Source organism: Lucilia sericata, unplaced genomic scaffold (genome assembly GCF_015586225.1).
Source record: "Lucilia sericata isolate MDLA Ls3-8-SP2 unplaced genomic scaffold, ASM1558622v1 Contig000337F_arrow, whole genome shotgun sequence".
NCBI classification, from domain to species: Eukaryota; Metazoa; Arthropoda; class Insecta; order Diptera; family Calliphoridae; genus Lucilia; species Lucilia sericata.
Genome location: NW_023994357.1, coordinates 186,955 through 331,133, shown reverse-complemented (window position 1 = coordinate 331,133; position 144,179 = coordinate 186,955). Strand labels below are relative to the sequence as shown.

At 30.0% G+C, this 144,179-nt stretch overlaps 1 protein-coding gene across 14 annotated transcripts; it reads right to left on the bottom strand.

Moving 5' to 3' along the window:
• Positions 1-37,860: 37,860 nt before the first annotated feature.
• Positions 37,861-134,283, bottom strand: LOC119603800 (sodium/hydrogen exchanger 3). Of its 14 annotated transcripts, none has more exons than XM_037955978.1 (21): positions 134,187-134,283; positions 129,059-130,642; positions 110,428-110,638; positions 101,273-101,536; positions 92,181-92,383; positions 88,183-88,303; positions 87,829-87,967; positions 86,420-86,637; positions 86,042-86,334; positions 85,847-85,972; positions 82,788-82,975; positions 79,411-79,549; positions 78,423-78,437; positions 75,127-75,183; positions 74,887-74,970; positions 74,716-74,794; positions 70,609-70,734; positions 66,011-66,247; positions 61,223-61,429; positions 56,451-56,769; positions 37,861-38,799 (listed from the first exon to the last, which is right to left on the bottom strand). In XM_037955978.1, exons 2-21 carry the CDS (start codon positions 129,719-129,721, stop codon positions 38,322-38,324), a joined length of 4,167 nt encoding a protein of 1,388 aa, XP_037811906.1. In that variant the 5' UTR covers positions 129,722-130,642; positions 134,187-134,283; the 3' UTR covers positions 37,861-38,321. The 14 variants fall into 14 exon arrangements, with proteins under 14 accessions (XP_037811906.1, XP_037811908.1, XP_037811905.1 ...); XM_037955980.1 differs by having other exon boundaries at positions 70,609-70,716; XM_037955977.1 differs by having other exon boundaries at positions 74,626-74,794; positions 82,818-82,975.
• Positions 134,284-144,179: the final 9,896 nt, after the last annotated feature.

Sequence of the window (144,179 nt, the reverse complement as noted above, 5' to 3'; positions counted from 1 at the left end):
GAACTGAACTAGAACTGAACTAGAACTGAACTAGAACTGAACTAGAACTGAACTAGAACTGAACTAGAACTGAACTAGAACTGAACTAGAACTGAACTAGAACTGAACTAGAACTGAACTAGAACTGAACTAGAACTGAACTAGAACTGAACTAGAACTGAACTAGAACTGAACTAGAACTGAACTAGAACTGAACTAGAACTGAACTAGAACTGAACTAGAACTGAACTAGAACTGAACTAGAACTGAACTAGAACTGAACTAGAACTGAACTAGAACTGAACTAGAACTGAACTAGAACTGAACTAGAACTGAACTAGAACTGAACTAGAACTGAACTAGAACTGAACTAGAACTGAACTAGAACTGAACTAGAACTGAACTAGAACTGAACTAGAACTGAACTAGAACTGAACTAGAACTGAACTAGAACTGAACTAGAACTGAACTAGAACTGAACTAGAACTGAACTAGAACTGAACTAGAACTGAACTAGAACTGAACTAGAACTGAACTAGAACTGAACTAGAACTGAACTAGAACTGAACTAGAACTGAACTAGAACTGAACTAGAACTGAACTAGAACTGAACTAGAACTGAACTAGAACTGAACTAGAACTGAACTAGAACTGAACTAGAACTGAACTAGAACTGAACTAGAACTGAACTAGAACTGAACTAGAACTGAACTAGAACTGAACTAGAACTGAACTAGAACTGAACTAGAACTGAACTAGAACTGAACTAGAACTGAACTAGAACTGAACTAGAACTGAACTAGAACTGAACTAGAACTGAACTAGAACTGAACTAGAACTGAACTAGAATTGAACTAGAACTGAACTAGAACTGAACTAGAACTGAACTAATAGTTAAGAATAACATTGTAATATTAAAATATTTGGAGTTTTGTGGTTCTGAAATATTACATTAAAATGTGAAATATACGTATAATTAATAAATAATAGATTGGTAATTAAATATCTATCATACGCCTCATATGTTTCAGGAGACTAACATACATAGGTACTAATGGGGTATTTTAGATTATTAATATCAGCTAAATACAAACAGTTTTTTGTTAAATATAAAAAAAAATAATGTACATATGTATGTATATGTATGTATGTAAACCTCATGTAGAAAGTATAGATGGATAATTGGAACATATCGGTGTAGTAGCATACATGTTTTCTCTCGAAATAAAGTGTTTACCCCTTAAATTACCTCATTAATTGAATAAGTATGTACTTTAAGTGCAATATTTTTTGCTGGTATTTTTTTTTTGCAACTAATTTATGTTTATTACAATAAAAATAATAACAAATGTTCAACAACAGCAACAACAGCAAATAGTAATAATTAAAGAAGCAATACAAATAAAATATTCATAACATGAAGGTGTCAAATGAAAACATTAATGCATTAACGCCTTTTTTCATTTGTAATTTTTATGGTTTTTATACAATAATAATTATTATAAAATATTTAACTCAGCGTTTAAGTTTATATGCATGTATATATGAAAATTAATTTTAATTCATAGCTGCACATGAAAAGTATAATAATTATTTAAAATATTAATTATTAAATATTTTAATTTTATTTAATAATTTGTTTCTTTGATAAAAATACTAAAAATTTATTTATTTCTTGGTAAAAATTTAGAGTAAGAAAAAAATTATTTTAATTTTCTTTATTTAAAAAAATAAAATTCCTATTTTACTAATTAAATAAAATTGCAAAAGAATTTTATTTAATTAGTAAATATTTCATAAGTATTTTTCATTTTAAATAGCTTATGAAATTATCACATCCTTTTGACATTTTGTCAATTAAATTTTGCTTTTCAATTTGTGGAAAAAAAAAACATTTTAATGTTTATTTTTTGTCACATGTGTTTTGGTTCATGTATAAATGTCATTGATAATAATATACGAACATACATGGTAAGAGTATTTAGTTAAAATGACAATTATAAAGTCTCTTGTTATTTTGTCTCATTGATGTTTAAATAGGCTTGTACAGGCTTATATACAAAAATAAGTATATTATGTATATATTAGGCTAGTTACTTGCGATAAGACACACAATTAGCAAACGTATTTTGTTATATTGTTCTATCAACATTGTTGTCTGAAGAATTATAAGGTTTAAAATATATTTATTACTTTTGATGTAAGCATTTATATATCTTGTTTTAATGGGGCCACCTTAATACACATTCATGATTTTGTATAAGTGTATTGGTATGTATTTTATACTAATTTAATATTCCTATTGCAAGTCCCTTTAGAAAATAAATGAATGTATTCAATGTCCTCCGTATGTTTTGTTTATTCGCTTGTTTTTAACTCCCACACTGAATATGAATACAAGTACTCATGTCCTTAAACATACATACTACACACATACATATATACATAGATTTTAAAATAATACCATGCAAATACATTAGAATGGTTCTAATTGAAAAAAGCGAAACTAAAGTTTTGGCATCAACCGACAATAGAATAAAAATATTGAAAAAACATCACCCTTTTCCTTCTATTTTTCTGTCTTCTATAGAAAGTTTTTCTTTCTTTCTTCTTTCTTAGTTATTTATAAAATAAATCTTTTCTTGTCCATCATTCTGTCTGTCTGTCTATCTGTCTGTCTCTCCGTATGTTGAAAACACGATTAGACCTAGAGTACTGAAATTTTTCATTTATAACCGAAATTTTCTGAAGAATTCGGTATCTATCTGTCTGTATCTCTGTCTATCTGTTCGTATGTCTGTCCGTCCGTCCTTCCGTCCGTCTGTCTGCCTGTCTGTCTGTCCGTCTGTCTATCTTTCTTTTCATCTCTTGAAAACACGATAAGTCCTATATTTATTTGGTTTTGATAATACTAAGCCCCCATAAAAGGCCTCTTTCAGAAATTGACTCGCAATTGATCACTTTTGTAGCCAATAAATCATCACAAAATTATGGTAATAAGAGATATTTAACAAAAATTATTTCTTTTTAGAAATTCATCACCGTCATGAAATTTGAAAAATTTTAAAAAATAATAGAAGCAAGTTCCCATAAAAGTTGCTCTTCTGAAAATCACCCTGATGTTCATATAAATACCGATGACAAAATTTTGATGATGAATATATAAAATTCGGCAAAGTTGAAAATCATCTCTTTGTTTCTTTGCCACCATCCTAATGCATATAAATAAGCCTTCATGTACCTACATACATATATATGTAGATCTGTTTATGAGACTACAGCGACACTGTATGGGAATTTAATCATCATGATAATATTGGTGATGCTGCTGATGGCAAAATGTTTGTGTAATTAACTTAACTAAATGTAAGTCATGTAACAACTATGTTTAATTTTACCAAATATAACAACATTTTAATGATATCAATGTATAATTGTCTTCGTGTGAGTATTAGAATGGTGTCAATTGATTTTTGGATTTTTAGAAAATTTATTATTAATAACTTTTGTAGTGAAAAATTATAACGAATATTTTGTATAGAAACAGTATTATAAAATTTTACTTAAAACAAACTGGACCAAATTAGTTTTGAGAAAAAAATCGTCGAAAGTAATGAATATCTTATAATGAAACACTTCCTTATTAACAAAACTCACGAGATTTTTAAGAAAAAACCTGGGCCCAAATTATGGCATACGATTTCGATCGAAATCTCCATTTAGATTCTATTGAAATTTCGATCGATATCGTATGCCGTAATTTGGGCCCTGTATCGAATAACGGACAGACAGACGAACGGACGTATGTGTATGACCAGATCGTCTTAGAAACTAATTCACGCGGGTCTGGCTCTACGACCACTATTTTGATGTGTTACAAAAGAAATTAAAAATCAAACGAATCGAAATCGATTATAGTTAAAAAAGTGTTTTTTTAAGTAAAAATAGTTTTCAAAATATAAAAAGCTCAAAGGTGTTCATAGCTTGAAAACAATTCAAAGCTTAAATATATTGAAAACTTAAAGCTATTTAAAGCTTAGTTAGTTCGTTAGTTAGTAGTAGTTAGTTAGTTAGTTATTAGTTAGTTAGTTAGTTAGTAGGTAGTTAGTTAGTTAGTTAGTTAGTTGTTAGTAGTTAGTTAGTTAGTTAGTTAGTTAGTTAGTTAGTTAGTTAGTTAGTTAGTTAGTTAGTTAGTTAGTTAGTTAGTAGTAGTTAGTTAGTTAGTAGTTAGTTAGTTAGTTAGTTAGTTAGTAGTTTAGTTAGTAGTTAGTTAGTTAGTTAGTAGTTAGTTAGTTAGTTAGTTAGTTAGTTCGTTAGTAGTTAGTAGTTAGTTAGTTAGTTAGTAGTAGTTAGTAGTTAGTTAGTTAGTTAGTAGTTAGTTAGTTAGTTAGTTAGTAGTAGTTAGTTAAGTGTAGTTAGTAGTAGTTAGTTAGTTAGTTAGTTAGTTAGTTAGTTAGTTAGTTAGTTAGTAGTTAGTTAGTTAGTTAGTTAGTAGTTAGTTAGTTAGTTAGTTAGTAGTTAGTTAGTTAGTTAGTTAGTTAGTTAGTAGTTAGTAGTTAGTTAGTTGTAGTTAGTTAGTTAGTTAGTTTAGTTAGTAAGTTAGTTAGTTAGTTAGTTAGTAGTTAGTTAGTTAGTTAGTTAGTTTAGTTAGTTAGTTAGTTAGTTAGTTAGTTAGTTAGTTAGTTAGTTAGTTAGTTCGTTAGTTAGTAGTTAGTTAGTTAGTTAGTTAGTTAGTTAGTAGTTAGTTAGTAGTTAGTTAGTTAGTTAGTTAGTTAGTAGTTAGTTAGTAGTTAGTTAGTTAGTTAGTTAGTTAGTTAGTTAGTTAGTTAGGTAGTTAGTTAGTAGTAGTTAGTAGTTAGTTAGTTAGTTAGTAGTTAGTTAGTTAGTCGTTCGTTAGTTAGTTAGTTAGTTAGTTAGTTAGTTAGTTAGTAGTTAGTTAGTTAGTTAGTGTTAGTTCCAATGTATTACACATCAATGAACCATTCTAATATGAGTCATGATCTATATATAATTTTTTAACTAATTATCATTGATAAATTTTGTAACATTGTCAGTTGACTAATATAATTATAAAGTACTCAAATGCATACATTCGCTTTTAATTATGGACAATAAGGAGAAAATTAAAATCTAATTTGTAACAATAAGAACCTCATTCATAATAATTTATAAATGGTTTAGGAAACAAATTTCCATTCCAAAATTTTCTTTATAGGTTTGACAAAGTACTATGAATAGGATTGCAAAACTCTAATTATTATTTTAATCCTTAATATAGCAGTAGGTTTTTAGCAAATTTTGTTTAAGCTGGTATTATTTAGTTATCTAAAAAGTTTCTCATTTTATAATATATTCAACAAAATTGTAATTTTTTTTTAATTTGTCAATTAATTTATAATATTTAATTGTCCGTCAATCCGCATATTGTTTAAAATGCGGTTGTGAAACACATCAATCACATGTCATGCGGTTGCAGATTTTTGGTATCAATATATCAAACAAATTCAAAACATGGCTGACTGGTTCTATAATTAGGGAGGTTCTGAGTTCGATTCTCAGCAGAAATAGAAAAATCTAGACAGTATAGATTTATGATAACATATTTGCAATAAATGAAAATTACAGCGTTTAAATTCTTTATAATTTTTTTTTTTTTCACTAATTAACTTTAAAATATTATTTTATTATTTTTTTAAATTTTTAATTTCAAATTTATAAATATGTTTTTTTTTTGCTTTTGGAATTTGGTCAACCTTTTTTTTGCCCATTTGTGGTCTAACGTATGTATGAAAAATACTTAATTAAATTATTCAATTTGAAAAAATTTTATATATTATTTTAAACTTTTTAATTTATGTGTCATAAACAGAAAGCGAAAATAAAACAGTGATTACTAAAAGTTTTCATACACCTTCCAGGAGGAGAAAAGGAGCTGGTATAAAATCTTTTTAAGTGGCTGGCGAAAGGAAAATATTTTAGTTCGACAAATGGAAATCATTATTTATTAACTACATGGCATAACTTTACTTTTGCAACAAACTGTACTCAACTATATGATAAATGTTACCTACAGCGATAATTTGTTATTTTTTCACCCTGTTATCTCGCTTAACCACTTTTTATAATAATTTAAAGCCACTAGGACAACAAACAACAATTAAAAAAAAACTTTAGGCCGGGAGATTTATGAACATTTGATGGGAAAAAAACATTAAATAATTTCATACGAAAAAATGTTAACGTTTAAAATGCAAAATGTTAATTAAATTTTTTTATAAAAAATACTAAAATTTAAAAGCAGTTTAAAATGACTTTAGGCTCTTTAGTTTCAAATAAACAATGTTAATACTTTATTAAACACAAAACTTTACTGGATTCCAAAGGGAGTGTGAGGAATTTGTGCTCAATATGATTTCTACTTGTGGAACTTTTGTTATAAACAGCCGATGATCTCAAAATCAATGTCAGTGATAGTTGTGCCTTAGTATCTTAAAAAGTAATAAAAACATTTTACTTTTAAAATTTAATATCCTAGCAAAAACAACCTAAAGATACTCCCTCCCATATAACATTTGTTCATTTTAAGTTCGTAAAAAAAAAACTCTAACAAATTCACAATCATTCGCAATTTTATTGATGGTAAATTTCTATTCAACAATTTAAAACGCATTTCAATCATAAAAAAATGTTCGCAAACTATAAAAACACACTTGTCATTGTCCTTAAAAGTAAGAAAAAACGACGTAAAAATAAAGAATGAAAAATGCAAAAAAAACTACAGGAAAAATCACATAAACTCTGGAACAAAACAGAACATTTATTATACTCGACTGTCAAACAATGTAACATGACTGCATGTGTGTATGTGAGAATATGAGCAAAGTTAGCAGAAAAATTATGCTGGCAGTAGGCCTTACAAAAAGGCCTTATTTTGCAAACTGAAATCTTTGCTGTGGCAATGTTAAATCATTATGTTTAATTAAGCCAAAATAGGAGTTTTCTTTCTGATTTTTACAGGTCTTTAAAGAGAGGCCTTTTGTAAGGCCCTCTTTATTGTACCATTTTGCTAGGAGTATTTATTTGTATGACTTCATGTTTGCATATTTGTTTGTACAGTTGTTTTATAAACTTTACTCAACTCGAGAGCATCAATTGCATGATTTTCCTATTTTATATGAAAATATCTGTATGCATGCACATACATACATACATAATAACATGTATGTATGTGGCTTTGTATAGAAATACAAATGGTACACCTCTTTTTTAAAAAATGGCTAACTTCCGGCACTACTATTGCTGCACACGTCAAATGTCGCTCGTTTTAATGCAACTTTAACATACAAAATAGGTATTAGGGTAGCACACATAAGATGAAAAAAAATTCGAAAAAAAGTTAAGAAGTATGTATGAAGATGTTGTCACTGAAGGAACTAGCTGTAATGCATTAAGGTTACAGTCCACACCACGAATTATGAAAAGATTTACTTGTGTCCAATATTTGGTTTTTAGGTTGGGGCTCTTCTAATGTATCCGACTACTAAAAGATTTAACATAGTATGATAAGGTGCATCAACAATAGCTGTAGTTATACAAATACATGAGTAATGAAATCTTTATTTAAAGGAATAAATTTAATTCGGAAACATCGTAACTAACTAACTAACTAACTACTAACTAACTAACTAACTAACTAACTAACTAACTAACTAACTAACTACTAACTAACTAACTAACTAACTAACTAACTAACTAACTAACTAACTAACTAACTAACTAACTAACTAACTAACTAACTAACTAACTAACTAACTACTAACTAACTAACTAACTAACTAACTAACTACTAACTAACTAACTACTAACTAACTAACTAACTAACTAACTAACTAACTAACTAACTAACTAACTAACTACTAACTAACTAACTAACTAACTACTAACTAACTAACTAACTAACTAACTAACTAACTAACTAACTAACTAACTAACTAACTAACTAACTAACTAACTACTAACTAACTAACTAACTAACTAACTAACTACTAACTAACTAACTAACTAACTAACTAACTAACTAACTACTAACTAACTAACTAACTAACTAACTAACTAACTAACTAACTAACTAACTAACTAACTAACTAACTACTAACTAACTAACTAACTAACTAACTAACTAACTAACTAACTAACTAACTAACTAACTAACTAACTAACTAACTAACTAACTAACTAACTAACTAACTAACTAACTAACTAACTACTAACTAACTAACTAACTAACTAACTAACTAACTAACTAACTACTAACTAACTAACTAACTAACTAACTAACTACTAACTAACTAACTAACTAACTAACTAACTAACTACTAACTAACTAACTAACTAACTAACTAACTAACTAACTAACTAACTACTAACTAACTAACTAACTAACTAACTAACTAACTAACTAACTAACTAACTAACTAACTAACTAACTAACTAACTAACTAACTAACTAACTAACTAACTAACTAACTAACTAACTAACTAACTAACTAACTAACTAACTAACTAACTAACTAACTAACTAACTAACTAACTAACTAACTAACTAACTACTAACTAACTAACTAACTAACTAACTAACTAACTAACTAACTAACTAACTAACTAACTAACTAACTAACTAACTAACTAACTAACTACTAACTAACTAACTAACTAACTAACTAACTAACTAACTAACTACTAACTAACTAACTAACTAACTACTAACTAACTAACTAACTAACTAACTAACTAACTAACTAACTAACTAACTAACTAACTAACTAACTAACTAACTAACTAACTAACTAACTAACTAACTAACTACTAACTAACTAACTAACTAACTAACTACTAACTAACTAACTAACTAACTAACTAACTAACTACTAACTAACTAACTAACTAACTAACTAACTACTAACTAACTAACTAACTAACTAACTACTAACTAACTAACTAACTAACTAACTAACTAACTAACTAACTACAACTAACTAACTAACTAACTACTAACTAACTAACTAGACTAACTAACTAACTAACTAACTAACTAAACTAACTAACTAACTAACTAACTACTAACTAACTAACTAACTAACTACTAACTAACTAACTAACTAACTAACTAACTAACTAACTAAACTAACTAACTACTAACTAACAACTAACTAACTAACTAACTAACTAACTAACTACTACTAACTAACTAACTAACTAACTAACTAACTAACTATAACTAACTAACTAACTAACTAACTACTAACTAACTAACTACTACTAACTAACTAACTACTAACTAACTAACTAACTAACTAACTAACTACTAACTAACTAACTAACTAACTACTACTAACTAACTAACTAACTACTAACTAACTAACTAACTACTAACTAACTAACTAACTAACTACTAACCTAACTACTACTAACTAACTAACTAACTAACTAACTAACTAACTAACTAACTACTAACTAACTAACTAACTAACTAACTAACTAACTAACTAACTAACTACTAACTAACTAACTAACTAACTAACTAACAACTACTAACTAACTAACTAACTAACTAACTAACTACTAACTAACTAACTAACTAACTAACTAACTAACTACTAACTAACTAACTAACTAACTAACTAACTACTAACTAACTAACTAACTAACTAACTACTAACTAACTAACTAACTAACTAACTAACTAACTAACTACTAACTAACTAACTACCTAACTAACTAACTAACTAACTAACTAACTAACTAACTAAACTAACTAACTAACTAACTAACTAACTAACTAACTAACTACTAACTAACTACTAACTAACTAACTAACTAACTAACTACTACTAACTAACTAACTAACTAACTACTAACTAACTAACTACTACTACTAACTAACTAACTAACTAACTAACTAACTAACTAACTACTTACTAACTAACTAACTAACTAACTAAGTAACTAACTCACATTTTTCGGACCAAAAAATAATATTTTTCCTGCAATAATTACGGAATTTTTGAGACTCATTTGGAAAGACTGGAGAACAATGTTTTTAAACATATTGTACTGAGACCCTTTTCGAGATAGTTTTTTATTTTTCTTCCAATTCCGTCGATTTGAAGATAATCATGTTCACAATTCTAAAATACACTCGGTCGAAGTCAACTACTACGTATACTTAATATGTGTGAAACTTAAATCAATCATACGTACCAAGGGTCAACATAAGGAATGCATCTTTGTTCCGAAGTGTTCTTTGGACAATATAAAATGCATCATTCATCGATATCTGCTATATAGATTTTAAATGCTAAATTTTGCGAACGTTTGCGTCCCTGAAAACAATCATCGGAAAGTGTCATTTACACTTTCATAATTGAAAATGTACTACATAATAATTCGACATTCATTGACCTAAACCATTATTATATTTATTTAAAATGATTTAAAAAAAAAAAATTAAAACACTTCATCAATTTACAGCTCTACATAAAAAGAAGAACTATGTCAACTAATAACTACTAAAAACGAAACGAAGAATAGAATGTAAAATATACGCTGCTAAAGTTTCTATACCAAACGAAACAACAAAATGTTCATGGAACAAGCGAAAAAAAAATGAAACAACTTTATTATTTTGTTGTTTCACTGCACACACCAAACAAATTTCATTTTAGTTCATGGGTTTCATCAACATCATGCTGCTGCTGCCGCTCCTCCTACTCCACCCACACATCGTTCTCGTTTCATACAAAACAATTCTAATAAACAACTGATTCATTCATAAGTTTATGATTTTACTGCAGACAAAGTCTATTGTTATTGTTTGTATGTACATACATATGTGTGTGAGTATGTATAAAAACAACAAGTAAATTTATGTTTGCTACATTTAAATATCCTTTTTTACATTAATTTATTGTGACTTTTGTTTAAAACACACACGTACTATTTAGTATAAAAACTATGTATTTATGTAATATGTATTAAATGTTTGTTTTTAGTTAAAAGTCATTTACTTTTTGTTTTAAATGGTTTTTATAATTTGACAAGTGACATTTTAATTTCACACAAAATTAGTGACGAGTTGTGAACAATTATTGTTTAAGAAAATTAGGACTTTTTAATAAAGTGAAATGAAGAGATCGTTGAGTCTATTTTATCTGAAAAGTGTCCAGAGAAACAGCCTCCAAAATCTCTTGTATGAATACCTCATTCTCAGTTCCCTACAACAACACACAGCATCATACGGTAATTTTTGCTATTGTACTTAATTGCTTATAAAAACAACAAAGCAGAGCAAGAACAACACGTTACAAATGCATCAGTGTGTTGTCATTTGCTAGAAACATGAAATTAAGTATGTAGAGCCTAGAGTAAATGAGAACCTATAAAAGAGAACTTTTTGGTACTTTTTCGTTCTTCAAAAGGTACTTTTGGAATTTTCTATAATATTGGACCGAATAATATGATATTAAGCAAGCAGAGGTCGGATTAAGTGAAAACCTATAAAAGGGGAATTTTTGGTACTTTTTCGTTTTTCGAAAGGTACTTTTTGAATTTTTTAAAATATTGAATCTAGAAACATGAAATTAAGCATGTAGACCGCGGAATAAGTGAGAATCTATAAACGGGGACTTTTGGATATTTTCCATAAATTTGAATCTAGAAATTAAGCATGTAGAGCTCAGATAAGGTGAAAACCTATAAGAGGGGACCTTTTGGTACTTTTAAGTCCTTGAAAAGGTACTTTTTGCAGTTTCTATAATTGAACCTAAACATGAAATTGATAATGTAGAGTCCGGATTAAGTGAGAACACATAAAAGGGGAGTTTTTGGAACTTTTTCGTTCTTCAAGAGGTACTTTTTGAATTTTTATGACATTAAACCTAGAAACATGAAATTAAGCATGTAGATCCCGGATTATGTGAGAATCTATAAAAGGGGACTTTTGAAAACTTTTTCGTTTTTTGAAAGGTATTGCAGGAACGAATTTTTGGTACTATTTGGTTTTAGGACAGGTACTTTTTGGCTTTTATGCACACACATAGTACGCATCGTTTGGAAGGTATCCCTAAGAAGAAATAGTCCACGGTGCAGTCTACATCATTTCTGTTTATGAAGCCTCTAAGAGTACTGTAATTTGGAAATGCTGATGTAAAGTAAAGGAAATGCTTATCTATCTATCTATCTATCTATCTATCTATCTATCTATCTATCTATCTATCTATCTATCTATCTATCTTCTATCTATTATCTATCTATCTATCTATCTATCTATCTATCTATCTATCTATCTATCTATCTATCTATCTATCTATCTATCTATCTATCTATCTAATCTTCTATCTAGCTATCTATCTATCTATCTATCTATCTATCTATCTATCTATCTATCTATCTATCTATCTATCTATCTATCTATCTATCTATCTATCTATCTATCTATCTATCTATCTATCTACTATCTATCTATCTATCTATCTATCTATCTATCTATCTATCTATCTATCTATCTATCTATCTAGCTATCTATCTATCTATCTATCTATCTATCTATCTATCTCTATCTATCTATCTATCTATCTATCTAGCTATCTATCTATCTATCTATCTATCTATCTATCTATCTATCTATCTATCTATCTATCTATCTATCTATCTATCTATCTATCTATCTATCTATCTATCTATCTATCTATCTATCTATCTATCTATCTATCTATCTATCTATCTATCTATCTATCTATCTATCTATCTATCTATCTATCTATCTATCTATCTATCTATCTATCTATCTATCTATCTATCTATCTATCTATCTATCTATCTATCTATCTATCTATCTATCTATCTATCTATCTATCTATCTATCTATCTATCTATCTATCTATCTATCTATCTATCTATCTATCTATCTATCTATCTATCTATCTATCTATCTATCATCTATCTATCTATCTATCTATCTATCTATCTATCTATCTATCTATCTATCTATCTATCTATCTATCTATCTATCTATCTATCTATCTATCTATCTATCTATCTATCTATCTATCTATTCTATCTATCTATCTATCTATCTATCTATCTATCTATCTATCTATCTATCTATCTATCTATCTATCTATCTATCTATCTATCTATCTATCTATCTATCTATCTATCTATCTATCTATCTATCTATCTATCTATCTATCTATCTATCTATCTATCTATCTATCTATCTATCTATCTATCTATCTATCTATCTATCTATCTATCTATCTATCTATCTATCTATCTATCTATCTATCTATCTATCTATCTATCTATCTATCTATCTATCTATCTATCTATCTATCTATCTATCTCTATCTATCTATCTATCTAGCTATCTATCTATCTATCTATCTATCTATCTATCTATCTATCTATCTATCTATCTATCTATCTATCTATCTATCTATCTATCTATCTATCTAGCTATCTATCTATCTATCTATCTATCTATCTATCTATCTATCTATCTATCTATCTATCTATCTATCTATCTATCTATCTATCTATCTATCTATCTATCTATCTATCTATCTATCTATCTATCTATCTATCTATCTATCTATCTATCTATCTATCTATCTATCTATCTATCTATCTATCTTATCTATCTATCTATCTATCTACTATCTAATACTATCTATCTATCTATCTATCTATCATCTATTCTATCTATCTATCTATCTATCTATCTATCTATCTATCTATTCTATCTATCTATCTATCTATCTATCTATCTATCTATCTATCTATCTATCTATCTACTATCTATCTATCTATCTATCTATCTATCTATCTATCTATCTATCTATCTATCTATCTACTATCTATCTATCTATCTATCTATCTATCTAGCTATCTATCTATCTATCTATCTATCTATCTATCTATCTATACTATCTATCTATATATCTATCTATCTATCTATCTATCTTATCTATCTATCTATCTATCTATCTATCTGTCTGTCTGTCTATCTATCTATCTATATATATCTATCTATCTATTATTCAACTAAGCCCCCAACTGGTTTAGGGTATCATATGGCCGGCCATTACCAAGTATACTTTCTTTATTCCTTATATTTTACTTTAATAATACATTTAATTGTCACGTAATGAAAATAAAAATTTTCGCATCAAAACCTTTGCTTTTGTAAGTAGTTTTTTAATGAGTTATCGCTGCTCAACTTCAAAAGGTTTTAATTGTTGCCTTTACTGCAACACAAAATTAATTGGAATTTTATGTTTTGTCTGTGCAACAAAATTTTTGTACATATTTCCTAGTAATGGTAATAAAGTAAATTTTTACCCAACAATATTAACACATTGATGTAACATACTTACATAGCTATTGTAGGAATTCTAAGGGCGTAATTCAATTTTTATTTGTTTTTATAAAATACAAACAAATTTTAAAAGTTTTCTCTTTTATATGTTTTTACCATGTATGTGTGTTAGAACTTCCTAAGTAGGTTTTAACTAAACTAACTTTATTAATTGTTTGACTTGGTGTAAACTTAATTAAAAACTTAGATTTTCATTTCCTTTTCCTTTGGCCGCAGTAAGGAAAACAAATAAATACCGAGAATACCGAGGTAATAGGAAATATTACTATTTAAGTAGAAAAAAGTTACAAGAAAATAATGAACATTAGCAAGAACATGTATTTTTTATAATGAACAACTATTTTGGCTCTTTTTAACAGTGTTTATTGTAATTACAATAAGATTTTGTTTATTTAATTTTTGCATCATTACACACTTATTTACTTAGACATACGTAAGCTCATTAACTAACAAACACATTCCACAAACAATAATATTTAAGCCACAAACTAACCATTATAATCTATATCAACATTGTACCGGCAAACAAACATCAAAACCAGTCTAAATGCAAAATCCTTAAAACCAACAAATACTCGGTCTACTAAGGCAAATTGAAAATTTGCTATTTTCCTAGGATTTTGCAACTAACGAAATTTTTGGCATGAAGAAAGCCAGTAAAACCTGTCGAACAAATGATACTCTTTATCAACAGACAGACAGATGGATTGCATTGTTGAATCGACTCAGGAATAGGTAGGACCATTTTCTAAGGTGTCACTAATATTAGCACAAACTTATTATGCCTTCACCCTTTAGAAGTGTAAAATGACCACAAAAACAACATTACATGATTTTTACTTTTTTGGATTTAAACACATCTACACTCATAGAAATACACAGGCATATACATACATATACATAGTTATGTATATATTACATAGTTAAGTAAGCACGTAAAAATGTACAACCAAATAAAGGGCTTGATATGCCCTTTCTTTCATATCTAGAAAGAAAATTCAAAATTTTCCCAAAGTTAAGAACGCTAATATAACTAAATTCCAATTGATCTCTAAATCGAGTCACTAACATAACTCACAGACACCCTAAACCCTAAATTTCTCCCTGCTAAACTTGAGTTTATTTGTTCTATTTTATATGTACAATGTTTTAACGGATTTGTGTTCTTACAACAAAAAAAAAAAAAAAAAAAAAACTCACACCCTTTCTTAATCACTATCCACCATTCTTTTCTCAAAAAGGACTACATCTACTTATTGCTGTTGTTTTTTTTTAATTCGAGCATAAAAGTAAATCTGGCAAAAAAAAACAATAGCTGTAAAACAAAAGTAAGCCAAAATGTTTTTTTCCATGTTAATGAGTTTTTCATTAATGTTTTTATTTCAAAACTAGTTTTCCAGTTGTATGTTTGAATGCATGTGTTAATGTTGGAATATAAATAAGAATTACTGCAACCATATTCAAATATTTTCATGTTTTTTTCCTGCGAAGCACGCACACTGTTGCTATTTGCTCAAATACATATAAAATTTTGCGCGAAAACGTGCTTAAGTAGACAATTTTTTTTTGCTGTTGAAATGTTTTCGTTGATTTTTTTAAGTACTTACAACAACAGCAGCATACAGCATTATAAAGGGGGAAATTAAAAAACCAACAGCAAAAAAAAAAATAGAAAAAATGCATTGCGGTCAAGATGTTTTTAAAAGTAATAATTTTGTTACACATTATTTAAAGAGATCACTACATTATCTGGTTGTGCATATTCAGTAAAGACGAAGTTTTGTTCAGTTCAAGTTCATATCTAGTTCAGTTCTAGTTCAGTTCTAGTTCAGTTCTAGTTCAGTTCTAGTTCAGTTCTAGTTCAGTTCTAGTTCAGTTCTAGTTCAGTTCTAGTTCAGTTCTAGTTCAGTTCTAGTTCCGTTCTAGTTCAGTTCTAGTTCAGTTCTAGTTCAGTTCTAGTTCAGTTCTAGTTCAGTTCTAGTTCAGTTCTAGTTCAGTTCTAGTTCAGTTCTAGTTCAGTTCTAGTTCAGTTCTAGTTCAGTTCTAGTTCAGTTCTAGTTCAGTTCTAGTTCAGTTCTAGTTCAGTTCTAGTTCAGTTCTAGTTCAGTTCTAGTTCAGTTCTAGTTCAGTTCTAGTTCAGTTCTAGTTCAGTTCTAGTTCAGTTCTAGTTCAGTTCTAGTTCAGTTCTAGTTCAGTTCTAGTTCAGTTCTAGTTCAGTTCTAGTTCAGTTCTAGTTCAGTTCTAGTTCAGTTCTAGTTCAGTTCTAGTTCAGTTCTAGTTCAGTTCTAGTTCAGTTCTAGTTCAGTTCTAGTTCAGTTCTAGTTCAGTTCTAGTTCAGTTCTAGTTCAGTTCTAGTTCAGTTCTAGTTCAGTTCTAGTTCAGTTCTAGTTCAGTTCTAGTTCAGTTCTAGTTCAGTTCTAGTTCAGTTCTAGTTCAGTTCTAGTTCAGTTCTAGTTCAGTTCTAGTTCAGTTCTAGTTCAGTTCTAGTTCAGTTCTAGTTCAGTTCTAGTTCAGTTCTAGTTCAGTTCTAGTTCAGTTCTAGTTCAGTTCTAGTTCAGTTCTAGTTCAGTTCTAGTTCAGTTCTAGTTCAGTTCTAGTTCAGTTCTAGTTCAGTTCTAGTTCAGTTCTAGTTCAGTTCTAGTTCAGTTCTAGTTCAGTTCTAGTTCAGTTCTAGTTCAGTTCTAGTTCAGTTCTAGTTCAGTTCTAGTTCAGTTCTAGTTCAGTTCTAGTTCAGTTCTAGTTCAGTTCTAGTTCAGTTCTAGTTCAGTTCTAGTTCAGTTTCTAGTTCAGTTCTAGTTCAGTTCAAGTTCAGTTCTAGTTCAGTTCTAGTTCAGTTCTAGTTCAGTTCTAGTTCAGTTCTATTTCAGTTCTAGTTCAGTTCTAGTTCAGTTCTAGTTCAGTTCTAGTTCAGTTCTAGTTCAGTTCTAGTTCAGTTCTAGTTCAGTTCTAGTTCAGTTCTAGTTCAGTTCTAGTTCAGTCGTCTAGTTCAGTTTCTAGTTCAGTTCTATTTCAGTTCTAGTTCAGTTCTAGTTCAGTTCTAGTTCAGTTCTAGTTCCGTTCCTAGTTCAGTTTCTAGTTCAGTTCTAGTTCAGTTCATAGTTCAGTTTCTAGTATCAGTTCTAGTTACAGTTCTAGTCAGTCTAGTTCCAGTTCTAGTTCAGTTCTAGTTCAGTTCTAGTTCAGTTCTAGTTCATTTCTAGTTCCAGTTCTAGTTCAGTTCTTAGTTCATTCTGTTCAGTTTTAGTTCCGTTTCTAGTTCAGTTCTAGTTCAGTTCTAGTTCAGTTCTAGTTCAGTTCTAGTTCAGTCTAGTTCGTTTTAGTTCAGTTCTATTTTTTTCTGCTTCTAGTTCAGTTCTAGTTCAGTTCTAAGTTCCGTTCTAGTTCAGTTCTAGTTCAGTTCTAGTCAGTTCAGTAGTTCAGTTCTAGTTCAGTTCTAGTTCAGTTATAGTTCAGTTCTAGTTCAGTTCTAGTTCAGTTCTAGTTCAGTTCTAGTTCAGTTCAGTTCATTCTAGTTCAGTTCTAGTTCAGTTCTAGTTCAGTTCTAGTTCAGTTCTGTTCAGTTCTAGTTCAGTTCTAGTTCAGTCTAGTCAGTTCTAGTTCAGTTCTAGTTCAGTTCTAGCTCAGTCCTAGTTCAGTTCTAGTTCAGTTCTAGTTCAGTTCTAGTTCAGTTATAGTTCAGTTCTGATTAAGTTCTAGTTGCCAAAGTAAACGTCATGCAGGTTACTATAGTGTAGTTCTATAACTGATACTATTCTCCCACTTTTTGTATTCTTATTGTATATTTGTGTTGATTTTGTTCTACCCTCCAACCAAATTACACCCACAGTTACATCATGCATATAATTACAATTTTATTTTGTAGCAATTGATGTTAATTGCAATTATTTTATAATAAGAGATAGATAAAAAAAATATATTGTAATGATATTCTCCACCACTCGTAATCAAAAGAAACAATAATAATAGAAATAATCTTTTGCAAGCAATTAATTTAATATTTTTTACAAGTTGTTAAGTGTGTGTATTTTGTTATAAGTAAAATATTATTATAGGAATAATTTTTCTGGTGAGTGTGTGTTGAGTTTTCTGTGGATGGTAAAGTAGTAGATGGAGGAGTAGAATATTCTTAATGTTATCATATTGCTGCATTAATTCTATGCATTCTGCAAAGGCATGCTTAGAGCACAGCGCAATATGATGAAATTTTCTAATGATATCAACCTTTAACTTGTCTTCTGGTTTCATTTATTTTTTATACTTTTTTTTTTTTTTGAAACATGAAACGTTTTATTAGTTTTGGAATTTTATATGGTGTCTTTTGTAGGTTTTTTCTCTAAACAAATGCGGTCGTTAACATTTTATTTCTCATATTGCAAATTTTCTATTACTCTTGCTGCCTGTAATACCGCCACTAATATCATCCACAACAATAACAATGGGGGCAACAGCAAGTGAATGAGTTTTTAAACTGAAGAAAATTATTTAGTTTTCCGTTGAAATTTATACGGTTTTATAAAAATTTAGAACAACCAATAAGATGATTAATGTTACTTAAGTAAATACATAATATTCTTTATATATATTTGTTTTAGTTTTTTAGGTTTTGCCTAATTTCCTTCCCTCGGTTGCCTTATATTGGTTTTCGAGTGTATGCAATATCCAACCTTATTGCTTGTTAGCCATGTCTGGCTGACTGCCTGCTGTTGTGTTGCCTGTCAGATATCAACAGTGATATTGCATTCCAGCTAATGTTCTTTTTAGATTGCACCATCAAGTTCCTGCTACTGCTTGCACTAGCACTTCATCTAAGACGACTAAATATTTTTACATTTTATGCTCCACACCAGGGTTAGGCATTTAATGAAAACAGGAATCACAGTTATTAACATGGTTACAACTCAAATAATAAAAGAATTTATAAAATTCAGTTAAACCTTACATTTTTTTACTGGATGTTCTCTTTGCACCAACCACTGCTCTACATTCATATTGTCTTAAGTATGCGAACATTAACATTGCACCTACTTTCAACTCGCCAAAGTCAGACTTCTCAAGCATTCTGCTATACATATTAAATGGGCGTTTGTTTTTTTTTTTCATGTGTTTGCTTGTAGGTGACTAAGAATGATGCAACATCTGCCACGATGTTGCAAGATGGCAATATTAAGTGCCATCATTAGTTAAAATGGAATTAAGGAAAAACTTATGAGTTTTAATTTTGTTATACGAGAATATTTAGTTACAATAATAAAATTTAAGGGAACAGCATCAACATGAAAAGTAATTGCAATTATTTAGTTTTCTCAGTTAGTGGAAAATTAATGAGTTTTTAATTGATCTGTCAACGGCTTCATAAACATAGTTTTTTCAATGAAAGATATTTTTTTTATAAAATGTCTAATACTATATGTGTGTTTTTGCAGTATTATATTATAAGATATATTTAGAAACATTTTAAACCATACTAACATCTCTTCATTAATTAAAACTGAAACTAAAAATCTCTTTCCACATACATATGTACGTATGATCAATATTTAATTGTGGTTACATTACACATTTCACATACGCAATACACACACTACCATTTAGTGTCAGGCAGACAGACAACACATACATTAAATAAAAGGTAAAATAAATCAATTAATTAATTTATTAACACACAACTTATACAATCACATGAATTTTTAATTACTGGTAAACAGAAAATAAATATAAAAACTACATGAAATAAAATCAATTAAATTACATAAAATTTAAATCAGTAATAAATATATAAATAATTACAAAAAACCTACAATTCATGTAGTATTGTACCATTTACACGACATAAAAAAGTTATGAAAGCAAATTAATAGGAATATACATATATATGAATACTCTCATCAAATTTCATATCCAACAAAATTGGTCATCTCTACCAAAATCCGGCTATCACATGTTCGGTTTCCCTCTAGCCACTTGTAAATGATAGAAAAAAAATTAATGAAAACAAAAGATGACTAAAGAAAACACGTTCATTAGCTCATGTATTCATAAAAGATCGAGTTGATTTTTTTACATAATAGGATTTTTTTTGAGCTGCAAACAAGCTTTATGCGACAGGGAGTAGTTACAGAGAAAAAGAAACCTACATGTGACTGGAAATTCAAGCAAAGTAAATAAAATTAAACGTGATTTTAATTAACAGGGCACATGGGGATTTTTATGGAGAGTAATAAGCTTTTCATTTGTACAAACAAAAATGTTTTTACTTAAAAATTGTAAAGTTTGTGAATTAGTTTAACACAGGCAGTATCTTTGAGCGCAAAATAAATTTGAAAAGAGAGAACTAGAACAGAACTAGAACAGAACTAGAACAGAACTAGAACAGAACTAGAACAGAACCAGAACAGAACTAGAACAGAACTAGAACAGAACTAGAACAGAACTAGAACTGAACTAGAACAGAAGTAGAACAGAACTAGAACAGAACTAGAACAGAACTAGAACAGAAATAGAACAGAACTAGAACAGAACTAGAACAGAACTAGAACAGAACTAGAACAGAACTAGAACAGAACTAGAACAGAACTAGAACAGAACTAGAACAGAACTAGAACAGAACTAGAACAGAACTAGAACAGAACTAGAACAGAACTAGAACAGAACTAGAACAGAACTAGAACAGAACTAGAACAGAACTAGAACAGAACTAGAACAGAACTAGAACAGAACTAGAACAGAACTAGAACAGAACTAGAACATAACTAGAACAGAACTAAAAACATTCTTATGTATATACTTCTATATGTATGTTTGTATATGTGTGATTTTGTCTTCCGATTCATGTTAAATGCAATAGTTATGTACGTGAATGCGTTTAAAAAGTTAAAATTGTTAGTAATTTATTTTTATTTAATTTAATGCTTTTATGCATTTTGTTGGTATAACATATTTATTATGTTTACCACATGCTGGACAGATGACCGACCGTGTTTTACTAAGCAGGCTGAAATAGACTGACAGATTATACTGTAGACAAAATATTATTAAATCTTTATAACATAAAACAGGACTAAAAAAAATGTGTTTCCGCTTTAGAATATAGCTCTCCTATTACAATGTTATTTGCTACAAAGATGTTTAAAATTCTTAAGCCTTATAATACTTGTATCAATTCTTTATATTCACCCTACCCCACTAGTTAATAAAATATTGCATTTTTTTTCTTTATTTTAAAATTCTACTGAAGCGTAGTATGTGGAAAAATAACAGAAACAAAGAAAAAACTACAATATTGACCTTTGTTTGATAACAAATGCATAAATGCATTGATAAAAACCATAAACCGATGCAGGGGATTTTAAGGTTTTAAAAACCACATGCGGTATAGAGAAAACCAATATACAGATACAACGACATGTATACACACAGTAGACACTCATACATAAACAAATAGTCTGACTGTTAAGAGTGTGCGTATATGCCTGGTAGGTTTCCTGTCCTGTTAAAATTTTTTTGTTCTTCTCTTGCCACATGTCAAATACACTTTATCTGTGAAAATTGTATTTGATATGAGAGAACAGAGACACACATATTCACATGTAAAACAAGTAGGAAAATAAAGTTAGCGAAATATGAATTGACGATGCCCTATTCCAATATCTATTATCGTTGGAAATCAAAGTAAAAGTTGTGTTATGAATTGTGTCACTGTTTTAAATAATAAAGCTGATTTAAGGTTTTTCATAAAAATTCCATAAAATTCGAATTTTGGCTAACTAGCAGTAAAATAGAACAAAACTGAGCTAAAACTGAACTAGAACTAAAACCAAAACTAAACTAGAACTGAACTAGAACTAAACTAGAACTGAACTAGATCTGAACTAGATCTGAACTAGAACTGAAACTGAACTAGAACTGAACTAGAACTGAACTAGAACTGAACTAGAACTGAACTAGAACTGAACTAGAACTGAACTAGAACTGAACTAGAACTGAACTAGAACTGAACTAGAACTGAACTAGAACTGAACTAGAACTGAACTAGAACTGAACTGGAACTGAACTAGAACTGAACTAGAACTGAACTAGAACTGAACTAGAACTGAACGAAACTGAACTAGAACTGAACTAGAACTGAACTAGAAGAACTAGAACTGAACTAGAACTGAACTAGAACTGAACTAGAACTGAACTAGAACTGAACTAGAACTGAACTAGAACTGAACTAGAACTGAACTAGAACTGAACTAGAACTGAACTAGAACTGAACTAGAACTGATCTAGAACTGAACTAGAACTGAACTAGAACTGAACTAGAACTGAACTAGAACTGAACTAGAACTGAACTAGAACTAAACTAGAACTGAACTAGATCTGAACTAGATCTGAACTAGAACTGAACTAGAACTGAACTAGAACTGAACTAGAACTGAACTAGAACTGAACTAGAACTGAACTAGAAGAACTAAATGAACTAGAACTGAACTAGAACTGAACTAGAACTGAACTAGAACTGAACTAGAACTGAACTAGAACTGAACTAGAACTGAACTAGAACTGAACTAGAACTGAACTAGAACTGAACTAGAACTGAACTAGAACTGAACTAGAACTGAACTAGAACTGAACTAGAACTGAACTAGAAACTGAACTAGAACTGAACTAGAACTGAACTAGAACTGAACTAGAACTGAACTAGAACTGAACTAGAACTGAACTAGAACTGAACTAGAACTGAACTAGAACTGAACTAGAACTGAACTAGAACTGAACTAGAACTGAACTAGAACTGAACTAGAACTGAACTAGAACTGAACTAGAACTGAACTAGAACTGAACTAGAACTGAACTAGAACTGAACTAGAACTGAACTAGAACTGAACTAGAACTGAACTAGAACTGAACTAGAACTGAACTAGAACTGAACTAGAACTGAACTAGAACTGAACTAGAACTGAACTAGAACTGAACTAGAACTGAACTAGAACTGAACTAGAACTGAACTAGAACTGAACTAGAACTGAACTAGAACTGAACTAGAACTGAACTAGAACTGAACTAGAACTGAACTAGAACTGAAACTAGAACTGAACTAGAACTGACTAGAACTGAACTAGAACTGAACTAGAACTGAACTAGAACTGAACTAGAACTGAACTAGAACTGAACTAGAACTGAACTAGAACTGAACTAGAACTGAACTAGAACTGAACTAGAACTGAACTAGAACTGAACTAGAACTGAACTAGAACTGAACTAGAACTGAACTAGAACTGAACTAGAACTGAACTAGAACTGAACTAGAACTGAACTAGAACTGAACTAGAACTGAACTAGAACTGAACTAGAACTGAACTAGAACTGAACTAGAACTGAACTAGAACGAACTAGAACTGAACTAGAACTGAACTAGAACTGAACTAGAACTGAACTAGAACTGAACTAGAACTGAACTGAACTAGAACTGAACTGAACTAGAACTGAACTGAACTAGAAACTGAACTGAACAGAACTGAAACTAGAACTGAACTAGAACTGAACTAGAACTGAACTAGAACTGAACTAGAACTGAACTAGAACTGAACTAGAACTGAACTAGAACTGAACTAGAACTGAACTAGACTGAACTAGAACTGAACTAGAACTGAACTAGAACTGAACTAGAACTGAACTAGAACTGAACTAGAACTGAACTAGAACTGAACTAGACTGAACTAGAACTGAACTAGAACTGAACTAGAACTGAACTAGAACTGAACTAGAACTGAACTAGAACTGAACTAGAACTGAACTAGAACTGAACTAGAACTGAACTAGAACTGAACTAGAACTGAACTAGAACTGAACTAGAACTGAACTAGAACTGAACTAGAAACTGAACTAGAACTGAACTAGAACTGAACTAGAACTGAACTAGAACTGAACTAGAACTGAACTAGAACTAGAACTGAACTGGAACTGAACTGGAACTGAACTAGAACTGGAGAACGGAACTAGAACTGAACTAGAACAGTACTTAAGGGATGTAAATCTGAAAAAGAGTCGTTATTTCTGAGCCATCCTCCTATATTTTGGTGTAGGGTCTTATATAACATACTTTAACACGTGAGTATGAAAAGTTGTGTTGGTATTGGTTTATTATTATGACGTCCTATCATATGCCACTGTTAAGAATTAATCGGTAACATCAAAAAATAAATTGCAACACATTGCGGTCAGACATTGTAAACGCCCAATTATCATACTCATCATCACCACCAGAGACAGCAGCAGTCGCAGCGATAAAGGCATCAGTGACACAAGCTTCAAACAGATTCTCATTATCATCATTATTACTATTGTCGTTGTTGTATGATTCTTTGGTTAGCAGTTTTTTTTTCATATAAAATTCTGTTTTTTTTTTCACATGATGCATATGTGTATGATTTTAAAGTGAATTTTAATACAGCTACCAACTTAATACATACTGATGTGTATATTTTTTGAAAAGTTACAATCATTCGTTAATCCATGTATTGACTTAAAAGTAAATGCTATTCAATTAAATATGCCATAATAACTACCAATTTTATTTGTTTACCCGTTGTAACCAATCCCCTCCTCTCTTCTGTTACAATATTTCAAATCAATTAAATTCATTTTAATTTTATATTACTATTTATATTTGGTTAATATTTTTTCATCTTCATCCACATTCATATTTTGTTCAAAAATATTGTTGTAATTAAATGTCATTCATACATTTATTCATTCGCATTCATTGAATGTCAGCATTTGTTTGCAAACAATTAAATAACAATCATACGCCGTGTGTTACATCCGCAACATGCAATTAAATCATCATTCATGCACAATCGTGGATAGAAAATAAACAAATAATTTTATATAAGTATGTGTTATTAAATATATGTATGTATAGTTATGTAAATAATAAAAATACAACAAATAAATAAGTTAAATAAATATATTAATATTAAAATAGATTAAAATATAATCATGATATTAATTCCGATTTTTTTTTTTGTTTGTCAATATACCGATCAATTGTTGTTTATCTGTAATGAGGTGCGGATATACTCATATAAATTAATAGTCTAATAATACTCGCCACTGATATTGTTTAAATATTTTTTAGTAAAATGCACTAAATGAGATAAATGCATAAAACAGATGTGCTTATTGCAAAGGAGGTTTGAAAATTATTTTGGAAAAGACCATTCGGCATTAACTGTTCGCTTTTAATATCAGTTCTTTTTAGCTTTAAAGATTTGAAAAAAAATCCAGTTTAAATGTTTTATTTTTACACCCAACCTACCAGCGGTCGTCTAAACATTCAACGAAAACTTTAAACAAATAGAAATGCAAGTACTCGTGTATGTTGCAGCAACATCAAGTTGCAAGTATGTGGATAAAAGTTTGTGATTTATATTTAAACTAACAGATGTGACAAAACAAAATTTGTTACACTCTAGCAAAGTTTTAGTCGACAACTTTAACATTAAACTTAAAAAGGAAACATAAAACGACAGAAAGAAAGAAGAACTAAACTATAAACATTGCGATGTCTGGAGGAAGATGCAACCATTTGTTGCAGTAATGACAGCGACATAAACTAAAAGACAAACAAACGAAACAAAATTTAAATAACATGCCTACGAAAATCTTTCGGAATATTTCAACTAGAATGTGCTGTTTAAGAGGCGAAAAAAAAATTGCAACATATTTAGATATGATCCGTGACAAGAAATAATATTTGGTTTAATTTCAACAGCCAAAGACTAGACTATAGATCAGACTATAGAACAGATTTTAGACTTGACAATGTAATAGAAATTAGACAAGACTATTGACTAAACTGTAGACTATAGACTAAACTCTAGACAAGTATATATGTATACCAGACTATAGCCTATAGTCTGTAGACTATAGACTAGACATTAAAATATAGACTAGACTTGAAACTAAAGACTTTTTAGACTGTAAACTAGACTAGACTATAGACTAGACTATAGACTAGACTATAGACTAGACTATAGACTAGACTATAGACTAGACTATAGACTAGACTATAGACTAGACTATAGACTAGACTATAGACTAGACGATAGACTAGACTATAGACTAGACTATAGACTAGACTATAGACTAGACTATAGACTAGACTATAGACTAGACTATAGACTAGACTATAGACTAGACTATAGACTAGACTATAGACTAGACTATAGACTAGACTATAGACTAGACTATAGACTAGACTATAGACTAGACTATAGACTAGACTATAGACTAGACTATAGACTAGACTATAGACTAGACTATAGACTAGACTATAGACTAGACTATAGACTAGACTATAGACTAGACTATAGACTAGACTATAGACTAGACTATAGACTAGACTATAGACTAGACTATAGACTAGACTATAGACTAGACTATAGACTAGACTATAGACTAGACTCTAGACTAGACTTAGACTAGACTATGACTAGACTATAGACTAGACTATAGACTAGACTATAGACTAGACTATAGAATAGACTATAGACTAGACTATAGACTAGACTATAGACTAGACTATAGGACTAGACTATAGACTAGACTATAGACTAGACTATAGACTAGACTATAGACTAGACTATAGACTAGACTATAGACTAGACTATAGACTAGACTATTAGACTAGACTATAGATAGACTATAGACTAGACTATAGACTAGACTAATAGACTAGATATAGACTAGACTATAGACTAGACTATAGACTAGACTATAGACTAGACTATAGACTTAGACTATAGAACTAGACTATAGACTAGACTATAGACTAGACTATAGACTAGACTATAGACTAGACTATGACTAGACTATAGACTAGGACTATAGACTAGACTATAGACTAGACTATAGACTAGACTATAGGACTAGGACTATAGACTAGACTATAGACTAGACTAGACTAGACTAGACTAGACTATAGACTAGACTATAGACTAGACTATAGACTAGACTATAGACTAGACTATAGACTAGACTATAGACTAGACTATAGACTAGACTATAGACTAGACTATAGACTAGACTATAGACTAGACTATAGACTAGACTATAGACTAGACTATAGACTAGACTATAGACTAGACTATAGACTAGACTATAGACTAGACTATAGACTAGACTATAGACTAGACTATAGACTAGACTATAGACTAGACTATAGACTAGACTATAGACTAGACTATAGACTAGACTATAGACTAGACTATAGACTAGACTATAGACTAGACTATAGACTAGACTATAGACTAGACTATAGACTAGACTATAGACTAGACTATAGACTAGACTATAGACTAGACTATAGACTAGACTATAGACTAGACTATAGACTAGACTATAGACTAGACTATAGACTAGACTATAGACTAGACTATAGACTAGACTATAGACTAGACTATAGACTAGACTAGACTATAGACTAGACTATATGACTGGAATATGTAGACTTATGTTAATTCTAATTGAGTTTAGTTGAATTATTAACATTAAATCGACATTTTTTAATAAGTCTTTGGCTTAATTTCTTATTAGTACAACAAAACTAATTTGTACATTTTTAATAAAAACTTTAATTTTCAACACTAATTTGCATAATTATTATTTTATTATTAAATAATGCTTTATTTAACAAGTATTTAACCTCAATTGTGTGTGTATGTATGTTATTTTTTGCTAATTAAATTAAAATTCGTTAAAACTTTATTTAATTAGAAAACCAAAAACGAACTATATGTAGTTTCAAAATTTTAAATTGTATGAAAGTAGGTGTGTTACATGACACAGTGATTACAATCGATGTTAATTTTATAATCAATTATTTAAGTCATTAATTATTTAATTATTATAGCTTTGGAAGTAAAAAGAACTGTTATTAATCTTTAAATCATGGTTTGTTTTTTTCAACTTCCATATAGAGGGCGCACCAGTATTTTATAATTATGTAACTATAAAAAATCCTATATGTTAATGCCAATTTTACTTACCACATAATTTCCATCTCAGTACCACTGTCCATTACAATTATAAAGTGTTAAATTATAAAGCATACATTTAGCTGCGATGCCAATAGATATTTATTTCTGCATACATTTAGGGTTCATTAAAATGTTTGTGCAAATTTGAAAAATAAATTTCATGAACAAAAAAAAAAAAAAAACTTTATTTTTTCGAACTTTTGCTTGCGGTTCATGTAAATTGGTCGTTGTTAAAGTGTTTTTAATTTGAATTTGTTGTTTTTTGTTTTTGTTGGTTGGCGAATTACATACAATTGTCATTGTTTCATTGTATGACCAACACCATGTTTATTGTTATTGCAATTATTATTTTATTAAAATAATTATTTTTCGTAGAATATTTTCAGTGCATTAGTGTGAATGTGTTAGAAATTGTTTAATTTATGTAAAGTTTTTGTATGCACAAAGGAAAATGTGGTTTTGATGTCGCCAAAAAAAAAAAAACGCAAAATGCATTAAATAGTAATTAAATTTATTTATATTTAATAATCTCGGGATAAAAAGGGTATTAACAAAAATTTATTATCATAATTATTTGAAACCTTCATTGTTAAATTGTGAAAAATTTTTAGAAGATCATTAAACTGGATCATAAATATTGCAAGTCTTCCCTAGTTAAAATCTATAATAGAATCTTCATTGTAATTTATAAGAAATAAAATTAAAACCTACATAAACTAGACTAGACTATAGACTAGACTATATTATAGACTAGATTATAGACTAGACTATAGACTAGACTATAGAGTAGACTATAGACTAGACTATAGAGTAGACTATAAATTAGACTATAGGCAAGACTATAGAGTAGACTATACACTAGACTATAGAGTATGCTATAGAATAGACAATAAAATAGACTATAGACTAGACTATAGAGGAGACTATAGAGGAGACTATAGGCTAGACTATAGACTATACTATAGGCAAGACTATGGACTACACTATAGACTACACTACAGACTTGACTATTGACTAGACTATTAACTAGACTATTGACTAGACTATTGACTAGACTATTGACTAGACTATTGACTAGACTATTGACTAGACTATTAACTAGACTATTGACTAGACTATTGCCTAAACTATTGACTAGACTATTGACTAGACTATTGACTAGACTATTGACTAGACTATTGACTAGACTATTGACTAGACTATTGACAAGGCTATAGATAAGACTATAGACTACACTATAGACTTGACTATTGACTAGACTATTGACTAGACTATCGACTTGACCATTGACAAGATCATTGACTAGACCATTGACTAGACTATAGACTTGATTATAGACTAGACTATAGACTAGACTATATACTAGACTATAGACAAGACTATAGACAAGACTATAGACTAGACTATAGAGTAGACTATAAAGTATGCTATAGAATAGACAGTAAAGTAGACTATAGACTTGACTATAGAGGAGACTATAGACTATACTATAGGCAAGACTATGGACTACACTATAGACTACACTATAGACTTGACTATTGACTAGACTATTGACTAGACTATTGACTAGACTATTGACTAGACTATTGACTGGACTATTGACTAGACTATAGACAAGACTATAGACTACTCTATTGACTAGACTATTGACTAAACCATTGACAAGACCATTGACTAGACCATGGACTAGACTATAGACTTGACTATAGACTAGACCAGTGGTGGCCAGCGAGAGAGTGCTTAAAACGCATATGTTGTAGTGAAAAAATAAAAGAGTACACAAATGAAAATACGTGTGATTTGCACTGAAACAAATTATTTGTTTGTATTTATTTTGTGTTATTCATATAACATATTTGTATTTTAATGAATAACGGAAGGTATGTATTTATGCGATGATTTAAGTATTATTGAATGTCTTGATGGATGCGTTCATGTATTTATGTATGTATGTGTTAATATATTGATGTCCATATGTGTTTATGTATGTAATGATGTATTTGTTGATGTAAGTACGTACTGATGTATATATGTATTGAGGTATGTGTTCATGTAAGTATGTATTGATGTATGTATGTATGTATGTATGTATGTATGTATGTATGTATGTATGTATGTATGTATGTTATGTATGTATGTATGTATGTATGTATGTATGTATGTATGTATGTATGTATGTATGTATGTATGTATGTATGTATGTATGTATGTATGTATGTATGTATGTATGTATGTATGTATGTATGTATGTATGTATGTATGTATGTATGTATGTATGTATGTATGTATGTATGTATGTATGTATGTATGTATGTATGTATGTATGTATGTATGTATGTATGTATGTATGTATGTATGTATGTATGTATGTATGTATGTATGTATGTATGTATGTATGTATGTATGTATGTATGTATGTATGTATTGATGTGTTGATGTTAATATGTACCGATATATGTGATGAAGTAAGTGTGTATTGAAGTATGTGTTGATGTAAATATGTACTGATGTATGTGTTGATGTAAATATGTACATATTTAGTTTTTTATAATATAGTAAAACCTGAAATAAACATTTATTTGTAACGGCTACTGAAAAATATTCGCCGTGTATCATAACATCAAGCGACATAGACCTTCTTTGTTAAATGCAGACAAGCAACTGAATAAACTTGTTTTTGTTTTGTGTTTACTTTGTGTTTTTACTCACAGTATTCGTATTGCGTATGTATTAGTGAGAATAACATAACTACCCCGGGGTAGTGTTTGGCCACCAACGGACTAGACTATAGACTAGACTATAGAGTAGACTATAGAGTATGCTATAGAACAGACAATAAAGTAGACTAGAGACTAGTCTATAGAGGAGACTATAGACTATACTATAGACAAGACTATAGACTACACTATAGAATACACTGTAGACTTTACTATTGACTAGACTATTGAATAGACTATTGACTAGACTATTGACTAGACTATTGACTAGACTATTGACTAGACTATTGACTAGACTATTGACTAGACTATTGACTAGACTATTGACTAGACTATTAACTAGACTATTGACTAGACTATTGACTTGACTATAGATAAGACTATAGACTACACTATAGACTTGACTGTTGACTAGACTATCGACTAGACCATTGACAAGACCATTGACTAGACCATTAACTAGACTATAGACTTGACTATAGACTAGACTGTAGACTAGACTATAGACTAGACTATAGACTAGACTATATACTAGACTATAGACAAGACTATAGACTAGACTATAGAGTAGACTATAAAGTATGCTATAGAATAGACAATAAAGTAGACTATAGACTTGACTATAAAGGAGACTATATACAAGGATATAGACTACACTATAGACTACATTACAGAATACACTATAGACTAAACTATTGACTAGACTATTGACCAGACTCTTGACTAGACTATTGACTAGACTATAGACTAAACTATACTATATAGACTAGAATACGAATTTAGTCAAATTTAAAAGAGGTGTCATTTCGTGGCAATGTATATAACAGGGATTACAATATGTCCCTAATTAGGTAACTAAATAGTTTGGGGCCACCCTACTGTACGACCATATTGTTCCGTAGTTAGTTAGAAAACTTTCGTCTTAATGGTAGTGGTCTTTACTATAGTGGTTTTTGCTCATGCTGTGTTGAATATTTTCCAAGTTTAGTCGAGACGTTTACCGTATGTTTTTCTTTAGTGTTGGAAAAGTATTTAATATCTTTTAGCACTATGGGCCGGGAGTTTAAATAATCTTATACTAAAGTTAATTGTGACGATTATGATGGAGTGTTTTCGAAAGCAGTTATATAACAAAATGGGAATGTCTTCAAAATTTGCAAACCATACTTTGATTGTAAACTTAAAATTACTGAGCGCTAAACGGACATACGATTAGGGAGTTAATCAATATCCTCCCCACTATGGGGTGTAATTTTATTCCGCCCAACTATTGCTTCTCACCTCAAATAAAACTTCAATTTATTTATATTTTTTAAATTCAATTTTTTATTAGTTTTTTATTTTATTTACCTGTTTTTAAACATTTTTTTTCTGTTTTATTTAAGTAAAACTTTTAATTTTTTTTTTTCAAAGAAGTTTTCAAACCATAAATTTTATTGGTTTTTTTAAGGGAATTTATACAATTCTTATTTAAAGTTTGTTTTTTTTTTAGGATTTTCTGTTTTTTATAGGGTTTTTTTTATTTTTAAAGTTAAACTTGACTTCATAAAAAATTACACTGTACAAAAATTTTCACGCAATGCTTTACAATGAGTAATCGACTTTGTTTTTATTTATATTAAAAACTTGTTTATTTTAATATTATTTTTTTTAATATTAATAACTTTTTAGGTTAGGTGTGTAGGTATTATTTTCAATAGTTTTTTTATTTAGCAAATTTTACAATATTTTTTTTTTTTTTGAAAACAAACTAAATTAACTTTAAAATTAAAAAATAATAAAAATGTTTATAACAATAATAATTGCAATGGCTTTAATATGTAGTTTTCAATTTAGTTTTAATTTTAGTGTTTTTTTATATTTTTGGGTTTTTTTTTCAATATTAGCTTTTTTTTACGTAATTTTCAGCTTGTTTAATTGTTTTTTATTATTTTTCTTTGATTTTAGTTATTTTTCTTTTTCTTTAATTTAAATATTTTTTAGTATTTTAAGCTATTTTTTTTAATGTTTGTTTTCTTTAACTACTTCAAAGGCGTTTGTTTAAAACTTTAAATCAATCGTGTTTTTAATACAATTATTTTTTTAATTTTTAGGTTAGGTTAGCTTTTAAGCAACTTAAGCCAAATTAGTAGTATTTTTTTTTTATTTTTAATTTAATTTATTTATTTAGCTTAGAGTTGCCTTTTACGTTTTTTTAATTTCATTAAAAATTTGTTTAAAATTATAAATTTATTTGTTAAATCTTTAAAATATCAAATGAACACATAATTAACATAAATAGTTTTAAAACAATAACTCAAAATTAAATATTTCAAAATTTTTAAGAAGTTTTACTTAGACAATATCGCAAATTGCACTAAAAGATGTTATATTGCTGATGCTGCCCGTGCAAAACCTCTCCGTAGTACTAAAGGGAAAGGAAACAATATTAAAGGAAACCTGGCTTGAGATTTCACTGATTTCCCAGTTTCGATGTTCGATAACCCCAAGATGAAATTGTTTGTTTACCATAACTGGTACTTCTATAACTTCACTTTAAGACTCCATGTTAAGGCCCCTTAGGAAATCAATTGTCAGGTGTGAATTAAACCCAAAATCGTTGGAGTCATTACATATATTGGAGTTGCAGATAGGTTTTGTTTAAAAAGGTTTATCAAACGAAAGGTCTTTCGTATATATTTATTTTGATATACATATTGCCTATATATTTCTATAGAGAAACAACATCCAAAATATAATAAAAACTCTATAAAACTCATTGGTTTTCTCAGAATTCTGATTATATGTACATTATTTCTGGGACGATTTCACTGATTTTTAATGGCAAACTTCTCGAAAGCATATCTGTCAGGATATGCATACAAAAAATAGATTATATACATCGATATATATAGACAACGGTCACCGCTAAACCGTTCTTTTTAAGGCAGATATATTTTATATAGAAACCGACCTATATACATATGTATGTATGTATGTAGTCCCAAGTTATCGGGATGATTTCTTATTACATTCCAGACTAAAAAAGTATGTAATACAAATATTTCAACATTCAAGGATCTTAAAATTGAAGGATTTATTCATTTGCGTCTGATGGCTAAGAATTTGGTATTGGATTCCATAGGAAACAGTAATTCCATTGATTTCTATATTGAAAATTACCTTTGGGGACCTTATGATATGTGATCCGAGTTCAAATTTAAAGGAAAGAGTTTTCCTTGGACTGCGATAACTGTTTGGCTTTGACATGACAGCGATCAGTGAAGCTTTTTCAAATAAATATCATGGTTTTCACCACTTTTCTTGACCTCATGTGAGCTGAGGTTTGACAGCTCGAGATCTTTAGCACACACTTCTGGAGCGAGGGTTAAACATTTAACACTGTGGTTAAACATTGAAACACTGAAATGTATTCCTTCGACAAGACAAGACTTTGATATTGGAATGTATGTATCTTCTCTTGTAGATAGTGTATGGAAATCGAAATGAACAGCTCTAGATTAGAAGCCAGGAAATTTTCAATCAATGATTCAAACATCTAACAGCTTTAGTTCGTCTAATTTCTTATGCAACGACAATAATGATAACCTCGCAACGAATAAATGAAGACAGAGAGAGATTATAGCATAGATGATATATTCCCGAACAAATCATTGACGAGAAAGTCCAAGGATCATCCAAAATTGCTGGCGGAATGATCTATTTAAGGCTGTGAAGATGAACACATGTTCGCTTATCGAAATCTTAATTGCTTGTTGCAACTTTATTATCTGAAAGCATCAAGAAAGAGTTTCTATCGAAACAGTATTTAATAGAAAAATAATCTGGGAATTCTTAATGTTGCCAGTTTTAGCTTGGAGTCAGTGGAAGGGTTTTTTCACGATGAATGGTTCGTCTATAAGCACAATACTAATGAGTTTATTACGTCCTTCCTGAACAACCCAAGAATGACTTGTGTTACAGCTCCATGATCTATGGTCTAGTCTGTAATCTAGTCTATAGTCTAATTTATAGTTTAGTCTATAGTCAAGTCTATAGTCTAGTCTATAGTCTAGTCTATAGTCTAGTCTATAATCTAGTCTATAGTCTACTCTATAGTCTAGTCTATAGTCTAGTCTATAGTCTAGTCTATAGTCTAGTCTATAGTCTAGTCTATAGTCTAGTCTATAGTCTAGTCTATAGTCTAGTCTATAGTCTAGTCTATAGTCTAGTCTATAGTCTAGTCTATAGTCTAGTCTATAGTCTAGTCTATAGTCTAGTCTATAGTCTAGTCTATAGTCTAGTCTATAGTCTAGTCTATAGTCTAGTCTATAGTCTAGTCTATAGTCTAGTCTATAGTCTAGTCTATAGTCTAGTCTATAGTCTAGTCTATAGTCTAGTCTATAGTCTAGTCTATAGTCTAGTCTAGTCTAGTCTATAGTCTAGTCTATAGTCTAGTCTATAGTCTAGTCTATAGTCTAGTCTATAGTCTAGTCTATAGTCTAGTCTATAGTCTAGTCTATAGTCTAGTCTATAGTCTAGTCTATAGTCTAGTCTATAGTCTAGTCTATAGTCTAGTCTATAGTCTAGTCTATAGTCTAGTCTATAGTCTAGTCTATAGTCTAGTCTATAGTCTAGTCTATAGTCTAGTCTATAGTCTAGTCTATAGTCTAGTCTATAGTCTAGTCTATAGTCTAGTCTATAGTCTAGTCTATAGTCTAGTCTATAGTCTAGTCTATAGTCTAGTCTATAGTCTAGTCTATAGTCTAGTCTATAGTCTAGTCTATAGTCTAGTCTATAGTCTAGTCTATAGTCTATAGTCTAGTCTATAGTCTAGTCTATAGTCTAGTCTATAGTCTAGTCTATAGTCTAGTCTATAGTCTAGTCTATAGTCTAGTCTATAGTCTAGTCTATAGTCTAGTCTAGTCTATAGAGTAGACTATAGACAAAATTATAAATTTCATTATAGACTAGATTATGGACTAGACCATAGAATAGACTAAACAGTAGACTATAAACTAGACTATGGACTGGATTATGGATTATAAACTATATTACAGACTAGACTGTGGACTAGACTATGGAGTAGACTAGACTACGAATTTAACTATAGATTAGACTATTGATTTGAGTATGAGTTGACCGCTGTCAACTTCAAGAATTGATTATCAAGGAAGTGCGACAAGTAAGATCGACAAATATGGTCACACTATAGACTATACTATAGACTAGATTATAGAATAAACTATAAAGACGATAGATTAGACTATAGACTAGACGATAGACTAGTTTATACACTAGACTATTGACTTGACTATAGACTAAACTATACACTAGACTATAGACTAGACTATGTTCTAGACAACAGATTAGACTACATACTGTACTTCAGACTAGAATGTATAATAACTGAAGATTCGAGTGTAGACTAGACAATAGATTTGATTATAGACTACTTGTCAGAAGTTTATAAGTTAGATAAAGTTAAATGTCATGGGGGTACTGCGGTATTTTGCGAAGTTAGAATGTACTGAAAAAAGTACTGAATTTTCTACGCTTGTTCACCAGGTAAACAGTGGAGAAATGTGGGATTTTCAGACAGAAATAGTTCAAAGTTATACGGAAAAATAACAATATGTTTTCTACTTTTAATATCGGACTTACTGTAAAAACCTGTAAAACAAATTTATAAATTTTAAATTTAAATAAAAATTGCATATAAATAAAAAGTCTTTTTAAAAATATAACGATATATAGGATTTTTGTTTTTTTTTAATAGTAAAATATATATATTTTTTCTTTTCATATAAATTAGATTTAAACTATTTATTACAATAATAAAAAATAAAACATTTTATGATTTTTATTTATTTAAAATAAAATTAAATAGAAGAAAATAATAAAAAATTATTTTTGTTTTTTGCTAAATGCACTTAAATAAGTTGAAATTTAAAATATAATAAAAATATTTTTTTTATAATTTGTTTAGAAAGAAAGGAAAGAACAAACACAAAAGAACACAAAAATATTTAACAGAAATTTTTACAAAAAGTGTTTGGAAAATTTAATTTTATACTGATAACAACATTTAAAAGAAAATTACTAAATAAATTATTTAAAATATAAAAATTTTTAAGTTTTGTTGCTTTTTTTGGAAAAAGTTTTAAGTATACTGGCAAAAGAATTTTAAGAAAAAAAAGACAAAATGAAGTTTGATAAGAAATGATTTTAAAGAAAATTTAGTTTCAAAATAAATTTTAGAAAAATTTGAAGAATAAAATTAAAATTAGAATTTTTTTGTTATAATTTTAAAAAATATAATTTTTTTTTTCAATTTTTTAAATAATTTTTTTGTAGATGATATTATTTGTTTAGTTTTAAAAAGTTTAAGTTAAACTTAATTTCAAAATTTTTTTAAAAAATTTTAAAATTTAGTTTCTTCATTTTGTCTATATTTTGTTTGAAAAAAAAAAATTAAAATTTTAAAACAAAAACTAAATTTTTTTTTATAAAAAAAAAGAAAAATTAAGTCGTTGCAGTTTTTTTTCTAGTTTTTTGTTTAAAATAATTAAACATTTAAATTACCAACTACTAAAAACTATGATACAAATTAAATTGTTTAATACTAAATACATTTGTATTATTTTTTTGTTGTTGTTTTTTTTTTTTTAATTTTATTTTTTATATATATAAATAATTTTGTTTTGCAAATATCCCGTTTACAATTCTTAAATAACTTTACAATTTGTTTAATGTGGTTTTTAAAAATAAAACTACTAAAAGTGCCTAAAGTTTGGACCGCTCTGCTTTTAACATTTTTTTTTTCATGCAAATCAATGCCTGCTCGGGATATTTAACTCTATTAACATAATTTGTTGTTTTTGTTTTAGTTTTTCCTATACACATGTTTGTAACACATTTACAAAGATTTTTTTTGTTTAAAATTATTTAATAAAACATTTCATACTTAAAGAAATTTCTAGATTTTCTAGAACCCATAAGTAGATATTGTTGTTCTTGTTTTTCTATATCTTCTTCATCTTCCTCATCTTCATTATCATCGTCATCATCGTGTTCTTCTTCATAATCTTCACCTTCTTCATAATTTGTTTTAAACATTTGCTGGTATTTTTTATTATGTTTAACTTTATTGTCCTGCTCTTTGTCCAGCTGCTGCTCATCCACTCAAATAATACTTTCATCATTATTGCGTGTCAAACGAATAGAGGTGGTGGTGGTGGTAGGATTTAGATGCTCCTCCATTAGACCCGGCCTCGTTAAACGATTGCTGGGTTCATTTGCTGCTGCTGCTGTTGTTGTGGTGGTGGTTACTACTATATTTTCATCATCATACAAATCAAAATCCTCTTCTTCATCATCATCATAATCGGAATTGGTGCTGGATAGCAGAGCTGTTGTTACTTGATTCTTTTTATTACTGCCACCCATAGCACCACCCATGTTACGTCTTATTTGAGCTCTTGGTGTTAATTTGGGCAGTAGAGGTTCTCGTCCACTGCTGGCCTTTAGTAGTTTATCACTATTCCCGCTGGCATAGTCGGCTTTCTCCGCATCGGCTAATACGGACTCCCATTCTTCGCCAGCCGGTTCACATAGCGATTTTGAGTGTCCATGGTAATAAGATTCCTCGGGGATAGTGTCTCTGTTTTGTTTTATGTTTTAATTTTTAAAGTTTGTGTTTTGTTTTTTTTAGGGGGAAAATTGAAGAAAGAAAATTTTGGAAAAAAAGATTATGAAATGATATGATTATAGTTTGGTAAAAATGCCATAAATTATAAAAAAATATAAAACATTTTAAGAACCTAGAATTTGGTTATAAAGGGGACAAGTTGTTGCGAAATAAAAGACCTTTTGTTCAGCTTTAAAGTAACATTTCTTGAAATCTAAAGTCACATATTGTTTAACTATAAAATAGTTTCGTTTGATTACTAATTAGTTTTCTGAAATTTTAAAATTTGTGAAATTTTCATAATCTTTTATTTCGCCCTAACTTTTCCCTCTTTTAATGAGTTTTGTCTTTGTTTTAAAAAAAGATTTTTGTTTTTTGATAAACTACATGTTATTTTTGTTATTATAAATATTAAATTATAAAAAATGATTACAACTTACAACACTGGAACGAAAATAACTTGAAACTTAATCAAGGTTTAAAGTTAGTTTAATATATTAAAGTTATTGGGTGCATAACTGAAATGTACGGTTCAGAAATTGCATTTACGGTTGCGAAAGACATCGATCTTTCTGAACTGAACTAGAAACTGAACTAGAACGGAACTAGAACGGAACTAGAACTGAACTAGAACTGAACTAGAACTGAACTAGAACTGAACTAGAACTGAACTAGAACTGAACTAGAACTGAACTAGAACTGAACTAGAACTGAACTAGAACTGAACTAGAACTGAACTAGAACTGAACTAGAACTGAACTAGAACTGAACTAGAACTGAACTAGAACTGAACTAGAACTGAACTAGAACTGAACTAGAACTGAACTAGAACTGAACTAGAACTGAACTAGAACTGAACTAGAACTGAACTGAACTAGAACTGAACTAGAACTGAACTAGAACTGAACTAGAACTGAACTAGAACTAGAACTGAACTAGAACTAGAACTGAACTAGAACTGAACTAGAACTGAACTAGAACTGAACTAGAACTGAACTAGAACTGAACTAGAACTGAACTAGAACTGAACTAGAACTGAACTAGAACTGAACTAGAACTGAACTAGAACTGAACTAGAACTGAACTAGAACTGAACTAGAACTGAACTAGAACTGAACTAGAACTGAACTAGAACTGAACTAGAACTGAACTAGAACTGAACTAGAACTAAACTAGAACTGAACTACAACTGAACTAGAACTGAACTAGAACTGAACTAGAACTGAACTAGAACTGAACTAGACCTGAACTAGAACTGAACTAGAACTGAACTAGAACTGAACTAGAACTGAACTAGAACTGAACTAGAACTGAACTAGAACTGAACTAGAACTGAACTAGAACTGAAGTAGAACTGAAGTAGAACTGAACTAGAACTGAACTAGAACTGAACTAGAACTGAACTAGAACTGAACTAGAACTGAACTAGAACTGAACTAGAACTGAACTAGAACTGAACTAGAACTGAACTAGAACTGAACTAGAACTGAACTAGAACTGAACTAGAACTGAACTAGAACTGAACTAGAACTGAACTAGAACTGAACTAGAACTGAACTAGAACTGAACTAGAACTGAACTAGAACTGAACTAGAACTGAACTAGAACTGAACTAGAACTGAACTAGAACTGAACTAGAACTGAACTAGAACTGAACTAGAACTGAACTAGAACTGAACTAGAACTGAACTAGAACTGAACTAGAACTGAACTAGAACTGAACTAGAACTGAACTAGAACTGAACTAGAACTGAACTAGAACTGAACTAGAACTGAACTAGAACTAGACTGAACTAGAACTGAACTAGAACTGAACTAGAACTGAACTAGAACTGAACTAGAACTGAACTAGAACTGAACTAGAACTGAACTAGAACTGAACTAGAACTGAACTAGAACTGAACTAGAACTGAACTAGAACTGAACTAGAACTGAACTAGAACTGAACTAGAACTGAACTAGAACTGAACTAGAACGAACTAGAACTGAACTAGAACTGAACTAGAACTGAACTAGAACTGAACTAGAACTGAACTAGAACTGAACTAGAACTGAACTAGAACTGAACTAGAACTGAACTAGAACTGAACTAGACTGAACTAGAACTAGAACTGAACTAGAACTGAACTAGAACTGAACTAGAACTGAACTAGAACTGAACTAGAACTGAACTAGAACTGAACTAGAACTGAACTAGAACTGAACTAGAACTGAACTAGAACTGAACTAGAACTGAACTAGAACTGAACTAGAACTGAACTAGAACTGAACTAGAATGAAACTAGAACTGAACTAGAACTGAACTAGAACTGAACTAGAACTGAACTAGAACTGAACTAGAACTGAACTAGAACTGAACTAGAACTGAACTAGAACTGAACTAGAACTGAACTAGAACTGAACTAGAACTGAACTAGAACTGAACTAGAACTGAACTAGAACTGAACTAGAACTGAACTAGAACTGAACTAGAACTGAACTAGAACGGAACTAGAACTGAACTAGAACTGAACTAGAACTGAACTAGAACTGAACTAGAACTGAACTAGAACTGAACTAGAACTGAACTAGAACTGAACTAGAACTAAACTAGAACTGAACTAGAACTGAACTAGAACTGAACTAGAACTGAACTAGAACTGAACTAGAACTGAACTAGAACTGAACTAGAACTGAACTAGAACTGAACTAGAACTGAACTAGAACTGAACTAGAACTGAACTAGAACTGAACTAGAACTGAACTAGAACTGAACTAGAACGGAACTAGAACTGAACTAGAACTGAACTAAGAACTGAACTAGAACTGAACTAGAACTGAACTAGAACTGAACTAGAACTGAACTAGAACTGAACTAGAACTGAACTAGGGAACTGAACTAGAACGAACTAGAACTGAACTAGAACTGAACTAGAACTGAACTCGAACTGAACTAGAACTGAACTAGAACTTGAACTAGACCTGAACACTAGAACTGAACTAGAAACTGACTAGAACTGAACTAGAACTGAACTAGCACTGAACTAGAACTGAACTAGAACTGAACTAGAACTGAACTAGAACTGAACTAGAACTGAACTACGAACTGAACTAGAACTGAACTAGAACTGAACCTAGAACTGAACTAGAACTGAACTAGAACTGAACTAGAACTGAACTAGAACTGAACTAGAACTGAACTAGAACTGAACTAGGAACTGAACTAGAACTGAACTAGAACCTGAACTAGAACTGACTGAAACTAGAAACTGAACTAGAACTGAACTAGAACTGAACTAGAACTGAACTAGAACTGAAACTAGAACTGACCTAGAACATGAACTAGAACTGAACTAGAACTGAACTAGAACTGAACTAGAAACTGAACTGACTAGAACTGAACTAGAACTGAACTAGAACTGAACTAGAACTGAACTAGAACTGAACTAGAACTGAACTAGAACTGAACTAGAACTGAACTAGAACTGAACTAGAACTGAACTAGAACTGAACTAGAACTGAACTAGAACTGAACTAGAACTGAACTAGAACTGAACTAGAACTGAACTAGAACTGAACTAGAACTGAACTAGAACTGAACTAGAACTGAACTAGAACTGAACTAGAACTGAACTAGAACTGAACTAGAACTGAACTAGAACTGAACTAGAACTGAACTAGAACTGAACTAGAACTGAACCAGAACTGAACTAGAACTGCACTAGTACTGAACTATAACTGAACTCAGATGATATAACAAACTTCTTTGATTTGGTGTCTTCGCGTTGCTGTAACGTCTCAAATATGCTCAAAAAGAAGATTTTTTCAAAATTTGAAACAAAAATTTCATCACAGCTTATTCCTTTAGAAAACAGCCTTCTGGGTTTACGATTTGTTAAAATATTGTTGGCTTGTGTTAGAAACAGTTAAACCTCGTTCAAGTTATTTTCATTCCAGTCGATGAATTTGTAAAAAATCTTTAACAACAATACTTTACAACTTTCACTATTTATATAAAATCAAACAAATAGAGAGAGCTATAACAAAAAAAAAATAAACTACAGTTAAACCTGGTTTTAAAGAAAAAGAGAAAAATCTTTAAATAGTTTTTTTTTTTTTTAATTAAAGTTTCATGTAAAAAATTTTATAAATAAAATACCTAGATTTTACTGTAATTTATCTTTTTTTGAAATGTTTTTTTTTAGTAAGTATAGTATTACAAAAATTCAATAAAAAAAAATCAAACATAAAATAAAAATTAGCCATACATGCAAATTATAGGAAGTAAAAATAGAGAGTTTTATCGTTCATAAATTTATTTCGTATTTATTTTGGGGGAAAAAAAGTTATATATTTACAAGCAAATAGTAGAGAAAGAGGAAAAAAATTATAGATAAAACATATTATAATTATAATAACTAAATAAATCTCGTTTTAATAAGAGATTTTTTTTAACTTTTCAATTTAAAAATATTTTCGATCTAACTATTGATTGTAATACAGTTATAATTTGTTAGTTTTATACAATCAATCATTAATCGATTGTCAAACTTTTGTTATAAATTTAAAGTTAAAGTTTAAAGTAAATTAAAGCTTAAAAATTAAGGAGGAGAAAGTAAAGATTTATAACATGCAATTTTAATTTATTTTTTATTAATAATATAATTATTTATTAATAATAAGTTAAACAATACAATTTTGTTAGTTTAAATTATTTTGATTTATTTTTTTTTTTTAAGAAATTTTTTATTTAAATATAGTTTTTATATAAAACGTGTTTTATTGCTTTTTTGTGGTTGGTTTAACTAAAAAACCTAAACATTTTAAACCCAAAACCTTAACTAATGAAAAAAAGAAACTAAACATGTTATCAGTTTATGCTGAATTACAAAAAAGTTAGGCGAATTGTGTTATCAATTTATGATAACTAGCAGAAAACGCTTAAAATTTTCTAGAACAGTTTGCGAAAAGGAAATCCTTTAGAAAATACACTTTGACACTTTTTAGTGTGTAATGACGTCTACAGACATTATGCCATTGGACATTATGACACACCCTCTGACAATCTCATGAACTAATAGCCTATTTATAGTTGTTGGACAAAAATTCTGAAAACTTTAGGGCGTGTCAGTAGGATTTTATATTTATAAGAGAAATTTGTCTTATAACTCAATTTATGATTTGAACAAATAACGTTAAAGAATTATGATCACCCGCTTACATACTTCACTTAAATTTGGTTTCTGAAATGAAGAAATTATTGATTTTTTTTTTTTTTTTTTTTTTTTTTCACTTTCGGCATTCCATCCACCAAACTAAAAGTGATTCAGTTGAATTTTGCTTCCTGTAAAGGAAAATTAAAGATAAAAATGGTAAAATTCAGAAGTCAGCTGTTTGTAATTATGAGATTTTCTATATCATGTCATGATGTTCATGGAACTCGTGACACTTTTAAAATAAATAGAAATGTATTGTTTTTAAATCTGGGTTTTTCATAGTATTTAGGATTCCCTTAAAAGAATATGATCTAAGGCCGATGTTTTGATATATATATGGATTGTAATTCAGCGTAAATTGATAACCTAAATATTAAAAATCCTCTGCATATGCATCCTTTTTTATAAACATTTTAACCTACTTATCCTAATCCAATAACTTTTTATGAATTTCAAAAATATATTTCAAGTCGGGTTTTTAGCACTAGAAGTATGTAATCAAGAAAACTGTTATTAGTTCCTCAACTAGTTCTAGTAGATAGCAGGTACTCATTATATTTTGGTGTTGAGACCATTGATTATATTGGCTTTATATCACTTTTCAAACTGATTGGGTGAAAACGTTATGAAGTCGTCAATAGTTTTATGGAACGGCTCTGGCAGTAGTCCGAATTTGTCACTCTCAGAACCAGTTCTCTTTAGAGAACTTATACACCTTATATAGAGCAGTTCTGAAACTAACTCGTTTTATAGTTTTAATTTTATAAACTATTTGAAATCAAAACAATGTTCCTCGGAATAGGTGACACCATTTGTATATAGGTTCTGTTTGCACCCCTTTTCGGATACATCACGAACAGATTTTAAACAGAAAACATTAAGAAATCATGCCCAATAGAATAATTCAAGATTTGGTTCCCAAACTTATCTGGGGCTTTAACAAAATTGATACATATCCACAGATTGAGTACGCACGATGGTTTAAGAATAAAAGAGGGGCAAATAAATCAATAACTTCTAAACAATTTGGCCGAATTGACAGAAAATGTTGCTGACTTCCAGTTATATATATCTTGAACCTAATAGAACTTCCAGGGGACACGGACAATTGTCCTTAAAGTAGGAGAGAATGTAAAATTTTTAAAACGTTCCTATTTCTTGATTATGATCCGTTTTTGAAAAATTTCCAAACGGACCGATTTGAATGAAACTTCACACACATAAAGAGGAAGTCTGGTCGAGTTTAAGTATTGAATTTGGACTTTGTGGACCTACCAGGGACGTGGCAAAAGGTCCTAAAAGTAGGATACCTTGAGATTTTAAAAACTAATATTTTTTTTTATATTGTGGTTCGATTTGAAAAACTGGTAAACGATCCGATTTTTGAGGAACTTCATACACATAAATAGAAAGTGTTGTCGAGTTTAGGATTTGAATTTGGACCTTGTGCCAGGGATGTGGCCAATGGTCCTCAAAGTAAGATGTTCACATTTCTTCGTTGTGGTCTGATTTGCTAAACTGGTAAACGATCCGATTTTGGATTTGGACCTTGAACCAGGGGCGTGGAAAAAGGTCCTAAAAGTAATATACCTTGAGATTTTAAAAACGATTATATTTTTTTGTTTGTGGTCTGATTTGAAAGACTGGTAAACGATCCGATTATAGAGGAACTTCACACACAAAGTGTAGTTCAGGTTTGGATTTGGACCTTGTGGACCTACCAGGGGCGTGGCCAAAGGTTCTTAAAATTAGATATTTCACATTTCAACGATCGCGTTTTTTCGTTTGTGGTTGTATCCGATTTTAATGAAATTTCATACATATAATGAACAAGTTTTGAAGAGTTTATGTTTTGAATTTGGACCTTATGGGTTCTCGACTTCACTATGAAATAAGAAACAAATGTTCTTTATATGTCTCTTGTGATGATTTACATGTTTAAGCATTACTCCTAGGAGCGTTACTTATAGACTGTGTCTCTTGTGTTGATTTACATGTTGTAAGGACATAATTAACCTTGAGTCAATTTCAGTTACTTCTAGGAGCGTTACTATAGAGCCAAATAGCCTAAAAATGACTAGAATTTAAACTTCTGTAAGTTGAGGTCTTTTCTTGGTTAAATTTTATTCCAAATTTTAAAAATTTAATTTAATTTTTCGTTAAAACCAAACTTGATTCTAGTTAATAAAACTTCTATAAAGAACCTGGTTGGATTACATTGTAACTTAATACCAACTGGTTTGAGTTTGTCTGATCATTTCCTATGGAATCGTATAACAGTTTGTTGGTTCGTAAAGAGGGGTGTATATGTAGGTACGGATAGTAAATACTTTACTATCCTTGACGAATCAGCTTTAACGCTTTTGTCTTAGGAAAACCCACAAACAAGCGTACACAGGTTTCTGTAAGTCGAATTATACTCCTCTTTACGAAGCATTTAAATAAAGATAAAGTGATCACTTCTTGTATTTTTAAACCCGGCTTGCTGTTACTATTAAAATCTATTAAAAATTTAAGACTTAAAAGTTAATAATACCTAAACCCTGTAAATACCCATAAAATGCTATAAAAAGAAAGATACACACCCGACTATTAACTCTCACTGAATCGGGGAGTTAAACTATTTTACAACCAACTACAAAAGCTTTTTTAGCAATACCTCCATATAGCAAATAGTTAGTAATAGTTAGTTTAGAAATAGTTTTAGTAAACTAAAATAAAAATTACTTACAAAAGCAGATTATAAAAAGGAAAAGGATTAATTGTACTTAAAAAACAATTAATAATTTTCTTTCATTTTTCGTTCTGCTTTAAATACATTAAATTAACCACAAAATAATAATATTTATAAAGAATACAAATATTTAAACATTTTGTTTTTGTTATTTTTATATACAACAAATTAAATTAAAAAAAAAACAAAATAAACAACTAAAAAATAAATGATTTATGTTTGTTAATAACTAATTCTTTTAGAATTTGTTTAAATGTAAATGTTATAGATTTTTGTTGTTGTTGTTTTTTGTTTGTTTGTTTTAGCCAAGTGTACTTACTTATAGTTAAATTTTAAGTTATTAAATGATTAGATTTTTTTTTTTAGTAAAAAATATCATAATTTTTCTCTTTTGACAAAAAAATCTATTTACAATTAATTAAGTAAATGACAGTTTTGACAGTTGTTCTAAGCGGTTTTACGACTACGCATGCTGTTATTTGTTTTAGGGGTATTTTCTTTTTATTGTTGTAGTAGAATCACAATTAGTTTGGTAGACGGACGATAGAGAGAGAGAATTTGTTTAAGTGTGTAGGAGGGATGAGTTTTTGTTTTAAATCCTTCAGCAGCTTTTTAGTTTTTAGTAACGTTTTAATTTGTTGTGTATATATGTGTGTGTGTGTTTTGTTCATTTCAAAACAACAATTACTACTTGATTAACTACGTTAATGTTTGTTTTCTTAGTGTAAGTATGTAAGTGTGGGTGTTTTAATTTCTTTCATAATTTTATGTTTCATTATCTTTATCGTTATCTAGTTCACTATCACTAAAAATAAAAGAAGAAGAACATGATGTTGGTGGGGGGAAAGGAAAAAGGAAAAAAAATATTTGATGTTGTAATTAATTTTGTTTTTCTCTTTTTTTGTCAATTAAAAAACAAACAAAAAATTGAACAGAAAAATAAATTTTGAAATTTGGGGGTTAGTTTAAAAATGCAAAATTGTTCTTTTTAGTTATAGTGTGAAAAAAATTAAAAAATTTTAATGTTATACCATTTTAGGTAAAATGTTAATTAATTTTTCTTTTTGGGTTAACAAAAAACAATAAAACACGTGTAGATTAGTAAATGTTTTTGTTGTTGTTTTGTTAAATGAAACTAAAAATATTATTATTATTGTTTTAATTTAAATAAAATTATAATAAAAACAAAATTGTATTGTTTGTTAATTTTTGTTTAATTATACTTAAAATATTTATTAGAAAACATAATAATTTGTGTGTTACATTACATTAAAATTTTGTTAGCATAATCATAATAAAAAACTATATATTTAATAAACATTTATTTTGGTGCAAAATAGTTTAGAAATTATTTTAAGTAAAAGTTTGAGAATTGGTAAGATTTTTTTATATATTATCGAAATTATAAAACAAACTTGATTTGCCAAAATCTTTTGAAAAAAATTCAAAATGCTTTAAGAATTAAATTAAAGAAGATTATTTCCTCCTAGAAAAAGACTTCCTAAACAAAAAGAGCCTTCCAAAGAAGACTATTTTCTTATCCTAAACGTCTTCTCAAAGAAGAATATACTGTTGTACAAAAGTCTTCCTAAGAAAGACAACGGAACTAGAACAGAACTAGAATAGAACTAGAACAGAACTAGAACAGAACTAGAACAGAACTAGAACAGAACTAGAACAGAACTAGAACAGAACTAGAACAGAACTAGAACAGAACTAGAACAGAACTAGAACAGAACTAGAACAGAACTAGAAAAGAACTAGAACAGAACTAGAACAGAACTAGAACTAGAACAGAACTAGAACAGAACTAGAACAGAACTAGAACAGAACTAGAACAGAACTAGAACAGAACTAGAACAGAACTAGAACAGACTAGAACAGAACTAGAACAGAACTAGAACAGAACTAGAACTAGAACAGACTAGAACAGAACTAGAACAGAACTAGAACAGAACTAGAACAGAACTAGAACAGAACTAGAACAGAACTAGAACTAACAGAACTAGAAACAGAACTAGAAACAGAACTAGAACAGAACTAGAACAGAACTAGAACAGAACTAGAACAGAACTAGAACAGAACTAAAACAGAACTAGAAAAGAACTAGAACAGAACTAGAACAGAACTAGAACAGAACTAGAACAGAACTAGAACAGAACTAGAACAGAACTAGAACAGAACTAGAACAGAACTAGAACAGAACTAGAACAGAACTAGAACAGAACTAGAACAGAACTAGAACAGAACTAGAACAGAACTAGAACAGAACTAGAACAGAACTAGAACAGAACTAGAACAGATCTAGAACAGAACTAGAACAGAACTAGAACAGAACTAGAACAGAACTGGAACAGAACTAGAACAGAACTAGAACAGAACTAGAACAGAACTAGAACAGAACTAGAACAGAACTAGAACAGAACTAGAACAGAACTAGAACAGAACTAGAACAGAACTAGAACAGAACTAGAACAAAACTAGAACAAAACTAGAACAAAACTAGAACAAAACTAGAACAGAACTAGAACTGAACTAGCACAAACCAAGGAAAACTAATTTGTTATAGAAAAGTCTTCCAAAGAAAGACTTCCTAAAGAAAATTAATTTTGTTTAGAAAAAGTCTTTCTAAGGAAAACTAATTTCTTTTAACTTCAGTACTCGTTTTCTTCCGGCGTTGAGACACATGATTTTTGTTTTAAACTGGTTCCATAGAATCGTTTTACAGTCGAGCTGGTTCTATTAATGCTTGAGAGAAGCTTTTGAAAAGTATGTATTAGTTTCATTCTGGTATTCTATTATACATACGTTCCTAAACTTCATTAGTTTTAGGCGCTTTATTTAACTTAAAAAAATAATATTATTGTTTTTAAGTAATTTTACTGTATTTTTTAGAAACATGTTATTAATTTCTTTTATATTTCTCAATTCTCCGTAATCTTTTTTACTTATATTTCAAAAATCATTAAAATCCCTCAACAAATAAGGAATTTATGGACATTTTTCTCAAGCACTAGCAGTTTTGCTTTTAAAATATAAATACTTCCTTCTGTTTTTGTTGTTTTATTTCCTGCGCCATTTTTATTTCGAGTAAATTATCTTAATCTCACTTTGTTTTGATTTTTTTTTAATTCGCCGGCCTTTTGTTTATATATTTCAAATTGTTATTGTTTTGCCCCCCACAACACATTGTGCTTAAGAAAGTGTGTGTATTGTTGTTATTAGCAAGAGATTGGTTTTCTAATGAGAGTAATTATTGCAAAATTTCTCCTGTGTTTTGTTTGATTGAGTGCGTGTGTGTGTTTATGAGGAATTTGTTTACATTTTTTTCTTCGTTTAACAAAGAGCTGTGTTTTTGTTTGAAGTGAGTGTGAGATTGTTTTGGTTTGATTGAGAAATATTTGTTTTGTTGTTGTTTTTACACTACGCTATCTAATTATTAATGATTGTGTGTGTATAATTGTATGCTTAATATTGCTTGAGTTGCTTGATTTTGATTGGTTGGTTCAAGTTTGTTTTATAATTGTTGTTATTTCTTTCATATTTTCCCTGTATTATGGTGGCGTATGAGTGTTTTATTAAGTAAATTCGTTGTGTATACGTATGTTGTATTTAAATTGATTAAACCTTAAATTGTTGTCTTAAAACAAATAAAATGTTAATTGTTTAAATAAAATATATTAAAATTATAAAAATTCGTTTTGTTTTCTTTAAAAATATCATAATAAAAATTCGGTTTTAATTATAAATTAAATTCCAATTCTCAAAATTTTTCTTAAATAATTTTCACATAGTATTGTTTCTTTTTTTTTTTTGGTGCAAAACATTTAAACACATTTAAAAATTAAAATACTTTTGACATTTATGAATTATTTAAAAAAAAGTTTTTAAAAAAGAACATGCGTCATCTTGGCAGTTTTCTTTTTTTTTAAAAAAAAAAGGTGTTAAAATGTTACGATTTTTTTCAAATAATGTTTAGCAAAGAAAAATAAATGTTTTAAAATAGTTAAAATAAATTTCAAAAAAGACTATTAAGAGAGTTTTGTTAAAAAAAAAAACTAAATTATTAAATAGATTAGGGCAAATCTGTGGTAGTAGAAAGAGTAGTATTAGCAGTATTATTATTATTATTAGGTGTTGGTGATGATGAGTTATTAGGTGTTGCTGATATTTGTGGTACGAACGTATTAGCAGTAGAGGAAGTAGAAGTAGTAGTAGTAGTTGAAGTAGTATTAGAGGTGTTTAACTCATTACTAGCTTTATTAAAGTCATCATCATTATTACTGTTATTATCGCTGCGAAAGTAATATATAATGTAGCAGTTTTAATTAAACAAAAAAAAAAAAACAAATTTGATTGTTTGGTAAACAAAAAGTAGTACGTTATGAATGAGCAACAGAAAAATACACTTAGATAAAAATATCTATACACTGGTTTTATTTTTTATATACAACAGCAAAATGATTGATGATATATCGCATTTAATTGCAGTTTGTTTAAAAGTTTTGTTTTTTTTTATTAAATATTTTTTTTTTTCGTTTTCTAACAGCATATACAAAATGGAGTTATATTTTATAAATGATCGAAAAATATGTTTGTATTTTGTATATGTTTCTTACTTTCTGTACATTTTACAAATATTTTTTTTATATAAAAAATAAAACAATTTTAAAACTGTTGTTTGATTTATGATTTTTTTGTTCGAGAGAATGTTAAAGGAAAAAACAGTGTACTTGTGTTAGAGCTTTGTTTTCATTTGTGGGAAGATTATATTTATATATGATTAAATTTCCTTAACAGGACTGCAGGTACTATAAGGTGGACTTCTAGTTGTTGTAGTAGCGGTTGTACCAGTAGAAGATGAACATGTAGGAGAATTGTCATATTCATAACTATTAGTAGTTGAAGTATAAGTAGCAGTAGTTGTGGATGTAGTAGTAGTAGAAGTAGTAGCAGAAGTAGTAGTAGTAGAAATAGTAGTATTATTAAAATTAGTAGAATTATTAGCAATGTTGTCAACAATTTCATTAGTAGGTGTTGTTGTGGTCGAGGAATTATTGGATTTATAAAATTTTTCTATTAACAAGGGACTTATTTGTATTTGTACTCTACTGGGCCTGCGTCCAGTTACCAATAGGCTGGAAAAAGAATAATACACACAAAAATAAGGGTACTCACACGTACAACCAAAGGAAAAAAGTAACAAACGTAATAAAAACAAAGAAGAAAAAGAAACCAACTGATTTTTTTTTTGTTTTGTTTTTATAAAATTTTAAAAAACTTTAACCAAAATTATCTAAGAAAAATTAAAGTAGATAAAGTAGTAAGTGTAAAAGGAGTAAAAATATAAAATAAACTGTAGTAGTAGTAGAAAAACATAAAAGTAGTGTGTTCAAGAAAGTAAGTAAGAAATAAAAATAAACTTGGTGTTGTTTTTGTGGTGTAATATAATTTGTTTAACTACTGATTTGTGTCAAAATATTTTTGTTGTTGGTAATTTTGAATTTTGCTACTTTTTTCGACTTATATAACCAAACGTTGGCATTATCTTATTTTTTCGCAGTGTTTTTTAAGGGAGAGGTATTGGTAAGTATTAACGGGCGTGTTTATTTAAGTTAGTCTTGAGTATTTTGTAAATGTTGCTAAAATTGTTGTTTTGTTAAATTTGTTTAATAAAAAATGAGAGTAATTATATGTTTTTTAAGCATTTCATGTTATTACAAATTAGCTAATTTGATGTTAGTTTTAAAGAAATCTAGCTTAACATAAAATCTCTTTGTCTAATTTATAGTCTAGTCTATAGTCTAGTCTATAGTCTAGTCTATGGCCTAGTCTATGGCCTAGTCTATGGCCTAGTCTATGGTCTAGTCTATAGTCTAGTCTATAGTCTAGTCTATAGTCTAGTCTACAGTCTAGTCTATAGTATAGTCTATAGTCTAGTCTATAGTCTAGTCTATTGTCTGCTCTATAGTCTAGTCTATAGTCTAGTCTATAGTCTAGTCTATAGTCTAGTCTATAGTCTAGTCTATAGTCTAGTCTATAGTCTAGTCTATAGCCTAGTCTATAGTCTAGTCTATAGTCTAGTCTATAGTCTAGTCTATAGTCTAGTCTATAGTCTAGTCTATAGTCTAGTCTATAGTCTAGTCTATAGTCTAGTCTATAGTCTAGTCTATAGTCTAGTCTATAGTCTAGTCTATAGTCTAGTCTATAGTCTAGTCTATAGTCTAGTCTATAGTCTAGTCTATAGTCTAGTCTATAGTCTAGTCTATAGTCTAGTCTATAGTCTAGTCTATAGTCTAGTCTATAGTCTAGTCTATAGTCTAGTCTATAGTCTAGTCTATAGTCTAGTCTATAGTCTAGTCTATAGTCTAGTCTATAGTCTAGTCTATGGCCTAGTCTATAGTCTAGTCTATAGTCTAGTCTATAGTCTAGTCTATAGTCTAGTCTATAGTCTAGTCTATAGTCTAGTCTATAGTCTAGTCTATAGTCTAGTCTATAGTCTAGTCTATAGTCTAGTCTATAGTCTAGTATAGTCTAGTCTATAGTCTAGTCTATAGTCTAGTCTATAGTCTAGTCTATAGTCTAGTCTATAGTCTAGGTCTATAGTCTAGTCTATAGTCCTAGTCTATAGTCTAGTCTATAGTCTAGTCTATAGTCTAGTCTATAGTCTAGTCTATAGTCTAGTCTATAGTCTAGTCTATAGTCTAGTCTATAGTCTAGTCTATAGTCTAGTCTATAGTCTAGTCTATAGTCTAGTCTATAGTCTAGTCTATAGTCTAGTCTATAGTCTAGTCTATAGTCTAGTCTATAGTCTAGTCTATAGTCTAGGTCTATAGTCTAGTCTATAGTCTAGTCTATAGTCTAGTCTATAGTCTAGTCTATAGTCTAGTCTATAGTCTAGTCTATAGTCTAGTCTATAGTCTAGTCTATAGTCTAGTCTATAGTCTAGTCTATAGTCTAGTCTATAGTCTAGTCTATAGTCTAGTCTATAGTCTAGTCTATAGTCTAGTCTATAGTCTAGTCTATAGTCTAGTCTATAGTCTAGTCTATAGTCTAGTCTATAGTCTAGTCTATAGTCTAGTCTATAGTCTAGTCTATAGTCTAGTCTATAGTCTAGTCTATAGTCTAGTCTATAGTCTAGTCTATAGTCTAGTCTATAGTCTAGTCTATAGTCTAGTCTATAGTCTAGTCTATAGTCTAGTCTATAGTCTAGTCTATAGTCTAGTCTATAGTCTAGTCTATAGTCTAGTCTATAGTCTAGTCTATAGTCTAGTCTATAGTCTAGTCTATAGTCTAGTCTATAGTCTAGTCTATAGTCTAGTCTATAGTCTAGTCTATAGTCTAGTCTATAGTCTAGTCTATAGTCTAGTCTATAGTCTAGTCTATAGTCTAGTCTATAGTCTAGTCTATAGTCTAGTCTATAGTCTAGTCTATAGTCTAGTCTATAGTCTAGTCTATAGTCTAGTCTATAGTCTAGTCTATAGTCTAGTCTATAGTCTAGTCTATAGTCTAGTCTATAGTCTAGTCTAGTCAGTCTAGTCTAGTCTATAGTCTAGTCTATAGTCTAGTCTATAGTCTAGTCTATAGTCTAGTCTATAGTTCTAGTCTATAGTCTAGTCTATGTCTCTAGTCTATAGTCTAGTCTATAGTCTAGTCTATAGTCTAGTCTATAGTCTAGTCTATAGTCTAGTCTATAGTCTAGTCTATAGTCTAGTCTATAGTCTAGTCTATAGTCTAGTCTATAGTCTAGTCTATAGTCTAGTCTATAGTCTAGTCTATAGTCTAGTCTATAGTCTAGGTCTATAGTCTAGTCTATAGTCTAGTCTATAGTCTAGTCTATAGTCTAGTCTATAGTCTAGTCTATAGTCTAGGTCTATAGTCTAGTCTATAGTTCTAGTCTATAGTCTAGTCTATAGTCTAGTCTATAGTCTAGTCTATAGTCTAGTCTATAGTCTAGTCTAGAGTCTAGTCTATAGTCTAGTCTATAGTCTAGTCTATAGTCTAGTCTATAGTCTAGTCTATAGTCTAGTCTATAGTCTAGTCTATAGTCTAGTCTATAGTCTAGTCTATATAGTCTAGCAAGTCTAGTCTATAGTCTAGTCTATAGTTAGTCTATAGTCTAGTCTATAGTCTAGTCTATAGTCTAGTCTATAGTCTAGTCTATAGTCTAGTCTATAGTCTAGTCCTATAGTCTAGTCTATAGTCTAGTCTATAGTCTAGTCTATAGTCTAGTCATAGTCTAGTCTATAGTCTAGTCTATAGTCTAGTCTATAGTCTAGTCTATAGTCTAGTCTATAGTCTAGTCTATAGTCTAGTCTATAGTCTAGTCTATAGTCTAGTCTATAGTCTAGTCTATAGTCTAGTCTATAGTCTAGTCTATAGTCTAGTCTATAGTCTAGTCTATAATCTAGTCTATAGTCTAGTCTATAGTCTAGTCTATAGTCTAGTCTATAGTCTAGCCTATAGTCTAGTCTATAGTCTAGTCTATAGTCTAGTCTATACTCTAGTCTAAAATCTAAAGTCTAAAAAGTCTTACACTTTTAAAAGTCTTTTATCTTTAGTCTATATTCTAATGTCTAGTCTATAGTCTACAGACCAGTGTATAGTCTAAAGTCTAGTCTATATTCTAGTCTATAGTCTAGTCTATATTCCAGTCTATAGTCTATTGTATAGTCTAGGTGTTAGTCCAAAGTCTAGTCTATTGTTTAGTCTATAGCCTTGTCTGTAGTCAAGTCTATAGTATAGTCTACTACCTAGTCTAGTTATAGTCTTATCAATAACATAGTTTATGGTCTATTCTATATTCTAGTATATAGTCCAGTCTTTAGTCTAGTCTTTAGTCTAGTCTATAGTCTAAAATAGTTTATATTTGAGTCTACTTTTTAGTCTTTAGTCTAGTCTAGCAATTGTCTAGGATACAGTCTAATCAAGAGTAGTAATATATTGACTACTCTTATGTTTTCCATAAGGAAATAGTTTTGATTTTCTCTACTATTGAAATCTTTCTAAACTTCTAACATCAAATTAACAAAAATTTGTTAAAAACGACAACAATAGTTTTTTTTTCAATAAATAATGATTTGAAAGACAAAAGACATATTTTTCAAAATCAAATAGACAGACATTCGACAAATGGACATTTACAAAATTTTTTAAATAATATTATTATTCTGTTAAAAAGACATTCACATATAAAAGCTAAATAATTAAAATATTATTTTTTCTTTTATTTGTTAATAATAAATCTTAAAAATTAACTTAAAATTAACCGTTACCGTAGAAAAAAATAGAAACTTAACTTATTTAGTTTCATTTTTATTTATTATTTAATTTAAGCGTTTCTTGTTTAAGACAGAAAAACTAAAAGCGGACAAAAACGTTAAACTACTTTTGCCAAACAGTAACTGATAACGACTACAAATGAAAATTTTAGTAAAAAAAATAAAGTGCTAATAATTATAAAAATTAAAAAACCCAAAACCAAACCATGCAAAGCAGTTTTAGTATTAAATATTAGTAGTTATTTAAAAAATAAATAAATTTAAACAAAATATGTTTTTTTTTTTCTTTAAAATAAAAAAGTTTTCAGTTTAGAAAAAAAAAACAAAATGAATTCATAAAAGACGAAAGAAAATTTGAGAAAAAAAAAAACGAAACAAATTTTAAGAAAGAGAAAAGAGAGAAAAAACACTCACCCGCTTAATTCTAGCATAGAACCACGACGCACATTACGACGATGACTGGCTGTCACAGGGAAGGGACCGGCATGACCCTCACTTATGCCCGAGCCAGATGATATCGATTGGGAACGTTTGTCAAGGCGAGGATTATATGCAGTTGAAGGCACAACCATGCTGCTTAGAGCAGCTGCTAAAGCTGGATCCGAACCTCGGGCAGAACAGGCTCCATCTAAGCCATCAGTGCCACCAATACTGTTGCCACCACGAGAACCAGAACTTTCACGACGGAAAAGACCTATGACGGACTTGGGCTGTTTAGGTTTATTTATACCACCTGAGTTTGTTTGTAAGTGTGTGTGGGTGGGTGGTTGTATATATAAAATTTTGGTGAAATTTTTTAAAGTGAATGTGTGGAAGTGAGTGAAAGTGGTTGGTGAATTCGTGCATTTTTTATAAGAAAAAGTACAAAATTTTAAAACACAATACGTTTTTTTTTTTTTTTTTTTGAAGGTGGGCGGGCAGCATTCATTCAGTCATTTAATTCAAATTGGTGTTTTTTATTTTGTTTTTGTAGTGTTGATAGTTGTTGTTGTTTTTATGTTATAAGGATTTTTTTTGTTTTAAGGAGTTTCCAAATCATATTTAGAGTTTAGAGTAGAGTAGAAGTTGTTAAAATGGTAACCGAAAAATATACAGAAAAAAGAAAGAAACAAGAAAAATTAAATAAATTAACAAAATTTTTTCTTCATTAACTTCTTCTTCTTTTTTATGTAATAAAATTAAAAGAAAAAAACAACCAACTAAGAGAAAATAACTGCAAACCAACAAACAGGTGTTTGATAAATTATTTTTAATTTAATTTTTTTTTTTAACTTCTTGGATTATTTTTTATAAATTTTATACAAAAGTGCATCATAACAACAATAACCAATTAAAATTTTATTTTTTTTTATGAGATATATACATAAGCTTCTTAAGCATAATCTAATTAAAATTTTATGCAAAGTTTATAAAACTTAATTTTTTAAAAATTAATTTTTATAAAAACGAAAAACATTATAATTTAATTATGCATAATGGCATTAATATATACATAAATTTAAATTTTCCAATAGTTATGAATATTTTAATAAGCTAATTTTTAAGTGGGCAAAATAGAAACTTACAAATTTATTAACATGCTTTTTTAAACAAAATGCTATTTATAGAAAAATTATATGCTTTTATGTTTGACTGATTGATTAATGTTTTTGTAGGCACTTCAAGCTATAGGAATCTTAATGGAAATTTTTATATCACAGTGTTTTTGTTTCTGAGCTATTTTTTGGCGAATACTATAAGACTAGAGTCCAGACTATAGTCTTATACTAGCGATCATGTAGTCTACAGTCTAGTCTATAGTCTAGTATATAGTCTAGTCTATAGATATAGATTGTCTAGTCTATAGTCTAGTCTATAGTCTAGTCTATAGTCTAGTCTATAGTCTAGACTATAGTCTAGACTATAGTCTAGTCTATAGTCTAGTCTATAGTCTAGTCTATAGTCTAGTCTATAGTCTAGTCTATAGTCTAGTCTATAGTCTAGTCTATAGTCTAGTCTATAGTCTAGTCTATAGTCTAGTCTATAGTCTAGTCTATAGTCTAGTCTATAGTCTAGTCTATAGTCTAGTCTATAGTCTAGTCTATAGTCTAGTCTATAGTCTAGTCTATAGTCTAGTCTATAGTCTAGTCTATAGTCTAGTCTATAGTCTAGTCTATAGTCTAGTCTATAGTCTAGTCTATAGTCTAGTCTATAGTCTAGTCTATAGTCTAGTCTATAGTCTAGTCTATAGTCTAGTCTATAGTCTAGTCTATAGTCTAGTCTATAGTCTAGTCTATAGTCTAGTCTATAGTCTAGTCTATAGTCTAGTCTATAGTCTAGTCTATAGTCTAGTCTATAGTCTAGTCTATAGTCTAGTCTATAGTCTAGTCTATAGTCTAGTCTATAGTCTAGTCTATAGTCTAGTCTATAGTCTAGTCTATAGTCTAGTCTATAGTCTAGTCTATAGTCTAGTCTAGTCTAGTCTATAGTCTAGTCTATAGTCTAGTCTATAGTCTAGTCTATAGTCTAGTCTATAGTCTAGTCTATAGTCTAGTCTATAGTCTAGTCTATAGTCTAGTCTATAGTCTAGTCTATAGTCTAGTCTATAGTCTAGTCTAGTCTAGTCTATAGTAGTCTATAGTCTAGTCTATAGTCTAGTCTATAGTCTAGTCTATAGTCTAGTCTATAGTCTAGTCTATAGTCTAGTCTATAGTCTAGTCTATAGTCTAGTCTATAGTCTAGTCTATAGTCTAGTCTATAGTCTAGTCTATAGTCTAGTCTATAGTCTAGTCTATAGTCTAGTCTATAGTCTAGTCTATAGTCTAGTCTATAGTCTAGTCTATAGTCTAGTCTATAGTCTAGTCTATAGTCTAGTCTATAGTCTAGTCTATAGTCTAGTCTATAGTCTAGTCTATAGTCTAGTCTATAGTCTAGTCTATAGTCTAGTCTATAGTCTAGTCTATAGTAGTCTATAGTCTAGTCTATAGTCTAGTCTATAGTCTAGTCTATAGTCTAGTCTATAGTCTAGTCTATAGTCTAGTCTATAGTCTAGTCTATAGTCTAGTCTATAGTCTAGTCTATAGTCTAGTCTATAGTCTAGTCTATAGTAGTCTATAGTCTAGTCTATAGTCTAGTCTATAGTCTAGTCTATAGTCTAGTCTATAGTCTAGTCTATAGTAGTCTATAGTCTAGTCTATAGTCTAGTCTATAGTCTAGTCTATAGTCTAGTCTATAGTCTAGTCTATAGTAGTCTATGTCTATCTATAGTCTAGTCTATAGTCTAGTCTATAGTCTAGTCTATAGTCTAGTCTATAGTAGTCTATAGTCTAGTCTATAGTCTAGTCTATAGTCTAGTCTATAGTCTAGTCTATAGTCTAGTCTATAGTCTAGTCTATAGTCTAGTCTATAGTCTAGTCTATAGTCTAGTCTATAGTCTAGTCTATAGTCTAGTCTATAGTCTAGTCAGTCTAGTCCAAGTCTAGTCTATAGTCTAGTTATCGTCTAGTCTATAGTCTAGTCTATAGTCTAGTCTATAGTCTAGTCTATAGTCTAGTCTATAGTCTAGTCTATAGTCTAGTCTATAGTCTAGTCTATAGTCTAGTCTATAGTCTAGTCTATAGTCGTACTGTCTATCAGTCTAGGTCTATAGTCTAGTCTATAGTCTAGTCTATTAGTCTAGTCTATAGTTAGTCTATGTCTAGTCGAAGTCTATAGTCTAGTATATAGTCTAGTCTATAGTCTAGTCTATAGTCTAGTCTATAGTCTAGTCTATAGTCTAGTCTATAGTCTAGTCTATAGTCTAGTCTATAAGGTCTAGTCTAATAGTTAGTCTATAGTCTAGTCTATAGTCTAGTCTATAGTCTAGTCTATAGCCTAGTCTATAGTCTAGTACTATAGTCTAGTCTATAGTCTAGTCTATAGTCTAGTCTATAGTCTAGTCTATAGTCTAGTCTATAGTCTAGTCTATAGTCTAGTCTATAGTCTAGTCTATAGTCTAGTCTATAGTCTAGTCTATAGTCTAGTCTATAGTCTAGCTATAGTCTAGTCTATAGTCTAGTCTATAGTCTAGTCTATAGTCTAGTCCTATAGTCTAGTCTATAGTCTAGTCTATAGTCTAGTCTATAGTCTAGTCTATAGTCTAGTCTATAGTCTAGTCTATAGTCTAGTCTATAGTCTAGTCTATAGTCTAGTCTATAGTCTAGTCTATAGTCTAGTCTATAGTCTAGTCTATAGTCTAGTCTATAGTCTAGTCTATAGTCTAGTCTATAGTCTAGTCTATAGTCTAGTCTATAGTCTAGTCTATAGTCTAGTCTATAGTCTAGTCTATAGTCTAGTCTATAGTCTAGCTATAGTCTAGTCTATAGTCTAGTCTAAGTTAGTCTATAGTTTAGTCTATAGTCTAGTCTATAGTCTGTCTACAGTCTAGTCTATAGTCTAGTCTATAGTCTGGTCTATAGTTTAGTCTGTAGTCTAGTCTGTAGTCTAGTCGTAGTCTAGTCCTATAGTCTAGTCTGTAGTCTAGTCTGTAGTCTAGTCTATAGTCTAGTCTATAGTCTAGTCTATAGTCTAGACTATAGTCTAGTCTATAGTCTAGTCTATAGTCTAGTCTATAGTCTAGTCTATAGTCTAGTCTATAGTCTAGTCTATAGTCTAGTCTATAGTCTAGTCTATAGTCTAGTCTATAGTCTAGTCTATAGTCTAGTCTATAGTCTAGTCTATAGTCTAGTCTATAGTCTAGTCTATAGTCTAGTCTATATTCTAAACTATAGGTTATCCTGTAGTCTAGTTTCAATTCTAGTTTGTAGTCTCGTCTGCAGTCTATTGTATACTATAGTTTAGTCTTTATTCTAGTTTGTAGTCTACTCTGTAGTCTTGTCTATATTTTAGTCTATAGTCTAGTCTACAGTCTAGGCTATAGTCCAGTCTAGTATATAGCTTAATCTATAGTTTAGTTTATAATTTAGTCTATAGTCCAGTGTATAGTCTCCTTTCAAGTGCTGCCTATAGTCAAGTAAAAATTTCAAACAAATTTTAGTACAAAAACACTGTGCTGTGTTTAAAAACCAATTAAATACAGTTATGAATTTTATGATTTTAAATATTTCCAACTAAAATTTGTATTGCATTGTTTTTTTTTTTTATTTTTCTAAAGCTAAAATTTTCTCTAAAAGCTAAAAACTACATTGCATTTAATCACAATACTTTACCTAAAAATGTAGCACTTGGTGAATTATAGGCCAAATATTCTTTATTTGAGGCCCATGCAGGGAATTCATTTTGTTGTACAGCATCAGATATCTCATCACCTTGACGTTTCCATGGTAATTGTGATTCGGTGGCTGTGGGTGTGGCAACACGTCGTTCATCACCCGAATCCCGAAGATTGCGATCTTCTTCGGGTATGGCATTCTCTGCTACTAAGGTAATAGTGGTTTTTAAAAAAAAGGAAAAGAAAATAAAATATATATTAATATAATTCTGTTTTAATTTAAATGGAATTGTTAACAACATAAAGCTAAACATAAAGAAACACGTTTCTTGTTTTAAAACAAATACTAATATTTTTGTTTTCAATTGAAAATCAATCAAAATAAAAGTCAAAAACTGTTACAAACTAAAATCATAATCAGATAGATAGTTACAAGAAGTTGATTCCAATCAAAAAATAAATTACATGCAATAAATTGTGTAAAAAAGTATATATATATAATTTTGTGTTTATAAAAATTGTGTATAATTCATTGAGTAAAATTACATTGTGCTGGGGTAGGAAAAAGAGCAGATATTATTAGAAATATTGGGATTTATGAAGACTATGACAAATGTAATATTCTCAATGTTGTGTGGTGATAGTGTGTGTGTGACATTTATGTATGTGTGCAAATGTATTGTTCTTGTTTTTTTTAATGTAAATCCTTTACAAAATAGTAAAATTTATATAGACTACACAATAGAGTAGTCCATTGAATGGTCAATAAACTAGTCCATACACTAGTCGACAGACTAGTACATAGGCTAATCCATAGGCTAGTCGATAAACTAGTCTACAGACTAGTCCATTGACTGATCCATACACTAGTCCATATACTAGTCGATAGACTAGTCCATATACCAGTCGATAGATAGTAGATAGACTATAGACTAGTCTACAGACTAGTCCATTGACTGGCCCATACACTAGTCCATAGACCATAGACAAGTCCACTGACTAGTCAATAGACTAGTCCATGGACCATAGACTAGTCGATATGTTAGTCCATGGACCATAGACTAGTCGATAGATTAGTCCGTGGATCATAGACTAGTCCATTGACTATTCAATAGACTCGTCCATATACTAGTCGACTGATTAGTCCATAGATCCATTGACTAGTCAATAGACTAGTCCATAGACCATACCTAGTCAATAAACCAGGACCAGCCAATGGACTACTCTATAGGCTAGTCCATAGACTAGTCGATAGAGAAGATAATAGACTAGTCCATAGAATACATACTAGTCTATAGACTAGTCTACAGTCTAGTCCATTGACTGGTCCATAAATTAGCTGATAGACTAGTCTACAGTCTAGTCCATTGGCTGATCCATACACTAGTCGATAGACTAGTCCACAGACTTGTCCATTGACTGGTCCATAAACAAGTCGATAGTCTAGTCCATAGATTAGTCGAGAGACTAGTTTATAGACTAGTCCATAGACTAGTCCATTAGCTGATCAATAAACGAGTCTATACACTAGTCACTAGACTAGTCCATACACTTGTCCATAGGTTAGTCGTTAGACTAGTCCATAGACTAATCACTAATCTAGTTCATAGACTAGTCGGACCATTCTCCTGAGTTACGTTCACATTAAATAAATATATATGCAACAGAATTGTTGTAAGCAATACCTTCAGCGTCTATTTAATTGACATAACCAAAGTTTTGCAAAAACAAACAATTTAATTAAACTTAATTTCTTAATTAAACTGAAATTTAAGAAAACATACATATTTATGTAGTTGTTTAACAACTTCAGCAGTGTGAACGCAACTTAAGAAAATTTTGCAGCATAAATTTTTGTAAACAAATTTCTTTAAACATAAAGCATACTTTAAGGGCTTTTTAAAATATTTTATAAAGGATTTTCACAGTATTAAAATGATTTAAAGTTTACAGAAGTTTTTTGTTATTTAACAAAGAAAACTTATGATTTAATAAGTTCTTTATAAAAAATAAGCTTAAAACTTTTGTTAAACTTAACCCTTTATTTCTCGCCTATAAAACTTGGTGCAAATTAAAATAACCAAAAAAAAGAACAAAATCAATTTAAATAAAAAAACTTAAAAAATACAAAATTTTGTTTCAATTCATGCACAAAAATGCCATGCTTTTTTTGTTGTTTGTTTGTTCATTATGTTAATTAATTAATTTTTTTGTAGACAAATTTATAATAATCTCTCTTAATAAATTAAAAGGCTGTAAAATGTATGACAAAAAAAAAAAATAAATATACAGAGTAATTTCGTTTAAAATTAAACAAATAATATAAATTTTAAATATGAAGATGTACTATGACACAAAATTATATGAAATTTTTTTATTTGACTTAAAGCATCCTAAGGTAACGCTACTTTTACGTATAAATTTATTTATAAGATTTTTTTAATTGCTAAATATTTAATATTGAAGGCACAACAACATTGATGAAAAATGTTTTTTTCTTATTAATTTCTAAGGCAAACTAATTTGGCAATTCATGGAGAGTTCTATGGTTTTCATTCTACTAAAATGATGTTTATAAAAGCCAAGCTGGTTTTCTGATTTGGTTTCTTCTAAAAAGAATTATTTACACTTATTTTTTGTTTAAATAAAGAAGGATATTTTTTAAATAGGGAGTTAACAAACTTTAAAAATTATTAATGGTGTAACAAAATCCAAATCATGACAAGTATTTTATTGTCCAAAAGTGCTGCAAATATGATATGACTAGAATGTGATTGGACTGGTCATGTATTGGGTGTAAAACTTCTCAACTTCTGTTGATGGGTATGCTGAACTCAACTAGAACTGAAGTAGAACTGAACTAGAACTGAACTAGAACTGAACTAGAACTGAACTAGAATTGAACTAGAACTGAACTAGAACTGAACTAGAACTGAACTAGAACTGAACTAGAACTGAACTAGAACTGAACTAGAACTGAACTAGAACTGAACTAGAACTGAACTAGAACTGAACTAGAACTGAACTAGAACTGAACTAGAACTGAACTAGAACTGAACTAGAACTGAACTAGAACTGAACTAGAACTGAACTAGAACTGAACTAGAACTGAACTAGAACTGAACTAGAACTGAACTAGAACTGAACTAGAACTGAACTAGAACTGAACTAGAACTGAACTAGAACTGAACTAGAACTGAACTAGAACTGAACTAGAACTGAACTAGAACTGAACTAGAACTGAACTAGAACTGAACTAGAACTGAACTAGAACTGAACTAGAACTGAACTAGAACTGAACTAGAACTGAACTAGAACTGAACTAGAACTGAACTAGAACTGAACTAGAACTGAACTAGAACTGAACTAGAACTGAACTAGAACTAAACTAGAACTGAACTAGAACTGAACTAGAACTGAACTAAACTGAACTAGAACTGAACTAGAACTGAACTAGAACTGAACTAGAACTGAACTAGAACTGAACTAGAACTGAACTAGAACTGAACTAGAACTGAACTAGAACTGAACTAGAACTGAACTAGAACTGAACTAGAACTGAACTAGAACTGAACTAGAACTGAACTAGAACTGAACTAGAACTGAACTAGAACTGAACTAGAACTGAACTAGAACTGAACTAGAACTGAACTAGAACTGAACTAGAACTGAACTAGAACTGAACTAGAACTGAACTAGAACTGAACTAGAACTGAACTAGAACTGAACTAGAACTGAACTAGAACTGAACTAGAACTGAACTAGAACTGAACTAGAACTGAACTAGAACTGAACTAGAACTGAACTAGAACTGAACTAGAACTGAACTAGAACTGAACTAGAACTAGAACTGAACTAGAACTGAACTAGAACTGAACTAGAACTGAACTAGAACTGAACTAGAACTGAACTAGAACTGAACTAGAACTGAACTAGAACTGAACTAGAACTGAACTAGAACTGAACTAGAACTGAACTAGAACTGAACTAGAACTGAACTAGAACTGAACTAGAACTGAACTAGAACTGAACTAGAACTGAACTAGAACTGAACTAGAACTGAACTAGAACTGAACTAGAACTGAACTAGAACTTAACTAGAACTGAACTAGAACTGAACTAGAACTGAACTAGAACTGAACTAGAACTGAACTAGAACTGAACTAGAACTGAACTAGAACTGAACTAGAACTGAACTAGAACTGAACTAGAACTGAACTAGAACTGAACTAGAACTGAACTAGAACTGAACTAGAATTTAACTAGAACTGAGCTAGAACTGAAAAAAGTTTTTAGAAGTGCTGATGATTTAGAATAAAAAATGTGGAAGATGTTGGTATGTTGGTACCACAAATTTTAAAAATTTACACCATTAATTATTTTTAACAATTTTAATAAAAAAAAATATATAAATAAAAGCAAAAATATGGAATTTAAATATTAAGTGCGGGCGTATTTCAAATATCGGTCATATAAAAAAGTCATGATAATACCAATAACTAAACTATTATTAAAAATTTTGCCATGAACTGAGTTATATCAGCTGGATTATTAAAATACACGTTGTCTTCAAAATGGCTTTTAAAAATAGATGGATATAGATGAGGATTACTTTCAACAAATAATAATAATGAAACGATTTTTGCATAAATTATTAAAATAAACTAAAACACTGCACTACAAATGTAGAGAAATACTAAAAAATATATAATTTAGAAAAAAAAGTTATGAGTTTTTTTTCTTTTGTAATATTTTTTGTTTTTTTTTGGGATGCAGCGGCATTTACCAATGCTTTGATAGGAACGATCCCTGCGCCAGGGTAATATAAGTTCGGCCGCTGTGGGGCCAATCGGAGGATCATCGGGTGAAAGTAGTTTTTCCGGACTTTCACAAGAACTGTTGTGCTGTGACGACGACGATGGTGCGGCATAATGTTGAACAATTCGAGCTTTAGAAGCATCAAAACCGGGTAGATTTTGTATATGAGCAATTAATGAATTATTATTGGCACGATCCGAATCCGCTGTGTTTTATATATATATTTTTTTTAATATATATATTTTTTTGTTTTTTTAACAAAATGTTTTTTGTAATATTTGGCAAAGTGTGTTTTTTTACAAAGTTTTTTTTTTTTTTTTTTTTTTTTGTTTTTTGATATAAAGTTAGCAATACATTTTATTTTTTTAAATAGAAGAATATAAATAAATAAAAAGAAAAATTGTTAAAGTTTTAAATAAAATTTAAACTAAAAACTTTGTTAAATTAATTTAAATTATTTAGTTAAAATTTTAAAAAAATTAATTTTATAAAAGAAATTAAATAAATCACTAAAACCAAAAATGTTGTCTTTAATTGAAAAAAAAAAATAAAAACTAGTTTTTTAATAAATTTTATGCAAAAAATTTAAATATTTTAAATTATGAAACTACTTAAGAAAATTAACACTCTGTGTTTTTATTTTTTTATATATATAAACATCAATTGTTCTAAAATATATTCGGCTAAACACAGCTTTTCTTTAAAATTAATTTTTCTTTTTTTTAATAATTAAAGAAAAAATTATAAAACTTAACCAAAAACTATGGCATTTTTGTTTGAAATATTTGTTGTTATACAAACGTAAAGAAAAACACAAAAATTATTAACAAATTATATAGATTTATAAATTAGGGGACAAAAACAATTAACGAATAAAGAAACACAAGAAAAGGAACTTAAAATATGTTTGTTTTTTTAATCTCAAAATATGTTAAAGATTTTCTTTAGTGTTTTGAGATAGAAGTAGTGAGAAGAGAGTGTGTTGGAAGTGTTTAAATGTTTTCACAATATATAGGAGAATAAAGAGATATGATAGAAGGAGGTAACTTTTTACAAATGGTCCTTCGAACCTTAAACTAGAATTGAACTAGAACTGAACTAAAACTGAACTAGAACTGAATTAGAACAGAATTAGATCAGAACTAGAACAGAACTAGAACTGAACTTGAATTGAACTAGAACTGAACTAGAACTGAACTAGAACTGAACTAGAACTGAACTGGAACTGAACTAGAACTGAACTAGAACTGAACTAGAACTGAACTAGAACTGAACTAGAACTGAACTAGAACTGAACTAGAACTGAACTAGAACTGAACTAGAACTGAACTAGAACTGAACTAGAACTGAACTAGAACTGAACTAGAACTGAACTAGAACTGAACTAGAACTGAACTAGAACTAAACTAGAACTGAACTAGAACTGAACTAGAACTAGAACTGAACTAGAACTGAACTAGAACTAGAACTGAACTAGAACTGAACTAGAACTGAACTAGAACTGAACTAGAACTGAACTAGAACTGAACTAGAACTGAACTAGAACTGAACTAGAACTGAACTAGAACTGAACTAGAACTGAACTAGAAACTGAACTAGAACTGAACTAGAACTGAACTAGACTAGAACTGAACTAGAACTGAACTAGAACTGAACTAGAACTGAACTAGAACTGAACTAGAACTGAACTAGAACTGAACTAGAAATGAACGAGAACTGAACTAGAACTGAACTAGAACTGAATTAGAACTGAACTAGAACGAACTAGAACTGAACTAGAACTGAATTAGAACTGAACTAGAACAGAACTGAACTAGAACTGAACTAGAACTGAACTAGAACTGAACTAGAACTGAACTAGAACTGAACTAGAACTGAACTAGAACTGAATTAGAACTGAACTAGAACTGAAGTAGAACTGAACTAGAACTGAACTAGAACTGAACTAGAACTGAACTAGAACTGAACTAGAACTGAACTAGAACTGAACTAGAACTGAACTAGAACTGAACTAGAACTGAACTAGAACTGAACTAGAACTGAACTAGAACTGAACTAGAACTGAACTAGAACTGAACTAGAACTAAACTAGAACTGAACTAGAACTGAACTAGAACTGAATTAGAACTGAACTAGAACTGAACTAGAACTGAACTAGAACTGAACTAGAACTGAACTAGAACTGAACTAAACTGAACTAGAACTAACTAGATACGGAACTAGAACTGAACTAGAACTGAAACTAGAACAGAACCTAGAACTGAACTAGAACTGAACTAGACTGAACTAGAACTGAACTAGAACTGAAACTGAATGAACTAGAACTGACTAAGAACTGAACTAGAACTGAACTAGAACTGAACTAGAACTGAACTAGAACTGAACTAGAACTGAACTAGAACTGAACTAGAACTGAACTAGAACTGAACTAGAAACTGAACTAGAACTGAACTAGAACTGAACTAGAACTGAACTAGAACTGAACTAGAACTGAACTAGAACTGAACTAGAACTGAACTAGAACTGAACTAGAACTGAACTAGAACTGAACTAGCACTGACTAGAACTGAACTAGACTGAACTAGAACTAGAACTGAACTAGAACTGAACTAGAACTGAACTAGAACTGAACTAGAACTGAACTAGAACTAGAACTAGAACTGACTAGAACTGAACTAGAACTGAACTAGAACTAGAACTAGAACTGAACTAGAACTGAACTAGAACTGAACTAGAACTAGAACTGAACTAGAACTGAACTAGAACTGAACTAGAACTGAACTAGAACTAGAACTGACTAGAACTAGACTGAACTAGAACTGAACTAGAACTGAACTAGAACTGAACTAGAACTGACTAGAACTGAACTAGAACTGAACTAGAACTGAACTAGAACTGAACTGGAACTGAACTAGAACTGAACTAGAACTGAACTAGAACTGAACTAGAACTGAACTAGAACTGAACTAGAACTGAACTAGAACTGAATTAGAACTGACTAGAACTGAACTAGAACTGAACTAGAACTGAACTAGAACTGAACTAGAACTGAACTAGAACTGACTAGAACTGAACTAGAACTGAACTAGAACTGAACTAGAACTGAACTAGAACTGAACTAGAACTGAACTAGAACTGAACTAGAACTAGAACTAGAACTAGAACTAGAACTGAACTAGAACTGAACTAGAACTAGAACTGAACTAGAACTGAACTAGAACTGAACTAGAACTAGAACTGAACTAGAACTGAACTAGAACTGAACTAGAACTAACTAGAACTGAACTAGAACTGAACTAGAACTGAACTAGAACTGAACTAGAACTGAACTAGAACTGAACTAGAACTGAACTAGAACTGAACTAGAACTGAACTAGAACTGAACTAAACTGAACTAGAACTGAACTAGAACTGAACTAGAACTGAACTAGAACTGAACTAGAACTGAACTAGAACTGAACTAGAACTGTACTAGAACTGTACTAGAACTGTACTAGAACTGAACTAGAACTGAACTAGAACTGAACTAGAACTGAACTAGAACTGAACTAGAACTGAACTAGAACTAAACTAGAACTGAAATAGAACTGAAATAGAACTGAACTAGAACTGAACTAGAACTGAACTAGAACTGAACTAGAACTGAACTAGAACTGAACTAGAACTGAACTAGAACTGAACTAGAACTGAACTAGAACTGAACTAGAACTGAACTAGACTAAACTAGAACTGAAATAGAACTGAAATAGAACTGAACTAGAACTGAACTAGAACTGAACTAGAACTGAACTAGAACTGAACTAGAACTGAACTAGAACTGAACTAGAACTGAACTAGAACTGAACTAGAACTGAACTAGAACTGAACTAGAACTAGAACTGAACTAGAACTGAACTAGAACTAAATTAGAACTGAACTAGAACTGAATTAGAACTGAACTAGAACTGAACTAGAACTAGAACTGAATTAGAACTGTACTAGAACTGTACTAGAACTGTACTAGAACAGAACTAGAACTGAACTAGAACTGAACTAGAACTAAAAATTGCAACATAGATTTTTCTAAAATCAATCAACATTTTCATTCGAATTTAATTTAATAATGCGAAGAGAAAATGTAAAGATTCAAGAATGTTTTTATAATTTCGAAAATTCTAACATAAATATTTGGAAATTCAGTATATAGCCTCCATTTTCTAAAACTTCTACAAATTTTAATATTAAAAATAACTCAAAGGTTCGAAGGACCATTTCGTTTTTCACTCTCATTCATTTCCCAACATTTATATGTGAAAACATATTGTTTCTAGTTTGAAAGCAAAAAAAACTCAAAAATTTAACAAAATGAAAACTGTAAGTATTGAAAAAAAAACTTAAAATTGAAGAAATAAATATTCACGATAACAAATAATAAATAACAAGAAAATTAATTAAAAAAAAAACGAAAAAAATTTCAATGATACAAATTCTCAAAGCTTGGATTGAAAACATAAATCTGATATGATTACAAGTGTAATTAATATAAACAAAATATAAAAATGTAAAAAGAACTAATGTAATACTTACGTGATGATTTCGCCGTAAATGTAAGACCATCATCCCAGTCATCGTTGGCTCCTACTACAGTAACTTCGGTGAGTTTATTTGGATTTTCCTCGACTGTGTCACTAAGAACTTCATTAATATAATTGTCTTTATTAGTGATGTTTTGCAAAACAATTTCGGTTTTATTTGTTATTTTTTTCGAAGATGAAAGGGGGTGTTGTTTGATGGATTGATGGTTGTTTTTAGTATTGGTTTGTTTGATTTCATGTTGTTTTGATTTGTTTGTTAAGATTTGTTGATTATTTTTTAAAGATGATTTAATAAAATGTGCAGATGTTAGATGGAGTTGTTAGATTTACATTAGATTTATTTTTAAATGGTTAATTTTATTTTTTTTGTAATATTTACACATCACCCAATTAGTTAGCGCAATTTTTTGAAATAGAGAGGAAAAGAATGAAAAAAAGAGTTGAATTTTTATGATGAGTTTAAAAATGTACAAATGATTTGATATAATTTTTTTATTTTTATTCAATTTTTTTTTTCTATAAAATGTTTAAAAATTTTGTTAAGGATTTTCTTTAGGGCGTAATTTTCTAAGCTTCATTTCAACTGTAAAAAGGATGTAGGGTACGATTGTTTAATTCTTTCCATTTGAAACGCATTAAACAATATAAGGCCCTTTAAGTTTTTTTTTTTTTTGTTCAAACAATTGTTATGTAAGTGTTATTATAATGAAATGTATGTAAAATGTCATGTAATGTAATGTAATGGAATTGTTTTGTTTTTTATCACAAAAATGTGTAAAAAGAAACTCATAGGTAAATAACAAAAAAAAGTAAAGAAATTAAATTTTAAAAAAAATGTTTATCAAATATGTCAGTTTTGTTTAAAATTCCAAACACAAAATTTAAGAAACGATGTTACAATTTGTTCTGAAAAACTAGTTCTAAAACGAGTACAAACAGAACCAGAACTAAACAGGACTTAACTAGAAATGAACAAGAACTGAACTAGAACTGAACTAGAACTGAACTAAACTGAACTAGAACTGAACTAGAACTGAACTAGAACTGAACTAGAACTGAACTAGAACTGAACTAGAACTGAACTAGAACTGAACTAGAACTACTAGAACGAACTAGAACTGAACTAGAACTGAACTAGAACTGAACTAGAACTAACTAGAACTGGAACTAGAACTGAATAGAACTGAACTAGAACTGAACTAGAACTGAACTAGAACTGAACTAGAACTGAACTAGAACTGAACTAGAACTGAACTAGAACTGAACTAGAACTGAACTAGAACTGAACTAGAACTGAACTAGAACTGAACTAGAACTGAACTAGAACTGAACTAGAACTGAACTAGAACTGAACTAGAACTGAACTAGAACTGAACTAGAACTGAACTAGAACTGAACTAGAACTGAACTAGAACTGAACTAGAACTGAACTAGAACTGAACTAGAACTGAACTAGAACTGAACTAGAAAAACTGAACTGAACTGAACTGAACTGAAGAACTGAACTAGAACTGAACTAGAACTGAACTAGAACTGAACTAGAACTGAACTAGAACTGAACTAGAACTGAACTAGAACTGAACTAGAACTGAACTAGAACTGAACTAGAACTGAACTAGAACTGAACTAGAACTGAACTAGAACTGAACTAGAACTGAACTAGAACTGAACTAGAACTGAACTAGAACTGAACTAGAACTGAACTAGACGACTAGAACTGAACTAGAACTGAACTAGAACTGAACTAGAACTGAACTAGAACTGAACTAGAACTGAACTAGAACTGAACTAGAACTGAACTAGAACTGAACTAGAACTGAACTAGAACTGAACTAGAAACTGAATAGAACTGAACTAGAACTGAACTAGAACTGAACTAGAACTGAACTAGAACTGAACTAGAACTGAACTATAGAACTGAACTAGAACTGAACTAGAAAAGAACTGAACTAGACTGAACTAGAACTGAACTAGAACTGAACTAGAACTGAACTAGAACTGAACTAGAACTGAACTAGAACTGAACTAGAACTGAACTAGAACTGAACTAGAACTGAACTAGAACTGAACTAGAATGACTAGAACTGAACTAGGAACTGAACTAGAACTGAACTAGACAACTGAACTACCTACTGAACTGAGACTAGAACTGAACTAGAACTGAACACTGACTAGAACTGAACTAGAACTGAACTAGAACTGAACTATAACTGAACTAGATGAACTAGAACTGAACTAGAACTGAACTAGAACTGAACTAGAACTGAACTAGAACTGAACTAGAACTGAACTAGAACTGAACTAGAACTGAACTAGAAATGAACTAGAACTGAACTAGAACTGAACTAGAACTGAACTAGAACTGAACTAGAACTGAACTAGAACTGAACTAGAACTGAACTAGAACTGAACTAGAACTGAACTAGAACTGAACTAGAACTGAACTAGAACTGAACTAGAACTGAACTAGAACTGAACTAGAACTGAACTAGAACTGAACTAGAACTGAACTAGAACTGAACTAGAACTGAACTAGAACTGAACTAGAACTGAACTAGAACTGAACTAGAACTGAACTAGAACTGAACTAGAACTGAACTAGAACTGAACTAGAACTGAACTAGAACTGAACTAGAACTGAACTAGAACTGAACTAGAACTGAACTAGAACTGAACTAGAACTGAACTAGAACTGAACTAGAACTGAACTAGAACTGAACTAGAACTGAACTGAACTGAACTGAACTAGAACTGAACTGAACTGAACTAGAACTGAACTAGAACTGAACTAGAACTGAACTAGAACTGAACTAGAACTGAACTAGAACTGAACTAGAACTGAACTAGAACTGAAATAGAACTGAACTAGAACTGAACTAGAACTGAACTAGAACTGAACTAGAACTGAACTAGAACTGAACTAGAACTGAACTAGAACTGAACTAGAACTGAACTAGAACTGAACTAGAACTGAACTAGAACTGAACTAGAACTGAACTAGAACAAACTAGAACATGAACTAGAACTGAACTAGAACTGAACTAGAACTGAACTAGAACTGAACTAGAACTGAACTAGAACTGAACTAGAACTGAACTAGAACTGAACTAGAACTGAACTAGAACTGAACTAGAACTGAACTAGAACTGAACTAGAACTGAACTAGAACTGAACTAGAACTGAACTAGAACTGAACTAGAACTGAACTAGAACTGAACTAGAACTGAACTAGAACTGAACTACTGAACTAGACTGACTAGAACTGAACTAGAACTGACTAGAACTGAACTAGACTGAACTAGAACTGAACTAGAACTGACTAGAACTGAACTAGAACTGAACTAGAACTGAACTAGAACTGGAACTAGAACTGCACTAGACTGAACTAGAACTGAACTAGAACTGAACTAGAACTTGAACTAGAACTGAACTAGAACTGAACTAGAACTGAACTAGAACTGAACTAGAATGAACTAGAACTAACTAGAACTGAACTAGAACTAAACTAGAACTAATCTAGAACTAACTAGAAATGAATAAGAACTGAACTAGAACTGAACTAGAACTGAACTAGAACTGAACTAGAACTGAACTAGGAACTAAACTAGAACTGAACTACAGAACTAGAACAAAGAACAATAGACATATTTGTTAAACATAAAATAAAACACTTACCAAAAAAAAAAAAATATTTAAAAAATTAACAAAAAGAAGTATGTAATTGTTAAACAAATTGCCAACATCTACAAAATTTTCCTAAAATATCAGAACATCTACATGTTTTAAATAAATTTTTTAACTAAAATCCTTATTACAAATTGACAACACAAAAAACACACGCAATAAAATTTACAAACAAAATTTTAAATAAAAATATTTAAAATTATAAATTTCTCTTAAACTGCGGGTTTTCTCAAGTAATTGTAAATTTAATTGATTTTGAATTTAAATTATTTAGACAAAAAAAAAAAGATTTTTTTCTTTTTTTTATAAAAATTTAGCCATTTACCTATTTCTAATCTACGATATTTGTTAAGTGAATTGTGAGAATGTTTTCTGATTAGTTTTTTGCGTAAATTTGTTTCATTCTTACTCGTACCGTGCGAGAATTGTTTCGTTGTTCCATTCTGTTGGAAATCATGGAATGAGACATGATTTTGTTTAACGCCATCTTGATGCTAATTATTATTTGTGATTGCAGAAAATTAAAGAAATAGAAATATTAATTTTTTTTTAAATTGAAAACTTAAAAAAATAACAGAATTACTACCTTACTAGCACCACGTTTGCTGCGTTTATGATGTTTACGGTCGTTGAACATGCGACGGAAATTCATTTGCATTTTATAATTCACCTAAAATGAAAAAGCAAATCGAAGAAATCGATTAATATAAAATTTTCAAAATTTTTGAAATTTTTTCAATATAATTTATTTATGTTAATAATAAAGGAACTCAGTTGATTCTCTGTGTTTGACTTGAGTTGAGTGCTTTGTTTTGTTTGTACTCACCTGTGTGGATAGATCTCTGTCATCTACGGCGTGACGGCTATAACTAAGACGACGGTGCTGTAAAAACGAAAACTCAATTTTACTAAAAAATGGCTAACATAAAAATTGTTTGTTTTTTAATTGCAAATAAACATTAAATTTTTTTTGAATAATAGTTCCAAAAATTATTATTAATATTTAATAGACACATATCAAAATAAAAAAATTATTATATTAAACTTTAATTTGAAAAGAAAATTTTTAAAGTGATTTAAAAAAATTCAACATTAAACTTTACATTTAATTGAGTGAAAAAGAATAATACAAAGTGAAGTGATATCCAAAAGAAATTAGTGTTGATGAAATTATAGAATAAACTGGTTCGAAGGACCATATTCAAAGCAATGTTAGATAAAAATTAACATTATTTTTTGTTGAAAACTTTAAATTTAATGAAAATATAGAGTGAATTATTCAAATTAATTTACAGTTTTAAAAAATATTCAAAAATATCTTGGGCTCGTAGGACCACTACAACACTAATTTCTTTCCTTTTACTTTTCACCTCAAGTGAATTTTTTTTTAATTTTTATGACTTGTTATATGCTATAAATATTACAATTAAAGCTTTTTTTGAGTGATCTTAAAAATTTACATATAAAGTGCTATCAGAAAACATCAAAGTGTAGTTATTAAAAATAAAAATTGGAACTAAAAATTTGAATTTAAAGAAAAAAATTTGAAAACATGCAAACTGAAAATCAAAAGAAATCAAATAAATGCAAATTAGAATAAAAACTAAACTTATATACAAATAAAATATTTACAATTGGCAAGCGTTAAAGTAAGAAAATTGAAGATAAAATCTTTTAGAATTTCAAATGCAAATTAATAGGTTAAGTTTAAACAATAAAACAAAGTCGTTTTCGTAAAAAAAAATATTGGTCCAAATGTGAATGTCAAATAGACTGTAGTCCAGGCAACAGACCGGACTATAGACTGTACAATAGTCCAGCCTATATACTAGACTCTAGTCAATAGTCCGAATTAAAAACCAGATTATAGCCTTGACTATCAATAGATTATAATCTACATAATAACCAGATTATAGACTATAATCTAGACTATAGCCTAGACAATTGCGAAAACCATAGACTAGATTATTTAGACGACTGATGCGATCAAAGTGCAGATTATAGACCAGACTACACTATGGACTGTACCATAAACTAGCGACTAGACTGTAGTCCAGACTAGACTACAGTGTGGCTTACTGTCTAAAATATAGTCCAGACTACAGCTCAGACTATAGACTGGGCTATAAACTACAATCTAGGCTATCGACTATACTATAGTCCATACTATAGACAAGATTATAGCCCACACTTGCCTTTAGTCTAATAAATAGTCTAATAAATAGTCTAGTCTATAGTCTAGTCTATAGTCTAGTCTATAGTCTAGTCTATAGTCTAGTCTATAGTCTAGTCTATAGTCTAGTCTATAGTCTAGTCTATAGTCTAGTCTATAGTCTAGTCTATAGTCTAGTCTATAGTCTAGTCTATAGTCTAGTCTATAGTCTAGTCTATAGTCTAGTCTATAGTCTAGTCTATAGTCTAGTCTATAGTCTAGTCTATAGTCTAGTCTATAGTCTAGTCTATAGTCTAGTCTATAGTCTAGTCTATAGTCTAGTCTAGTCTATAGTCTAGTCTAGTCTATAGTCTAGTCTATAGTCTAGTCTATAGTCTAGTCTATAGTCTAGTCTATAGTCTAGTCTATAGTCTAGTCTATAGTCTAGTCTATAGTCTAGTCTATAGTCTAGTCTATAGTCTAGTCTATAGTCTAGTCTATAGTCTAGTCTATAGTCTAGTCTATAGTCTAGTCTATAGTCTAGTCTATAGTCTAGTCTATAGTCTAGTCTATAGTCTAGTCTATAGTCTAGTCTATAGTCTAGTCTATAGTCTAGTCTATAGTCTAGTCTATAGTCTAGTCTATAGTCTATAGTCTAGTCTATAGTCTAGTCTATAGTCTAGTCTATAGTCTAGTCTATAGTCTAGTCTATAGTCTAGTCTATAGTCTAGTCTATAGTCTAGTCTATAGTCTAGTCTATAGTCTAGTCTATAGTGTAGTCTATAGTCTAGTCTATAGTCTAGTCTATAGTCTAGTCTTATAGTCTAGTCTATAGTCTAGTCTATAGTCTAGTCTATAGTCTAGTCTATAGTCTAGTCTATTGTCTAGTCTACAGTCTAGTCGATATTCGTTTCTACAGTTGTGTGTATAGTGTTGTCTATAGACTAGTCTACTATCCAATCTATAGTTTAGTCTATAGTTTAGTCTATAGCCTAGTCTATAGTGTAGTCGATAATCTGGACTATAGTCTAGTCTTAAATCTAGTATATAGTCTAGACTATATTTATAGACTATCGACTATACTATAGTACAAACTATTGACTAGAATATAGATTAAATTAGACTATAGTGCAGACAACAGATTAAATTAAAGTGGAGGTTATAGACTATACTATACCTCGACTATACTATAGACTATAATGTTTGTTAATGACTAGTCCAGACTATGGACTACAGTCCAGCCTATAAACTAGAATATAGTTTAGATTATAGATGAGACTATAAACGTAGTCCAGACATATCGATAAAAATTGGTATATAAAGTAAAATATAGACTAGACTATAGTCCAAACCATAGACCTAACTATAGTGCAGACCATAGACCGAACTATATTCCAGAATATAGACCTAACAATAATCAGGAATATTGGGTTTGTCTATCGTCCAGACCAAACTATAGTCCAGATATTTGCAAAAAAAAGTAGCGGTTATGAATTTTTTGGTATTTTCATAAATTAAAATTTTTCGAAGGACCAATTTCTATATAAAAAATATTTTGTTAGATTTTGTAAATTTAAATAAATTTGGTTTAAAAATATTTAAAAATTAGTATAGTTTAGTAAAGAAAATTATGCAAAAAATGTTTAAAAATAAAATAAAATTTGCAAAAAAAAATTCAAAGAAATTGCTTTATGTTAAGAAAAAAAAATCAAAATAATTAACAATTATTTATTAGGGTTAATAAATAAATTTAAGAAAATTTATTACTAAATAACAAGAAGAGAACATTTACAAGAAAGTAAGAGAACTTTTTATTTAATTATTTCTTGGTTAAATATTAATAGAACATAGCAATTTGGAAGAAGACAAATTAACAAGAACTAAAAAAAACAATTTAAAAAAATAAATAATAAAATATTAGACAACAAAAAACAAATACAACCAATTTAAATTGTTTGTTTAATTCGTACCATTTGTATAGAGGCCTGGATACAGAGAAAAGTTTGGTTGTTTTTTTTTTTTTTTTTTTTGGAGAAATTTTGAATTTGTTTTCAAAATTTTTTAAAGAGTTTTTTGAGTTTTTAAATTGATGAATTGGATGTTGAAAAATTGCACATTGAAAAAAATAAATAATTATTATTAAAATACAAAGCCAATTAATTGATGTTATAAAAATTATAAAAAAATTTTTTGGGGAAAAAAAATTAATTATATAAAATAGCGACAAAATGAGTTTAAATTATAAATAAATTATAAAATGTAAGAAAATATTTGTCAGTTGTTGTTGATATAGAAGAAAAAAAAAGAGAAAAATATAAATAAAAATAATTTATTTAATATGATTTTAAAAGTTTAGCAAAAAAGAAGAAATAGAATAGAAATTTTAATTAAAAATTAAAATTTTAAAAAATAATAAACTTAATTTTAAAGCTAAATTTAAAAGTGTGGTTCTAAAGATAAAGTTAATGTTAATGTATAAAATGGTTTTGTTTTTTTTTAAGGAGCAACTATAAAGGAATTTTATATAAAGGAAAATTTTGAAAATTATTTATTAAATAATGGGTTCGTAGGACCATAAAGGGTAAGAAGGATTATAATTATTTTTTATTAATAAAATTCTTTTATAGTTTTTCAATACAAATAGAGCTGTGTGTTTGTGTTTTCTAGCTTAAATATTTATGTATAATAGTGTTTAAGGAATTATTTTATTTAAATTTCTGTTTAGGTTTTTTTTTAAATTCCTTATTATTTTGTAATTTTTAATATAAGTTTCAGTAAAACTTAAGAAACAACATGTATGTTTTGTAATTATGAACTTTGCATAAGAAATTGAAGTAAAACTCTTTAATTTAAAGTATTTCATTAAAAATCATAATAGAAAAATAATAATAATTATAAAAAGAATGATTTTAATGAAATTCTATGAAGAAAACGTAACAGATAATAAGCTATACATACCCTTCTATAAGGTTTCAATTCTTCAGCCAATAAATGATGTATTCTGGCATCGGTAAGATCCTTTTTGGAGGGATTATAATCCAATTCATGCATATCCAAATTACGCGAACAGGTATTATCCAAATTTGTAAGACTGGGACTAAAGTGTGTATTAAAAAGTAAATGAAGGTACAACAAAAAAAATTGGTTAATATGGTAATTTCCAAACTATAAGTTGAGCCACAACAAAGCTACAAAACAGCTATTTCAATTAATTAATAATTATTTACAATATTTGTAAAAAAAATATAAAAAAGTTTTACAATATTTGTGATAAATTTAAAAAACATATCTTTCTCTTTTCAATTATTAGTTTAAAAAAAGAAAAATTTTAATTCTACTTAAGTTAGATTTGTTATACTGTTCAATACATATATTAGTTACCAGGAAAATATTGAGAATATGTTCTCAAATCTGTGCTAACTAGTTCTAGAATAATTCCCGATTTGTTTAAAAATTTCACTTAAATATTTCCCCAATAATTTTACTTAAAAAAAGACAAGCTAGTTAGATATATGGTATATCAATGGTTAGGAAATTTTATTGCTCTTCGTGAGCAGTTCTTAAGACATTCTCTAACACTTGTCTAAAACTTTTTCCTATTCCCAATTCATGAATTCTAGAACTAGTGGATTAGATAATACAATACAATACAATACAATATTTTCCTGGGTTTTAACATTAAATTAATTAATAATTAAATAATAAACTACTTGCTATTAAATAAATAAATAAATCTAAAAGTAAACGAATTTTAGAAAATTCAGTGCAGTATTTTTTATGTTTAAAAAAATATTTTAAAGAGTTTTTTTTTTTAATTAAAAGTTAGAATTATAAAATTAGTTGTTAATTTATTGAAATACTTAATAGCGAACACAATTGTTCCTTACGTAATTTGCTTGCGTGAATGCTATTGTGAATTTTATGTTGTTCATTCACAATAGTTGTTTTTATTCTTAGCAAGTGTAAACTGTTTACAAAATTCAATCAACAAATTTTTGGCAGATGTTTTTTTTGTTATGTTATGAAGAATTGAACTAAACTTAAACTGAACTAGAACTAGAACAGGACTGAACTTCAACTGAACTACATCTGAACTACAACTGAACTAAAACTGAACTAGAACTGAATTAGAACTGAACTAGAACTGAACTAGAACTGAACTAGAACTGAATTATAACTGAATTATAACTGAACTAGAACTGAACTAGAACTGAACTGAACTAGAACTGAACTAAAACTGAACTAGAACTGAACTAGAACTGAACTAGAACTGAATTAGAACAGAATTAGAACTGAATTAGAACTGAATTAGAACTGAACTAGAACTGAATTAGAACTGAACTAGAACTGAACCAGAACTGAACTATAACTGAACTAGAACTGAACTAGAACTGAACTAGAACTGAACTAGAACTGAAGTAGAACTGAACTAGAACTGAACTAGAACTGAACTAGAACTAGAACTGAACTAGAACTGAACTAGAACTGAACTAGAACTGAACTAGAACTGAACTAGAACTGAACTAGAACTGAACTAGAACTGAACTAACTGAACTAGAACTGAACTAGAACTGAACTAGAACTGAACTAGAACTGAACTAGAACTGAACTAGAACTGAACTAGAACTGAACTAGAACTGAACTAGAACTGAACTAGAACTGAACTAGAACTGAACTAGAACTGAACTAGAACTGAACTAGAACTGAACTAGAACTAGAACTAGAACTGAACTAGAACTGAACTAGAACTGAACTAGAACTAGAACTGAACTAGAACTGAACTAGAACTGAACTAGAACTGAACTAGAACTGAACTAGAACTGAACTAGAACTGAACTAGAACTGAACTAGAACTGAACTAGAACTGAACTAGAACTGAACTAGAACTGAACTAGAACTGAACTAGAACTGAACTAGAACTGAACTAGAACTGAACTAGACTGAACTGAACCTAGAACGAACTAGAACTGAACTAGAAGAACTAGAACTAGAACTAAGAACTGACTTAGAACTAGAACTGGAACTTAAAACTGACTAGAACGACTAGAAAACGAACTAAACTGAACTAGAACTGACTAGAACTGAACTGAACTAGAACGCAACTGACTAAACTGAACTAGAAGAACTGAACTGAACTAGAACTGAACTAGAACTAACTAGACTGAACTAGAAAACTAGAACTAAACTAGAACTGAACTAGAACTGTACATGAACTGAACTAGAACCTGAACTAGAACTGGACTAGAAATGAAAACTTGAACTGGAACTAGTAACTGAACAAGAATGAAACTAGAACTGAATAGAACTGAACTAGAACTGAAAACGAGAACTGAAACTGGAACTGAACAAGTCATATTATTCAAATTCATTACTAAATGCTTGTCAAATTACGGTAAGTCCTCCATCTTGTTTCTCCACCCATACAAACATTAGTCTCAAACAATGTTTAAAGTAATTTGTTGCTAACTACAAAGTTATTCCCTTTGGGATCTTGTTGTTATTTAATGTCAAATCATTTTTAAATGTTATTTTATAAATTCCATTAGAAAATAGTTTTTTGACACTTAAGCATATGATTGACATGACATTAATTGTGCTCGAGTGTGTAGTGGAAATTGGTAAGTATAATGTAAACAATATATAGATAATATAGTTTATATAAGATTGTATATATATATAGCTGAAATATATACTAAAAGAAAAAAAAAATAATAAACATTCATGTTAGTAGTCTTGATAGAGGTAAAGAAAAGGTTGTTAAGACATTAAGAAATTGTTCATGCTTTAAGGTTACAAATTTAAAAAGGAATAAATTTATAATAAATTCTTAATAAGATCAATTATGAAATGATCAATTAGAAATGATATTAAAATAACTTTCAAATACACATTTAATTAACTTTATCGAAAGTTTTTATGGTAAAAACCGTCTACATAGAGCACAGAACTGTTTCTATTTGAAGAATCCTCAATAAGTTTAATTGATCTATAAATTTACTCCTTTAAATTTATGTTTCTTTAAATTGTTTATAAATTTAGTGTAATTTAAAATTATTTAATTGTAATGTTAGTAGTTAATATTATTTTTATAAAAAATAATAAATTTTCATAACTAGATTCGAAAATCTTTAAAACATTCCCGACGTTAACAAGATCTAGTTTTTCAAAAAAAAAAAAAAAAAAAAAAAAAAAAAAACATACAACATGCACTCGTTTTTATACGTTGGTTATGGGAAACATTTTCTCTTGTTAACTCAAACAAAAGTGTGTTAACTTAAGAAAAAATGCCCAACCTTTGAGGGAAGAATAAAATAAATTGTCTAAAATTCGTTTACCAGGTTGTATAAATAGTTGGCGGTGCCCACCTTCCACCAATACAATTATTGGTGTAATTTCTAAATAAGGCACTCATCGATTCTGTGCCTGTTATTTGACCAATTGTTGAGGGATTACGACGCATTACTTCGATAGCATCACGCATGGTTAATTTCGAATAGGTTTCAATAATTTTCGGTTCGGCACCCTGGAAATGAAAAAAAAATATATTAATGTTAGGAGAACTTTAAAAAAGAAACCTAAACTAGTTTAATTAACTCAATTAATCTTAAGTATAAATCCCACCCTTTTTCTTAAACTTGAATTTGAATTTTGAGTTTTGTTTTTATATTTTATTTATAGACCTTCTTCATCCTCATCTTCTTCTGGATTTCTTTGTCTTAATCTGTAACTGAAATTATCTTGAGATAATTGTCTATGTTCTCTACGCCTCTCGGCAGCCGCTTGCCGTTCTCTTTGCTTAATTTTTTCGGTATATTGCTGCATAGGTATATGATCCAATAGGAATGAATCTTTTTCAAGCTGAAGAAGGAAGGAGGATGATGAAAAAATTATCCAGTGACCATTTCGAAACCCCCACATCAAACTACTTTTATGGAAAGTCCAGACTATAGACCGGATCGTAGACAAGACTATACTAGTCTATAAACTAGACTATAGACTAGACTATAGACTAGACTATAGACTACACTATAGACTAGACTATAGACTAGACTATAGACTAGGCTATAGACTAGACTATAGACTAGACTATAGACAAGGCTACTGACTAGACTATAGACAAGGCTACTGACTAGACTATAGAATAGACTATAGAATAAACTATAGACTAGACTATAGACTAGACTATAGACTAGACTATAGACTAGACTATAGACTAGACAATAGACTAGACTATAGACTAGACTATAGACTAGACTATAGACTAGACTATAGACTAGACTATAGACTAGACTATAGACTAGACTATAGACTAGACTATAGACTAGACTATAGACTAGACTATAGACTAGACTATAGACTAGACTATAGACTAGACTATAGACTAGACTATAGACTACACTATAGACTATAGACTAGACTATAGACTAGACTAGACTATAGATTAGACTATAGACTAGACTATAGACTAGACTATAGACTAGACTAGACTAGACTAGACTAGACTAGACTAGACTAGACTAGACTAGACTAGACTAGACTAGACTAGACTAGACTAGACTAGACTAGACTAGACTAGACTAGACTAGACTAGACTAGACTAGACTAGACTAGACTAGACTAGACTATAGACTAGACTAGACTAGACTAGACTAGACTAGACTAGACTAGACTAGACTAGACTAGACTAGACTAGACTAGACTAGACTAGACTAGACTAGACTAGACTAACTAGACTAGACTAGACTAGACTAGACTATAGACTAGACTATAGACTAGACTATAGACTAGACTATAGACTAGACTATAGACTAGACTATAGACTAGACTATAGACTAGACTATAGACTAGACTATAGACTAGACTATAGACTAGACTATAGACTAGACTATAGACTAGACTATAGACTAGACTATAGACTAGACTATAGACTAGACTATAGACTAGACTATAGACTAAACTATAGACTAGACTATAGACTAGACTATAGACTAGACTATAGACTAGACAATAGACTAGACTATAGACTAGACTATAGACTAGACTATAGACTAGACTATAGACTAGACTATAGACTAGACTATAGACTAGACTATAGACTACACTATAGACTAGACTATAGAGTAGACTATAGACTAGACTATAGACTAGCCTATAGACTAGACTATAGACTAGACTATAGACTAGCCTATAGACTAGACTATAGACTAGACTATAGACTAGACTATAGACTAGACTATAGACTAGACTATAGACTAGACTATAGACTAGACTATAGACTACACTATAGACTAGACTATAGAGTAGACTATAGACTAGACTATAGACTAGCCTATAGACTAGACTATAGACTAGACTATAGACTAGCCTATAGACTAGACTATAGACTAGACTATAGACTAGACTATAGACTAGACTATAGACTAGACTATAGACTAGACTATAGACTAGACTATAGACTAGACTATAGACTAGACTATAGACTAGACTATAGACTAGACTATAGACTAGACTATAGACTAGACTATAGACTAGACTATAGACTAGACTATAGACTAGACTATACTAGACTATAGACTAGACTATAGACTAGACTATAGACTAGACTATAGACTAGACTATAGACTAGACTATAGACTAGACTATAGACTAGACTATAGACTAGACTATAGACTAGACTATAGACTAGACTATAGACTAGACTATAGACTAGACTATAGACTAGACTATAGACTAGACTATAGACTAGACTATAGACTAGACTATAGACTAGACTATAGACTAGACTATAGACTAGACTATAGACTAGACTATAGACTAGACTATAGACTAGACTATAGACTAGACTATAGACTAGACTATAGACTAGACTATAGACTAGACTATAGACTAGACTATAGACTAGACTATAGACTAGACTATAGACTAGACTATAGACTAGACTATAGACTAGACTATAGACTAGACTATAGACTAGACTATAGACTAGACTATAGACTAGACTATAGACTAGACTATAGACTAGACTATAGACTAGACTATAGACTAGACTATAGACTAGACTACAGAATAGAGTATAGACTAGACTATAGAATATACTATAGACTAGACTATAGGCATGACTATAGAATATATATAGACTAGTCTATAATCCAGACTACAGATCAGATTATAGTCCAGGCTGTAGACTAAACTAAAGTTCACGCTACAGAATAGACTATAGTCTAGAATACAGAATAGACTCTAGTCTAGACTACAGATTATATATAGTAAAGACTATAGAATAGACTATAGTTCAGTCCAGTCGTAGAAGAAAATAATTGACACATAACCTAAACTTGTCCCTTAAATTTTGCAAAAAAAATTCAATTAAAAAACCATTAAAATATTCACTCACCTTAAGATCTCTTATCAACAGAGGACGTATGAAACGATTGTCGAAACGTTTGAATTTATCACGCACATTGTAATTGCCAGTTTTACCAATAATATCCTCAATGCCAGCCATTAAATGATCCATAAACTAAAAGTGTCCCCCCAAAAAAATGTTAATATTCAATTTCAAGGCTTTAAACAAAATCAGTGAACTTACTCTTTCATGTATACGTTCATTCATGGTGGGTTTACGTTTATTCGCACGTTTAACATTTAAAATTTTAACGAGCGGCTTAATGGTGATGCCCTGCAAGAACACGGTAAAGTATATCACAGCAATGGTAGTGGTAACAAACATATTCTTTTGAGGCACAACACGTTCATCGATTAACAGGACGAGGGCAAAGGCAACGGCACCACGTAAACCACCATACGACATAACGAATTGATCGACGCGAGATAGTTTATGTAGACGGAAACGATTTGCTATGGCGGATAGGACAATGACACCTAGAAAAAATTAATTGAAGATACGAATTTAGTAACACATTCCCTTTAAAAATATAAAATCTTATATAAATAGATTTACACTTACCTATAACTCTAAAGAATGAACAGAACAATATGGTTAATAGAACAAACCAGGTATTCCATACATGATTATTATTAACGGTGGCTACACCCAAGAACATAAATATAACTGTTTCCGAGGAACTTGATATCATTTTTAATGCATATTTGACGGTTGTATGCGATTTTTGTGATATATTCGATTCGACATAATTTTTCATGGTAATACCGCAGAACGTAATACTGAAAGGAGAAGACCGGAAGTTAAATTTTTAGAGATCATTATATTAAACGCCATATTTCATTAACTGAACTACAACTGAACTAGAACTGAACTAGAGCAGAACTAGAACAGAACTAGAACAGAACTAGAACAGAACTAGAACAGAACTAGAACAGAACTAGAACAGAACTAGAACAGAATTAGAACAGAACTAGAACAGAACTAGAACAGAACTAGAACAGAACTAGAACAGAACTAGAACAGAACTAGAACAGAACTAGAACAGAACTAGAACAGAACTAGACAGAACTAGAACAGAACTAGAACAGAACTAGAACAGAACTAGAACAGAACTAGAACAGACTAGAACAGAACTAGAACAGAACTAAACAGAACTAGAACACTAGAACTAGAACTGAACTAGAACTGAACTAGAACATGAAGCTAGAACAGAAGTAGAACAGAACTAGAAAGAACTAGAACAGATAGAACAGAACTAGAACAGAAACTAGAACAGAACTAGAACAGAACTAGAACAGAAGCTAGAACAGAACTAGAACAGAACTAGAACAGAACTAGAACAGAACTAGAACAGAACTAGAACAGAACTAGAACAGAACTAGAACAGAACTAGAACAGAACTAGAACAGAACTAGAACAGAACTTTAGAACCTAGAAAGAACTAGAACAGAACTAGAACAGAACTAGAACAGAACTAGAACAGAACTAGAACAGAACTAGAACAAACTAGAAACACAGAACAGAACTAGAACAGAACTAGAACAGAACTAGAACAGAACTAGAACAGAACTAGAAAGAACAGAACTAGAACAGAACTAGAACAGACTAGAACAGAACTAGAACAGAACTAGAACAGAACTAGAACAGAACTAGAACAGAACTAGAACAGAACTAGAACAGAACTAGAACAGAACTAGAACAGAACTAGAACAGAACTAGAACAGAACTAGAACAGAACTAGAACAGAACTAGAACAGAACTAGAACAGAACTAGAACAGAACTAGAACAGAACTAGAACAGAACTAGAACAGAACTAGAACAGAACTAGAACAGAACTAGAACAGAACTAGAACAGAACTAGAACAGAACTAGAACAGAACTAGAACAGAACTAGAACAGAACTAGAACATTTTTATTTCCCTTATTATTGTCAAAATAAAAGGAAACAGTTAGACATTTAAATACTTACGCTAAAATACCACTCATATGGAATATTTCAGCATTTAAATATGCTAAATATGCCATGACAAAGATAAAGATGGGTTCTATAACACGCACGTGATCGGTGAAACGTGTTACCAAACCAGTCAGGAAGCCCCAAATGATACCTGTAATCAAACACACAAAAAAGGAACAATATGAAAAAAAAAATGACGCAAATTAAACGACTAGACAAACGTGATAATAATAACATTAAATATAGTCTGGTTTGTGGTTAGAAAACAGACACATGTATTATCATCATCGTCATCATCACCATCATTATATTATCTAAACATCAGTTAGATGTTTTTGTTAAATCAGAAACACAAGACACACTTACCAATAACAGTACCGCCAATTGCCACCACAAAGAATGAACCAACACCATTGACAACATCTTGAGCTATAATTTCCGATATACCGATGTGATTATAAACTTCCATCATATGATACATGACGACCTTTAAATTAAAGTAAATAAAGGGAGTAATAAGCATAAAAGGAATTATTAAATAAATTTAATAAAAAATATTAAATCCCCCCACCTTAAAGTCATATTTTTGTTTAATAATATTCAAATATTTTATAAAATCCCCCAATAATATCTTCATAAACATTCAAATACCATAACAAAAGTTTAAATCAAAAGTATTAACTAAAGTCTGCCAACAAAATCTATAAAAGTTATTTAATGGATTTTTAATACAATTTCCAATAAAAAGAAATATTATTTTTTTAATTTAAATGTATTAAAGTCTGTCAGTGCAAGCAGCAAATACTTTATAAAAATAAGATATTAATGTCTTTTAAACAAAAAAAAAAAAAAAAAACACCAATAACAAGTAAATAAAATATTAAGAATTTTTCATATTGAAATATAAAAAAATGTTAATATCAGCAAAAAAAAACCTTGAAATATTTCATTTTACCAAATAAAAAAAAAAAAAACATAAAATTGTACTAAACAGGACTTAAGAAGGTGCATGATTTTAACCTCACAACCCCATTAATATGATCAACAAAAAAATCAAATGTGAAAAGTTACAGCAAAAAAATAAACATTAAATAAAATGGTAATAAGGAAAAAATAACACACATAAATGTCAATATGAAATATGTTTTAAGAAATCATCTTTCGGATTATACAATAAAAAGCTCTAAAAGAAACAGTTAAGTTAAAAAAATTAGTTTAACGTCACATCTTTACAGAAGTCCTTTGATTTGAAAACAGTTAAACGAATTTTGCATATAATTTGTAACATTTCTAATAATTTTCTTTATTTAACAAAATTTTATACTTTTTATAATTTTATATGCCTATATTTTTGCTCACAGCTGCAATGTCTGTTCAAGTAAGGTAAAAGTTGAAGCATTTATGCATGTGTTTTTATCCATTTTCCTAAAGATCAATCAACATTCTTTTCTAAATAAAAATACACATACACTGCATTCTTCTAGACTTGTAATTTAAATATCTTTCAGTTCTTAAATGTCAAGAAGAGGTTATAACAGCAGTGTAGTACAGTGTGCTACGAAACATAACTTGGTTTCGGTAAATTATTTGTCCACTTTAACTAACTAACTAACTAACTAACTAACTAACTAACCAACTAACTAACTAACTAACTAACTAACTAACTAACTAACTAACTAACTAACTAACTAACTAACTAACTAACTAACTAACTAACTAACTAACTAACTAACTACTAACTAACTAACTAACTAACTAACTAACTAACTAACTAACTAACTAACTAACTAACTAACTTACTAACTAACTAACTAACTAACTACTAACTAACTAACTAACTAACTAACTAACTACTAACTAACTAACTAACTAACTAACTAACTAACTAACTAACTAACTAACTAACTAACTAACTAACTAACTAACTAACTAACTAACTAACTAACTAACTAACTAACTAACTAACTACTAACTAACTAACTAACTAACTAACTAACTAACTAACTAACTACTAACTAACTAACTAACTAACTAACTAACTAACTAACTAACTAACTAACTAACTAACTAACTAACTAACTAACTAACTAACTAACTAACTAACTAACTAACTAACTAACTAACTAACTAACTAACTAACTAACTAACTACTAACTAACTAACTAACTAACTAACTAACTACTAACTAACTAACTAACTAACTAACTAACTAACTAACTAACTAACTACTAACTAACTAACTAACTAACTAACTAACTAACTAACTAACTAACTAACTAACTAACTAACTAACTAACTAACTAACTAACTAACTAACTAACTAACTACTAACTAACTAACTAACTAACTAACTAACTAACTAACTAACTAACTAACTAACTAACTAACTAACTAACTAACTAACTAACTAACTAACTAACTAACTAACTAACTAACTAACTAACTAACTAACTAACTAACTAACTAACTAACTAACTAACTAACTAACTAACTAACTAACTACTAACTAACTAACTAACTAACTAACTAACTAACTAACTAACTAACTAACTACTAACTAACTAACTAACTAACTAACTAACTAACTAACTAACTAACTAACTACTAACTACTAACTAACTAACTACTAACTACTAACTAACTACTAACTAACTAACTAACTACTAACTAACTAACTAACTAACTAACTAACTAACTAACTAACTAACTAACTAACTAACTAACTAACTAACTAACTCACTAACTAACTAACTAACTAACCTAACTAACTAACTAACTAACTACTAACTAACTAACTAACTAACTAACCTACTACTAACTAACTAACTAACTAACTAACTACTAACTAACTAACTAACTAACTACTAACTAACTAACTAACTAACTAACTAACTAACTAACTAACTAACTAACTACTAATTTAAAGTTACTTAAAGCTTAAAGCTATTTAAATTTATAAAAAGCTTAAATCTATTCAAGGCTCTTCAAAGCAATTGAAAGCTTAAAACAGTATATAAAGCTACTAGCTATATTTAAGCTATTAAAAGTTTAAAGATATTAAAAGCTAAAAACTATTAAAATCTTAAAGCTAATCAAAGCTTAAAGTTATAAAAAGTTTAATGGTATTGAAAGCTTAAAGCTATTAAAAGCTTAAAGCTATTCAAAGCTTAAAGCTATTAAAATCTATTAAAAGCTTAGGCTGATGTCAGAGTGCTATTAAAAGCTTAGGCTGATGTCAGAGTGGGAGCTTCAAGCGATGCGAAGCTTTGCGCTACAAACTTTTGCTTGTGTTTCCTCGCATCAAGCTTCGCTTTCACTCTGACATGACACATAGGAAAACACAAGGAATGGTTTGTAGCGCAAAGCTTCGCATTGCTTGTAGCGCCCACCCGGACATCAGCCTAAGCTTTTAATAGATGTGAATAGCTTTAAGCTTTGAATAGCTTTAAGCTTTGAATAGCTTTAAGCTTTCAACACCTTTAAACTTTTTATAACTTTAAGCTTTGATTAGCTTTAAGATTTTAATAGTTTTCAGCTTTTAATATCTTTAAACTTTTAATAGCTTAAATATAGCTACTAGCTTTATATACTGTTTTAAGCTTTCAATAGCTTTGAATAGCCTTGAATAGCTTTAAGCTTTTTATAACTTTAAATAGCTTTAAGTTTTAATAAACTTTAAATTATGAATAGATTTAAGCCTTCAGCAACTTTAAGCTTTGACTAAAATTATGAATTAAAAGGCTTTAAGCTTTGTATGTCTTTAAGCTTTGAATAGCTTTAAGTTAGTTTTTAAAAGATTTTTTAATGGAATAACTTTAAACTATTTTGTTATTGAATACCTTTTAAAGTATTTTTTAATAGCTTTAAACAATTTTTTTTAATAGCTTTAACAAAGAAACTGCAAAAAACCGTTCGTTTCAAGTACATATAGGCTTTTCATTAAGGGCGGGAGGGATGATTAAAATATTTTCTTTTGATTTAGTACGTTTATTACTTTGAAACTTAAGCCTAATCACTCATAACTTTTATTGGTTTAATTCAAAATAAACCTAAGTTTTTTGAAAAATCTTTACTTAAATAAACTTTAACTAAATTTCTTTTGAACTTTACTGTCACACAACAAATATTCGAAAGAAATTTCTTCAAAGGTTAACATGATGATGATGATGATACTCATACTTTTCTAATCAACAACGAGAATATCAAGAAATGAAAAATTCTAACATACAATTGAACTAAAGATGACATAGATTGATAGGTCATGATTTGTTTTATTTTTTTCATTTTTTTGTTCATCCTCCAATTAAAATAAAACAAAAGATTTAAACTCATTAATTTTTTTTTTCCTTTTTTTTAAGACTTACCGTAACAGCATCATTAAGTAATGATTCACCAAAGACGACAATATACAAAATTTCATTGACATGAATTTCTTCAAAGACAGCCAACACAGCCACAGGATCCACAGCCGATATAAGAGAGGCAAAGATAAATGTATCCAATAATTTAGGAGTTTCAGCATCACTACCATAAATACCACTCAGACCACAGGCATACAATGAACCGCCTATTTTCGAGAAAGAAAAGGAGAAGAAAGATAACAATTAAATAATGTCATTGGAAGGTTTTTTTTTCTCGAAATATTGGAAATTAAAATTAGTTACAAAAACAAGAAACAAAACGACGTACGAGACAAACTGCGTCATAGTATTAAACATTGTAGGGTTTCCTTTATTAAACATGTCACATGTTTATAATAAAAAAAAAACGTAAGCAAATAGAAATAGAAAAACATCTAAATCTATGTATTATATCCTTGTGGCATTTAAATGGGACTGCTTACACATACATACATATGTATGTACATTGTACATCAGTAGAAACCAACACTAAGTATTATTTATATAGGGGCAATTAAATATGTACATATATCGATGATTTTCTTGAAAAAAAAAAAAAAAAACACAAATTTAAAACTCTAACACGAGCAACAACTACAATAGATTCATACCCTATTTTCCAGCTTTTATAAAATTTCGTTTAAGAATCCTTTATTCTAAAACTCACGACTGTTTGAACGTTATCACCATATGTCCTAACAACAACGTCAGGACCGCACAATTTGTAAATAGAAAAATAATATTCAATAAAATTTGCGCTACTCATGTTACCAACAACCATTAATTCTACCATCATCATTACATTGTCTTGTTGTGCAACATAAATAAATAAATTTATCACATTAATATTTTTTATTTATTTATTTACAATGACGCATTCCTTTATACAATTACATATTTATATAATAGTTTTTTTCTTTTTATTGAAAAATATTTAGCATCAGTATTTGTTAGATGACAGCTGGAGACAACTTTATTTTGAAAAGACAAATTTTAAAGGACTTGTTATGCAGGATATTTATGACCCAGCAAACAACTCAGTTAGACAAATACTGAGCTGAACAGAACTAGAACTGAACTAGAACTGAACTAGAACTGAACCAAACTAGAACTGAACTAGAACTGAACTAGAACTGAACTAGAACTGAACTAGAACTGAACTAGAACTAGAACTGAACTAGAACTGAACTAGAACTGAACTAGAACTGAACTAGAACTGAACTAGAACTGAACTAGAACTGAACTAGAACTGAACTAGAACTGAACTAGAACTGAACTAGAACTGAACTAGAACTGAACTAGAACTGAACTAGAACTGAACTAGAACTGAACTAGAACTGAACTAGAACTGAACTAGAACTGAACTAGAACTGAACTAGAAACTGAACTAGAACTGAACTAGAACTGAACTAGAACTAGAACTGAACTAGAAGTGAACTAGAACTAGAACTGAACTAGAACTGAACTAGAACTGAACTAGAACTGAACTGAACTAGAACTGAACTAGAACTGAACTAGAACTGAACTAGAACTGAACTAGAACTGAACTAGAACTGAACTAGAACTGAACTAGAACTGAACTAGAACTGAACTAGAACTGAACTGAACTACTGAACTAGAACTGAACTAAACTGAACTAGAACTGAACTAGAACTGAACTAGAACTGAACTAGAACTGAACTAGAACTGAACTAGAACTGAACTAGAACTGAACTAGAACTGAACTAGAACTGAACTAGAACTGAACTAGAACTGAACTAGAACTGAACTAGACTGACTAGACTGAACTAGAACTGAACTAGAACTCTAGAACTAGAACTAACTAGAACTGAACTAGAACTGAACTAGAACTGAACAGAACTGAACTAGAACTGAACTAGAACTGAACTAGAACTGAACTAGAACTGAACTAGAACTGACTAGAACTGAACTAGACTGACTAGAGAACTGATCTAGAACTAAACTAGAACTGAACTAGAGCTAAACTAGAACAAAACTATGACATAACTAGTTCTGTTCCATCTCTGTTTCTCGTACACTTTTGACACGAACTTTTTAATCATTGACACAAATTTTCCCTATGACAAATAATACTCACATCGATTAATTAGCCATGAAAACAAATAAACATTTTTTGTTTTAACATTTAGAGTTTTAATAACAACCAAGCGATAAGGCGCGTAATATTAAAATCAATATTTAAAGAAGGAAAAAAATAGATATTGAAACCCAGGTAGTAACAGTTTATATAAACACTCCCACTTCCTTCCTTAAAAGGGTATGAATGTAAAAGTAATTTCTATTTTATTTGAAAGTCGGTCATTTGCATTGTATCCTCTAAATACTTTTTCCGATTTCCTTCAAGAATAAAACGTAATTTATAGAATAGTTTAAGGAAAAATTAATGGAAAAAAGTTAATGTTATTAACAGCTAAAAAGTATGTCGAATACATAAGCTCAGTAAGAAATAATTGAAGCATACGCAGCACAAATTGACAGTAACTCTCGATAGCAATACAATCATTCAAGTGTTAATATTTTCCCTTTAGTTTTTATATTTGAAAAATCACCCATACCTTAGTCAGTCGCGTGTATCTAATGAAATAATTTAATATTTAAATATGCATTTTTATAATTTGATTGTTGCAACTATTTGATTTATTATTGTTGTTATTTTATTATTAATTTTGTCATCTATTTAAATGAGTCCACAGAGTATATAGTTTTTATTATTTATTTAAATAATTTCATTCACAATCTATTTGTTCATTGAACTACTTTCTAAATATTTCATATTTAAAATAATAAAAAATATTATTAAATATTTTTTTTAAATTGTTAAACTGTGGACTATATGGCTGGCAGTTGTCATAATTTATAAACAAAAAAAATTATAGAAAAAACAATTCAGGTGTGAGATTTACTTTTTTAGAATTCTTTCAATAGAATCAATGACAAAATGTATTCAACAGCTCGTTTAATAATATCCGATGAAATGTTTATTAAATGGTGAATAAAAAAGAAAAAATATATAGTTTTTTTCATTACTTATTAAAATATAATAACAGCAGTCAACTTAAGCACTGCTAAAGTGCTTTTCATATGATGTTTGAAATAATTGAAAGAGAACCCATTGAAATTGACGTTGACGTTATAGAATAGATTTTATTAACACTTACGTTTAATCTAATAATACAAATATAATTGTTAGAAATCTATAATCAATTATTATGATTTTGAAACTAAAAATATTATTTGAAATATTATATACTAAAGTATGTATAGTATGTCAAAAGATTGTAATCATAATATCTACAAATATATACTGATTTTTGACTGGTACTTGACTAAATGACATATTTACGTCAGAGAGTTACGCACTATATACTTGTTATTGGTTAAAATGGTTATTTTTAAAAACAAACTACAATAATATTTGAACATTTGTTGATTTGAGTGAAAGGTGTGGTATCTAAGACACATTAAGTCACGTTTAGATTAATCAAATATATGAAGATTGTAAACATAATTTTCTGCAAATCTGTTTAAAATTTTACATTAAGTCAGTTCTCGTTCAGTTTTAGTTCGGTTCTAGTTCGGTTCTAGTCCGAGTTCAGTTCTAGTTCAGTTCTAGTTCAGTTCTAGTTCAGTTCTAGGTTCAGTTCTAGTTCAGTTCTAGTTCAGTTCTAGTTCAGTTCTAGTTCATTTCTAGTTCAGTTCTAGTTCAGTTCTAGTTCAGTTCTAGTTCAGTTCTAGTTCAGTTTCTAGTTCAGTTCTAGTTCAGTTTCTAGTTCAGTTCTAGTTCAGATTCTAGTTCAGTTCTAGTTGCATTTCTAGTTCAGTTCTAGTTCAGTTCTAGTTCAGTTCTAGTTTCAGTTCTAGTTCAGTTCTAGTTCAGTCTAGTTCAGTTCTAGTTCAGTTCTAGTTCAGTTCTAGTTCAGTTCTAGTTCAGTTCTAGTTCTAGTTCAGTTCTAGTTCAGTTCTAGTTCTGTTCTAGTTCCTGTTCTAGTTCTTTCTAGTTCTAGTCCAGTTCGTTCATAGTTCTGTTCTAGTTCTGTTCTAGTTCTGTTCTAGTTCTGTTCTAGTTCTGTTCTAGTTCTGTTCTAGTTCTGTCTAGTTTAGTTCTGTTCGTCATAGTTCTGTTCTAGTTCTGTTCTAGTTCTGTTCTAGTTCTGTTCTAGTTCTAGTTCTATTCTAGTTCTGTTCTGTCCTAGTTCTGTTCTAGTTCTGTTCTAGTTCTGTTCTAGTTCTGTTCTAGTTCTGTTCTAGTTCTGTTCTAGTTCTGTTCTAGTTCTGTTCTAGTTCTGTTCTAGTTCTGTTCTAGTTCTGTTCTAGTTCTGTTGTAGTTCTGTTCTAGTTCTGTTCTAGTTCTGTTCTAGTTCTGTTCTAGTTCTAGTTCTGTTCTAGTTCTGTTCTAGTTCTGTTCTAGTTCTGTTCTAGTTCTGTTCTAGTTCTATTCTAGTTCTGTTCTAGTTCTGTTCTAGTTCTGTTCTAGTTCTGACTAGTTCTGTTCTAGTTCTGTTCTAGTTCTGTTCTAGTTCTGTTCTAGTTCTGTTCTAGTTCTGTTCTAGTTCTGTTCTAGTTCTGTTCTAGTTCTGTTCTAGTTCTGTTCTAGTTCTGTTCGAGTTCTGTTCTAGTTCTGTTCTAGTTCTGTTCTAGTTCTGTTTCTAGTTCTGTTCTAGTTCTGTCTGTTCTGGTTCTGTTCTAGTTCTGTTCTAATTCTAGTTCTGTTCTAGTTCTGTTCTAGTTCTGTTCTAGTTCTGTTCTAGTTCTGTTCTAGTTCTGTTCTAGTTCTGTTCTAGTTCTGTTCTAGTTCTGTTCTAGTTCTGTTCTAGTTCTGTTCTAGTTCTGTTCTAGTTCTGTTCTAGTTCTGTTCTGGTTCTGTTCTAGTTCTGTTCTAGTTCTGTTCTAGTTCTGTTCTAGTTCTGTTCTAGTTCTGTTCTAGTTCTGTTCTAGTTCTGTTCTAGTTCTGTTCTAGTTCTGTTCTAGTTCTGTTCTAGTTCTGTTCTAGTTCTGTTCTAGTTCTGTTCTAGTTCTGTTCTAGTTCTGTTCTAGTTCTGTTCTAGTTCTGTTCTAGTTCTGTTCTAGTTCTGTTCTAGTTCTGTTCTAGTTCTGTTCTAGTTCTGTTCTAGTTCTGTTCTAGTTCTGTTCTAGTTCTGTTCTAGTTCTGTTCTAGTTTGTTCTAGTTCTGTTCTAGTTCTGTTCTAGTTCTGTTCTAGTTCAGTTCTAATTCAGTTCTAGTTCTGTTCTAGTTCTGTTCTAGTTCTGTTCTAGTTCTGTTCTAGTTCTGTTCTAGTTCTGTTCTAGTTCAGTTCTAGTTCTGTTCTAGTTCTGTTCTAGTTCTGTTCTAGTTCTGTTCTAGTTCTGTTCTAGTTCTGTTCTAGTTCTGTTCTAGTTCTATTTAAAGTAAGAAACATTTAGTAACTTCTTACAATATTTATATTATTATTCCAATTAAAATTCTCACTTTGATAAAGCTAATTGAAAGTTAAATTTGTTTGCACAAATAATTAGAATTTAAATAAATTATACAATTTAAATGCATCTTTGATTTAATAACAGTAATTAAACAAATTTGAAATTTTTATTTTTCAAACAACAGATGTGTATTTTTTTTCTAAACTTTATTTTAAACAATAATAAAAATTCAATATCGACTACGATTATTAACTAAAGTGAATGTGCATTTAAGATATCTAACCTGCAGTGCATGATGATTAAAACAAATTATAGTGGAAGTGCTAATCAAATTGTATATATTTTTAACAAAGATTCGTAATAGTTAAAAGAGTTAGAAATAGAAAAAAAATATATATATACTGAGAAAATCTGTTAAATTTCTAACATAATTAACACTGCGGCTTTAGGTGTAAATTGTTTAGTTATTAAGAAAAAAACGACAAGAAATATTAGGGATATTAAAGAGATATTAAAGGGAAAATATCTTAAAGAATACTTGATATTGCCGAATATTTAGTTAACAATCACTATACTCCTTGCACTGACTGAATCATGTTTAAATTTCAAAAACTAGTTGTTCAATGCGTATGAGTAATATCTGTTAATGAATGAAACAATCAAAACATGACTGTCTGCCATTCACAATAAAAAACATGTTTATAAAAACTACATTAACATTATCACTCATACGCTCTCATACACATATGTAAGTGCAGTCAGTCACTCTCTTTGGAATACAACCACATTTTAATGATTTTAACTGTTTACTCACGCACATTCTAACTACTTAAACAAGATAGTAAAAATATAATAATATTATTTGTAATAGGTCAGTCATGTTTGTTTGTTTACAAGCTTAAATTAATCACTTTTGTTTTTTTTCTCATTCAAATGATTAACATAAAACACATTAGAATAGATTTTATTAAACAACGGTCATCAATCAATTGTATTACACACGCATACACATACGTCATTATTAACAAGTCGATATAATTGAGAGATTTTAATTCGATTATAGTTGTATGTGCATGCACACTGCACGAAAAACCAAGCATACTAAATTTTAATTCTCAAGAGAGCACCTCCTTATGACAGTGAAGTTGCCCTCCAGGACGGAGGTTGTGTGTTCAATTCCCAGCAGAAACTGTGATACTAAGTGTGAACTGGACAGTGGGCTATGTGTATTTCTCCGGATATCACTAACTAAACAACTATTCTATCTATCTATCTATCTATCTATCTATCTATCTATCTATCTATCTATCTATCTATCTATCTATCTATCTATCTATCTATCTATCTATCTATCTATCTATCTATCTATCTATCTATCTATCTATCTATCTATCTATCTATCTATCTATCTATCTATCTATCTATCTATCTATCTATCTATCTATCTATCTATCTATCTATCTATCTATCTATCTATCTATCTATCTATCTATCTATCTATCTATCTATCTATCTATCTATCTATCTATCTATCTATCTACTATCTATCTATCTATCTATCTATCTATCTATCTATCTATCTATCTATCTATCTATCTATCTATCTATCTATCTATCTATCTATCTATCTATCTATCTATCTATCTATCTATCTAGCTATCTATCTATCTATCTATCTATCTATCTATCTATCTATCTATCTATCTATCTATCTATCTATCTATCTATCTATCTATCTATCTATCTATCTATCTATCTATCTATCTATCTATCTATCTATCTATCTATCTATCTATCTATCTATCTATCTATCTATCTATCTATCTATCTATCTATCTATCTATCTATCTATCTATCTATCTATCTATCTATCTATCTATCTATCTATCTATCTATCTATCTATCTATCTATCTATCTATCTATCTATATATCTATTCTATCGATCGAACAGAGTTTTTGGTGAAAAACTGAGTTTTTGGTGAAAACCCGATTTTTTGGTGAAAAACTGATTTTTTGGTGAAAAAATTATTTTTGGTGAAAAACTGAGTTTTTGGCGAAAAACTGAGTTTTTGGTGAAAAGCTGAGTTTTTTGTGAAAAACTGAGTTTTTGGTGAAAAACAACTAAATCAGCTTTTAGTATTAAGTTATTTTAGTTTTAAAAACCATTTGTCATTTTATATTCCTCGATTTTTTCGCTCAGTGCATTAGCATTGCTGCTTTAATTAATGTAGATGTTACGTCACAAATAAATTTGTTTGTAAAATGAGCATTAACAAATTACTCGACAATCGAATTATTAAATTCAGTGTTGCGTTCTAATAACTGATTTAATCACTTTACACTCACATACACCCAAGACTTGTTAGAAATCAAAGTAAATATCTTTAGCATTCAAATTTATTTGTATTTATTGAATGTATATTAATAATGTTGAAATATATCTATCTTGAAAATCTCTAGGGGTATTCAGCAGTATTGCCTCAAAGTCATTTAAAAGAAGGAAACAGTAATTACTTTGACATTATGTGTAGAAAAATGGGAAACAAGAACATTTTATCCTTAATTATCTAAACTTTAGATTGTAAGTTATAGAGTACTTCATTGGAAGTAATTTGGCTTAAATCAATGTTAAAACTTTAATTAAAGTCCTGTATAACTTTCTGCAAAATTTTAGAATGAACTGTTAAATATGTTGTTCTTGACCTTTGACCTCTTCATATAATATTAATTATTTTATAGCACTATAAACAATAACATCATCAGATTAAGTATTTTGAAACTTAGTCTTATATTTACAAACACTTAATGGCATAAAACCACTAATTAACTTAAGAGGTCAAGGGTCAATATTTACGTTTTAATGTATATTTCTGCAGAAATAATAGTGACGAACTCCAAATTTTACACAGAGATAAAAGAGACTTTAATTATTATTTTAAAAGTGTTCGAGAACAAATAACCTTCTGGGAACAACTTACTTTTTCACTTCTTTGGAAGTAATTTTTGGACGAGAAACAAAAATCTTTATTTAAAAAAAATAAAATATTTTCTACATATAAAATGCTTCATAAATATTACTATTACAAATAAATTGATTTAAATTCATTGAGATTTTTTTTTGTGAGAAAATAAATCCTAACACAAGCCATCGTTTAATAAACAAATATGTTTACAATCAATATCTTTAAATAAATAATTTATTTTACAATTGCAAATAAATGGCAATAATTTAAATAGAAATATTTGCTTTCAGTTTTATCATTGTTTTGTAATCTAAACTGTTATAAATAAAAAACCATTTAATTTAAGATCAAATGTCAAATTAATTTTATAGTTTCCGCAAACAAATACTCATTTGTAGATAAATATGAAGAGAAAATAATAAATTGAAATTGTTTATTAAACAGAGAATTAGACGGAAGATTGTTGTAGAACTGTAAATCAATTAAAAGCTAATATTAACAGCTTAAGTCGGCTGTAAACATTTAAAAATTTATTTGATGTCATCAATATATTTCTTTTAATTTCTTCTTGTTATTTAAAAGAGCTAAATCTCCGATCACATTAAATGTCTATATGTATTATTTATTGGGTGCATAACTTAAAAAATATTAATTTAATTATTATCCAAACTTACCAATTGTTGCAATATTGAAAATTGTACCGACAACAGCCATCAGTAGAATTGTACCCAAATTGTCGAAAAACAAACGATTCGGCATAAAGTAACCCGCGTCCAATATAATCGGTGGCAACATATAGAAGAAGAATGTATTAGGTGTTAGAGGAGAAACCGCGACATCTGTACAGAAGAAGAGCACAACACCAATAACAACACCAACAACAATTAAAAGGCAAGATTCTGGGAATATAAGATGCAATTTTGGTGTCATATGGAAACCTGTTATGGAGAAAAAAGAAAAGGATAATGTTAAAATGGAAATATTTATAATAAACGTTTAGGTTAAATTCCGGAGAAAAATTGTTCGTTCGGCCAATTTCTCCGCTTTCGTAGTAGCTCTAATATCATGTTTAATATCGTGAAACTTTTTTTAATTTTAAGTGTAAGTGTAGAAGTCGTCCAGCACGAAGGTTATAGGTTCAATTACCACCATAAAGAGTTAAAAAAGAGCGGCTAATAGGATCGACAGTTGCCTATGAATACTGCTTCGGATCTGACTAACTAACTAACTAACTAACTAACTAACTAACTAACTAACTAACTAACTACTAACTAACTAACTAACTAACTAACTAACTAACTAACTAACTACTAACTAACTAACTAACTAACTAACTAACTACTAACTAACTAACTAACTAACTAACTAACTAACTAACTAACTAACTAACTAACTAACTAACTAACTAACTAACTAACTACTAACTAACTAACTAACTAACTAACTAACTAACTAACTAACTAACTAACTAACTAACTAACTAACTAACTAACTAACTAACTAACTAACTAACTAACTAACTAACTAACTAACTAACTACTAACTAACTAACTAACTAACTAACTAACTAACTAACTAACTAACTAACTAACTAACTAACTAACTAACTAACTAACTAACTAACTAACTAACTAACTACTAACTAACTAACTAACTAACTAACTAACTAACTACTAACTAACTAACTAACTAACTAACTAACTACTACTAACTAACTAACTAACTAACTAACTAACTAACTAACTAACTAACTAACTAACTAACTACTAACTAACTAACTAACTACTAACTAACTAACTAACTACTAACTAACTAACTAACTAACTAACTAACTAACTAACTAACTAACTAACTACTAACTAACTAACTAACTAACTAACTAACTAACTACTAACTAACTAACTAACTAACTAACTAACTAACTAACTAACTAACTAACTAACTAACTAACTAACTAACTAACTAACTAACTAACTAACTAACTAACTAACTAACTAACTAACTAACTAACTAACTAACTAACTAACTAACTAACTAACTAACTAACTAACTACTAACTAACTAACTAACTAACTAACTAACTAACTAACTAACTAACTAACTACTAACTAACTAACTACTAACTAACTAACTAACTAACTAACTAACTAACTACTAACTAACTACTACTAACTAACTAACTACTAACTAACTAACTAACTAACTAACTAACTAACTAACTAACTAACTAACTAACTAACTAACTACTAACTAACTAACTAACTAACTAACTAACTAACTAACTAACTAACTAACTAACTAACTAACTAACTAACTAACTAACTAACTAACTAACTACTAACTAACTAACTACTACTAACTACTAACTAACTAACTAACTAACTAACTAACTACTAACTAACTAACTAACTAACTAACTAACTAACTAACTAACTAACTAACTAACTAACTAACTAACTAACTAACTAACTAACTAACTAACTACTAACTAACTACTAACTAACTAACTAACTAACTAACTAACTAACTAACTAACTAACTAACTAACTAACTAACTAACTAACTAACTAACTAACTAACTAACTAACTAACTAACTAACTAACTAACTAACTAACTAACTAACTAACTAACTAACTAACTAACTAACTAACTAACTAACTAACTAACTAACTAACTAACTAACTACTAACTAACTAACTAACTAACTAACTAACTAACTAACTAACTAACTAACTACTAACTAACTAACTAACTAACTAACTAACTAACTAACTAACTAACTAACTAACTAACTAACTAACTAACTACTAACTAACTAACTAACTAACTAACTAACTAACTAACTAACTAACTACTAACTAACTAACTAACTAACTAACTACTAACTAACTAACTAACTAACTAACTAACTAACTAACTAACTAACTACTAACTACTAACTAACTAACTAACTACTAACTAACTAACTAACTAACTAACTACTAACTAACTAACTAACTAACTAACTAACTAACTAACTAACTAACTAACTAACTAACTAACTAACTAACTAACTACCTAACTAACTAACTACTAACTAACTAACTACTAACTAACTAACCAACTAACTAACTAACTAACTAACTAACTAACTAACTAACTAACTAACTAACTAACTAACTAACCTAACTAACTAACTAACTAACTAACTACTAACTACTAACTAACTAACTAACTAACTAACTAACTAACTAACTAACTAACTAACTAACTAACTAACTAACTACTACTAACTACTACCTACCTACTAACTAACTACTAACTAACTAACTAACTAACTAACTAACTACTAACTAACCAACTAACTACTACTAACTAACTAACTAACTAACTAACTAACTACTACTAACTAACTAACTAACTAACTACTAACTAACTAACTAACTAACTAACTAACTAACTAACTAACTAACTAACTAACTAACTAACTAACTACTAACTACTAACTAACTACTAACTAACTAACTAACTAACTAACTAACTAACTAACTAACTAACTAACTAACTAACTAACTTACTAACTAACTAACTAACAGTTTTTCATCAAAAACTCAGTTTTTCATCAAAAACTCAATTTTTCATCATAACTCAGTTTTTCATCAAAAACTCAATTGTTCATCAAAACTCAATTGTTCATCAAAAACTCAGTTTTTCATCAAAAACTCAGTTTTTTCATCAAAAACTCAGTTTTTCATCAAAAACTCAATTTTTCATCAAAAACTCAATTTTTCACCAAAAACTCATTTTTCATCAGACTCAGTTTTTCATCAAAAACTCAGTTTTTCATCAAAAACTCAGTTTTTCATCAAAAACTCAGTTTTTCATCAAAAACTCAATTTTTCACCAAAAACTAAATTTTTCACCAAAAACTCAATTTTCACCAAAAACTCAGTTTTTCACCAAAAACTCAGTTTTTCATCATAAACTCAGTTTTTCATCATAAACTCAGTTTTTATCATAAACTCAGTTTTTATCATAAACTCAGTTTTTCATCAAAAACTCAGTTTTTCATCAAAAACTCAGTTTTTCTTCAAAAACTCAGTTTTTCTTCAAAAACTCAGTTTTTCTTCAAAAACACAGTTTTTCTTCAAAAACACAGTTTTTCATCTAAAACCCAGTTTTCATCATAAACTCTGTTTATCATCAAAAACTCAGTTTTTCATCAAAAACACCGTTTTTCATCAAAAACACCGTTTTTCATCAAAAACACCGTTTTTCATCAAAAACACCGTTTTTCATCAAAAACACCGTTTTTCATCAAAACTCAGTTTTTCATCAAAAACTCAGTTTTTAATAAAAATCTCAGTTTTTCACCAAAAACTCAGTTTTTCACCAAAAACTCAGTTTTCCATCAAACTTATTTCGTACCTTTTGTAAATTTTACGTGAAAAGACTTTTATTTGTGGCATCTTATCTCTATAAACTACTTCTTTTTTGGCTTCCTTGGAAGTACCTTTTCTCTATTGTGATATTTTGGAACATTTCAAAGAATTTAATTTGGATTTTTTGTAACAGTAAAGTACCAAATTTCTTAGAGCTTAACTTTATTTAGTTAAGCTAACTTATAACAATTACAAAACTTTCTAAATGACCCTCGTTCTTAGAGTACTTACTATTTTACATTTAATATTATTTATTTGCTTGATGACCTTGTAACTTGAAAAAATAGTTTTTTGTTAACAAAACCTACCATCCATCTCAGACACAAACTCACAAAACAAAGTCAATGAGAAAATTCTATTTAGAAAATTTATGTGTGTGTGCAAATTTGTTAGTTAGAAGTGTAAAAATGAGAGCCAGGGCAGGTAAATTAAGAGTTTACCTGCTATTACATGGCTGTAAAGAAACTTTTAAAAGGAAATTGTTCTAAACACGCACTAATGATGAAATATTGATCCATTGTGATAACCTAGTAAGTGTAAGAGATCATAATGAAGTGCGAACAACCAGCCGAACCGCCAACAGAGTCAAATATTCTGTTTTTGGTGGGACCAAAAAGGTCCCTAAATTTGTACTAAGTACTAAAACAGTTGAAAAAAACGTCCTCTAAAGGGATAAACGTTTAGGGAAACCACAATTAATAAAAAGTTTTATATTTTTAAAAGAAACCATTTTCCTTTTTGTTAAAATTTCTCTAACACATGCAATGTAATTAGTACCATAAAATGGTACTAAAATTACCATAACTGTTGGGTGTTGGGTACTGTGAGTTGTGTTTGTATTTGTGCAGCAAATTTAGTATTTGTAACTAAATGTTTAAGTACTAAGTATTTGTAAAATTTACGACGTCATGTTCTTTTCGTTAGTTTTTTTTTAGTAATTGTTAAAGTTTACTCGAAATTACTACAATTCAAGGACCAATTCAGAAGTAAAAGCGAAAAACACATTCACACTAAAATATCTAAATGTCATGAGAATAAAATGAAAAAGTTAAAAAAAACTATAGGTCAAGCTCGACTCTATAAAACCCTACAGCAGCTAGTAATATATGTATAGATTAAGGAAAATGATCAGAATTTGGGCCGCTTTAAAATCGATTCTATATTTATACATTTATAATATTTAAGCCAATCCATCTAATTCTAAAAATCTTGGAAAAGGTCCAAATTTGGAATCTGAATCCTATAATGACCCGATTCTCATTACAGAAGTAAATTTTTTTACAAGTCATGATATTATTACGAGATTCTCAATCGTAGTTATTTGTTAATTCCTCAAACATCAAACCATCTTCACCCTACTTTTACAACCTTTAAAATTGTATCCAAAATATTCTCTTTTATTACTCCGCCTTTTTGGTCTTTTGTCCTTCACATTATATGTTGGCAAAATTTATTGACTTTTTATTAGCAAACGTATAAAAAATAACAACAACTGAAAATTCAACAAAATAAATTTAAGTGTTTAAGTTATTTACACTTAAAGCTTTTATTTTCATTTACTTTTATATATTTTTTTTGACAAAACAAAAGAATATTAACAAATTTTGCTGAGTTTTTAGAATATTTCTTTTGAACAACTATTTTTTTCACCAAAATGGTGTTTAACATTGACCCATTTTAATAGTGTGTCAATTGTTGTTGTTGTTGTGTTTTTGAGATTTTCTTTGCCATTTTATTGTAAAAAAGTATAACTTTCAACGAAATCTCATACTATCAACGAATTGTTTATAAATTTATGACCGTCGTACTTCCGAATAAAATACAATGTATTAAAACAAAGTGAGTTCTTTAGTTTGGCCGGAAATTTAAAAAGTCACACACATTTTGTTGTTATGTTTGAAATTTATTTGTTGTTAAACAAATAAAATATTGTAACTAAAATTTAAAAGTTAACTAATTGCTAGTTATTAAACAAAAATGTACCAACGGTTTGTTGTTAAAGGGGAAAAATAGTCTGTAGTCTAGTCTAGTCAAGTCTATAGTCTAGTCTGTAGTCTAGTCTATAATCTAGTCTATAGTCTAGTCTATAGTCTCGTCTATAGTCTCGTCTATAGTTTCGTCTATAGTCTAGTCTATAGTCTAGTCTATAGTCTAGTCTATAGTCTCGTCTATAGTCTCGTCTATAGTCTCGTCTATAGTCTCGTCCATAGTCTCGTCCATAGTCTCGTCTATAGTCTCGTCCATAGTCTCGTCTATAGTCTCGTCTATAGTCTCGTCTATAGTCTCGTCTATAGTCTAGTCTAAAGTCTAGTCTATAGTCTAGTCTATAGTCTATTCTATAGTCTAGTCTATAGTCTAGTCTATAGTCTAGTCTATAGTCTAGTCTATAGTCTAGTCTATAGTCTAGTCTATAGTCTAGTCTATAGTCTAGTCTATAGTCTAGTCTATAGTCTAGTCTATAGTCTAGTCTATAGTCTAGTCTATAGTCTAGTCTATAGTCTAGTCTATAGTCTAGTCTATAGTCTAGTCTATAGTCTAGTCTATAGTCTAGTCTATAGTCTAGTCTATAGTCTAGTCTATAGTCTCGTCTATAGTCTAGTCATAGTCTAGCCTATAGTCTAGTCTATAGTCTAGTCTATAGTCTAGTCTATAGTCTAGTCTATAGTCTAGTCTATAGTCTAGTCTATAGTCTAGTCTATAGTCTAGTCTATAGTCTAGTCTATAGTCTAGTCTAGTCTAGTTAGTCTATAGTCTAGTCTATAGTCTAGTCTATAGTCTAGTCTATAGTCTAGTCTATAGTCTAGTCTATAGTCTAGTCTATAGTCTAGTCTACATTCTAGTCTATAGTCTAGTCTATAGTACTATAGTCTAGTCTATAGTCTAGTCTATAGTCTAGTCTATAGTCTAGTCTATAGTCTAGTCTATAGTCTAGTCTATAGTCTAGTCTATAGTCTAGTCTATAGTCTAGTCTATAGTCTAGTCTATAGTCTAGTCTATAGTCTAGTCTATAGTCTAGTCTATAGTCTATTCTATAGTCTAGTCTATAGTCTAGTCTATAGTCTAGTCTATAGTCTAGTCTATAGTCTAGTCTATAGTCTAGTCTATAGTCTAGTCTATAGTCTAGTCTATAGTCTAGTCTATAGTCTAGTCTATAGTCTAGTCTATAGTCTAGTCTATAGTCTAGTCTATAGTCTAGTCTATAGTCTAGTCTATAGTCTAGTCTATAGTCTAGTCTATAGTCTAGTCTATAGTCTAGTCTATAGTCTAGTCTATAGTCTAGTCTATAGTCTAGTCTATAGTCTAGTCTATAGTCTAGTCTATAGTCTAGTCTATAGTCTAGTCTATAGTCTAGTCTATAGTCTAGTCTATAGTCTAGTCTATAGTCTAGTCTATAGTCTATTCTATAGTCTAGTCTATAGTCTAGTCTATAGTCTATTCTATAGTCTAGTCTATAGTCTAGTCTATAGTCTAGTCTATAGTCTAGTCTATAGTCTAGTCTATAGTCTAGTCTATAGTCTAGTCTATAGTCTAGTCTATAGTCTAGTCTATAGTCTAGTCTATAGTCTAGTCTATAGTCCAGTCTATAGTCTAGTCTATAGTCTAGTCTATAGTCTAGTCTATAGTCTAGTCTATAGTCTAGTCTATAGTCTAGTCTATAGTCTAGTCTATAGTCTAGTCTATAGTCTAGTCTATAGTCTAGTCTATAGTCTAGTCTATAGTCTCGTCTAAAGTATCGTCTATAGTCTCGTCTATAGTCTCGTCTATAGTCTCGTCTATAGTCTCGTCTATAGTCTCGTCTATAGTCTCGTCTATAGTCTCGTCTATAGTCTCGTCTATAGTCTCGTCTATAGTCTCGTCTATAGTCTCGTCTATAGTCTCGTCTATAGTCTCGTCTATAGTCTCGTCTATAGTCTCGTCTATAGTCTCGTCTATAGTCTCGTCTATAGTCTCGTCTATAGTCTCATCTATAGTCTCGTCTATAGTCTCGTCTATAGTCTCGTCTATAGTCTCGTCTATAGTCTCGTCTATAGTCTAGTCTATAGTCTAGTCTATAGTCTAGTCTATAGTCTAGTCTATAGTCTAGTCTATAGTCTAGTCTATAGTCTAGTCTATAGTCTAGTCTATAGTATCGTCTATAGTCTCGTCTATAGTCTCGTCTATAGTCTCGTCTATAGTCTCGTCTATAGTCTCGTCTATAGTCTCGTCTATAGTCTCGTCTATAGTCTCGTCTATAGTCTCGTCTATAGTCTAGTCTATAGTCTAGTCTATAGTCTAGTCTATAGTCTAGTCTATAGTCTAGTCTAGTCTATAGTCTAGTCTATAGTCTCGTCTATAGTCTCGTCTATAGTCTCGTCTATAGTCTCGTCTATAGTCTCGTCTATAGTCTCGTCTATAGTCTCGTCTATAGTCTCGTCTATAGTCTCGTCTATAGTCTCGTCTATAGTCTAGTCTATAGTCTAGTCTATAGTCTAGTCTATAGTCTAGTCTATAGTCTAGTCTATAGTCTAGTCTATAGTCTAGTCTATAGTCTAGTCTATAGTCTAGTCTATAGTCAAGTCTATAGTCTAGTCTATAGTCTAGTCTATAGTCTAGTCTATAGTCTCGTCTATAGTCTCGTCTATAGTCTAGTCTATAGTCTAGTCTATAGTCTAGTCTATAGTCTAGTCTATAGTCTAGTCTATAGTCTAGTCTATATTCTAGTCTATAGTCTAGTCTATAGTTGTTCCGACTATATGCTAGACTATAGAAAGAAAACTTATAAAATTGAACTTATGTAGTAATGTTTAACCTAAACAAAGACACAAGAACAAAAAGGACAAGGGGTGTTTAAAATAGTCCCTTTTTTGTTACTATGCACATTTAAAAAAAGCAACAAAATTCATTTAATTTTGTCTATGTATAAGCTAAAGGTATTGGGTGTGAGTGAAGAAATAAATCGTTGGTGTGGTAATAATTGTTTTTCAGGGACATAAATAAACAGTTTTCAAAGTTAATTTTTCGATATTATAGTATATAGTATTTGCTCATTCAAAGGCAAAAGAAGAATTTATTTGTTTTCTTTTTTTTTATAGTTGTGTATGACATCAACTAAATATTCAAATGGAATTTCAAATATCACAAAAGATATATTGAAATGAAATAACAAATAACAAAGATATTAATTAAAAATGGACAAATAAAAAGATAACAACTTAAATCATCACAACAACAAAACAAACAAACAAAGACCGAAATATATTTAGCAAAATTAAAACTTTAAGGCAAATTAATTTAACACACCAACAATTTCAAGAGAAATTTTTCGGAATTAATCTATTTTTAATACGAAATTATTTAAAGAAAAGTTCAAAATATGATAACATTTTACGAAGGGGAATTTCTTTTACATAATTTCACAATTACTCACCAATTTTTGCTATACTGGCCGATAGAATCCAAACACCAATAATGAATGGTGTTTTAACTCGATCAAATTCCACTTGAGCCAAGGGATAACGATCATGATGACCACCTTCTTCCTCACCATCGTCTGAACGTGCTTCATGCGCAGCATGAGCGGTATGTTTGTTGTGTAGTTCATTTTGTGACGGTGGTATTGAGGAGTCACTTACAGGAGACTAAAATGGAAGAGAGGGAAAGAATTTAATATCTTTTAAAAATGAAATGTAATTATAAAAAAAGTTCGAAAAAATGTACCGAATATGGTACCAAGTCCAGACTATAGACTTGACTATAGTCCAGACGACAGACTAGAAAATACTATAGACAAGACTATAATTCAGACTATAAAAAAGACCAAAAACCAGACTAGTCACTAGCCTATAGTCCCGACTATTGACTTGCAATAGACCATGCTATAAACTAGACTTTAGTCCGGGAGTAAAGTATACTGAAGTCCCGACTAATAATTTGCTATCGTCCAGAGTATAAACTGGACTATAGTACAGGCTATAAAGTAGACTGTAAACCAGACTATAAACTAGACTACAGACTACTCTAAAAACTAGACTATGGACCAGACTATAAATTAGATTATAGGCTATACTATAGACTAAACTATATATTACACCACAGGCTATAGACTAGACTATAGACTGGACTATAGACTAGACTATACTAGACTAGAATAGACTAGACTATAGACTAGACTATAGACTAGACTATAGACTAGACTATAGACTAGACTATAGACTAGACTATAGACTAGACTATAGACTAGACTATAGACTAGACTATAGACTGGACTATAGACTAGACTAGAATAGACTAGACTATAGACTAGACTATAGACTAGACTATAGACTAGACTATAGACTAGACTATAGACTAGACTATAGACTAGACTATAGACTAGACTATAGACTAGACTATAGACTAGACTATAGACTAGACTATAGACTAGACTAGACTAGACTATAGACTAGACTATAGACTAGACTATAGACTAGACTATAGACTAGACTATAGACTAGACTATAGACTAGACTATAGACTAGACTATAGACTAGACTATAGACTAGACTATAGACTAGACTATAGACTAGACTATAGACTAGACTATAGACTAGACTATAGACTAGACTATAGACTAGACTATAGACTAGACTATAGACTAGACTATAGACTATAGACTAGACTATAGACTAGACTACTAGACTAGACTATAGACTAGACTATAGACTAGACTAAGACTAGACTATAGACTAGACTATAGACTAGACTATAGACTAGACTATAGACTAGACTATAGGACTAGACTATAGACTAGACTATAGACTAGACTATAGACTAGACTATAGACTAGGGACTATAGACTAGACTATAGACTAGACTATAGACTAGACTATAGACTAGACTATAGACTAGACTATAGACTAGACTATAGACTAGACTATAGACTAGACTATAGACTAGACTATAGACCTAGACTATAGACTAGACTATAGACTAGACTATAGACTCGACTATAGACTAGACTATAGACTAGACTATAGACTAGACTATAGACTACTAGGACTAGACTATAGACTAGACTATAGACTAGACTATAGACTAGACTATAGACTAGACTAAGACTAGACTATAGACTAGACTATAGACTAGGACTATAGACTAGACTATAGACTAGGATATAGACTAGACTATAGACTAGACTATAGACTAGACTATAGACTAGACTATAGACTAGACTATAGACAGACTAGACTATAGACTAGACTATAGACTAGACTATAGACTAGACTATAGACTAGACTATAGACTAGACTATAGACTAGACTATAGACTAGACTAGACTAGACTATAGACTAGACTATAGACTAGACTATAGACTAGACTATAGACTAGACTATAGACTAGACTAGACTAGACTATAGACTAGACTATAGACTAGACTATAGACTAGACTATAGACTAGACTATAGACTAGACTAGAGACTAGACTATAGACTAGACTATAGACTAGACTATAGACTAGACTATAGACTAGACTATAGACTAGACTATAGACTAGACTATAGACTAGACTATAGACTAGACTATAGACTAGACTATAGACTAGACTATAGACTAGACTATAGACTAGACTATAGACTAGACTATAGACTAGACTATAGACTAGACTATAGACTAGACTATAGACTAGACTATAGACTACTATAGACTATACTATAGACTAGACTATAGACTAGACTATAGACTAGACTATAGACTAGACTATAGACTAGACTATAGACTAGACTATAGACTATAGACTAGACTATAGACTAGACTATAGACTAGACTACTAGACTAGACTAGACTATAGACTAGACTATAGACTAGAGACTAGACTATAGACTAGACTATAGACTAGACTATAGACTAGACTATAGACTAGACTATAGACTAGACTATAGACTAGACTATAGACTAGACTATAGACTAGACTATAGACTAGACTATAGACTAGACTATAGACTAGACTATAGACTAGACTATAGACTAGACTATAGACTAGACTATAGACTAGACTATAGACTAGACTATAGACTAGACTATAGACTAGACTATAGACTAGACTATAGACTAGACTAGACTATAGACTAGACTATAGACTAGACTAGACTAGACTATAGACTAGACTATAGACTAGACTATAGACTAGACTATAGACTAGACTATAGACTAGACTATAGACTAGACTATAGACTAGACTATAGACTAGACTATAGACTAGACTATAGACTAGACTATAGACTAGACTATAGACTAGACTATAGACTAGACTATAGACTAGACTATAGACTAGACTATAGACTAGACTATAGACTAGACTAGACTAGACTATAGACTAGACTATAGACTAGACTATAGACTAGACTATAGACTAGACTATAGACTAGACTATAGACTAGACTATAGACTAGACTACACCATAGACTAGTCTCTAAACCAGACTACAGACTAGTCTATAGGCTAGACTATCCTTCTTCCTTTTAAATCTGCATTTAAATAAGAAAACGCCCATGAAAAAGTTTTAATGAAAATATTCATTTCAATAACATTGTAATGCCTAGAAAATAGCTTAAGTGTAAAATTTTGAAAATAATATTTTAAGCTCATCTGCGACCTTATACTCTATTCAATTACGAATATATTCCTTAACTTTTATCTAAATAAATAATAAAGTTTTCGCCAGGAATTTTAAGCAGTTTTATATAGTTTTCATAAATAAAATAAACATTTCATTAACTTGTCTAAGAAGTCAATGAAATAGACATAGGCTAATTTGCTTTAACAAGATAACATTAAGCTATATAAAAGAAAAATTGAAAAAAAAAAATCTGAAAGAATAGCAAGCAACCAAGTAAATTATGACAAATACTAAAGAAAAAATAAGAGTATTTAGAAGTTAAAAAAAATTTTGCAGACATTATTGTGTTCCACTGACAATAGGAAGGAAGAGAGTTTGTGGGGGAATAATTGCTACTAATTACAATGCGTCTATTAAAAAGGCAAACTTTTCAATGCTGCCATAGTTACACAAGATAAAAAAATATAAATATTGTACAGCAGTAGTAGTCGAGTACAAATAACAACATCATTAATAGCAACAGCAACAACAGCAGTATGTATGTATTAGATTGCGTCGTTTAAATAAAACGTTAATTGTTGTTTATAGCAACAAATTGATAATAAAACAAAACTGCCAGTAGTTGCACACAAGACAAATAGTCTTCGTAGCAATTGAACAACTGCTAAAAAGAAAAGTAAAATACAAAGGAACTTGAAAAAATTAAAAGATGATGAACGTTAAAATACAATTGAATAAATACAATACATTATAATAATAATAATAATAGAATAAATATTGGAAAATTGTTCTATGATGTTTTCGTTTTAATACAAATGTTAAACAGGCGGTAGGTAGTATTAAAGTAATCAATAGTCAGTCAGCTGCTTAGTATTTGCTTTTGCTAAATTTATTTACAACATGTGCCGGCCAATAATTTCACACTAATTATAATTTAAAAATGTTATTTATAACACTCATGTTTTGTAATTTCATTTTAAATGATTTTTTCTCTCTATCTTGAAAATTTCCATATTTAAAGTCTAACAAAAAGTTCTAATGGCGACATTGAAAGTTACAATGCAAAAATAAAATTAATAAAACAATAGCAACTACATATACACCTTCATTTGACAAATATTTACATATCCGGCCCGTTGATGATAAAAAGATAAATTTAAAAAAAGGTCGTGCTGAATTTTTATTATTTTTTTTTATATAAAAAAACTTAACATCCAGAAACTTAACATTAAACAAAACAGAATACACACTATTGACCAAACCATGGACAATAATCTAGACTATAGATAAGACTATAATCAAAACTATAGTCCAGACTATAGACAAGATTGTAGTCCAGAATATAGACCAGACTATAGTCTGGAATATTGAAAAGACTATAGTCTAGACTATATTCCACACTATAGAGTAGACTATAGTCCAGACATTAGTCCAGACTTTAGTTCAGACTTTAGTCCAGACTGTATTCCAGTCTATAGCCCTGACTAAAGTCCAGATTATCGACTAAACTATAGTCTAGACTTTAGACAAGACTATAGACAGACCGTAGTCTAGATTATAGCCAGGAATATAGACAAGACTATAGTCCAGAGTGTAGACAAGACTGTAAAGAGAGCTATAACAAAACTTATGATAAGACCATAGTCCTGACTAGAGCCTATAATCCAAGCTATAATCCAGACTATATATAGTCAATACTCTGGCGTCTGGTCTCTAGACTATAAACAGGACTATAATCCAGACTATAGACCAGACTCAATTCCAGACTATATACAAAACTGTAATCAAGACTATCTATAAGATAGTCCAGACTATAGAAAAGTCTAGACAAGACTATAGGCAAGACTATAGACAAGAATACATGTACATATAGACAAGACTATAGTTTTAATGACAGGAATATATACAAAATTATAAATAAGACTATAGAAAAGACTATAGTCCAGACCATAGCTATAGTATATTTTGGACAATAGTCTGGACAAGACTAAAAACAAGACTGTAGTACGATGTAGGCGATAGTACAGACTATAGTCAAGACTATAGTACAAACTATAGTCAAGACTATAGTACAAACTATAGTCAAGACTATAGTATAAACTATAGTACAAACTATAGTCAAGACTATAGTACAAACTATAGCCAAGACTATAGTACAAACTATAGTCAACACTATAGTACAGACTATAGTCAAGACTATAGTACAAACTAAAGTACAAACTATAGTCAAGACTATTATGCAAACTATAGTACAAACTATAGTCAAGACTATTATGCGAACTATAGTCAAGACTATAGTACAAACTATAGTCAAGACTATAGTACAAACTATAGTCAAGACTATAGTACAAACTATAGTCAAGACTATAATACAAACTATATTCAAGACTATAGTACAAACTATAGTCAAAACTATAGTACAAACTATAGTCAAGACTATAGTCCAAACTATAGTCAAGACTATAGTACAAAGTATTGTCAAGACTATAGTACAAACTATAGTCAAGACTATAGTACAAACTATAGTCAAGACCATACAAGACTATAGTACAAACTATAGTCAAGACTATAGTACAAACGATAGTCAAGACTATTATGCAAACTATAGTACAAACTAAAGTCAAGACTATAGTACAAACTATAGTCAAGACTATAGTACAAACGATAGTCAAGACTATTATGCAAACTATAGTCAAGACTATAGTATAAACTATAGTCAAGACTATAGTATAAACTATAGTCAAGACTATAGTACAAACTATAGTCAAGACTATAGTACAAACTATAGCCAAGACTATAGTACAAACTATAGTCAAGACTATAGTACAAACTATAGTCAATACTATAGTACAGACTATAGTCAAGACTATAGTACAAACTATAGTACAAACTATAGTCAAGACTATAGTACAAACTATAGTCAAGACTATAGTACAAACTATAGTCAAGACTATAGTACAAACGATAGTCAAGACTATTATGCAAACTATAGTCAAGATAAACTATAGTCAAGACTATAGTACAAACTATAGTCAAGACTATAGTACAAACTATAGTCAAGACTATAGTACAGACTATAGTCAAGACTATAGTACAAACTATAGTACAAACTATAGTCAAGACTATAGTACAAACTATAGTCAAGACTATAGTACAAACTATATTCAAGACTATAGTACAAACTATAGTCAAAACTATAGTACAAACTATAGTCAAGACTATAGTCCAAACTATAGTCAAGACTATAGTACAAAGTATTGTCAAGACTATAGTACAAACTATAGTCAAGACCATAGTACAAACTATAGTCAAGACTATAGTACAAACTATAGTCAAGACTATAGTACAAACTATAGTCAAGACTATAGTACAAACTATAGTCAAGACTATAGTACAAACTATAGTCAAGACTATAGTACAAACTATAGTCAAGACTATAGTACAAACTATAGTCAAGACTATAGTACAAACTATAGTCAAGGCCATACAAGACTATAGAACAAACTATAGTCAAGACTATAGTACAAACTATAGTCAAGACTATAGTACAAACTATAGTCAAGACTATAGTACAAACTATAGTCAATACTATAGTATAGACAAACTATAGTCAAGTTCGGACTATAGACAAGACTAAAGTCCAAACTATATTCAAGACTATAGTACAAACAATAGTCTTACTATAGTTTGGACTACTATTGTCAAGACTATAGTCCTTACTATAGTTACGAATATAGTCCAAATAATAGTCATGACTATAGTGAAGACAATAGTCCCAGCCAAGACTATAGTCAAGATTATAGTCAAGACTATAGTCAAGATTATAGTCCATACTATAGACATGTCTATAGCCCAGACTACAAACAAGACCATAAATAAGACTGTAGTCGATACACCAGACTTTAACCCTAAAAAACTCGATGTCTGAAATCTAAAACACTCATACGATAACAGTTAAAGTTTATTATTAAAAAATTTTAAAAACCTTCAGTATCTATCGAATAAACACAATTTGTTTAATTTAATTGTTTTGAAAGTCAACGAAAAACAAATAATATATTTATGCAACTAATAATTTTCAAGATCAATTATTGATCTATTTTAAAAAAAAAATATTGAAAAAATATAGAAATTGTAACAAAATTTATTTGTTTTTCTTAACAAAATACATATTTATTTACAAATTGTTTGCTTCGCTCAATGACTTTTTCAATAAAATAGTAGTTAAGCCCTTTTAAAAATTTTGTTATAACATAAACAAATAATCAACATAAAATTTATTTTATCAAAAAAAAAAAAGTTTAAAATTTTAACGCCTCAATAAACATAAAAAGACCAAGACAGAGAGAGAGAGAGTGTGTGAAACTAAGAGTACAAAAGAGCGAGTTAGTTTTAAGGTGAGAGAAGAGAGATTTACACAGGTGTAAATCATGTTATAGCGTGTCGTGTTTTAATTCTTCATTTGTTAAGCTCGTTAGAAAAATAATGAAAAATTTTTTGTTCAGACACTTTAGTTGACAAGTGGTTTGACTGTTGTTCATTTGTCAGTCTGTCTGTCATCGCCACACATTAATAAATAAAAACAATGTTTTGAAAGAGATTTTGTCAGAAGCATGTGACAAACATGAATGAGTTTTTATCTCTTTCTGACTGTAAGACTGACAGTGCGTAAAAATGAACAAATTTTTGTATTGTCTTTTTTATGGGGGGGCTACTAAAACATATATACAATAAAAACATGAAATTTATAAAAAAACTCATTCAATGTCTTTGTAACCGACCACCATTACCGCCATGACAATTGTCATTTACAGTGGCAGTTTGTATACATATTTACTTAAATCATAAATATTTACTTGTACATGACAGTAATGACGACAATGATTTGTCAGCATTTATACACTCAATAAATAAATTTTGTAACCAGTCAACAGTCCTCTTCCCCCCATGGAACCATTCATTTTCACCTGTTTGTAAGAAAATTTATGATTTTATCTTTTAAAATATAATCAATATTTATGTTATTGTTAGCAGGTATTTACTCAATTTGAATATTTAATAGGAATTTTTTATAGCTTAAGGAAGACGTTATAAAATTATTGATTATTTTGTTAATAATAAAACTCTTTTATCCTAGAAAATAATTTAAGTATTTAGGGACTAAATCATAAAATTCTCCTTAAATGTTTAAATAAACAAAATTGCTTTTTAATTGACCCAAATTGTTAAGAAATATTTATTCTAATACTTTTTTTCCTCCACAAATTCTTAGCCAAAATATCTAATTTTCAACTAAGTGTTGCTATGCAAAATTATTACATTAACTCGTATAATAAATTATTTTTAAACTGTAATATAATCATAGTCATCATCCTTATTATAAAGTATATACATTTTCAAGCTGCCTTTATAGCCAACGAGTACCAACTACCCACGTATAATTGTCATTTGAAACAGTTTAATTTTATGTTGGGTTTCATTTCATTCCTTTTTGGCAATATAATATTTGTTATTTTAAGAAGCCATGTGTGTGTGTGTGTGTAGTTTAATAAAATTGTTTAAATTATAGACCTACATACATAATTTGTTTAAACTACCAAAACAGTGTGAAAATTTTATATGAAAAGGTTACTGAACTGTAAAGAAATTGTTTGTATACATTTATCATTACGTATATTTTCAACAATAAAAAAAGGTCCGAGTTTATTAAACTATAGGACTGAAAAAGTGTTCAAACTATAGCCCAGACAATACTCCAGACCATAGTATACCCTATAGTTCAGACTATAGTACAGACTATATTACAGATTATAGTACAGACTATATTACAGACTATAATCCAGACTATAATCCAGACTATAATCAAGACTATAGTGTAGACTATAGTCAAAACTATCCAGAATCCAGACTATAATCCAGACCATAGTGCAGACTATAGTCCAAACTATAGTGCAGACTATAGTGTAGACTATAGTCCAAACTATAGTGCAGACTATTGTCCAGACTATAGTGTAGACTATAGTCAAGACTATAGTGTAGACTATAGTGTAGACTATAGTCAAGACTATAGTGTAGACTATAGTCAAGACTATAGTGTAGACTATAGTCAAGACTAGTGTAGACTATAGTCAAGACTATAGTGTAGACTATAGTCAAGACTATAGTGTAGACTATAGTCAAGACTATAGTGTAGACTATAGTCAAGACTATAGTGTAGACTATAGTCAAGACTATAGTGTAGACTATAGCCAAGACTATAGTGTAGACTATAGTCCAGGCTATAGTGTAGACTATAGTCCAGGCTATAGTGTAGACTATAGTTTAGGCTATAGTGTAGACTATAGTACAGGCTATGGTGTATACTATAGTCCAGGCTATAGTGTAGACTATAGTGTAGACTATAGTGTAGACTATAGTCCACGCTATAGTGTAGACTATAGTCCACGCTATAGTGTAGACTATAGTCCACGCTATAGTGTAGACTATAGTCCACGCTATAGTGTAGACTATAGTCCACGCTATAGTGTAGACTATAGTCCACGCTATAGTGTAGACTATAGTCCACGCTATAGTGTAGACTATAGTCCACGCTATAGTGTAGACTATAGTCCAGACTATAGTGTAGACTACAGTCCAGACTATAGTGTAGACTATAGTGTAGACTATAGTCCAGACTATAGTGTAGACTATAGTGTAGACTATAGTCCAGACTATAGTGTAGACTATAGTGTAGACTATAGTCCAGACTATAGTGTAGACTATAGTCCAGACTATAGTGTAGACTATAGTCCAGACTATAGTGTAGACTATAGTCCAGACTATAGTTTAGACTATAGTCCAGACTATAGTGTAGACTATAGTAAAGACTATAGTGTAGACTATAGTAAAGACTATAGTGTAGACTATAGTAAAGACTATAGTGTAGACTATAGTCCAGACTATAGTGTAGACTATAGTCCAGACTGTAGTGTAGACTACAGTCCAGACTATAGTGTAGACTATAGTCCAGACTATAGTGTAGAATATAGTCCAGACTATAGTGTAGACTATAGTCCAGACTATAGTGTAGACTATAGTCCAGACTACAGTGTAGACTATAGTCCAGACTATAGTGTAGACTATAGTCCAGACTATAGTGTAGCCTATAGTCCAGACTATAGTCCAGACTATAGTGTAGCCTATAGTCCAGACTATAGTCCAGACTATAGTCCGGACTATAGTGTAGACTATAGTCCAGACTATAGTGTAGACTATAGTCCAGACTAGAGTGTAGAGTATAGTCCAGACTATCGTGTAGGATATAGTCCGGACTATAGTGTAGGCTATAGCCCAGACTATAATGTAGACTACAGTCCAGACTATAGTCTAGACTAAAGTCCAGACTATTGTGTAGACTACAGTCCAGACTATAGTGTAGACTATAGTCCAGACTATAATCTAGACTATAGTACACGCTATAGTCCAGACTATAGTACAGACTGTAGTACAGACTATCGTCCAGACTATTGTCCAGACTATAGTACAGACTATAGTATAGACTATAGTCCACACTATGGTACAGACTATAATCCAGACTATGGTACAGACTATAATCCAGACTATAGTAAAGACAATAGTCCACACTATAGTACAGACTATAGGCCAGACTATAGTATAGACTATAGGCCAGACTATAGTATAGACTATAGGCCAGACTATAGTACAGACTATAGTCCAGACTATAGTACAGACTATAGTCCAGACTATAGTACAGACTATAGTCCAGACTATAGTACAGACTATAGTCCAGACTATAGTACAGACTATAGTCCAGACTATAGTACAGACTATAGTCCAGACTATAGTACAGACTATAGTCCAGACTATAGTACAGACTATAGTCCAGACTATAGTACAGACTATAGTCCAGACTATGGTACAGACTATAGTCCAGACTATAGTACAGACTATAGTCCAGACTATAGTACAGACTATAGTCCAGACTATAGTACAGACTACTATGGTACAGACTATTCCAGACTATACACTACACTATAGTCATTTTATTTTAATATAATAAATACGAAATGTCTCTATTCTGGTGTCTGTTCAATCTTGTTAACCAGTGTAATCTGAACTTGTTAAAATGTTTATATATTTTTTGAAAAATTGCTTTTAAACTAATTTGTTTTTATTTACAATTTAGTTGCAAGTCTGTAAATTGCTGTTGTTGTTGTTATGGCAGCAAAGTAGACTAAACAATAAATGTGGTTTTGTATCAAATTATGCAAGTTAAGCATAAGACACCAAGGAGGCGTTTGACAATTTTAGTATTGAAAAAAAAAACATAAAATTTGATAGATGTAAAAATATGATATAATAGAAAAATGTAAGTATTAAAAAGAAACACTTGAAGTGAGTACATATCCACATCTTTTGCCACAAACCGTTAAGCGCGTACTCAGTGTAACATTATCATTAAAATGCTTAATGCTACACTGGGAATTTTTTATTTTATTGTATTTCTCTAATTCTCCGGCAAAAATTTTTCAAAACCAAAATGCTTTTTTTTATTAGATAAAATTACAAAAGATTTTTCTTTTTGTCTTTAAGTGTATTTCTCTTCTTCACTCTTCACTCTAAGTTTACTTGTTAATAGATGTTTTAACATTAATTTCAAATACCACAAACGAAAAATTTTATATTAAATCAGTTTCATATGAATTATTTTAAGCACTGGAGAAATTGTTTAGCGCTTAAATTAGCAAGATTAAATATACATTCATTTTTTTCTTCTTAAAATTAAAGTAAAAAACTGAAGATAAATTAAGTTTCATATTTTTTGAAATTTTATTCTTTTTTTGCTTTATTTGGTAAAAAATTAAACATTTGTTTGTTTGTTCATGACTTAAATAAATATAGACCATATTAAGTAGTTATAAAATATTTAAAAACAAAATGGTTTAGAAAACAAAAATGAAAGAAAGAAAATGATTAGCAACAATAGTCCAGACTATAGTCCAGACTATAGTCCAGACTATAGTCCAGAGTATAGTTCAGAATATAGTTCAGACTATTGTTCAGACTATAGTCCAGAGTATAGTCCAGAGTATAGTTCAGACTATAGTTCAGACTATAGTCCAGACTATAGTCCAGACTATAGTCCAGACTATAGTCCAGACTATAGTCCAGACTATAGTCCAGACTATAGTCCAGACTATAGTCCAGACTATAGTCCAGACTATAGTCCAAAGTAGTTCAGAGTATAGTTCAGACTATAGTCCAGACTATAGTCCAGACTATAGTCCAGACTATAGTCCAGACTATAGTCCAGACTATAGTCCAGACTATAGTCCAGACTATAGTCCAGACTATAGTCCAGACTATAGTCCAGACTATAGTCCAGACTATAGTCCAGACTATAGTCCAGACTACTGTCCAGACTACAGTCCAGACTATAGTCCGGACTACAGTCCAGACTATAGTCCAGAGTATAGTCCAGAGTATTGTTCAGACTATAGTTCAGACTATAGTTCAGACTATAGTTCAGACTATAGTTCAGACTATAGTTCAGACTATTGTTCAGACTATAGTCCAGACTATAGTTCAGACTATAGTCCCGAATATTGTTCAGACTATAGTCCAGACTATAGTTCAGACTATAGTTCAGAATATAGTGACTATAGTTCAGAATACAGTGCAGACTATAGTCCAGACTATAGTCCAGACTATAGTCCAGACTATAGTCCAGACTATAGTCCAGACTATAATACAGGCTATAGTCCAGATTATAGTCCAGACTATAGTACAGACTATAGTCCAGACTATAGTCCAGACTTTAGTCCAGAATATAGTCCAGACTATAGTCCAGAGTATAGTACAGTGTATAGTCCAGAGTATAGTCCAGAGTATAGTCCAGAGTATAGTCCAGAGTTTAGTCCAGAGTATAGCCCAGAATATAGTCCAGAGTATAGTCCAGAGTATAGTCCAGACTATAGTCCAGACTATAGTCCAGAGTATAGTCCAGAGTATAGTCCAGACTATAGTCCAGACTATAGTCCAGAGTATAGTCCAGACTATAGTCCAGAGTATAGTCCAGAGTATAGTCCAGACTATAGTCCAGAGTATAGTCCAGACTATAGTCCAGACTACAGTCCAGACTACAGTGCAGACTATAGTCCAGACTACAGTCCAGACTATAGTCCAGGCTTTAGTCCAGGCTATAGTCCAGGCTATAGTCCGGACTATAGTTCAGACTATAGTCCAGACTATAGTCCGGACTATAGTTCAGACTATAGTTTAGACTATAGTCCGGACTACAGTTCAGACTATAGTTTAGACTATTGTTCAGGCTATAGTCCAGACTATATTATATACTATAGTCCATACTACAGTCCAGACTATAGTCCAGACTATAGTTCAGAGTATAGTCCAGACTATAGTCCAGAGTATAGTCCAGACTATAGTCCAGAGTATAGTCCAGACTATAGTCCAGAGTATAGTCCAGAGTATAGTCCAGACTATAGTCCAGAGTATAGTCCAGAGTATAGTCCAGACTATAGTCCAGACTATAGTCCAGACTATAGTCCAGACTATAGTCCAGACTATAGCCCAGACTACAGTCCAGACTACAGTGCAGACTATAGTCCAGACTACAGTGCAGACTATAGTCCAGACTACAGTCCAGACTATAGTCCAGGCTATAGTCCAGACTATAGTCCAGGCTATAGTCCAGACTATAGTCCAGGCTTTAGTCCAGACTATAGTCCGGGCTATAGTCCAGACTATAGTCCGGACTATAGTTCAGACTATAGTCCAGACTATAGTCCGGACTATAGTTCAGACTATAGTTTAGACTATAGTCCGGACTACAGTTCAGACTATAGTTTAGACTATTGTTCAGGCTATAGTCCAGACTATATTATATACTATAGTCCATACTACAGTCCAGACTATAGTCCAGACTATAGTTCAGACTACAGTCAAGACTATAGTCCATTTTTCTTTTTGATTAAAATATACTATGCTGAAGGGTATATAAGATTCGACATTGTCAGAAGTTTAGTGCTGTCACTTGTTTTTTACTAAAATTTTGATAAGATCCAGTGTTTCGTTAGATCAGCAAAATATGAAGGTTTTTAGTAAAATCTTTTGTTAAATAAATATTTTTATTAAAACTATAAAAATAAAATTATCTAAAAAATTTTGTCATAAATTTTTATCTATGTTGGTCTTTAGAGATTTCTATATAAACATTTTGAAAGATTTGCGTCCTAAATAAAGATATAAACTAATAAAATGTACCCGAGTCGCGCTACGTAAAAGGGACTTGTGTCAGTTAAGGCATTGCCATATTAAAACTTGCCCTTGATATTTAGTATTAGTATCGTTCCCTTTTTCCAAGCACCCTCTCATTCTTAATTGATTTTAATGTCAAGGTCTATGTCAGTATCTTTAACAATTAATACATTTTCAAGTTTATTTATCTTTCTTTTTTTTCTAGTGATAAATTTATCGATAACACTTGATAATATTTATTACATATTTGTTACTTCAAAAAATTATTTACTTAATAAATAATATAAAGATATTAATATTTACTTAAGTAAAAGTTATTTTGTTTTTGGTTTTTGTATCGCTACTTGTTACAGAAATAGTGGTATGTGATAGCAATACATAATGGTAAATATATTCAAAAATTATATATCGTTTTTAATCAGATATATCTCGTTTTAAATAAAACAATCGTAACTTTTGAATCTGCAACATATTTTGAGGTGTTTCTGATTCTGATGGTTGAGATATGAGTAAAATCTCTAAACTACAATTTTAAATATAGCTTCCTATATATCTCGAAAACATAGTTCTTTTCCTAGACATAATGTATATCAAATGAAAGGTCTTTCGTGTAACTTTCTTTTGATTACATATTGTATAACTATATACATAAAAATATCATTCTAAATATATTCTAAATTCTAGAAAAGTTCTCGACAACATGTCTGATAAAAGTATTCCAGATTTAGATATCTGAGGCAGAGAGAGAAGTTGATGCAAAATGATCAGCGGCGGCGGTGCAACCATTTTTGAATGGCGCCGACGGCTTATTAAATAAAATATCGGCGCCGTCTTAATTGTCGGCTCAATTTAACTTTTTCTTCAGATTCTGAGGCCTTCTGAAAATGAGTTCATTATATCTAAGAACAAAACGACTAATATCGCTAAATCGGCTTTAACTGCCTATATCTTAGGAACATTCAGTTCGAGTGGTCACTTTTCTCTATCCTAGGTATAAAACTATTTGAGCTCTAGATTGAAATATAAACAATTAATATATTGATACTTTAACTGAATGACGTAATGTGACAAATATAGACTTTTCGATGTAAATGCCCATATAAAAGTTTTAGCGCCTTTTGTCATAACAACAAATTAATTAAATTTTAATTAATTTTTATTTGTTTAGTTATTGTTAAATATTTTTTTTTAAGATACTTAAAACTCTTGACAGATATAATTAATTAAAAGAAAATAACAGGTCTAGACACTTAACTGGAGTCCTAATGATACTTATTATTAATTGTAATTAAAATTTATTTTAAAAATATGAAATAATAATTTAAAAAGCCGCAAAAAAACGGAAATAGTATAGAAAACCAGAAACTCTAAAGAATATAATTTTAAAACCGGTTAGCAAGTAGTTAATAATAAGAAGAAATTGTGGTTCTTAAGGGATTTTTAATAATTTTGTAAATTTTAAAATCAATTTCAAAATAAATCTCAAAAAAATTTTTAATTTTCTATAGAATTGCTAAGAGATCGTGCCACCATAATTCGTGCATTTCCTTGAAATCGTTTAAACAATTCGCCTCTACGGGAAAATGTCGTGAGTACTCAGCAGCCAATTTAGTAATAGATTGAGATGAGGGAACTTCCCGTAAAGCACAAGACTGCAATATACAAGAAATATTCAAGAAACCGCCTTAGACAATGAAGTAACCAGTTGTGGGAAATATATATTTTTAAAAAGAATATAGAAATATTGGCATTTAATATAAATATATAAATGACTTCAGTGGTGATGGCTAAGTGGCTTAGGCCAATGTTTTGCAAATAAAACGAGTTATATTTTATAAAAATCGAATCAGAAATATTGTTATTATTCCACATTAAGTATTTTTTATGATATTTTATTTGAGTGATTTATTGAAAAAATTTTAATTTTTAAAATTCGTAAAAAATCAAAAAAGCCCCCGATTTAGATCAAACTTATTGGACATAAAGCTAAATATGTTACAAATACAATGAGATATATTTTACTAAAATCGAATCAGAAATCTTGATGTTATTCAACATTAAGTGTTTATATCAACAATATTTTGTATGAAATCAGAAATAGAAAAATGTTGAATCTTTAAAAATTCACAAAAAATCGAAAATGACCCCTAATTAGATCTAACTGATAGGTCTTGAAGCTAAATATATTACAAAAAAAATGAGATATATTTTACAAAAATCGAATCAGTAATATTGATATTATTCAACAATAAGTATTGATATCATATTTTGTTCAAGTGAATTATTGAAAAAATTTTAATTTGAAAAAAATCACCTAAAATCGAAAAAGCCCCCGATTTAGATCCAACTTATAGGTCTTTAAGCTAAATATGTTGATAATAAAATGAGATATGTTTTATTAAAATCGAGGCATAAATACTGATTTTATTTATAGTTAAGTGTTAACTTAACATGCTGTACAAAACCCATTATTGAAAATTTTTTAATTTTTAAAAAATCACCAAAAATCGAAAAAGCCCCCGATTTAGATCCAACTTATAGGGCATAAAGCTAAATATATTACAAATAAAATGAGATATATTTTACAAAAATCGAATGAGAATTATTGATATTATTCGACATTAGGTATTGATACCATACATGGGAATTTTTCATTAAGCATTAAAATTTCATTACCATTTATAGAAAAAATTGTAATGAAAAATATTTTAAGTACCATTTAATGAAAATTATATTTTTTTCATTATAACTTTTTTTGATAATGGTAATGAATTTGATAATGAATTTTCAAAAACGAATTTAATTAGTATTTATAATTGTCGAAAAATATATTAAGGAAAATTTTTCGAAGATTCGAGGTTTGAAAGCTTTTAAAACCAGTTCCCGTGGCCCAAATTGGCTGAAATTTTGCAGTCATAAGTACATCTGATGACAATACAATAATATGTTCGAATATTCGAAATTAAGTTCGAAAATTCGAAGTTATTTTCGAAAATTTTTTTATGTTTTTAAATTAATCTCTGTGTCATAAAACCTAAAAAAAAAAAAATTCGAAAATTCGAACTTGTGTTCGAAAAATTTTTAAAGCTGTTAAAACTAGTTCTTCTAGTCTGAATGTGCTGAAATTTGGCATACATGATTTCACCTAATGAAAATACATTATAATGTTCGGATATTCGAAATTAATTTCGAAATTCGAACTAATGTTCGAAAATTTTTAAAATCCATTGAATAATGGTAATGAAAATTTATTTTTAAATAATTACTAATGAAATCGTTTCATTAAAAAGCATTACCATTAGAGAAAATAATGCTAATGAAAAAAAAAATAATTATAATTTTTTTCAATTTAATGCTAATGAAATCGTCAATTAATTAGTCGATATAATTAACTTCTCCCATGTATGATTGATACCATATTTTGTTCGAGTGCATTATTGAAAAATGTTTAATTTTTTAAAAATCACAAAAAATCGAAAAAGCCCCCGATTTAGATCCAACTTATAGGTCTTAAAGCTAAATATGTTACAAATAAAATGAGATATATTTTATTGAAATCGAGGCATAAATACTGATTCTATTCAAAATTATGTGTTAACATTGCATTTCGTGCAAAATGCATAATGAAACATTTTTGATTTTTAGAAATTCGTAAAAATTTTAAAAAGCCTTCGATTTAGATCCAACTTATGGGTCTTAAAGCTAAATATGTTACAAATAAAATGAGATATGTTTTATTAAAATCGAGGCATAAATACTGATTATATTCAAAATTAATTGTTAACCTTGCATTCTGTGCAAAATGCATAATGAAACATTTCTGATTTTTAGAAATTCGTAAAAATTTTAATAAGCCCCCAATTTAGATCTAACTTATAGGCAATATAGCTAAGTGTGTTATAAATAAAATGAGATATATTTAATAAAAATCGAATGTGAAATATTGATTTTATTCCATATTAAGTATTGATATCATATTTTGTTCGAGTGAATTATTGAAAAATGTTTAATTTTTAAAAAATCACCAAAAATCGAAAAAGACCCCTTATTGGATACAACTTATAGGTCTTAAAGCTAAATATGTTACAAGTTAAACGAGATATATCTTATAAAAATCGTGTCATAAATATGTACTGATATTAATAAAAAAATTATAGAAAGTAATAAAAAATGTGTATGGACTTACATTACTTTTACCGGAAACACTATTATCCATGGCCTTAACAGTTGCACCGCCATCACTGGTAGCAACTATGCCAGGTGAGGCTTCGCCCACTATAGCATTATTAGAACTTTCCAAATTTGGACGGGCTTCAATGCGATTGACACAGGAAAAGAAAACACAGACAATAAATAAGAAAATCATTTTCTTATTTGTCAACAATTTGAATTGAAAGGGTTTTTTCGCTTTCGTTGAGGAGGAATTATTAGGAGTTGAATTCTGTTGTTGTTGTTGTTGTGATTTCTGCTGATCTTGTTTTTGTTCCGTGGGACGATAGGGAGCAAAACGTGGATCATTCTTTTTAATAGTGTTTTTATCACAAAATTCCACAAATGCCAACCACAGTTGTAGTAGCAGAACACGCAAATAGGCCATGAAGTTATTGTTGCTGTTGTTGTTGTTGCTAAGACTATTATTGCAATTTGTGGCATTATTATTATTTACAGTGGTGGGGGAGGAGGCAGAGTCAGAGACAGAGGAATTATTAGCAGCATCTTTGGATTTTGTAGAAGAGGAAGAGGAAATTGTTGTAGTTTCATTTCCTGGCTCCATTTTGTGCTTATTTATAAGATTTTTTCTTTTACTTAAACTATTTGTAGTTGTGGTAGTATTTGTATTACTAAACATTTTACTATTACTATTTATAGTTGTTGTAGTTGTGGTTGTATTATCATTATTAGTAGTTTTATTAAGTTTATTAATATTTTTACTAAAGTTTTTAGCACCATTCAAAACCGTTGTTCATTAACATCATCATCTTCTTCATCATCTTCATCATTCTCTTCATTTTCATTAATAACATTTTCTTTTTCATTTACATTATCATTATCGTGTTTGTTGTCCTCATTTAGACGTTTAAAGCAATTCTCACAGCATTTTTGTTTTAATTGTTGTTCTTGTTGTTGTTGACCCTTTAAGTCATCCAAATTATTATTGCACCAACATGCCCTTCGAGCCAAATTCATTTCTTGCTCTAACGATGGCGTCTTCTTATCCTTTGACTCCTCGCGCTCATCTTGAGACGCCATCATTATTGTTTGTTGTTTCTTATTAACAGCCATTTTGTTGGCAGCTCTTTCTAATTTCTGCCTTGTTTCTTGCGGCCCAAAGGTGTTTTGCTGCTGCTTGGAGAAGAAATTTATAAATTCTTTTTCTTCTGCCTCGTGTTCGTGTTTAGCTCTTTCACCTTTTTTTCGACCTGCCGGACCTTGATAGAAATATTCATTGGAATTTCTTGTCAAAAGGTCGTAAAACATTGTTTCTCTCTGTTGCCAGTTGTTTTTATATATATATTTTGGATTTTTATTTGGAGTGTTTGTAGGGAGAGTTTTGTTTCTTTTGGGTTTCTTAAAATTTTTAGAATGTTTTATCACGCAAACATTTGTAATGTTTTTTTTTAATTTTTTTCCTTTTTTTATATTATTTTCTCTACATTAATTTTTCTAAGATTTATTTGGGGATTTATGTTTATTTTTTCTAAACTAAGTTTAATATTAGTTTAAGTTTGTTGGTAGTTGGTATGTAAATTAAGTACGATGTTTTTGAATTCTGTAAAGAGAAGAAAATAAATTTAAGAAATTAGAAAATATATTTTCAAATGATATTATATTTTGAGTCAAGAAAACTAAATATGTTATAAAAGAAAACGACTATGTATTTTATTAAAATTCATACAAAAATGTTGATTTTATTTACAATTTTAGATCGGTTCTAGTTCATTTGAAGCTTTGTCCTAGTTCTAGTTCAGCTCTAGTTCAGTTCTAGTTCAGTTCTAGTTCAGTTCTAGTTCAGTTCTAGTTCAGTTCTAGTTCAGTTCTAGTTCAGTTCTAGTTCAGTTCTAGTTCAGTTCTAGTTCAGTTCTAGTTCAGTTCTAGTTCAGTTCTAGTTCAATTCTAGTTCAGTTCTAGTTCAGTTCTAGTTCAGTTCTAGTTCAGTTCTAGTTCAGTTCTAGTTCTGTTCTAGTTCAGATCTAGTTCAGTTCTAGTTCAGTTCTAGTTCAGTTCTTCAGTTCAGTTCTAGTTCAGTTCTAGTTCAGTTCTAGTTCAGTTCTAGTTCAGTTCTAGTTCAGTTCTAGTTCAGTTCTAGTTCAGTTCTAGTTCAGTTCTAGTTCAGTTCTAGTTCAGTTCTAGTTCAGTTCTAGTTCAGTTCTAGTTCAGTTCTGTTCAGTTTCTAGTTCATTCTAGTTCAGTTCTAGTTCAGTTCTAGTTCAGTTCTAGTTCAGTTCTAGTTCAGTTCTAGTTCAGTTCTAGTTCAGTTCTAGTTCAGTTCTAGTTCAGTTCTAGTTCAGTTCTAGTTCAGTTCTAGTTCAGTTCTAGTTCAGTTCTAGTTCAGTTCTAGTTCAGTTCTAGTTCAGTTCTAGTTCAGTTCTAGTTCAGTTCTAGTTCAGTTCTAGTTCAGTTCTAGTTCAGTTCTAGTTCAGTTCTAGTTCAGTTCAGTTCTAGTTCTTCTAGTTCAGTTCTAGTTCAGTTCTAGTTCAGTTCTAGTTCAGTTCTAGTTCAGTTTAGTTCAGTTCTAGTTCAGTTCTAGTTCAGTTCTAGTTCAGTTCTAGTTCAGTTCTAGTTCAGTTCTAGTTCAGTTCTAGTTCAGTTCTAGTTCAGTTCTAGTTCAGTTCTAGTTCAGTTCTAGTTCAGTTCTAGTTCAGTTCTAGTTCAGTTCTAGTTCAGTTTCTAGTTCAGTTCTAGTTCAGTTCTAGTTCAGTTCTAGTTCAGTTCTAGTTCAGTTCTAGTTCAGTTCTAGTTCAGTTCTAGTTCAGTTCTAGTTCAGTTCTAGTTCAGTTCTAGTTCAGTTCGTTCAGTTCTAGTTCAGTTCTAGTTCAGTTCTAGTTCAGTTCTAGTTCAGTTCTAGTTCAGTTCTAGTTCAGTTCAGTCTAGTTCAGTTCTAGTTCAGTTCTAGTTCAGTTCTAGTTCAGTTCTAGTTCAGTTCTAGTTCAGTTCTAGTTCAGTTCTAGTTCAGTTCTAGTTCAGTTCTAGTTCAGTTCTAGTTCAGTTCTAGTTCAGTTCTAGTTCAGTTCTAGTTCAGTTCTAGTTCAGTTCTAGTTCAGTTCTAGTTCAGTTCTAGTTCAGTTCTAGTTCAGTTCTAGTTCAGTTCTAGTTCAGTTCTAGTTCAGTTCTAGTTCAGTTCTAGTTCAGTTCTAGTTCAGTTCTAGTTCAGTTCTAGTTCAGTTCTAGTTCAGTTCTAGTTCAGTTCTAGTTCAGTTCTAGTTCAGTTCTAGTTCAGTTCTAGTTCAGTTCTAGTTCAGTTCTAGTTCAGTTCTAGTTCAGTTCTAGTTCAGTTCTAGTTCAGTTCTAGTTCCGTTCTAGTTCAGTTCTAGTTCAGTTCTAGTTCAGTTCTAGTTCAGTTCTAGTTCAGTTCTAGTTCAGTTCTAGTTCAGTTCTAGTTCAGTTTTAGTTCAGTTTTAGTTCAGTTCTAGTTCAGTTCTAGTTCAGTTCTAGTTCAGTTCTAGTTCAGTTCTAGTTCAGTTCAGTTCTAGTTCAGTTCTAGTTCAGTTCTAGTTCAGTTCTAGTTCAGTTCTAGTTCAGTTCTAGTTCAGTTCTAGTTCAGTTCTAGTTCAGTTCTAGTTCAGTTCTAGTTCTAGTTCAGTTCTAGTTCAGTTCTAGTTCAGTTCTAGTTCAGTTCTAGTTCAGTTCTAGTTCAGTTTCTAGTTCAGTTCTAGTTCAGTTCTAGTTCAGTTCTAGTTCAGTTCTAGTTCAGTTCTAGTTCAGTTCTAGTTCAGTTCTAGTTCAGTTCTAGCTCAGTTCTAGTTCAGTTCTAGTTCAGTTCTAGTTCAGTTCTAGTTCAGTTCTAGTTCAGTTCTAGTTCAGTTCTAGTTCAGTTCTAGTTCAGTTCTAGTTCAGTTCTAGTTCAGTTCTAGTTCAGTTCTAGTTCAGTTCTAGTTCAGTTCTAGTTCAGTTCTAGTTCAGTTCTAGTTCAGTTCTAGTTCAGTTCTAGTTCAGTTCTAGTTCAGTTCTAGTTCAGTTCTAGTTCAGTTCTAGTTCAGTTCTAGTTCAGTTCTAGTTCAGATCTAGTCAGTTTAGTTCAGTTCTAGTTCAGTTCTAGTTCAGTTCTAGTTCAGTTCTAGTTCAGTTCTAGTTCTAGTCAGTTCTAGTTCAGTTCTAGTTCAGTTCTAGTTCACTTCTAGTTCAATTCTAGTTCAGTTCTAGTTCAGTTCTAGTTCAGTACTAGTTCAGTTCTAGTTCAGTTCTAGTTCAGTTCTAGTTCAGTTCTAGTTCAGTTCTAGTTCAGTTCTAGTTCAGTTCTAGTTCAGTTCTAGTTCAGTTCTAGTTCAGTTCTAGTTCAGTTCTAGTTCAGTTCTAGTTCAGTTCTAGTTCAGTTCTAGTTCAGTTCTAGTTCAGTTCTAGTTCTAGTTCAGTTCTAGTTCAGTTCTAGTTCAGTTTAATCCTTTCTTTTGTACACTTAAACTTTTTAACCTTTCAATTTATTTTCATTATTTTATTTGACACTTTGTTAAAAACAACATTTTATTCTACTGATCAGTTTTTGACAACACTAACGATCTTGGTTTTTTGAACTTTTTATTATTCTTATTAAAGAAGTTTTTGTTAAAATTTATGATTTGGTTTCCTTTATCAATTGAAGGCAATTTTCACGCTTTTAAATTTTCAATTAATTGTTGTTATTGACTTTTCTGTCAATTCCTGTTTAGAGATATTGAAATTCTCTTCTTGCAACACACATAAATTTTGTCAATATCATTATAATTTATGATCAATAAATTGTTTTCTTTCTTTATTAAATATTTCCATAAAAATGTCACAATATTTTGCTGGTTCCTCAATTACCCGTAATAAATTGCGGCCATCAGATGACACCCAACAATTTAGGCAATAAAAATAAATTGATAAATGACACAAATTATGCACAAACGGTATTTTCTTTTTTAATTAAATATATTTTTTCATTTAAAGATTTTGTCAACCGAAATTTAAAAAAACAGCCATTTATTTAAAGGAAACTTTTAAAATGATTTGAAATATTAAAAAAATGTTTAAGAAGATAAAAAAGATTGTGTTTTGTGATAAACAAGATCAAATACTTTTATCACTTAAAAAAAAAGATAAAACACTTAAAAATTAAAAAAAAAAATAACACACACCGAAAGAAAAATTTAAGTAGGAACTGTTTTCGGAAAAAAATGACTGAAGCACTCCAGACACTACAACCAACTGACCTGACGCAATAACCAACTGAAACTGGTTTCAAAATTTTCAACTCAAGAAGCTTTATAACTTTTTTTGTCTTCTTTCCAATACTACTGTTAACATTTCGTAGCTCTCGGTCTTTTCATTCAGCAAGAAAATTATGTTTGATATGAATAAAATATTTATTTACCAGTACATTGAAATTTCTTAAAATACATTTAAAATAAAATGTGTTATATATTTGAAAATAACAATTAGAGAAAAAAAAGTGTTAATGACTGTTAAATTTATATTTTTAATCAAATACAAACACATAATCATATCACATCGTTACATTAGTCTAGTTGTAGTTAGATCGTTTGCAAACTTACCAACGATCGTGTATTTATATTAAATATGAAAATAGAGAGCAAAATATTTAATTTATTAAATAAATATTTAATAAATTTAAAAATAGCTAAATAAATATTGTTGGTTAATTAAATACAACAAAAAAAAAAAAAATGTGTATATTCGTCTAGTAGTGATAATTGACGATTAAGTATCAATTTATGAACTTGCTAATTTTATTATTTAATTGCAAAATTTAGTAAAAAAAAATAATAATAAAACATATTTGTATCACGCTGTTTAGCATCAAAAAAATTTAAATAATCGAAATGGAAAATAAATTAACACACACGTGAATTTGCACTTTAATTTGTAGCGAGAAAATTTTTTTTAAATCAAAAATAAATTCAATGGAATTTTTATCAACAGAAATTTGTGTTAAAATTTTGTAAACACTCCGAGTAACATTTTAAAATATGTATATGCTCTAAAACTGGAAAAAAATAAGTATCTTCGGTCAAGGCTGTTTTTCATGTTACGCTACATTTATTTTACACATGTGTAATTTACAATAATGTGTTAGATTTTTGGTATTACACATGAAAATGGGTTCTTGAAAATGTAATTAATTTAAACAAAGATGTTATAGAATGAACTAATACTGCTTTGGAATTGAAATAGAGGAGATTTGTAACTGATCTCTGACTGAACTAGAACTAGAACATTTCTAGAACAGAACTAGAACTAGAACAGAACAGAACTAGAACAGAACTAGAACAGAACAGAACAGAACTAGAACAGAACTAGAACAGAACTAGAACAGAACTAGAACAGAACTAGAACAGAACTAGAACAGAACTAGAACAGACCTAGAACAAAACTAGAACAGAACTAGAACAGAACTAGAACAGAACTAGAACAGAACTAGAACAGAACTAGAACAGAACTAGAACAGAACTAGAACAGAACTAGAACAGAACTAGAACAGAACTAGAACAGAACTAGAACAGAACTAGAACAGAACTAGAACAGAACTAGAACAGAACTAGAACAGAACAGAACTAGAACAAAACTAGAACAAACTAGAACAGAACTAGAACAGAACTAGAACAGAACTAGAACAGAACTAGAACAGAACTAGAACAGAACTAGAACAGAACTAGAACAGAACTAGAACAGAACTAGAACAGAACTAGAACAGAACTAGAACAGAACTAGAACAGAACTAGAACAGAACTAGAACAGAACTAGAACAGAACTAGAACAGAACTAGAACAGAACTAGAACAGAACTAGAACAAAACTAGAACAAAACTAGAACAGAACTAGAACAGAACTAGAACAGAAAGAACTAGAACTAGTAGAACAGAACTAGAACAGAACTAGAACAGAACTAGAACAGAACTAGAACAGAACTAGAACAGAACTAGAAAAAACTAGAACAAACTAGAACAAAACTAGAACAGAACTAGAACAGAACTAGAACAGAACTAGAACAGAACTAGAACAGAACTAGAACAGAACTAGAACAGAACTAGAACAGAACTAGAACAGAACTAGAACAGAACTAGAACAGAACTAGAACAGAACTAGAACAGAACTAGAACAGAACTAGAACAGAACTAGAACAGAACTAGAACAGAACTAGAACAGAACTAGAACAGAACTAGAACAGAACTAGAACAGAACTAGAACAGAACTAGAACAGAACTAGAACAGAACTAGAACAGAACTAGAACAGAACTAGAACAGAACTAGAACAAAACTAGAACAAAACTAGAACAGAACTAGAACAGAACTAGAACAGAACTAGAACAGAACTAGAACAGAACTAGAACAGAAACTAGAACAGAACTAGAACAGAACTAGAACAGAACTAGAACAGAACTAGAACAAACTAGAACAGAACTAGAACAGAACTAGAACAGAACTAGAACAGAACTAGAACAGAACTAGAACAGAACTAGAACAGAACTAGAAAAACTAGAACAGAACAGAACACTAGAACAGAACTAGAACAGAACTAGAACAGAACTAGAACAGAACTAGAACAGAACTAGAACAGAACTAGAACAGAACTAGAACAGAACTAGAACAGAACTAGAACAGAACTAGAACAGAACTAGAACAGAACTAGAACAGAACTAGAACAGAACTAGAACAGAACTAGAACAGAACTAGAACAGAACTAGAACAGAACTAGAACAGAACTAGAACAAAACTAGAACAGAACTAAAACAGAACTAGAACAGAACTAGAACAGAACTAGAACAGAACTAGAACAGAACTAGAACAGAACTAGAACAGAACTAGAACAGAACTAGAACAGAACTAGAACAGAACTAGAACAGAACTAGAACAGAACTAGAACAGAACTAGAACAGAACTAGAACAGAACTAGAACAGAACTAGAACAGAACTAGAACAGAACTAGAACAGAACTAGAACAGAACTAGAACAGAACTAGAACAGAACTAGAACAGAACTAGAACAGAACTAGAACAGAACTAGAACAGAACTAGAACAGAACTAGAACAGAACTAGAACAGAACTAGAACAGAACTAGAACAGAACTAGAACAGAACTAGAACAGAACTAGAACAGAACTAGAACAGAACTAGAACAGAACTAGAACAGAACTAGAAAGAACTAGAACAGAACTAGAACAGAACTAGAACAGAACTAGAACAGAACTAGAACAGAACTAGAACAGAACTAGAACAGAACTAGAACAAACTAGAACAGAACTAGAACAGAACTAGAACAGAACTAGAACAGAACTAGAACAGAACTAGAACAGAACTAGAACAGAAACTAGAACAGAACTAGAACAGAACTAGAACAGAACTAGAACAGAACTAGAACAGAACTAGAACAGAACTAGAACAGAACTAGAACAGAACTAGAACAGAACTAGAACACAGAACTAGAACAGAACTAGAACAGAACTAGAACAGAACTAGAACAGAACTAGAACAGAACTAGAACAGAACTAGAACAGAACTAGAACAGAACTAGAACAGAACTAGAACAGAACTAGAACAGAACTAGAACAGAACTAGAACAGAACTAGAACAGAACTAGAACAGAACTAGAACAGAACTAGAACAGAAACTAGAACCGAACTAGAACTGAACAAGAACAGAACTAGAACTAAACTAGAACTAAACTAGAACTAAACTAGAATTGAACTAGAACTAAACTAGAACTGAACTAGAACTGAACTAGAACAGAACTAGAACAGAACTAGAACTGAACTAGAACTGAACTAGAACTGAACTAGAACTGAACTAGAACTAGAACCGAACTAGAACTGAACTAGAACTGAACTAGAACTGAACTAGAACTGAACTAGAACTGAACTAGAACTGAACTAGAACTGAACTAGAACTGAACTAGAACTGAACTAGAACTGAACTAGAACTGAACTAGAACTGAACTAGAACTGAACTAGAACTGAACTAGAACTGAACTAGAACTGAACTAGAACTGAACTAGAACTGAACTAGAACTGAACTAGAACTGAACTAGAACTGAACTAGAACTGAACTAGAACTGAACTAGAACTGAACTAGAACTGAACTACAACTGAACTACAACTGAACTACAACTGAACTAGACCTGAACTACAACTGAACTAGAACTGAACTAGAACTGAACTAGACCTGAACTAGACCTGAACTAGAACTGAACTAGAGCAGTAATAGAACAGAACTAGAAACAAATCCGAACAAAACCGAAACAGAACTGAGCTAGAAGTGAACTAAAAAAATAACTATAACTGAAATAGAACTCGATCTAAGGATTTCTTTGAAAAAAAATATTCAGAACGAAGAGCAACCGAAACGAATATGCACTTTCAACTTATTTATCGTAATTCACGAACATTTTCCTGCTACAGATTTTTCCTTAAACCAATTTGCTTTCGAACCATTTAATGTTTCAATAAAGACAAATTGAAAATAATTAATATGTATTTTGAAATCAGCACTCAAAATGTAAATCATATCAAGTTGTAAATAATTGGCAACTCCAACTCACATGAGTAGTCATAACAGTCAGCTGATTGATTTAATTAACTTTCAATAAAACTACGTTTAATCTCTTATTCATAAATTGTACTCAAAAAAATACGTAAATGTTAAAATATGTAGATTAACTTTTTGATTTACTTTATACTGATTACAAAACATTTTTTAACAAAAATATATATTTATAACTGTAGATAAATCTTTTTTCGTAAACTTATATTTATATACATATCTCTTCTTTTTTTAGAAAATTATAAACATATAAACATAAATTTTTACAATCGTTATCGTTGATTTCATAAATTTTATTTTTACACAAATAAAAAAAAACTTTGAAAACTTCAGTAGGGGTAGCGAATAGTTAGTTTAGGTTAATTGACAATAAAACTTCTTTGTAAGGCAAAAAAATGTTACAGGTTATTAGAGAAATAACGAATTCTATTTAATTTAACTGTAGAGTAGAAAGTTTTACAACTACTTCGTTATAGCCAGTATACACTGTCTCTTTATTTTTGTTGATTAAGTGTGTATGTGATAAATTTCATTGACGCGTTCACTAATTTCATCTCCAGAGTAAATATAATTTCCTTGAGTGTGACTTTTACAGAAAAATATGACGTTTAACAAAATTAGTTAATTGTCAAAAAATTTTTAAAAATAAACGTTTTAGATTGCATTGTAGTTTTAGGAAATTTACCAGAACAATATAAAGTGTGAAGAAAAACATAAAGAAATAATACATATTTAACACAACTTTGAGAGACATTAGGGAGTCTCTTTTTTAAAATGTTAAGGTTGAACTGTTTGGAATGTCTGGCACTGAACTATAACTAAACTAGAACCGAACAAGAGCTGAACTAGAACTGAACTAGAACTAAACTAGAACTGAACTAGAACTGAACTAGAACTGAACTAGAACTGAACTAGAACTGAACTAGAACTGAACTAGAACTGAACTTGAACTGAACTAGAACTGAACTAGAACTGAACTAGAACTGAACTAGAACTGAACTAGAACTGAACTAGAACTGAACTAGAACTGAACTAGAACTGAACTAGAACAGAACTAGAACAGAACTAGAACTGAACTAGAACTGAACTAGAACTGAACTAGAACTGAACTAGAACTGAACTAGAACTGAACTAGAACTGAACTAGAACTGAACTAGAATTGAACTAGAACTGAACTAGAACAGAACTAGAACAGAACTAGAACTGAACTAGAACTGAACTAGAACTGAACTAGAACTGAACTAGAACTGAACTAGAACTGAACTAGAACTGAACTAGAACTGAACTAGAACTGAACTAGAACTGAACTAGAACTGAACTAGAACTCAACTAGAACTGAACTAGAACTGAACTAGAACTGAACTAGAACTGAACTAGAACTGAACTAGAACTGAACTAGAACTGAACTAGAACTGAACTAGAACTGAACTAGAACTGAACTAGAACTGAACTAGAACTGAACTAAAACTGAACTAGAACTGAACTAGAACTGAACTAGAACTGAACTAGAACTGAATTAGAAACTGAATTAGAACTGAATTAGAACTGAACTAGAACTGAACTAGAACTGAACTAGAACTGAACTAGAACTGAACTAGAACTGAACTAGAACTGAACTAGAACTGAACTAGAACTGAACTAGAACTGAACTAGAACTGAACTAGAACTGAACTAGAACTGAACTAGAACTGAACTAGAACTGAACTAGAACTGAACTAGAAACTAGAACTGAACTAGAACTGAACTAGAAATGAACTAACTGAACTAGTAACTAACTAGAACTGCAACTAGAACTGAACTAGAACTGAACTAGAACTGAACTAGAACTGCACTATGAACTGAACCTAGAACTGAACTAGAACTGAATAGAACTGAACCTAGACTGACCTAGAACTGAACTAGACTAACTAGAAATTCTTTTGAACTCGAACTGAACTAGGAAATTGAACTAGAACTGAACTAGAACTGAACTAGAACTGAACTAGAACTGAACTAGAACTAGAACTGAACTAAAATTGAACATGAACCATAGTGATAATGCATACCACCCTAATATAACCTATTAACAGTAGCTCCTAATACTTTCATTATTACTATTTAGCCTATTTATTATTAACTTTTTTTTGTTTTAAGTTTATAGATATTAAATAACATCAATTGTGCAAATTAATTTCGCACTTTAAATATTATTTTGTTATTTTCTTTCAACATTATTATTTACCTAAAAAGTTTATGTGTCTGTCCGTCTATTTATATTAGACTGGAAAAAACCAGTGATCTTATTTCACGTGCTTTTTTCTTTAACCAATAAAAAGTAATGATTACTTGAATATAGAGATAACTGCAAAAAAGTTTAAATATACTATAAAGATGCTTTAGTCATCTGAAAAACTAGGAAAGAGATAAAGTCTATTTGATAAAGAAATATTGTTAAACATAAAGCTATTGTTTGTTGGGTTGTAGGTGTGAGAGAAGTTAAACGAAATCTTTTAATAGGTGTTAAGTATTAAATTTAAAAATGTTTTAAGAACGAAGTTGTTTTTTAATTTCAATAAATAATTGTTAAAGTTTGCCAATAGATGGCGTATTTAAAAAGCTTAAACTTTAGATTGTAGGCAACGATCTTCGGAAAAGTTTGCTATATTACTCTAACCGATCTCTGCACGATATTTAATATTGATTGGAGAGCGGTATTACACCTTCAGACTAGTGTTTATTAGTACAATAATATGAGGTTAAACCTGAGGATAATCTAGGTTTGCTCGAACTGATCAATTAACGCATTTTAAACTATAAATCTCAATAATGATTTTTAACACAAGAGGTTTCCAATTGCACTAGGCCTCTCTTAAAAAATAAAATTTTAAAAAAGTATACATTTAACCATTAACCGGTAAGTGTAGTACTTGCAACTTTATCAGTAAGGCTACTGTAAATTAATATTACTATTGTAGTTTCTAAATTTTTGTGTAAAAATAATAAACATACTTAAAATTTCGATAACATATACGATTTATAAGATATGATATGAATAAAATGAATACTCGTGCAAGTTTCCCTTTAATAATTTCAAACATGTAACATGTTTAAATATGACGTTATCTTGCCTAAATATTTAAACACTTTTAATGTAAATGTGTATGTATGTAGCACCTCCCCAATCACAGCTCCCACTTGAAACGTTAGAAATATTATTTCAAAACTGTAGTAAATAATTTTGATAAAATATTTTATTTTATTTACTAGTTTTATATTAAAAATAAAATAACAATCACTGCTTGTATTCACATGAAAAAAAGTGAATCAAAAAGAAAACGATTAAAATGTATTTAAAAGCAAATAATGACATTTTTGTTTATGGTGTCGCGACATTATGGCCGGTAAAATCTTTAAACGGGTCTTGATTTGATTTAATCGAGATAAGATTATGGCAGGAAATAAAGACCTCTGAGGCTAACGTTTGTAAATGTATGTGTCAGTTATCTTGCTTTATCATTTTATTTTTTTGGTTAAAAAGTTTTTTTTGGTTTTTTAAATTTACGTAGATTTGTATTTACTTACGTAGTAAATAATACTTAATGGAAAAATTTAATATCATATTTTAAATTTGCTAATATTTTTTTAAAAGCAAATTAATGTTTGCGATTATCTTTAAAGCCACTTAAGATAGATCTTTTTTCCTAATTCGGTAGTGGGTATTGCATCTATTCAGTCTTAGAATACAGTGGATTTAAATGAAAATGAACTAGAGCAGAACTAGAACATAATTAGAACAGAACAAGAGAAAAGCTAAAACAGAGCTAGAACAAGAACAGAACTAGAACAAAACCAAAACAGAAACTAGAACAAAACCAAAACAGAACTAGAAGGGAATTAGAACAGAACTAGAACAGAACTAGAACAGAACTAGAACAGAACTAGAACAGAACTAGAACAGACTAGAACAGAACTAGAACAGAACTAGAACAGAACTAGAACAGAACTAGAACAGAACTAGAACAGAACTAGAACAGAACTAGAACAGAACTAGAACAGAACTAGAACAGAACTAAACAGAACTAGAACAGAACTAGAACAGAACTAGAACAAACTAGAACAGAACTAGAACAGAACTAGAACAGAACTAGAACAGAACTAGAACAGAACTAGAACAGAACTAGAACAGAACTAGACAGAACTAGAACAGAACTAGAACAGAACTAGAACAGAACTATAACAGAACTAGAACAGAACTAGAAACAGAACTAGAACCGCAGAAACTAGAACAGAACCTAGAACAGAACTAGAACAGAACTAGAACAGAAGAACAGAACTAGAACAGAACTAGAACAGAACTAGAACAGAACTAGAACTAGGAACAGAACTAGAACAGAACTAGAACAGCACTAGAACAGAACTAGAACAGAACTAGAACAGAACTAGAACAGAACTAGAACAGAACTAGAACAGAACTAGAACAGAACTAGAAAGAACTAGACAAACTAGAACAGAACTAGAACAGAACTAGAACAGAACTAGAACAGAACTAGAACAGAACTAGAACAGAACTAGAACAGAACTAGACAGAACTAGAACAGACACTAGAACAGAACTAGAACAGAACTAGAACAGAACTAGAACAGAACTAGAACAGAACTAGAACGAACAGAACAGGAACTAGAACAGAACTAGAACAGAACTAGAACAGAACTAGAACAGAACTAGAACAGAACTAGAACAGAACTAGAACAGAACTAGAACAGACTAGAACAGAACTAGAACAGAACTAGAACAGAACTAGAACAGAACTAGAACAGAATAGAACAGAACTAGAACAGAACTAGAACAGAACTAGAACAGAACTAGAACAGAACTAGAACAGAACTAGAACAGAACTAGAAACAGAACTAGAACAGAACTAGAACAGAACTAGAACAGAACTAGAACAGAAACTAGAACAGAACTAGAACAGAACTAGAACAGAACTAGAACAGAACTAGAACAGAACTAGAACAGAACTAGAACAGAACTAGAACAGAACTAGAACAGAACTAGAACAGAACTAGAACAGAACTAGAACAGAACTAGAACAGAACTAGAAGCTAGAACAGAACTAGAACAGAACTAGAACAGAACTAGAACAGAACTAGAACAGAACTAGAACAGAACTAGAACAGAACAGAACCTAGAACAGAACTAGAACAGAACTAGAACAGAACTAGAACAGAACTAGAACAGACCTAGAACAGAACTAGAACAGAACTAACAGAACTAGAACAGAAACTAGAACAGAACTAGAACAGAACTAGAACAGAACTAGACCACGAACTAGAACAGAACTAGAAACAGAACTTAGAACAGATTAGAACAGAACTAGAACAGAACTAGAACAGAACTAGAACATAACTAGAACATAACTAGAACAGAACTAGAACAGAACTAGACAAAGAACTAGAACAGAGAAAGAACTAGAACAGAACGAACAGAACTAGAACAGAACTAGAACAGAACTAGAACAGAACTAGAACAGAACTAGAACAGAACTAGAACAGAAACTAGACAGAACTAGAACAGAAACTAGAACAGAACTACAACT

Coding starts and splice junctions, on each gene's coding strand:
- LOC119603800 (XM_037955977.1), bottom strand. CDS start 129,721: ATGTTTAGTAATACAAATACTACCACAACTACAAATAGTTTAAGTAAA. Junction 70,735..74,625: donor ATATCGTAGATTAGAAATAG/GTAAATGGCTAA, acceptor TCACTAATAAAG/ACAATTATATTAATGAAGTT. Junction 61,430..66,010: donor TCGTTCCTATCAAAGCATTG/GTAAATGCCGCT, acceptor TTACCTTAGTAG/CAGAGAATGCCATACCCGAA.